Source organism: Lethenteron reissneri, chromosome 37 (assembly GCF_015708825.2).
Source record: "Lethenteron reissneri isolate LAM-NWPU_2019-01 chromosome 37, ASM1570882v1, whole genome shotgun sequence".
NCBI classification, from domain to species: Eukaryota; Metazoa; Chordata; class Hyperoartia; order Petromyzontiformes; family Petromyzontidae; genus Lethenteron; species Lethenteron reissneri.
The window spans coordinates 3,748,175-3,892,353 of record NC_083815.1 but is presented as its reverse complement, the minus strand read 5'-3'; the positions used below and the strand labels follow the sequence as shown (position 1 = coordinate 3,892,353).

Sequence of the window (144,179 nt, the reverse complement as noted above, 5' to 3'; positions counted from 1 at the left end):
CTTTGTTTTTGTGGCCACTCACAGTTGTTTTATTATTGTAACTTTCTGACCCACCCCTACTGGACATCTGTGAAAAAGAGCTTCATAGCTCATCGGATTTCTAAATAAAGATCTTATTCTGTTTTATGCTGTTTCTGGAGGAACCCCGAGACGGATGGGATCAGTCTCCTGGCTCCACCAAATGGGGTTTGGCCAGGAGACATCATGGATACCTGTACCTCCGGCACAAGCTCGTTATGATCTTTTGTTCGTGGTTTCGTGGTGATTAAGTTCAACGTTGGAAGGGTTACCAGCCTCTCGCACCTCGTCCAGAGCCCCCGTTGGCCACTGTGGTAGGTGAGGGGAACAGGCAATTTGTATCGGCCTTCCTCCCAACATCATTTCTCATAGCGATCACAGCGTTACCAACTGGCCAACCACCGGGAAGTTTGGGGGCTTTGTGTTTTATTTACGGATGAGTGGATCGTTGGCTATGACTAACATCAGTTTGATGGCCATGGTTAACATCAGTGGTGAGTGATATCTGATCCAGTTCTGGGAACTATTCCTAGGTCGACTCAGCCTAGGATTAGTACCCTGCTGACCAAACCGTCACCCCATGTGCCGTGCCTTCAAAATGTGCTCACGAACTGCACCTGCCCCAACAGCCGAAACAGGCGATATGGGAGATCTGTGTTCTTGTCCTTTGCATGTGTGATTACTGCACTGATCTCTGTACACAGTGTCCTAAATTTAATATAAAGCCACGTATAGCATCAGTGATGTCTGAACAATGTCGTGGGCCTCCACTGGGTCAACTCAACCTTAAATAAGTACAGTGCTGACACATACTGTTGTTTGGACGTGAGGTCAGCCACAATCTCCTCATGTGCTGTCTTTGTTGTTCGACCATACTTCACCGCTCTGGTCAGTGTGAATTGGTGAAGGCGGTGAGCATAGACGTGGATATCATAGAAGTACAACGAAACAATCGATGTTGCTGCACTGTTCTCAGATACCCACAATGTAGTGGTGCCCCGTAGCCACCTTTGGCAACCTGGTGTGTTTGGTCGTCACCCATCCAAACACTATCCAGGCTCAACGCTGCTTAGATTCATGAGATCTGATGAGATCGGGCGCATTCTGGGTCATGTGTGCATAGGCTGTCAATAATTGTGATCCTTAAATTAAAGGGCACAAACCATGCATTTAATGTGCACTAAGCCTACAATTCAACACTTGAATAGTTTATGTTTTTTTGGTCCATGCATCATAAAACATTGACTCGTGTTTAAACACTCAGAATTTTGGTAAATGTATGCTTCGAGTTTTGTCAAATTAAGAATTACAATTATTAAAAGCGTTGCATCATCATCCACAATTAATCCACTGCTGGATGGAGGCCCTGCCCCAAGCAAGCCATCATCTCGCACGAGCCAATCTCATCCTCCTCCATCTCCATCAGCGAATGTCATCATTTGACTTGCATTAGCAACCTTAGTACACGACTTATACGTGTGCTATAAATCAAGTCTATTATTAACAACAAATAAAATAAAAAAAAAAGACTTCCCACAAATGTGTGACCCCTGCAGCTCAGACGAACACATTATCACCAGCCCTTGGTACGTCACAGTTTCGGGCAACACCGAGTGAACTCCAAGTTATCTCATGTGTCTTCTTGGTTCTTTCGGTAAAGTCACGTAGAAGGGAAATAATAAAATAATAAAAATAAAACATAATTAAATAATTCTCACGACGTTTCGGCCACAACGCAAGCAGACCTGTTCTTCACCTGAGGACGGCTGCTTGCATTGCTGGCCGAAACGTCGTGAGAATTATTTTATTATGTTACATTTTTATTATTTTATTATTTCCCTTCTACGTGACTTTACCGAAATAACCAAGAAGATGAATCCCTGCAGTCACGAAAGCTTTAAATCGGAATATATCTCAGTGTGTCCGGACTGGTGTCGTGAGGCCTGCACTCACCGCTACGCCCTCAGACATTGCCGTGGTGAAATGCCTCGCAGACCCCCAACAATCGTCGGCCCCCCTCCCCACCACCACCACCACCAACAAAGTCCTGGAACTCACCAGGCCAATCTTGCTCAGGGGTTAGGGCCATGAGTTTAACCATTGTAATCTGTCCCGCTCCGCAGCGTACTGTAATCCTTTGATCTCGTCTGCTGCTGGCACAGGTCTCAGCCATTTGTAAAATTCCAGTCGCCGTGAGCCTCAGATTTTGTGGCATTTCGGCAACGGGCCATGTGCATTTCATTACGCGGTTGCCTGCTTTATCTTAGGAAAGGGGGGGGGGGGAATTAAAGAAAATCGAGTTGCTTTTTTCCATCATTTAAAACGGCCCAACATTCCCCAAGCCCAAGCTGCACCGTGTTATTCCTGGGCTAGCGGTAACGCGGCTTCATATGTCGCCGCTGCCGATGCCAGCCGCATCGCTCGCTACTCAGGCGTGGACTTTGCCCAGAGGTGCCCAGAGGTGCCAAAATGTTGTGCGTGGACCCTCGCGCCTGCCGGGAAGGCTACGTAACGTCTATTGTACCCGTCTTGTAAAAGTGTTCGCTGTTGTCCGCTTGCCTAATCGGTGAAAGAGCGTATGGAACATCGCCTGAAAAGTGCACAATTAACTGGGGAGAGGTACATGCTCAGAAGTGTGCTGAGCAAGGCCGTAGACATGGAGTCAACATTGGGGGGGACCAAATCTTACAGGGAGTCTGGGGGTCCCTCCCCCCAGAAAAAAAATCTAAAGTTGAAAATGAATTTCCTGCCTAAAATATTAAAAAATTCACTAACATATGGGATTTACGTTTTATTTATTTTTTAACAATAACGTCTAATAGTGTATTGCATTACATTGCTCTGTTTTTTTCTTTTTTACCTTTTCTTGTTTCATTTTATGTAATGGCAGAGATTAGGGATTTATAAAGTACAACCATAACCACAATCATATAAACAGAAATCTATTTAATAGCAATATATTGGGGGGGGGGGGCATTTTGAGCATATTTACGGCCTTGGTGCTGAGAGAGAGAAATAGCAACACGTGGATTAGTGAAGAAGCACAAATCAGACAGTGTGTTCATTTGACAGGATTCATCACAAGAACTGTATGTCTGTTGAATTTCTTTCGCACCGTACATAGCCAACCGTGCTCATTGGAGGTGCGGGGGAAAGACAACAAACTAAAGACCAACAGCAGTTCTAAAGAAACGAGTTTCCAAAGTAGATTTAAAAGTGCATAGCTCCAGTGGCTTCCTAATTTCGAAAGGAAGAGCTTTCCAGACGGCCCCAGAAGCGCATCTGAAAGCGCGCGATGCAGTGACCATCTTTGTTCGACGGTTAGCCAAAAGCCAGCGCTACGAGGATGACCGGAGTTCGCGTGACGGTGATGCTCCTTCGTTAGAATGTATTCGTTCGGCAAACCGAAAGCCCGTGCACACACTTTGTCACAAATCTTTTCCATCGGGCGATGCATGCCCCGCATGCACTGTCTGATGGAACAAAAAGCCGCGTGACCAAATGGCAGTCAAAGGAGAGGAGAATGAGAGGGTGACACTAGTGCGGAGAGGGGGCGGGGAGCGATGGGATGAGCTCGTGGTGGTCGAGTGAGGTGGATTGTGGCATCACAGGACCGGAATGGAATGTAACGGGGTGGGGGGGTGGGGCGATGGCCTTCCTCCAGCTGTGTGTATTATAGATCAAGGCTGTTTTTGTCATAATTCGCAGCTGCCATTACCACGGTTGGCTACGTACGGTGCGAAAGAAGTCCAGCATGCATAATAACTCAAGATGCAGGGGCATGACTTTGCCACATCGTGATAATCCGAAGGTGGCTGCTCTATTTAAGACCGGAAGCAACAGGAGAGCTTCACCATTCTTGCCCGATGAAGCTGATTGTAATTATCAGCGAAACGTCGTGCTACTCAAATTTTAAAATGCTGTTGATTCTCTCTTCAGCACACCGGTGGGCTAAATAAGTGAATTATTTTGTCCTTTGAAAAATGACACATTTTTTTACTGTTTGGCCGTGTCGGGTGGTGGAGGATTACGACACATTTATAAATAACGCGATCTGACCCAAAAACTTATATTATGCGATTAGTATGGTCACGTGATGGCTCGTTGTCGATCACGTGCTCTCCAGTATCACTCAGAATCGATGAGCTAGTGATACTGAAAACATTGAACTTGGAGATCAAAACCAGCTAGAATGCTGGTGGATTGTTTTGTACTTTTGTGTCATATATTTGCCTTTTATATGGCACGTTCTTTCGAATGCAATTTTCTATGCGTTCATGTTTTTTTGCCTGTACATGCATATGATGCACATATATGTGTGCGTACACAGTCTTTGTGTTTGCACATTTGTGTTTGCGAATATGTGAGGGTTGCATTGTTTTAGGTTTTCATCATTTTTTGCAAAAACTTAAACGCATGATTCGGTTTTAACAGTTCACTTAAAATTTGCATAAATAAAATAAAAAATCTTTTAAATAAAAATTATTTTGTTTTATTTCTAAATACGTGACTTTACCGAAAGAACCAAAGAGCATGGCTTCCTGCAGTCACGAAAGCTTCAAATCAAGATGTGCACAACATGTTAGCCTATTTTATTCGTTATTTTTCATGGAGCTGTCGAGCACCGCTGTTATTTTGGCACCGTCGTAGAGGCGGCTCATCTTGTTTTGCTTTCAGGAGGTTAAGTGATCTGTTTCCTGTTGATTTTATTATGACCATACAATGTCTTCTTGGTTCTTTCGGTAAAGTCACGTAGAAGGGAAGTAATAAAATAATAAAAATAAAACATAATAAAATAATAAAATAAATATGTTGTTATGTTTTATAATAAAAAGAAAAATAATAAAATAATAAAATAATTTGCTTATTATGTTTAACTTTTTTATTTTATTACTTCCCTTCTACTTGACTTTACCGAAAGAACCAAGAAGATGAATCCCTGCAGTCACGAAAGCTTTAAATCGAAAATTAAACCATACAATGTGTTGACTACCTGGCCAACACATTGCATGGCGTTTTTCTGTGCCTTTTCTTATTTTCTCGTTTGCTGCCACCACAATCGTATGGTTATCCAATATCGGGCAGGTGATTGATGATGAGGATGATGGCTTGGCCCAGTCTGTAGCCCTGGCGATGTCCTCCATGGGGCGTAGCTCCTGAAGGAGCCCACAGACCAACAGACGTCTACGCAGCGGATTTTGGCTAACCATCGGACAAAGACGGCCACCCCATTGTGCGCTTTCAGATGCGTTCAGCAGCCGTCTGGAACGCTCTTCCTTCCGACATTAGGAAGTCACGAATGCACTTTTAAATCTAGATTGAAAACACGTTTTTACAACTGCTTTTTGTGTTTAGTTTGTTGTCCTTCCCGCTGTGCCAATACCACAGACGAAGCGATTATCAGCCAGCATTTAAATAAATGAATGTGAAATAAAGATTGTTTTGGCTGGGTTTTAATGCTTAGCTCATGATAAATACGTCTGTAATTGTATTCATGCAATGACATGGGCTTTGTTTAACTAACATTGAGTGTATTCAAACTGTTGTATATATATATAGCCATTAGATTTTGTTGGTATTTTAAGTGTAGAAAATTTACCAAAAATATACAAGTAGTCATTTGTATTTTTTCAAATAAATATAGTTATTGATCATTTGTATTTTTTAGTAATTGATAGGTCTTTTTTATTTTGTATAAACATATCCTCATTTTATTGGGGTTTAGATTATTTTCAACCATTAAATATTGGTATTTAAAATTGCGCGCACAGAATGAATCCTTCAGCAAAAAGAAAAACATGCCGCTCGTGAGTTTCACTGTTAAACTGGGAGACGGAGAGCACCTGAACACGTAGGAGCTTTAAATTTCTATTTAAAGCTTTCGTGACTGCAGGGATTCATCTTCTTGGTTCTTTCGTTAAAGTCACGTAGAAGGGAAATAATAAAATAATAAAAATAAAACATAATAAAATAATAAAAATAAAACATAATAAAATAATTCTCACGACGTTTCGGCCACAACGCAAGTAGCCGTCCTCAGGTGAAGAACAGGTCTATCAGACGCTGTCTTTCCGAAAGACCTGTTCTTTACCTGAGGACGGCTGCTTGCGTTGTGGCCGTAACGTCGTGAGAATTATTTTATTATGTTTTATTTTTATTATTTTATTTTTTCCCGTCTACGTGACTTTACCGAAAGAACCAAGAAGACGTAGGAGCTTTGCCTATGTTTTTATTTATTTTTGGCACAATTGTCACAAACAAATACAAAGATCCCCTGTATAGCTTTAACAGACTTTTGGGGCAAGTGCTGTCAGCGAGCACCTATTCAGGCCAGCATGGTACACGAGGTGGTGGGTGGCCAGCATCACGCCCGGCCCAGGAGGACCGGCTCAGATATTCGTCACTGGCGTTGGCCGTGAGCGGCAATCGAACCCGGGGGGTGAGGTTTGTAGCGCAAGCGCGCTAACCGCTACACTACCACTCCTCTCACTTGTCACACACACATACAGTACAGTACATACAAACACACACACACGTGCATCATTTGCCAGAGAAATACTGAAGAGCGCAATCACGCTCGGGGTTCCAGGGTGCACGGCACTACAAAACCACGCGGTGATTTTTTTCTCAGTGGAGAATGGGTGAGAAGGATTGATTTCATAGGACAGGTGTTTGGGGCCGTAACTAACGAGGTCCAGGAGAGACGAGAAAACCAAAACTGCACCGCCGAGGATTTTTAGGAAGAGGAGGGCGGAGGACGTGGGTAACAAGAGGCAGGGAGAGAGGTTGTATACCGTGGCAGGTTTAAAGGAAGTAAAGGCGAGAGGAGGGGGACATTGACGGGAATCAGGTGGCCGAGGGTGAGAGAGGGAGACCACGTGGAATGGGTGTGGGAAGACGTCGCAGCTGCACCCTATTGGCTGCCTGCTGTAATATTCTCTTACCGGTAAATAGCACAATGCATAGTATCACGCAGGTCTGCCTGCAGCTTTGTGACCTAGTGTATTTCTTACTTATGCATAGCAGGTATTTGGCAGTGTGGGTAACCCGAACTGACAACAAGCAATAGATCTCTGCAAGAGGCATGTTATTTGCATCAGTGGTGGGATGATTGATAAGCAACCCCATTGCCACCCTGCGACTTTACAAGCTTCACATGTTACCTGAGACATCAGTTGTAGGTGCAAACGAGCCACTGAGAAACAAACAATGCAATACAAATGCCGCAGTCATTAGTGGACTGCCTCCCTTCTGCTCGGGGTTAAACACCATTTAAGCCCTAGCACCTGTATTTTTTTTTCTCCTTCATCTTCTTTGCAATTTCACCAGAGAAAGCAAAGCAGTGGGCTCGCGTGCTGGAGGCGAGGCCTTATCTGTCACAACCTCGGCACCCTCTCTGTCAGATTGAGCCGTGAATCCGATTACAAGCCCTGACTTGCGTCAGACCACTGGACTGCCGGTGTGAAAGTGGGAGGGATTATCTCTGTGAGGAATGAGCCCCCCCCCCCTCACCAACCCCCACCCCCCCAAACCACAGAAATGCACCCGTCTGCTCTCTTTCTTCCTTTTGCTCTCTCCCTCTCACTCACTCTACCTCCTATTCTCCAGCCGCCTCCCTCTATACTTCCACTTGGTACCTGGGAGTGTGCTGCCAAGCGCCGCAGGGGATGGCTTCTCAGAACCGGTACCGGTGGATTTCGATGGCAAGCAAAAAAGAAAGGAGCTTCTCGCAAACATAAATTGCCCTTGGGCACAACACTGGCATCTTGGCCGGCCCACTTGCGCTCACTCTTAAGTGCATGGCTCTATTTCATTATTATCCAGATCGGTGATCAAGAGGTCATCGTGATGGCCGATGCCAATGGTGCAATTATTACTTCTAAGCTTCTGTCAAAGCATACAGCTGATGTACAGAGATTGACAACGTTTTGCCTTAATGATTATAACAAGAATGTAAAATGGCCAAGTCAGTCAAAGCATTGCAAAGGTGCATTCCTGAAGTGTTGATTTTAAGCTCTCTGCATTCACACCGACACCAGGCCAATTATGCATTTTCATACATATAAAGCATTGGCAGAAGGGTAGCGCAGTGGTTAGTACACTGCACTCTTAAACTGGCTGTCTGAGTTAGATAACCAGCCACGGCTAACATTGGTGCTATTTGAATAGGTCCCGGACCAACACATTCACTAACCAGCAATGACCAGCTTCTAGAAGTATGGTCAAACAAACTTCACGACTTACGTGGTCTGGGAAGACCTAATTCAGTTATGGATTGACAAATAGTTAAAATTATCATTATTTAAACATGGTACCATATAAATTAAACTCTGCACCTATATAGCGTTACAAGGGACGGTAGGACTGGATTTGTCAGTCATTTACTTGGAAGTTACTTTTTAGGAAAAAACCGTCTAGGCAGGCTTACCGAGAAAGTCATAACTGTTAAAAAATATATAATCGTGCCCCGATGTTAAATCATTTCCCGAAGAAGCTCCCAGTATGTAGAACGACACATGGGACATCGTGCCGAACACATCAGAGAACCACACATCACAACCCTCAAAACCCATTGCAGTAAAAAAAATAGAATGGTTCGCAAAATGTGCCTCCACAAACATTGTATTTGCCATAAACACAGGAAGCGGGTGCATCTGTGATGTTTTGTTGAGGCTATTCATTTGCAGGAGGTTATAAACAAAGCAATAAATGAGCCGTGACTCAGTTTGGCTTTTAAGGGGGTACCAATTGTTTGGCCTCATTGCCCCCACATCTGCTGGGGTGAGTGGTGGGTAAGGTGGCGTGAAGGGGTGAGTGGTGGGTACGGTGACGTGATGCAGGAGTGGGAGGAGGGAGAGGCATTGTCAAAAGTAAGAACCCCACGTAACTCAACTGCACAGTGGCGGACGCTTTTGGGGCTTAGTATTTGTTGCGTTACGAAAGAAATTGGGGCCCACAGCTTATTTGTGCCCCCGTCGTCTTTGCTGAGTGGCAACTTCGCCACTCGCAAACAAGTAATTGAGACTAAATCACTGAATTCTCAAGCGCCGTTGTAACAACTACTTTCAATAGAATTACAAAATGAACATCTTTTCAGTGACACAGCCATAGTTGCTTGAAACGTGTGTGTTATGTTACTTCATTGCAATACTATACATCGTATTCATGTAATACATGAATGAAATAATTGTAACTTTACAGTGTATGCATGATATATAAAGATATAGTTCAGTGTTAATGTTAGATTGTTAGTACTGTATCGTGTAATATTATCGTATTAATCACCGTTGTTGTTTTTACCTTGAATTTCTTTAGAGCTGCTTTTTGTGTTTAGTTTGCTGCCCTTCCACTGCATTTCCGATTAGGACGGTTGGCTACGTACGGTACGAATGAAGTTCAACATGCATACACATACATGTTCACATACGTACATACATGTTTACATACATGTTTACTGATTAGTTTGATCCAACTCTCGAAAGAGAAACGGTTCGTCTCAATAGGGGCCTCACAAGGTTATGCATGAAAGTAAATGAATGAATCCATAATTGCTCTCTGGTTCTTTCGGTAAAGTCACGTAGAAATAAAATAAATTAAATAATAGAATACAACGTCTCGATTGCAACACAAGCAATCGTCATCAGGTCAAACTAAATTTGAGAGAGAGCCAAAACACAGACACGGAGACACACAGACAGACACACAAGCAGAGAGAGACAACACAGAGACACACAGAGATAGACACACAGCATAGACACACAGAGAGCAGTCCATAATTAATCCATAATTGGTTTTGAAAATGTTATCCCTAACACTGAATAGTCCTGAACCTACAAGCTGTGCTCGTTGTTAATGGCAAGAACAGCATGTCTATGGCACTCAGCCTTTTAAAGTTAAAGAATCTCAAATAACTGTTGTCGATTATGAATAAAATCCTAATTGAAAATTAGAACATTGGCTTTTTTGCTGTCACTGAGATGAAAACAATCTTTGACACGGTTAATGATTTCTGATTTCTGTTTGCTTGGTTGCTGTACTGTATTCGGTCTGCTTTTGAGTTGTCACTTGGTTCAACAAAATAAACTTGAAACGTAAATATTAACATTCGGTCAAATTGTCTTCATTTACTCGGTGATAGAAACGAACCCTGTTGTTTTAATCGGTAATTTTTTTTCATTCGCGTTGGCTCGTGCAGGGGTCGGCAACCAAAATAACAAGAAGAACCACTTTTTAGAATTTGGAATAAAAAAAAACCCCTCAATATTTCAAGAGCTGTAACGCACGTGGTGAATACGACACGGTGGTGATCCTTAATAAATGACGTCACGAAACTGTCCTTTTAAAGAGGCAGCATGCGGCTCTGGAGCTGCAGGCTGCCGACGCCTGGACGAGCGTGGTGAAGTATGGACCGATAACCATCAATCCTACGTGGCATGGGGAGTCTCTCCTTCAGCAATGGATTGACAACGGGCCGCAAATGTAATTCGTTGTATAAGTTCGCAAAGGCAGAACATTTAAATGTTGTGGATTTGCTCTCCAACACACCGGTGTGCTGTACTAGTAAAGAGTCGGCACGTTCTGTTTACGTGACAAACCTTACTAGTTGGCTGTGTCGGGTGGTGGCGGGTTTAACGACACATTTATATTCACAAGATCTAACCCAAAAAAACCTATATTATGGATAATAAATTATGTTAATGCTGCTGAAATAGAGGGCCGATAAACATTAGAGGCAACTCAAAATGTACTTATTAACCGATTACATGTAATGATTATGCTCATGCCACATAATTCTACAACAGCTTGTGTTAATCTAGTCACAATTAATTCATATCCAATTCTGTTATATTTCCATTAAAGGAGAAAACAAGACGAGATTAAAAAAAAACGAGGAAATAACACAAACGAGTTGTAGAAAAAACGAAACGTGTTGGTGCTTGAAATACTGGTTTATTTGCGTTCCGAATACATTGCAGAAACAAAATTATCACGGGAATTCCTCTGAATGATAAATACTACTTAATATGTTGCCTTCAAGAAGATCCCTTATTGGCTTCATAGATACTAGGCACCTTCCACCTATTAAAACACAAAGATTACCCCTATAGCCTCAACAGACTTTTAGGGCAACTGCTGTCAGCTAGTAGCACCTACGAATGCCAGTACGGCACACGAGGGGATGAGTGGCCAGCACCACATATACACAAAGACAAAGATCCCCCGTATAGCCTCAACAGACTGTCGGAGACAAGTGCTGTTAGCGAGCACACCCCCCCCCCCCACCGTATGATGTTCAGCACCAGGGACAGCGCCCGAGGCGCTGCCAAAACCGTGAGCGCAGCGAGAGTCGGAGTCAAAGGTCGGCAGCTGGAGCGAGAGAGGAGCGCGGCGTGGGTGGGTGCGCTCTGCTCCCGCCAGTTGTGCGACTCCGTTTTCTCTCTCCCCCCCCCCCTCTCTCTCTCTGCGCAGCGCATTACGCCCGCTGTGATGTCGTAGAACGAACGCCGCAGTAGGCGTGCGCATTGTGTTTCTATCTAGACGCAGTGCATTTCTTTAAACGCATCAGTTTAAACAAGTTTATGCAGTTCCATATAATAGTCGCAACGTTTTGCTAGATTAGTCAGTCGCTTGCTTTATGAAAAAAGACTTGCTTTTAGTGGTTTTTTTTCTTTCTTTTTTCCGTCCTCGACTTTCAACTTTCGTTTCAGAGTAGCGAGTTTCTCCGCGTTACATTTGAGCGGCGTTGCCCCTTGGGTTGACGAGCGGGCGGGCGATCGGGCTGGGTGGCTCACGGCTTAGTGACCACCACCACCATCACCACCACCACCAGCCGCGCTCCCCTCTCTCAGTGCGCTCTCTCTCTCTCTCCCCCCTATGGGGGTTCAGGCCGCTCGCTGCTCTCGCTGTGCCGTGCGATCTCCCCGGGCGCTTGCAGTTAGTTCGGCAGTGGTTTTGAGAACGGCGCGGTGAGGAACCGCGAGCGCAAATGAGCGCAGCGGCGTGCCGAGCTGCCATGCGGATGCCTTCGGGAACTCAACTCATCCGCTCCAGTTCAACCCGCGTTGCATCGGCCGGTGTAAAGGATGTGATTCTGATGAGGAGGAGAAATGACAACTCAAGTGAGTTCAATTGCTTGTTACCGCCTGATTAACACGTTGTACTGTGTCGCAGCTTCATTACGAGTAGTTCTCGCAAACTTGAGTGGGGCAGTTTGTCGTCAGTTCCAGACGCAAAACAATGTCATTCGCATCTATATAGGGGCATCTGAATGCGACCGTATCCCAATACGGAGTACAACAACAGTTGGTATATGTATCATGTAATGAAGAGGCAGGAATAAATAACGCTTTTGATTCGGGGCTTGCACAAGGATAGGGAGTCGGCAGAACGGATGGTTGTGGGGGGGGGGGAATGAGTTCCAGAATAGTTGAATAAAAATTACGATAATAGTTTACATTCACCTGGTTACAAGTCATTGCGAAAGGGTTCGGAAGCTACGTCTCATGTCGCCGTGAGCAAGAGGTAACAACAAACACAAGCGTTCCAACAAAACACGCTACAGTTGAGTTCTTTTATGAGCACTACTGTCATTCAACTACGATCCTAGACGGAGAACAACCCATGTTCTAGCTTACGTTGAAGGGTTTGCGCGTAATTAGGTGAGTAGATGTTTAATCAGCATCGTCCGCTATACCATGGACGTGTAGAAATATACACACACGTGTGAAAAACAGCTATGCCAGTCACTTCTCTGGGTATATGAAGGTATATAATGCGCAATATAATATAATCAATTGATCCCTCAGTCCACACTCGAGCACCGAGTTACACTAGACCCAGGCTAGGGTATATAGTGTAGTGGATGGACCGTGTGTACAGCTCTTTGTCAGTCCACTGCTGGATGAGCACCTCCTCACGTGTGTGCATCTCGTGAGGATTGTTTTACCATACTTCAGCATGCCGGTCAATCGCGTATTACACGTAGCAACCCCTATCCCTTCGATTATGGTAACTAGTTTTCATTGCATTTAGTAGCGATACTATATATACATCGTCAAGAAAGTTCATAGATGTAAAAAAAAAGTTTAATAGCAAATAGAATGGCAATGTGTGTTCGGCTCTTGTTAGGTAATGTGGAGTGGAGGCACAGTGGTTAGAGCGCTGCATAACGAATCGGGCTGCCTGGGCTTCATTCGCTGCCACGGCTAACATCAGTAGCAAGTGATATCTGAACTGGTCCTGGGCCTACAATTCTGCATTCCACAGTAACCAGCATAGTAAAGTGCGGTCTGCTGATCCCTTTGACCAACGTGGCTTGAAGAAAAGACTTTCATCCAGCAGTGGATCGAAGGGCCGTTAAAACGAGACTGTGTATACGATGTGTTGATAAACAGCATGGAACGAATGGCTGTGTCCGTAGCCTGTAAATAGCGGGATTACATGCAGTGTTTATTAACACGTCCGACCATAGTTTACACGCGTGCGCCAGGTTCAACTGGGCTCTTATCGCAGTGAATGTGGGAACGCGTTCCCTATGCTGACCGGTGCCAGGAACATCGCGCGCGCTGTAAATAACTACAATAGCCAGCAGCACACGTGTACGACCCGAACCGAGATAATCAAAATGCACGCGCGTATACGCAGAAATTATTAGGCAGCTGCAGAAAAAAAAGCCGCCACTATGGAAAGGCGTAAACAGTGTGAAGTTCACGCTTTGCCGAAGGCCAACGTGGAATGTCGCGACATATATGCGCGAATGTATACGTACACGTACGCATTCCATTAAGCTACTGCATTCCTCGCCAGCACTTTTCAAGTAAAGACGTCACCGACAGCAGACGGGGTACTTGACTTAGAAGGGTAAATACGACTACTGTATGTCAAACCCCTAAATGCGTCGGATCTCGGAAGCTAAGCAAAGCTGGGCCTGGCAAATACTTGGGTGGATGACCGCCGTGACTTGTCATGTATTGTAGGCGCGGGGTTGTCGAGGTCGCGCTAAGAGGAGGTGCAGGAGGTGCAGATATTATTATATTTATTATGTTTTATTTTTATCGTTTTATTATTTCCCTTCTACGTGACTTTACCGAAAGAACCAAGAAGATGAATCCCTGCAGTCACCAAAGCTTTAAATCGAAATTGAGGTGCAGATAATTGTCATCCCACTCATACTCCTGACGGGTTTTCTCCGGGTACTCCGATTTGCTCCCTGCATTAAACCGAACTCTCGTTGATGGAATTTATCAAACGCCCCAATGCAGGAAAATCCTCTAGAAAAAAATTATTATTCAGACTCAAGAAGGCTTTCGTGAGTGAACAATCGTTTGACGCTTTAGCATAGTCAAGCATGCATCCTCATGTAACGCGACGTTACACGTGTTAATTCCTCTAACAGTTTGCCCTCGTTCCTTTGAGCTGATGCATTCATGTTCACGCATTATCAACCCATCCATCCTTTCACTTCTCATTCATTCATCCGATCGGTTATTTCCTTATTTATTCTCATACTTGTTGCGTCTGCGGTTCAGACTTTAAACACCCTTTGCCAAACGATCGGTTAGCGTAGGCTACAGCCGACGCGCCAGGTCAATCGGCTCGAACTGGTTTGTGACAAGTGTTACATAACTTGGCCAATGCTCGAGGGGGTTCGTGAGGACCTCCCAACTCCCCGGAGCAAATCATTGACTTGCCCTCAGCCGTTATACTCGTTCAGCAGTCTCTCCCGCATTAACAGTGCATTTCCCCCCGTTATTTGCACTGCAGAATGTTGGCTTTATTCATGCTGAAATGAGTATGCATATGCGAACTTATTTCGGAATAATGATTGTAATTAACAATCTTTTACCACAGAAAGTCTGGCTCTCGATGCTCGTAGTTTTTTTTTTATCTTCCAGGAGAATCCTACATTGGGATGTTTAGGCGATTACGTTCTTTAGTGTTTGGTTTCATGCAGAAGGAAAGCGGAGAAGCCAGAGACAGCCCATCGTGCGAACGAGGGGCTGACATGCAGCAACGCCATCTCTCTACCACGGTGGCGAGATGTTAACTACCTCGCCTGGTATACAGGAGCTCGTGGGTTCGATCCCGACTCCGACGCCTGTTGTGTATTTGGAGTTTGCGTGTCTCTCTCTCCCCGTGGTCGCGTGTATTTTTCTCCGGGTCCTCTGGTTTTTCTCTACACATTTAGAAACATGCATTTATAGTTTTTGGCTGCTATGAATTTCCACATAAGGCACTTTGTTGGGTTATCATTCGTGGCCAGGTCGCTTCAAAAAAAAGACATAATAGTTCAGTGGGTTTCACCTGGTAAAATAAAAATAAAATAGTTGATTGGTTTAGTAGCTTTTTACCACCTTGCAGCAAACAACACCGACAACACCTGACAAGCCCTGGTGGTGGTCACCTATTCAGGCACTTACCTCGGCTCAATCATTCTTAGCTTTCAATATCTAAGAAGAAGACAGGGCTGATTCATGGTAATTGGTCCTCAGCTTGAGACAGACCGTATGCTACATATATACGAGGCTAACCGAAAGTGAACAGCGTTGTTGCCTTCATGGCTTCTCGCCAAGTTTAAATACACAAGGTAATGATAGAGACACGTGAAACGCACGTGTTGCTGCTGAGTGAGCACTCGCACGGCGTACACCAATTAAGAAGATGAAGAGAACGAGAGACTCCGCCCCTCGCTGCACGTGTGCCATTCGAGGTAACAGCCGTTGCCTCCGACCAAAATCATCATCTTGAACGCGCCCGAGCGATCTCGTTGGGTCTCGGAAGCTGAGGAGCATTGAGCCTGGTTAGTACTTGCATTGGGGACTGTCTGAGACTACCGATGTTGTAGTCATTGGGTGGGGGGGATGCCAGGTGGCCAGGATGTTTCAGTAGAGCCATGGATTATTTAAGTTATCTGTGCGGAGCTTTGAGCGTTAGTCTAGAGTGTGTGTGTGGGTTTTTTTAATCTACTACTCGAGTTTCCACGAAAATGAAGCCAAATGCTTATTAATGGAATTGATCAACTATCCCAATGCAATACCCTCCTTGAAATTAGTGTGGAGATTCATTATTTGCTTGAAAAAAATTGATGTGTTCAAGGTGCATAAGGAATAGACTAGAGGAAACTCTATACTCGCTGGTTATTTCGGTAAGACGAACGCTTGTGTCGCGACCGTAACGTCTTGTTTTCTTTTATTATTTTTTCTATCCACGTGACTTTACCGAAAGAACCAGAGAGTATAGATTCCTGCTGTCACGAATGCTTCAAATCTAGAGGAAACTCGTTCGGTCGACTTTGTCCCAGGTGTATTCCGCAAATTATGAGCGGAAGTGTGAACGTTGGCTTGTTGAGGTCGGTGCAGTAAGCGATGGACAATCTAAGGTCGACGCTAAGATTGGCTGAAACGTAAAAACCCAGGTCTCTTTTGGAAAATAAACTTTATTTGTCTGAATGCGATCTTAACTGGGTATAAATAAATAATTATCTCGTACAATTAGACCTACACAATTACATTGTATACTACGGCTTGGGCAAAATTCAATAATAATTCCATTTATTTACCCAGAAAAGTCTCATTCAGTCTCAAGACTGGTTTTCAGGAAGGTATTGGCATCGCGATGTTTGGCGAACTGCGTTCATCATTGTTTGGGTTCATGTGAGTAAAAACCAACGTACCTGGCAAAAACCCACCGAGCATACGAGAAGAGTAAAATACTGAAGAGATATCCCAGTCACCTTGTAGCCCAAGCAGACAAATGCCCTGGCTTGTGACAGGGCGTTTTGTGAGCCACGGGTTTCACACACTGATCTTCAACAGCCCGTCGACAGGAGCATCAAAATAATCGTACCCGTGATATTGTCAAACAGCTGAGGCTCTCTGATATATTGATGCTACGCGTGTCGCCAACGCCACGGCGAAGACGTGGAGGTTTAGAGGGAAGAGACCCGTCTGTGTGTTGGCATTTACGTCGTTTAATTATATCGCCATGCAACTTCAATGGATGCTACCTTCATGGACATCGCGTAGGTTCACACCGTGAGTGGTAATGATACCAATAACAGTCGGCCAGCTGTCACACCACCTTTGGTCGCAGTAAAAAGTAATGTCCTGTTCAAGGAAGTGAAATGCGAAGAATGTTCGTTACGCCTATGGGGTATATATGTGTGCGAGGTGACCAGGACATGGCTTTACGGCAAATGTTCCTGAATCCATCTTTGCGGAACTTTGTTGTTGTTTTTTTGCCATAACGTCCGCGTGTTGATCTTTATATGGGAACTTTGCTTTTTTTTTTGCCATAACGTCTGCGTGTTGATCTTTATATGGGAACTTTGCTTTTTTTTTGCCATAACGTGCGCGTGTTGATCTTTATATGGGAACTTTGCTTTTTTTTTGCCATAGCGTGCGCGTGTTGATCTTTATATGGGAACTTTGCTTTGCTTCCACATTCGTGGAACGGACCAGTAATCCCAATTGCAGGACCATCCCGAATAAACAGTAGTCTCGAGACTCATTGAGGCATCCCTGGGTAAATAAATAGCGTCATTATTATTATTATTCGACGAACCGAATCACCCAGAATGCATCCTGTCTCATCAGATTTCGGAAGCTAAGTGGTGTCGAGCACGGTTGTAAAATAGATGCTGTAGGTTGGGGGCTACGGTTAAGGACAGCAGAGGAACAGTGCAGCAAAATAAATAAATGTATACTATTTTATGCTCCCCTTCGTATGTACGTTGAACTTATTTCGCACCGTACGTAGCCAACCATACGGGGTGGGGAGGCACAACAAATTAAAGTTATACCAAATTATATAGACATATATATATATAAAACAATCCCTACGACCAACACCGCGTCTTTGATGTTCATCTGCTCGAGCAGTGGGTTGACGGCAAAGCCCTGGGACACGTGCGAACGTTAATACCCATTCGTAACAACCAACCAGATTCGCTCACTAAAGCACTCCCGTGGTCTGATTGACATGCAACAGCCACTGCAGCTTGCGGCAACTCGGTCGCTGGAATGGTAGCGGCCGTGAATTAATAGCGCGCAGAGTAAACGGTGTGGCGGTTTTGGTGCCACATGTCAATGTCCGTAGTAGATTCGAGCGCGTTGTCAGCCAGTCTGGCTTTGTCGACGCTATCTATGGATGGCCTGCCAAACACCAGGGGAGAATGCCATTACATTGCTGACGCAGAGCATCGTGGGGAAATGAATGAAGCCCTTTCTCAATTGCAGACGTGTACGACTCATTTTGACCATACTTCACCACGCTTGGTCAGTGCGAGTTGGTGAAACCCGTGCGTATGTAAACGTTGGAGCATAGTTCAGTACAACCGCAACGGGTTTCGCCGCATTGCTCTCTGCTGATAATGCAATCTTGCAGCAGCCTACAACTTATGTTTATGCATGATGGTCCCCCATCCACGCACTATCCAGGCTCAACACTATTAAGCTTCCTAGATCCGACAAGATCTGGCGAATTGTTCACAGGCCGTTGGCGGTATATGTAACGGTATATACAATAACAAAGAGAATAATGAGCTAGAGTCGTTGTTCGGACTCACTGACAAATGTAGTTTGTGTATGTGCAGGGACGTAATCTATTCATACTCTTTGGTTCTTTCGGTAAAGTCACGTCGGTATAAAAATAAAATAACGTATTGTTAATGGAGCACCAATCACCCAGTATGATGAGCTATGAACACGTAATCTGGGCTACAAATACAATTGCATCTGAAATACCAACCGCTAACTATATTACCTAGGTCGGACTCAGTCGTACTGTGCGTAAACATCACTGGGGAGACAAAGGTGGCGTGGTGCTGGCCAAATCACCAGTTCATGTAGCGTGCTCTCCGTAAAGGGCACTCGTTAACAGCACTTGCCACTGCAGTCTGCAATAATATTGAGGCTATACGGGGGGTCGTTGTCTTCGTTGGCTCTTCTCGTGCTCTGCTCACAGAAGGGTTTTGGGGGCATCTACTGGACGGTCCGGTTATAGCAGCATTGAGCCATGCGCGTTATCCAGCCCGATTAGCACGTGGCCAACCGTGCGAATCGGAGGTGAGAATTCATACGAGGTGAATATCAATTAATTCGAGGCGCGAATTAATATAATGCATTAATATGAGCAGCAACTACATTGGGACACTACGTATGTCTAAATTGTATCCTCCACGTGCAGCCAATTAACTTGCATTGTGTTGTAAGACCCTATTAAATTAGCGGAGTCATTAACTTCAGTCATGTTGTGCGTAATTAAAATACCTATTGCTCAGTATATTTTTTTTTCATGGGGTTTCTCGGGTCACGTAAAGCAATTAATTTCACGAAAGTGAAATGTACATAGCGTCCCTGCGTCCGCAATCAGAGTTACTAAGCGCACATGTCCGTAGGTCACACTGAGCCAATGGTGGATATTCCACATTCATATTCCAAGAGACAGTACATCCATGAGGCTACTATCGTGTACAACTACGTGTAATATTAACATTGTCTTACAACACACATGTGTAATAATCTGACCTTTTGTGCAATGGCCCTTTATCTTTTGGAGTAAATGATAGACGTGGTGTTTGCCAGTAATTCTAGACATTCATCATTCAATTTCGATTTAAAGCTTTCGTGACTGCAGGGATTCTTATTCTTGGTTCTTTCGGTAAAGTCACGTTGAAGGGAAACAATAAAATAATAAAAGCTAAAACATAATAAAATCAAATTCTCACGACGTTTCGGCCCCAACGCAAGCAGCCGACGCTGTCTTTCCGACAGCTCTGTTTCTTCACCTGAGGACGGCTTCTTGCGTTGTGGCCGAAACGTCATGATAATTTTATTTTATTATGTTTTATTATTATTTTATTATTTCCCTTCTACGTGACTTTACCAAAAGAACCAAGAATATTCATCATTCAATTGGTCAACCCTCCCAAATGCAGGGCCCTCCATAAAACGACAACATTTAAGCAGTTAAAACAAATGCAAAGCTGTTATCAGCTCAAACAAGCGTGCACCACCAGTGCTGATCTGTTATTTAGAGGACGAGTGTTTTAGGAGAACAACTATAGTCGACTTCCAACAAAGCCTTCGAGGAATGAACAACAACAAGAGTCCGAGTGGAAAAATCTATTTAAAACCGTTCACTTACGAGTTACGAGGCACTCACTCTAACCATTAATCCACATTCATCACTGCAATTACTTCCTATTGCCATGTTTGGGTCGCCTGTCATGAAAAACACGCAATGAGTGTGCACAACACCTGACGTGAACGTTATTCGTAAGTAATGACATCCGTTTTCAGGGTCAAATTTCAATTCCCTTCGTGCAAATGCATGCACGCAGTTCAACGATGGCGGTAATATGAGTTGGTCACCTGAAACGCAAAGTTGTGGTTGAGGCTGGGGGGAATATATTCGGCCTCTATCACGAGCGGTAAACATTTTGTGTGGTGGCTCTAATTATGCACTCATAACCTGCCTCATATCCACCGAACTGCGTGGGTAGATTTGAATGAATAATTCTAGTTTTGTGCATCGGTGGCTCTTTTTTGACGCGAGCAACATTTTACGTCGGACTTGAACGCGCGCATATTCGCGTTACGTCAAACGTAGGTGCCACAACTTATCTGGAAAAAAAACCGTTACGTCGATATAGAGAACTCCTCAAAGAGGTGGAGATTGTCTTTGTGTCGCCTCAACTTAGGTGGACACAAACAAATATGGGGGGGGGGGGCAGTTTTTTCAGACAGGCACACTCAACAGTTTCTCGATATTAAGCCTAACTGTTTAATTGTTTTTTTGTTCTGTCTCAATCTCGCCAGTTTTTGCAGGGGCAGAGAGTAATGAGATTTGTGCTTCTCACAATGCTCACGATGTGCATAAAGGGACCGGCAGCTGCTCCCATTCACGAGCAACACGCCGTGGTCATTTCCGACGATTCTGCCAGGACCTTGCTCATCCCGCTGCTCAGGACTGAGATGCTCAAGGAGGTTCTGCTCAAGACTTTGCAGGAGGAGGTCGGTTGGGGAGGTTCGCATCCAAGGAGAGCGAGGGACACAGGGTCACAGCAGCAGCAGCAGCAGCAACAACAGCCGAGGCCTCGCATCAGCGTCATAGATGCGGGTCTCCTGAGCCACGCGGACGAGGAGGAGTTGTTCTCGTCGCGGGTGATTTTAAGCGAGCAGCCTCCTAGTGGTCCACCTTTACTCTTCCCCGTGGACGACTTCAGCGCATCTGTTGTGTCAGTGGCCAACAGCACGCATCATCGACGCGACCGACGTCATGCCAGCAGCTCGTCATCATCATCATCGTCGTCGTCGTCGTCGTCCTCATCGTCCTCATCGTCGTCGTCATCCGGAGATCCACACCGCGCCGACCGCGGCGAGCTGTCGGTGTGCGACAGCGAGAGCGTGTGGGTGACGGACAAGAGCACGGCGGTGGACATCAAGGGCAATCGAGTGACGGTGCTGGAGGAGATGAGGACTAGCACGGTTCCCTTGCGGCAGTACTTCTTCGAGACGCGCTGCAAGGCGACGGGAAACACACGCGACGGATGCCGTGGCGTGGACAAGAAGCACTGGAACTCTACGTGCAGGACCACGCAGTCTTACGTGCGGGCACTGACCATGGAGGGCACCCGTCACGTGGGATGGAGGTGGATACGGATTGACACGTCCTGTGCCTGTGCCCTGTCCAGCAAATCCGGGCGCGCGTGATTGATGGTGGTGGTGGTCGTGAAGATGATAGTGAGCGGTGCTGTAGCGGTTAGCGCGCTGCGCTACAAACCCGGCGACCCGAGTTCGATTCCCGCTCACTGCCAACACAAGTGACGATTATCTGATCCGGTCCTGGGCCCTCCCCTAGGTCGACTCGGCCTCAAATGAGTACCTGGTGCGATGTGTAAACATCGCCACTGGGGAGAGAAAGGCGGTCGGGCGTGGTGCTGGCCACCCACCCCCTTGTGTACCGTTCCGGCCTTAATAGGTGCTCGCTAACAGCACGTGCCCCAAAAATCTGTTAAGGATGTTTATCTTTTTCTTTGATGATGACAATGATGATGATGATGAATGGTGGTGATGCTGATGAGAAGCCCAGTACTACCAGTAGCTGAATTAAAAACTCTCGACTCCTGCCTGGGTGTTTGGATTAAAAATTGGTCACACGCACGTGACTTTTACGCATTAAGCCATCATAAGTGATCCATTCACCTCCCATAAGTTATTTTGCTGTGTACGACTACATGAATATTTCATGTAAAATTGTAAATGTGTATTAATGTTTGTCGTTATTATTATTGTTGTTTTGACATTTTCATTGTTATTTAGTCGCTAGTACTCTATTTATTAAACATATCTATCAAAAGAACATATTGAAATGATTTTAAGTTGTTGCATACGTGTTACAGATTATATATGGTTATTTTTCGTTAAAGTTATGTTTATTGTATTCCAGTTTTTATTTCTAAAAAAAGAAGATTTCACTTTTAATTAAGTAACAAAAATATTATCAATCATATCTTTCATGTGCTTACTCTAAGTACTTTATTTATTTCAGCAATAAACTTACATAATTAACTTCTACCTCAACTTGTGTTCGCACAGAATCCAGTGTACAATCATTTTTCTCTCGAATTTACTGTGCTATCGTGAATGCAATGCCTTTGCGTATGTTAAACACTCTCGGCCTACTGGTGCTAAGAAGTAAGGCGGTGCATGCAGGCTGTAAATATGTAAACCACTGATTGTGTAAGATTGTAAGTGCGAATTGTGCTCAACATTTTGTATTGCACCAGTATGTTAGTAGCCTAATACAGCCACTGTGTTTCTTTTTCAAGGTTTGGCCCTCTTTGTATTGCTTACCTACCATAACCCTATCTTCTCATACAGGCTGCTTCAGATTGATGTACAGCTTTGCAAATGTAACCACGGTATCTAGACGTTTTTTAGATTTTGATAATAATGTACAGCCCTTTGCCAATTCACTGTTGGACGAAGGTCTCCCATTCTGTGTCAGTCACGGGGCTTGTTTTGGCGATACTGCAAAACGCCGGTCAGTGCAGATTGGTGAAGTGAAGAGGGCTCAGAGCTGGTGAAGGTGCCATTCGCCGCTGAGAACTCAGGATCACCGGGGCCACAGCCTGGCAGTCATTTGTGGTTTAACGCTTTTTGAAGTCACGGGCTAGTTGCGCGAAAATAATTGATAGCAAAACATGCCGAGGCACCCGCCTGCTGGGCAACAACGTGTTGCCTTGATGGAGCAAGTAGGATGGTGAAAGCCATCTGTGTGGGATTTGAGTGTTCTCCCTCATAAGTGCATCTTGTCTTGGCATGGGGTGGGGCTTCATCTGAGGCAACAAAGATGTGATAAAATAACCCAAACAGAATTCTCAATTCAAAGACCCAAACATCCTGAACCGACTACAAGTCACCATTGCTGGAGCCAAACTAATTAGATATTGAAAGCTAAGCAGAATATATAAATGCCTAGTGAGAATTATACTTGGATGGGAGACTGCTGGGAAATATGCTTGGCCTTGAGATGGCATTTCAGCAAGATGGATTTGTAGATCTGTACGAAGGTTTGTGTTACCCCACGTCTTTGTAGGTTTTCTCTGGGCACTCCGGTTTCTTCCCACATATGGCTCGTTAATGTAAATTGGCCAAACATCAAAATGCAGAACCCTCGTGTAGACAAAATGTGTCAATATTTCGGTGAGGCTTCCCTCGGCAAATAAAGAGCATGACAAATAAAGGGCATTATGATGGGACTAAACGTTTTTACTACGTTATGTATTATTTCAGTCACTCATCACTTTCCGCACACATTTAATTATTTACAATATATGTAGCAGAAATTAGCCACATGTTATATAATTCATTTGTCGCAGCCTTGTTAAAAGATTAAAAATATTTTCTCTGTGTAATTATTTTTTAATAATTTAACGTATCCATCAAGAAGGCTGCCTTACAAAGAAAAATATCTAGAATTGGCCAGCAATTGCCTAAAACATCACCTATTATATAATCTCTTTAATTTTTACAGCAGTGTTATTGAAGAAAATGTTGAGTTTATTTTGTTATTTTGCCATTGTCTGCTACCAACGCGGTACATGTATCACCAAATAATCTGTTCAGTGTAATTATTAACCCTGCAAGTGGAAGTGTGGTGTGGGCCGACCCTGCTTTGCCAAATAGGAAAAATTGGGGCAAAAAAACACGTTTTATTTCACGCAGAGTTCCTTAACCACGAGGCTTTCACAAACACTGTTGTTGAGTCGCGTAAATAGATTTGACGTTTGACACACGCCCACTTCCAAAGCCAGCTTCCTCTCTACTTCACCACGCCAGCGAGACAATAAAATACCATGAAATGTAAATTTACATAGTCTAAATAAAAATGCATCTCATGGCGCTCTAAAAAAAGTGTGACATGCGCATCACATAGACTGTAATATACAAAGCACGGATATATTGTAGAAAAGAGATAGTCATAGCAGAAGAGAGCGTATGTAGGTCTTGAATCTGGACTGGGGCAGGAAGTCGTGCCTTCCTCGTGTGTAGTTTTTCAGGGTTTCCAAACTACACGCCTCGCGATGCACCACGTTAGATATTTCACATTTACCAATCTGCTCGGTTAAAACACAAATCAGTTTCATACAAAGTGCGTGCCCCTGTTAACAGCCCGTGTCTATGAACTGCTGGATGAGTTCCATACTTCGTCACGCTGGTAAAGGGAGGGTTGGTGAATGGAGGTGACCGGCACTGGTTTAGACTTCAGATATCCGTCGCCACTGATGTTAGCCGTGGCCTGGAATCAAACTCTGGTAACAGAATTCATTAAGCTTGCACGAACCACTGAGTCACCACTCCGCCCACAATGTTGACCGAATGTTTCCTAAATTGCGAAATTACCAAGCCCATCAAATGAAAATCCATATCGAGATGTTTTAGAATACCAACAAATATCGATACTGTCAAAACAAGTTGGTTGGATTCTGATTAATAACATCGGGGTCATGGGAAAGCTGCTGTTATTTGCTAATGCACCTCAGTGGCCCAGCGGTAGAGTGGCTCACAATGGGTAGGTTGTGAGGTCAAATCCTGTTTGGGGGTTGACCTCCTGGGTAGATACGATGTATATAACGACCTTTTGGTGAAGTCAATCGCGCTTTTCTTCGGATGGACTCGCCATATGAATGTGGAATTTCTAACACCGGTTCAGAGCTGTGAATAAGAGATGAGCAAGAAATCCCTTTGACGTTTCATGCCGATTTAAACCACTAAGCGGCTCTACAATGCAGCAGTGGTTATTGACTTGTGTTTATAAATTATATATTTAAATACAAACGGTGGAATATTTTTGCATAGGTAGCTACACATAGTATACATAGTTCAGAAAGGAGTGTTGAACGCATTGGGGCTCGACTGTTAATAAACTAAACTATTTATTTTATTCTACCAGTTAAGGCCCACTGAGTTATATAGCTCTTTTTCAGAAGAGACCTGGCAAAGATGATAGCTCAACGAAGTGGCTAATCATGTGGAAATGTATAGCAGCAAAATACTCTAATGCTCACATCGGCTTGCCACCAGGCAAACCATATACTCCAGTAATGAAATGTAATACTGAATAATATAGATAGGCCCCATTTGTAAATCTACTGCTAGATCATGGCCTCCCTACACTGGTTGGTCATGGGTGGTTGTCTGGTTATACTTCACCTCGATGGTCATTTGCGCGTTGGTGAAGGCAGATAGAATATGTGGGAGCATAACACAGTACAGCACAACAATGGACTATAGTGCACTGCCCTCTGCTGACAACATAACCCCACAGCAGCCAAGAAATTGTACGCACCGTGGTAAAGCATCAAAAGAACTATCCAAGGCTCAATCCTGCGTATAATTTTGAAGTTATATGATTAATTATATTTGTATGCATGGTTAATTAGTTTAATATGTCTGACAAATTTAGGGTAGGTGCAATTCACACAGCATTATACTGCATTGTTCATACGAATACAATAACGCTGTCGGGAACGTATCCCCAAACATGCAATGGATTAACGAGCCCTTTTAACGCTGATTCGGTTAGCGCTCACTTATCCAGGAACGCATCTTGAGTGCTAAGCGAGGTCCGCCTTTTGCTCAATTTCACACGCAGACTGCTGCCTAATATGGAATTTGCTAAATTTGTGCTGGAGTTGCTATTGTGCAATTATTAGCATTGTAGTACAGATGCAGAGTCATCACTGAGGATTGCCCTTGTGGAGGCATATCCGCCAGCAGTGGCGCGAGCAAGAAATTGCAGGGATGCGCCTTTAACATTCATTACAATTATTGAACGTTGCTACTTCAGTACTAATGCTACGTATGAATTATAAATATACCGGGAGTGAAACCCCCAGTTCAGATAAACCGCACCCACGTGCGTGCCTGTTTTACGACACTTGTTGGGTTTGATTTACGATTGTAAATATCACTTTACGACGTGCCGTAAACGTGATTTTACTGGAGAACTAGTCGACCTGAGGCCTATAGGGGCGTTCTCAGTGCTTAATTCCTGCTTAATTAAGTGATTTCCGACGTAATTTTAAATTGTTTGCTATTGTTGTTGTTCATCTTTTAAGTGAAAGCTCTTGTTTTGGCGTTAATGAAGACGATATTTAACTTTGAGCGGAATGGTCACCTGAATTTCTCCGCCGCACTGAACAGTAAGTTTTAAACATCTTTTAAATATATCTTTTAGACATCGCAAAATGTCCTTTACGTGTATTTTTTTTACACATATATTTGTTAGAAACTTAGTTATTTGTAATATCTACACCGAGATGTATGTTAAGCCCTTTGACAATCCTTGTGATGTTAGTAAATTGACAACTCAGTTGTTTATCTCCGGCCCGACTGGGCTCCGCCACAGGAATGTGGAATTGCCGTCACCGAGTCGGGGCCAGCATTGCAGATAAGCACCCGCACGTGCTTGTTTGAACAAGAAGACACTTTGACTTGACGTCGTTTGCGGTCTATATTCCGTATATTTAGAACAATAACACGCACTTTGATCCCTGTTGTGTATGTTAACGCAAACGTTGGGGATCAGAATCTGTATTTAAACTGCAGGAGGAATCCGAGGAGCTATGAAGCTCTTCATAATACAGGTTTTCGGGTTAGATCGCGTAAGTATAAATGTGTCGTAACCCTCCACCACCCGACACAGCCCATTGTGCCGTAGTTCTTCACCAGTCTCAACTAGCTCCACATAGTTTTGGCCCTTGTGATTATTCAGAAAGCCACGAACCATTTCGACAAAGCTGTTCCAAGCTGCTTTCTCTTTACTAGTGAGCTTCTTGGGGAATTAATTGTACTCCAGGATCTTCTTTATCTGTGGTCCGACGAAGACACTGGATTTGACCTTTGCCTCAGACAGCTTAGGGAAGAAGTATTGAAGGTACTTGAAGGCTGCCGACTCCTTATCTGTACCATCCTACAAAAATAAATTTCACCCATGACTAATGTGTTCCAGATTCTCACAACATTTTGAATATATGTTAGATTTTTTCAATAACATTGAAAATTGTAAAACATTTTAAAATTTTAAACTTTTTCAATTTAAAAAATGTTAACAAATTTTATGACATAAAATTCAGAGCAACAATTGTCCATCTTAACTTCCATAGTTTTTTGCATTGATCGCAGGTGAAATATGTGCCCAGGGTTTGTCTTGATCTCTGACAAGCATGCCGAAATATGCCTTGTAGGCCTCACACATCTTAGCAGATGCTTCCACAGAGTACTTTTTTGCTCTTGTTTTGATAAATTGGCCACAGACATAGCAAAATGCGTCTGACGGATGCTTGCAGCCTCTTGATGCCATCTCAGAAAAATGCAGATATGTATCCACTTAGGCAGCTGAAACTGAACTGAACTGGTGGGTTTAAGACCCCTGTATTTAAACTAATATTTATATTACTGGAAAGTTCTAGAATGTTCTACAAGTTACTACAAGTTTACTCAGCACTGAATCTATCTGGAATGTTCTGGACAATGGGTAAATTTCAAAATATCACTGTCCTGGTCACAAAAGCAAAGTTTGTGGAGAATAATAGTCATGTTCTGTACTTCTGAGGCGTAAGCAATTAGGAAATAACACTTCCTACCCAGGAACAAAAACAATTGTTACAAAGTGTATAATCAGGACTGTATTATTAATACACAAAACCTGTGCATCTTCACCACAGTTAACAGCTGAAACATCAACATTTTTACATTTGCTCTCATATAAAATATATCTATATAAAAGTAAAAAAAATGTCTGTTTGTGAGTTTGTTTGTGGGTTTGTGTCCGTTCGCGCGCTTGCGAACGATTTGCCTCTCCAATGGTGGGGTTGACGTTAAAAAAAATAGCCAGGTACCAAGCCGTAAGCCCCGCGGTGAGCAAGCGCTATTTCTTTTTCACATCCGTCAACTTTAAATTTGTTTCATTACCGATTTAGTGCGATTTTTGTTTATTTATACCAATTCACGTGCCTTTGGTGGGGGGGACGGCCCATGTCAAGTCGCACGCCTTCGGTGGGAGTGAGGGGGACATTTTCTTTCACGTAAAAAATGCAAAAAAAATACACTAAATGCTCACGTTAATTCTTCACTGTGTGATGTCCCCCCCCCACCCCAATGCGTGCAGTTATTACTACCATACAGTCGCTAGATGCTACCGCTATAGGCCGTAGATATTACTGCAGAGCGGCCTGGGAGATCGTGGCTGGGGGGGATCAGGGGTAGCAACCCAGCCCCAGCCTGCCAAGGTGCCACCTCGGCCGGCTGGACAATATAGGCAAGGCCGGAGGCTCTGCACGGGACTATGCCTCACCACGCCACTTTGTCAGGTGAGTACTTTGTGCTAAAGAGTCGATAAATACTGCTATAGTCAGCATGTACTACTGTAGTGATAGCAGGTACCACCACAGTCAGTACGCACTGCTGTAATCATAGCAGGTACCACCATAGTATGCACTGCTGTTGGATTTTTAAGAGTAGTTTTGAAATATTTTTAAGACCCGGACAACGCCAGGTACTTCCCGCTAGTTATAAATAAATAAAAACATACAGACAACATTTCCATAGATTTGAATCACAAATCCAAAATACCAATCTCATAAGCCCTGAAATTTTACCCAAAATTGGAAACAAATATTTTGTGATCATCGCTGCAGACTCCAGTGCCATCACTTTGGTCAGTTCTGCAGCAACTGCAGTACAATTTTGTAACACCCAGCTATAACAATCTCAGATTAACAAGTGCAATACAAATGATTCCAATAAAATCACATCTCCAATTCAGACAATAACCACATGAATGTTTATTTGTACGTTGAACTTATTTTGCACCATACATAAGCAACCGTACTAATCAAAGATGCAGGAAATTAAATTCCAATCAGACAATCCCGTAAATCTAATCTGATTCCAAGTGATGAAGAAATAAGCATCTAAATATATGATCAACTACAAACATGTGACCACCCCTCGGTGCGCTTTTGCAACCGCACATTTAAGAGCACATTGCATAGGTGTAAGAATGGCCAAACCCGCAGCCCTCATGCCACAAACAACCACACTGCTCCATCCCCTGTAGGCGATTCCGAGCCATTATGCACTTATTTCACGAAAATGACAATACCTAATTTTACTTATACCAGTTCAGTCATTGCATTTGAATCATGTTGGCAATGTTTCAAGCACAGTGGATTTCTAAAAATATGTTTTTTAAACCAAGGAGAAAATTTATGTTGTTATAAGCAGTTTACGTATTTAGTTGATACATATCATGGTAACCTTCCCCCCCGCCCCCCGACTTTGAATGTGCATTAGTTATCCTAAAATCAGCTGGCTGCTGAGCTAGATTTTTTTTGTGAAATAAATAATTGAACAGCGACATTTTATTGTTTTGGCAAAATTTCACTCTCCCAGTTATCGGTCACAGGACTTTTGTCTGCCTCCTGGATGTTGACCACACTCCCTTTGATGTCGTTTTATTTTTATAATTTCACTGTGTCTTCTAAAAAATATAGATGTATTGCATTGTTTAGCTCCTAAACTGTTTTAAATGATAACATTTTCCATAATACTCATATCTGAAAGAAAAGTTCTAATGACAATTTACAATAATACAGTGCCCTTGCTGGCTGTAAATCCTTGTTTTACCATTTTCATAGAACTGTTCACATTTTAATGCCGGATTTCACTGTCATTTTGAGTAAAACCATTGCTTCCTGGCTTAAATGTGAGTAAAATGTTCTAAACTCAACATTTTCAAAAGTAGTGGTGAGTGGTTATTTTATCAATGTGCATTTTAAAAAAGTTTAATTTTCTTCCCTCAGGTATTCTCCATCCTCCTGGACTGCAGCTCTCTTCCTCACATTATTGTGTTTTTAGGGAGACATACACAATTATTCATATTACTACATTTACAAGGACAATCCACTTTTAAATACTCACTTGTTGGTAGTTTTGCTTTGACTACCAACCACATCCATTTATCCACTGTTTCACCATTGTTGGGGTTTGAACCTAGAAACCCCTTTTTCTAAGACTCTCTATACTCCAGGGCTCCTGCACAAACAGCATAAGCCACTGCATCCTCGTACTGATACAGGGGGCTCGATGTCATATTGTCTCTGCACTGCTGACACTTGGCTGCATAAATGTACACACTGATGTAACTTCACGGAATTTTTTTTATAAAAGTCGCAAAAGCCGAGCACGGGATTTGAACCACTGGCTACTGTCTTCAGAGGCAGACGTGTTATCCACTACACCACGAGTGACTGTTAAAGATGTTGGATGTTGTGGTCATTAAATCATTGACATGTTTAACATTGCAATATCAGATGTTTATACTGCATATGTAAAAAAACACATGAAATAAATAAATAAAAACATATGTTTTTTAATACTTGCGTGCTTTAAATTTAAACTGTTAAAAAAAAGGTTGTACTTGAACACATAACCTCATGATTTGAAACTCCACATGTTCCCCACTAGGCTACAGAGCCTTTCTGTCTGTTAACGTTTCGGAGCAGAAGCTTGAGTCAGCGGTGGGTTCTCAGCACGAAAGGGACTCGGGATACAAAATATGTATGTTGAACTTCTTTCGCACCGTACATAGCCAACTGTGCTGATCGAGGCAAAAACCTGTGCACCTGACCTCGGCAGCAAACACATGAATGCCCCTATGAAATAAAGAGGTGAATTCGAGTGGGTTGTAACCCGTTATTATGGCTGAAAATTCAAGCACCATTCCAACATAACCAGTGTTTAACCATTGCTTACCACCTGCTATGACAGTTCAGAAACATGTCCATTCACAAAACATTGAACAAATGCTGAGACAGAAAGAAGAACACATGGATTACGTAACATGCATAGTCCCATGGGATGTTGGCTACCAACAACAAGGCAACTCCTATGACTAATTGGGAATGGGACGCAAGCGTAGGATTGATCACCCTGTCGCTGGCCGCCTTTGGGGAGGGTGTATAGTATGAAAGGCCGAAACACCCTAGGAACCAAAGGGTCACTACTGACGATGCGCTCCCCAAATTTCACCAGGCTCACTGTTCATGAACTCTTGGAAGTGCTTGCACAGAGGATAGTAACATCTCATCCTGTGTTCTTTGGAATCAGGTTAGTCACAGTTGGTACCATTTAAGGAAAGTAAGTGGGCTCGAGCAAGACATTACACTCGAAGGAATGATGGCGCAACGGGAGAGAATAACGACGAAGTGATGGCCAAAGAGGGTGCTCGTCACGAGTGGATAGCCACCTCGGGGTAATGACAACATCTCGTTTGCAGGTGCTAGTTGGGGAAGTTGCATCTCGGGACTGAGAAACTGGCAGCCAGCAGTGGGCTGAGGTCTCACCCATCAGATGACCTGAAAGTTGTTATTTTTTTAAGGCAACCGTACATGCATTTCGTGAGTTCCTCTTGGTTCATGTTTACAAGATCTCTCCTCCCAAGATATTTTGTCATATGTTAAGTCATTTAAGTACTGTATGTTTTACCTTGTAAACGCTAGACGTACTCTTGCCAAAACGGTCCAGTATTGTATGTGAATACCCGATGTTTAGATAGCAGCACTAATGAACTACAATCGGTGGCCTTCAGTATACAAGATCTACATTAAACGCTCTCCTCAGTCTCTACACAGACCATTCACAAAACAACTCTCTACACACCCCAAACAGAAGATGAAGTAACAATACAGTATCGTGAACTTTATTCAAATGTATTCAATGATTAAGCATGCTTGCACACATCTACAGCATCATGAATATACAAAACAAAAAACTTTTCTCGCATATGTTTTCATAAGTTATCGACTTTTGAATGATATACAATAAATGTGAGCAATACGCTACTGTGTTATCCCATGTATTCTAACACGTCTGGTTCAGCACGGAACGGGATGCCAAATACCTGTCGGCCCGTGATCATTGCAAGGGCCGCTGGTGGCCTTTAGTGCGGCTCCCCGACAACACACAACATACTCTTTGGTTCTTTCGGTAAAGTCACGTAGGTGAAAATAAAAATTATCATGAAATTTAAAATAAAATTAAAATAACTCGATTAATTCACGACGTTTCGTGCGCAACACAAGCGTCCTTAATCAGGTGGGGACAACCACAGCGAAAAAACTATCGCCCAAGTATGCCAAACAGATGGATTGTCGCGGCATCTCTTGAGGAAGGTTAAGCGACTCGATTAGCTGTGACTATTTTCACCTACGTGACTTTACCGAAAGAACCAAAGAGTGTGGATCCTTGCAGTCACGGAAACTTTAAATCTAGAATTAACCGCCTCTACGGGGAGGAATTCCACTTGTCTGTTGGAGCTTTTAACAGACGACGGGACAAGAAGTCACAGCTAATCGAGTCGCTAATCTTCCTCAAGAGATGCCGTGACAATCCATCTGTTTGGCATACTTCGGCGATTGTTTTTTCGCTGTGGTTGTTCCCACCTGATGACGGACGCTTGTGTTGTGCCCGAAACGTCGTGATTTAATCGAGTTATTTTATTTATTTAAATGTTATGATTTTTTTTTATTTTCACCTACGTGACTTTACCGAAAGAACCAAAGAGTATGGATCCTTGCGGTCACGAAAACTTCAAATCTAGAACACACAACATGTGAAGACGCCCCTTGCAGGCGGTGTGGCGACCCTCGCACTGATGACATACCAGTGCCTACCTTAGCACATTCCTGCCTACCTTATTACAGACCAATTCAGACCTTATTGGTCACCCATTGTCATTATACATCTCAACGGTCATCCTACAAAGTGCCATCACAAGGGAGAAACACAAACAAATAGACACTTTTTTTGCCCGGATTGATACGGCTGTGTGCCGTATGAACCTGAAAACTAAATTTCCCTGTACAAAAATACGGAAAACCGTATGAGTTGACAGGTGATGATGTCTTATCGGCTAAAGTGCCCCACCTCCCTCGCTCTATAAATGAAGAACACTGCTCTACACCTAGAGGAGCTCGCAAGCTACCTCGAGTGGAAGGGGTCTTCCACCAGCATTGGTGCGAGCAATCAATTGAGAAATCCAGGCAGCTGCCTCTCGTGCCGTTTCGCTTCGTGCGACTTTTTTTTTTGGAAACGCATCTACTACAGCCGCATAAAGCGATGGAGACCTGCAAAGATTGACTTCGCGATTAAGGTAAATGCTCGGCCAGTAAGCAGTACAGCAGCGAGATAACGGGATTGGTGCCCCATGGTCCTGATGGGGAGGACATGGTCAACCCGAAGATCAATGTCGACGCTTTTCTATGGGGTGACCCCCCCCCAAAAGCAAAACTACTTTCAAATTTAGCTTTGTTCGTATGGAATCACCTTGACGCCACAGCGAGCGGACGATGCTGTTACGTCTAATCATGACAGCACGGATGTCCCCCTCTCGACTGAGAATCCTCGCCGTTGTTTACCATCTCGTTTGCGTCATTTATTTTGTGTTTGTCGGTTTGCTTAATGAAGCTAAACGTAACGCGATTATGCGATTATATAATGTGCGCATGATTTGCACGTGAAAAAAAAATCCGGTCTTCACGCGAGGTGGCTTGAGGTCCCGTGGCATTTAGACGATAAATGTATATCAAAATTGTATACAATTGCATAAAAAAGGTAAAACATTGTACTTAGAGTGTATATTTAAATCATAATTTTATCGTACAATCGCATTGTGTGAACTGGTCTAATAGTATTAATGCATAATTATTAGTTTTCTGTATAGGAGTTGCTTTTATACCGAGGCATCTCAGAGCACTTTACCTGCGATTAGTGACAGACATACACCTCTGATTACAGTGCTTATGCCTCAAAAGTACAGAACATGGCTATTATTCCCAACAAACTTTGCTTTTATGACCAGGACAGAGATATTTTGAAATTTACCTATTTTCAATGAGAAAACTGGCGAATTTGTGTCTTTTCCTTCACATAAAGTCATACAAAACAACATGAATCAAAATTAACATGTATTTATACTACTAAAGTATAAAGTATAAATACACGGTTGGTTACGTACGGTGCAAAAGAAGTCCAACACATACGGTGCATACAACACATGGACCTTATTATATTCGTGGGGCATGGAAACCCGCGGAGATGGGGGAGGGGAAGTCTGGACATGCTGAGATATTAAAATAAAAAAGCCATTTCTATGGTACTGGCACTCGTATGCACTGTTCTGGGTTTTTTTTCAGTTGCATCCCTCCAACAACAATCGCTGATTTTGTTTTGAAAACGTGTTAGAGATGTCTTTTTCTTTGCTCACATTTCACCTTTACCGCAACTTTGCAGCCTTTATTTGCCCAGTCCTTTGAGCTTCGGCTCACGCACACACGTGCCACTTGAAAATTAATAGCAGCTCCATCAAATCATCAACACGTTTCATAATTTACAATGGCAATCGTGTTACATTTGCGAGGCGCATTTCATCCGTAGATCAAGGTGCACATGAATGGCGACCATCTCCTTCCGAAGTGCATGAGAGCACCTGATGATTTGGAGGACACTTTCAAACAAGCTCCACTATATGTTTATTGTAGTCACGGAAATGAGACGTAACGCCATCTTACGGCAATATAAATCCATACTCTATGAGACCTCCTTTACCAGTGACAAAATATAGTGATACGTTTTTACCCTTTCAACTGGTACAAAAACTGATACCTTTATACAAGGCATCATGTTTGCAATAACCACAACACAAGCAGTCAAAATGCAAACAAAAAGAAACAACTCTGATGATGATAATGATATGCACTGTCCTTGAAGTTGATTGGTCCACACCCGAGACAGCTTTTCTTAGAGCCTAGTCCCCATTGGTGTTGGACCTATTACTATATTTTGCCACTGGTAAAGGAGATGTCTCATGGTGTAAATGCTTACCCCGAGCTCTCAATACTCTGATAGTGCGCTGTTTTTTAGTTGTACGCCTTTTGGCGTCATCTGGTCCAACACCAATGGAAAATAGGCTCTAAGAAACGCTGTCTCGGGTGTGAACCAATCAACTTCAAGGAGAGTGCATATCATTATCAGAGTTGTTTATTTTTGTTTGCATTTTGACTGCTTGTATTGTGGTTATTGCAAACATGATGCCTTGTATAAAGGTGCCAGTTTTTGTACCAGTTGAAAGGGTAAAAACATATCACTATAAATCCATACTCTTTGGTTATTTCCGTAAAGTCCCGTAGGTAGAAATCCAGGAGTGATAATTGTTGGTTCGATCAATTTACAGCCAACACTTTTGCATTTAAAATATCAGGCAAAGCTCACTAAATCTGTTGTTATAGGTATTGCAATTTAATATGAGGGTTCCTGCGTTATCACGTGATACGATAACCCTACCAAATTTCACAAAACGTCAATCGTGTTATCAGTTTCCCACAGCTTTGCGTTCCTGAAAGGTGCGACAACGAATATCGGAAACGATGTGAATCAAAGCGATTGACAGGGGTAAGTAGTGGGTGGTGGTGGTGGAGGCGAAGCATGAAAGGCGACGGATAACGAGAAAGGATGAACGATGTTGTCAGCGACGTAGGTGCGGGTTGATAAAGGGACGATGTTTTCGCGAAACGACGCAAAAAGGGGAAGAAGTGTATCGGGGAATTACTGTAATTCGATTTTTTAATCGGTATTGTATTGCTGTTGTGCTTTTCTGTACTTCTAGTATCAATAAATGCTACTTTAAAACAATGTTCGCCTGCAGTTCACTCAACATCGCCTGATGTGCATAACTATTTCGATATATGAACGCTATAATGCACAACGTTGTCAAGTACTGCACATAAAACGATTCAGTCAATTATTCCGGAACAAATCTGGAATATGGACGAGGAAAAGTTTGCAATGTGAAATTAAGGTTTAGATTTACTTCATTCGCGATGTTTATGGAGTAAAAGCGCATTTGTCCATCTGTGAGACAGTCACAGCAACTGTGGTTTTTGTCAAAGTGTTGTGCTTTCATTTTGACTGCGAGGAAACAAGAGACCTATGCACTTGATGATGAGATATGTGCAACATCTGACCTATTCACGAACCTTTTTGTGCGTGTGTTTAGTTTGTTGTCCTTCCCTCGCACATCCAATTCGCACAATTGGCTACGTGCGGTGCAAAAGAAGTTCAACATGCATACGTACAAAGTGGACGTGCAGGAAAATCAACAGCCAATTCAGGAGCGAGATTGACTTCATTGTAACGGGCACATCATAGAATGTCAGAGGTTTCGGTCCTTAACAAATTCATAGAAAGGCATCGATCACAGACTTGTGCAATGCTAATCAAATTTCAACAAATACAACAGTCAAGCACAGTCAATTTGAGGCCCAAAAAACCCACGACAAGTTAACATCAAAACCTGTGCCAGAAGGTAGGTGAATTAGTTGTTGTAAGATTATAATCAGTCATTACTTTCCCCGAGTCGCTTTCTGTTGTTCTAAACACGTCACTTCAGTTTTGGCACCACAGGCTGAAAGAAAACTCTGTGCTCGGCGATATTTAATCACATAAAAGATCACCTTTTATTTTCCATTTCAGTATATGTTTTTTTTATTACAGCCTTGCCGTGCCAGAAGCTGATAATGTGCCAAGATGTGATTAACACACATATTTATAATAGCAGCCTAAACCCAACCATGATCGGCGGCTCCATGTATATAAGACCCACGTTCGCCCTGCGTTCAGTCTCTTTGCACTCAGCCCATTCATTCATTCATTCACAGATCAACAGCAACTCTGCACCCACTCCAAAACAAAAGGTAACGTAACAGTGCCGCCGTAAGCATGTTTCCAAGCGTACTCGATAAGTGAGTATTCATACATACATACATCCACACACATTACTCTGAGATATATGTTACATAACAGCATGCATTACGTACCTAACATGTTTTTCTCCATAACATTTCTAGACTTTTTGAATGACTGAAGACAGAATATTTCATTTGAGCAATTATTTTGGTCATTGGTACTATCGGCTATTTCAAGGCATCTGGCCAGCGTGGAATAGTCCTAATATCCTCGGTTATAAAGCTACGTCTAATAGAAGTGCATCTTCCCAGCAGTACCGTAAGCAAGCAATTGCAGGGCTACACCTTTACCTGCGCTGAAATAAACGGAGATATCACTCCAACTGCACACAGATCATTGTGTGTGTGTGTATTCTCTACACCGATGCTGAGGCTCCTTCCTAGATCGACTCAGCATTAAATGAGTATTCTAGTGCGGTGTGTAAACATCGGCACTGTGGAGAGACAAAGGCGGCCGGGGCACGGTTCTGACCACACCACCCACGTCTTGCGCAATCATCATTGTCTTTCTCTCGCACAAAAATCATCGCGATCCGCACACAAAAAACAAACCTCTGCCATCACTTTGAAAACCGGCATGTCGTTTCAGGATGGGTCCCCTTCAGCTGTTCCAACTGGCTCTGTGGCTCGAGGTAGTTTCCTCCAACTCGTTGTGCAAGCTGCACAACACCACCATAGCGTTGGAGAAGAGCGGCTGCGCCGAGTGTCTTTACATCAACACCACCGTCTGCAGTGGCTACTGCTACACCTGGGTAAGGGCCCCCCGTGGATTCTCTCTTCTTCAGCTCGAGGAAGTTGAATGGCTAAAGTTACGCGTTCAATTACGGCACAGATCGTGTCCTCTGGTGGACTTACCGATGCATTTTTTGTCGTATTTTCCGGATTATAAGCTGCTGCGGAAAGTAAGAAGCGTGCTTAAACGTTCGCGCTCCCCGGTATGAGTAGAGCTGTACACTTCTATATTCTTGGTTCTTTCGGTAAAGTCACGTAGAAGGGAAATAAGAAAATAATAAAAGATGCAGCCCTGTAATAAAATTTGAATTTTTTTTTATTATAATAAAAATATTTTTTATAAAAAATATATTTACTTTATTTTATTATTTCCCTTCTACGTGACTTTACCGAAAGAGCCAAGAATATGAATCCCTGCAGTCACGAAAGCTTTAAATCAAAATCGGTACACTTCTGTTAGCACATACACGTACGCATAGCGCTAGCGGATCATAAGATGCAGCCGAAATGGTGTGAATGGTGCGCCTTACAATCCGGAGAATATGCCGGTTGTTGAAGCAAGCAGTGAGGTTGGTTTGAATTACTGAATACTTAACGACGCCTTTGTATATGGAGTTATGTACAAAGGGGAGAGTCAAAGATAACGCCACGGTTGCGGGCCGAGGAAGTAGAAAAGGGAGGGAAAGCAATGGTGGGACATGGAGTCAGGGGAAAATATAATTTGAGTTTTGGAAGGTGTTGATGGACATAAAGTGGCATCATGTCCAAGGTCTGTATATAAACCAGGCAAGGTGAGATGCGGTCGGCGAAGGCAGGGGAGCAAAGGGAGGATAGGAGAAGAAAATGTGGATGTCATCTGCGAAGAAATGATGGGGGAAGTGCAGCGAAGAAATGAGAAATGCAAGTGGTGAAATATAGAAAGAAAAGTAGGGGATCAAGAATAGATCCTTGGGGAACGCCAACAGTGAAGGGGGCTTGGGGGGGGGGAAGTGGCAATGATTGAATGAGATCGCAGAGGTGCGCAGAGAGAGCTAGGACTGTAGCCAGGAAAGTGGTGTGCCGGAGATACCGAGAGAGAAAAGAGTCGGATTGTCAACCGTGTCAAAAAGCTGAGGACAGATCTAGGAGTATAAGAATAGAAGAGAGAGAGAGACCAGCATGAGCAGAGTTAGCAAGGTGATTCTGAACCGAAAGAAGAGCCTTTGCGGTTGAATGAGTAAAGTCACGTAGAAGGGATATAATAAAATAATAACATATATTTTTTATAATTAAAATATTAAAATATTTTTATCATAATAAAAAAACCAGATTGGAATTGTGGGTAGAGAAAGAGAAATAGGGGAGAAGGGAAATAGGGCAGCAGTTGGCAGGAGAGTTAGCAAGGGAAGATGTTTTGAGGAGCGGTACATTAATGGATGACTTATCGTTAACTGGCATGTTAGTTTGTTGTCCTTCCCTGCACCTCCGAATAGCACGGTTGACTACATACGGTGCGAAAGAAGCTCACCATGCATACACGGGATGCACAAATTTTAAGTAATTTTTCATTTCGTAATAAATATTTCCATAATTTTCATTAATTTCCAATTCCTTCTTTTTTTTAAGCACATCTTACATGAGCTTTCACTGTCTTATATGACCGTGCATAGTGCTTCATAATCCCAACGTTAAATACAATCACCAATCTAATCAGTTTGTATAAGCAGAGCTCACTCAGCTCCAGATATAAATACGAATAGAACGTATTGGCGGTACATCGGTGCGCGGTATAACAAAACAAAGCAAACATTTCGCAATCATTGTTAATCTTGCGGAGTGGTGCTGTCAAAATCAGTTCTCGTGACGTCCAAGCAGTCGCAAGACGAACGCTGCGAGCGTCTGAACACGAAGCTTCACAGTCTGTTGCCGTAGAGCCTGGTGACGATTGGCTGCTCAGTGTTCCAAAGGCAGATTTGACTCCTCGTGCCTTAGACTTGGCCGCACGGTTCCTCGATTCTATGGACCCAAATCAACTGTCAATTTCGATTTAAAGCTTTCGTGACTGCAGGGATTCATCTTCTTGGTTCTTTCGGTAAAGTCACGTAGAAGGCAATAAAATAATAAAAATAAAACAATACAACAATTCTCACGACGTTTCGGCCACAACGCAAGGTGAAAACCAGGTCTGTCGCCTCGACGGACCTGGTTTTCACCTGAGGACGGCTGCATGCGTTGTGGCCGAAACGTCGTGAGAATTGTTTTATTATGTTTTATTTTATTATTTTATTACTTCCCTTCTACGTGACTTTACCGAAAGAACCAAGAAGATCAACTGTCAATATTGACCTTTTTTTTAAACAAGTCTCAGTAGGCTGAATACATGTTCAAATCGCGTTTAATTTGGCAACACAGTCAATTGAAGACTGAACCGGTGTGTTATGCTGCATCGGTGTACCGCCAATACGTTCAATTATTTTTCATCTGCCAGTCTATTGTCTCTCAAGACCAAAATAACCTAACAGCATTTGTTTAGGAAGTCAAATTATTCACCGGTTTCTTCAGCAATCAGGCTTGTTAAACACATTCTGTTGGATTGCCAGATTTTATTGGTAAGAGCATTCCATATACATTATAGGACACTTCTTCTTGGTTCTTTCGGTAAAGTCACGTAGAAGGGAAGTAATAAAATAATAAAAAAAAACATAATAAAATAATTCTCACGACGTTTCGGCCACAACGCAAGCAGCCGTCTTCAGGTGGGGAACCGGTCTGTCAAGTAGACAGAGTCTGAATGGCACGCTCCAAGCGACTATAAACAGACCTGTTCTCCACCTGAAGACGGCTGCTTGCGTTGTGGCCGAAACGTCGTGAGAATTATTTTATTATGTTTTATTTTATTTTATTACTTCCCTTCTACGTGTCTTTACCGAAGAACCAAGAAGATGAATCCCTGCAGTCACGAAAGCTTTAAAACGAAATTATAGGACACTGTTTAACGCAACAATGAAGATAATGTTTGTATACGGAAATCGGTTTACTTAATTACGTATTCCTGTACTTGCCTACCACTCCGTTATTATTATTTGACCATGGGTTATGATCAGTTATAGGCGCGACGTGTCCTGCCCAAGTCCACTACTTGTCTTCGCATTTTTGAATGATGCACCGCACCGTTAGTATATTATTGACCTGCTGCACATGTTGATCGATTCAAACGTTCACCTCTCAAAAAGCTTGCCCCGATCGCTTCTTTCCACAGCAACTGATCGGGCACAATATGAAGAAGATTGCCCAGGAGGTGTGCACGTACACGGACGTGGGCTACGAGACCGTGACCCTGCACGGCTGTGACCCCGGAGTTGACCCGACCCTCTACTATCCGGTGGCGCTCAGCTGCCAGTGCAGCCAGTGCCAGACCGACACCACCGACTGCACCGAGCGCAGCTTGAGACCCGACTACTGCAGCCACCCGAGCCAGATCAAGGAGCCACCGCTTGCAGTCGATCTGACCAACGAAACCGTGCCAGCTGCGGGCAGTGACCGGGTTTAAGAAGAGGCTTAACGGAGAGTTCATGGGGTGGGGGGTGCTGCTAAATTGTCTAAACTCGAGAGATGTGATCGACTGGCATTGAGTTTTTGGTGTTTACGATAGAGTCAGATTTAAATCATGATCTCTTCATGTGAGCTTTATGTGGCTATGCCGTGTTTTTGTATGTGCTTTCATTTAGCCATTGGTTTGAATACAGACTCCGCACTTTTTAACCAGGTCAAATTATTTTGCAGGCTTACAAAGGCTAACCCTAATGTATGTAACGGTAAGCAAATGATGTGCCGATAAATGTTTGTGAGGCTATATAAAGTAATATCAACGAGACAACCAGCACCAATTAAGAAACGATTTTGTTGAATGAACTAGCAACGCAGAATTGTAACAATTATTTGCATTGTGTGGGAGGGTGTGTGTGTGTGAATCGTTATGCTCTGGAAAGAAACACCCAAAACCTATGCCCGATGCCAATAAAGTTAAACAAATCTGGCGCACCAACCCGATTATAAGACGCACCCCAAGTGCATGCTATGCGGGTGAATAATAGAAGCTTTCCAAATGACACATCTTACATTTAAGGGGCAATGTTGGCAGTGGTATTATGGCAGGAGCACACGAAGCACATTTCCACCACCATCAGTGCCTTTGGTAGTGTTTCAGTGGTAGAAATATATAGTTATGTGCTTGGCCGTTTGAAGGAGTGTGTTACCGTTGTTATAGCTATTACTATTTTCCGAAGCATTTTCTTTTAATGTTCCCTCACTGACAAATATTGATAACACATTTGCTGTACTCTTACACAATGGCTAATTACTTTCGCGAAGGCCTCTTGACTGCTTTCCAAGTTGATGTCGTTCAGTGTTGTCATGGATTGTTTAAAAAGTTCCACTTTCCAACAGTGAAAATAATTTCTAACCACTGTAATCCAAGTCTCATGAATTCAGCAGCACTTGAGTCAAACGTAAATTTTACTTTAAAGCTTCCAAAAAGAGTACTATCGTTGTGCATCACCCCACAGAAAAACAATATTGAATGTTGCAAATAATAAACGTCTTAACGTTGCATATTGGTGTTGCTTTTTCTTCGTGGAGCCGGTCCACCCTGTCCCTCTCCTCCGATCGTGGATCCTTGCGAGGGGGGGGACGGGACAGTTTAGCGAAATAGACAACAGAAAAAAAGTTCGGAGGAGATGAGTACATACCTCTCAACGCCTTATCAGTATCTACCTTATTACAGACTAATTTACACCTTATTGGTCCCCCCGTGCCCTTATAAATCTCAACGTTCATCCTACAAAGTCCCATCACAAGGGAGAAACGCAAACAAATAGATAAAAACATGTTTTTGTCAGGATTGAAACGGCTGTATGCCGTATGGGCCCGAACAGCCAATTTCCCTGTACAAGAACACGGGGTAAACCGTGTGAGTTGGCAGGTCGGTGAGTAGGAAGTCTGCGTTGCGTTCTGTCCTCTGGAGAAGTGGGCCAACTCCACAACAGCTGAGCGCCGTGGGGGGTGGGGGGTGTGAAACGTCGGAACTTTATTTCAACGCGCTCTTCTGAAAGGGTAGTTACGTATTTGCAAACAGCGATCAGAAACACCCTCCCACATCACAACACGCACCTCAATTCCCCCTGTCCATGGGATTGAGCGCCAGCGTTGATATTCCAGACCCAATTATTTTAAGTATTTTATACCTTGAAATCAACTTTAAATATCAAAGTCTGAATTGTGCATATCTTCATTACCGCCAATAACTCAATCAACAGTCAATTGACATTGCCGAGTTCCTGTAAGTCTATTGACATTCCAGTGATATAAATTTTACAGTTATATATTATTGGAGCTAATGTAATATACAGCTGTAGACGTGGGGGTCGGGGTCCAATCGCTCATCACCGTTAACCTTCACTTAGAATACAAAAAAACGCATCTGGCGATCCCGGAGTTATTACAGATGTGACACGTAATACAAAAAAAAGTTTCTTCGATTCGTATACGTTGCAGAGTGCACAGTTATACACGTGATTCATTGCAGGTGAGCCTACACCGGCTATATTTACTTGAAATCGACACATAGGGCACGAAGGACACACAAACAACCGCACCGCAGACCGTGTTGTGATGATCACAAATGACACGCCCCAAGCTGTCAACTTTTTTTTACATTTTTTTATTATTTCAGGACCAGTTAGGGTTTACCTACTCGCACTGCACGAGTACAATAATGAACCATAGCGTAATGCTGCGCGATACGTAACAGTAAGTACAGAATGAATGAATATGCTAGTAGTGATAACGAGCCGACAAGAGTTCACCTTCTTAGGGAGCCGTGAAGCATGTTACGGACACGTGCCGTGCGACCCACAACACACACACAAGGTCTCTGCCAAGCCTCCGCTAGCTCATAACAGCTCTACAGCAAGGAATCAATGAACGTTAAGGTTGGACTTGGCTGTTGTTATTTCTTTCCCCATCCGATAGCGACGATTTTTCTGTTATTTTTGTTGTTGAAAGTATCGAGTCGGCCGTTATACTGACTTCCAAAAGCCCAAAAAACCAGGGCTTAATTTCAGCTGGAGAGATGTTCAAGGTGGCTGAGCTCCAGAAAATATTCTCACACACCTCCACCTCGACACGCCACGGTCAATAACACACCTTCAGTGTGGCTACAGCGAAGTCATGTTCCACCTCCCAGTCGACCATCGGGCCGGACAATATTCAGTGAGAAATGAAGCCCTGGGCCCCCCCCCCCATCACTAACCCCCCACTAACCCACCCCCCATTAACCCCCCACTTGTGGTGTTCCGTCACAGAGCACTCGGACATGCTTTTAAGAGAGTGCCTTCATCAGTGTAAACATGACAAGGAAACATGTCTGGACGAGTGAGCGTTAAGAACGAACAAATCATAAACAATCATTACCCTCGGTGGTGTTTTGCTGAGCGCGGTCCCGACCAGAGGCCGCGTGGCATTGTTGCAATAACAAAATATTTCGCTAAAGCTGTTTCATTAAAACTGCCGAGATACAGATTATAAAAGTAGGCAACGATGTTGAAGTATATCCACCAATAGACTCTGGAAAGAAAGATATCCAATTGAAACATCCGATTAAAATTAATGTCGATGATGCAGTCACTGGTTTAACGAAAAAAAAGTTTCAAGTCATCACTTAAATCCATCGGTAGAGATTGCGTGTCAGATTTTAAGTCGTATTTATTTGTATTGATTGAATATCAGTCGGCCATTGCGCTGCATTTGTCTCCTGCAAGAAGCGCTGTGCATATATTTTTTTTTACAGCTGCCAAGACTGAGTTAAATGAAAGGCGCTATTCAAAAATTCGACATCATCATCATCACCGTCATTATTAATATGACAGTGTCACGCCTGTCCGTCAAGACACGGTTCCAGGAGTATTATGTGTTGTTAAGGGTTTATTGAATGCAATGCCAGGTGAATTCAGAGCATTGCATTGTGACGAAGCAATAAATAGCATAAACTACTGGGACATTACTAGCATGAGGAATAAAACAGGCCCATAACGAACATACCACAGTACAAAATACTAAAGTCTTGCCTAAAATGCAAGAGTTATTGATTTATTTCATTTTTATAGTTTTTTTTTAAGTTTACGGTTTTTTTTCTTTAGCACTGGAAAGGTTTTAAATTAGCCTTCGGACACAGGTACAGTGAGTGAAACGCACTCAATGGAAATTAAGAAAATTGTACAAAAACATCTTTGCAGTGCCATTTGAATGCGAAGTAAAAATGCTACTCGTTGCCTTTGTTCAATAACAAAAAAAAAGATTGTTTAAGAACTCGGCTACCGTGTGTACAGGCCAAACAAACCGCATGTCCAATGGTAAGAATGTGAACATCGGGTGAAAGTAACAGACATTAGGAGTGCTAAAGCCAGTTTACGTTTGCGTTTCCACGTACGTCCTTTGTGCGTGTGTATATGTACACGTGTGCGTCGCAGGGAGCGTTGGCACAGTTGTTGTGGCACTGCGCTACACACCTCGTGACCTGTTAACGATTCCCAACCACGGATGATATCAGTGGCAAAGTGGTATTTGAACATGTCATGGGCTTCCCATAGGTATAATTCAGCCTTGAATGAGTACCAGTTGCATCGTGTAAACATCAGTAATAGAGAGACAAAGAGGGTCCATCACGACACTGGCAACACCACTACCAGTGCGTGCCGTGCTCGCCTCAAAAGCAACTTACTAAAAGCACGTGGCCCAATCGTCAAATTGACCAAGGGTTTTTTTTTTGTGCTGGGAAAATTGTGGCATAATAATCAGTGCGCTCCAATATTATGTATGAACCTCGAAACTTGGTTTCGATATCTGGACATCATGTTACCTCGGTCTGGAAACCCCCAAACCGAACACGGTGCAGTCAACATCAGTTCTGGGAAGATAAAGATGGTCAGGCATGATGCTGGCCCAAGCATTGTCACCTGTGCCATGCTGGCTTTAATGAGTGTTCGCTAACAGTACTTGGCCCAGCATTCTTTGTCTCGTGTGTGTGTGCTTGTTTGTGTATGTGCGCAATTGTGCATGTGTGCCCACTTGAAAATTGATTTGCACGTAATGGTGTTAGACCGGTGAATGAGTTACAAAGAGTACTTGTATTATATAATCTCTAAAAAAAACCCACACCGCACATTTCATAGCACCTGTATAATGACTATGGCTTGGTGTGGCACAATCTGTATTCAAAAGCACCTGCCTTACCTGAAACTAAGCAATACTGTATAATGCACAATGTACACGCGCGCACACACACACACAAACGGACAGAAACACACCCCTTATAAAATATAAAAAATAACGTCGTAATATAAAAAAAAATCATTTAGTAAATAAATAAAGAGTCATACAATCATATTGATAAATGCACTGGAAAGGTGTGTTTGTTTGGCCTGGTAGCAATACTAACTCGACTACTGCCCACTCTTCCTTACGTGTGGTTATTTAATAGTCCGCTGACGTCGTCACAAACTTAAGACGTGAAACACGAAGAGTGCCCGGGACCCTTTCTGGTGTGTGCATGTGCTTAGTCACCTCAAGCTTAGTCACCTTAAGCTTCGTTACCCCAAGCTTGGTAACCTCAAGCGAAGGCATATTATTAGTTTAAGCACCAATCTTGTGAATTTGCCGAGTTGGAACAAACACCATCGCCGGTGCACAACTTTAAATCAAATTTCTGTTACTTTCCTCGCACAGTATATATATCTTGTGTTCCTAATATGGTAATAAATTAATATAAGGTAATTCTTTTTTATTATTACTATTTTTAAACCTTTTTAGTCTAAAGTGCAGTAAATCATCTCCAAACTTTGTCTTATGTACAATAACAACAATGTTTTGTATTTGTTTTACTTTCAAGAGGAACAGTTTTGGGCTTTTTAAGTAGCAACTTTTGTCGTTACCCTTTCAAACACTCTTAAAGTTGCTGACAACAAGAGTTACAGATCACTACCTTCCACCCGACAAGTCACTTTGTTGTAGCACCACCTCTTCACAAAGTGACAGACTTCAGAGCGTTACTCGCTCTTTGTGGGGCATCTGGCATTAACACCGCGTAATTAAACTGCATCAGGCACAGTGGCCAAACCTTCCTTCGTGTGTGGCCGCACGAGATCGTTCCGTTGACACAAGCCAAATGAACACGTGTGTGTGTGCATTTTCTGTGAGATTTTTTTTTTTTTGCCCTCGATATATATCTTTTTTAAAGGTATCTCAAAACGATGCAATTACAGAGAGAACTGAGGTGCCAACATTTCCCCCCCGCCTCTCTGTGCAACAGAAGCGAACAATTTTGGCCGTTTGCGGTCGCCGATTTTGCACTTTTTTGTTTGTTGCGACGGCATCAAGGTCACCGGGCCACTCGGCAACGAGGCCGGGCGGTCACCTTGCGGATCTCCGGGTCAACCACGGAGCGGCTGGCATCGCCCGTCGCACACACGCACGCACGTACCCACGTGCGCGCCCACGCACGCGCCTAGCTCTGGGAGCTGTCGGCAGCCTCCTTCAGCTTCAGCAGCATATTCATCTGCAAGGAAAGGAGGGAGGAGGGAGAGAACATGAACGCACTTCTTTGCCGCACGCTGCCGATGGTCGGCGACGGCGCTGCTGTTAGCGACGTGGTGCTGCTGCTGCTGCTGATGCTGCTGCTGCTACTGGTGCTGCTACTGCTGCTGCTGGTGCTGCTGCTGGTGCTGCTGGTGCTGCTGTTGCTGCTGCTACTGCTGCTGCTGGTGCTGCTGGTGCTGCTGGTGCTGCTACTGCTGCTGCTGGTGCTGCTGCTGGTGCTGCTGCTGCTGGTGCTGCTACTGCTGCTGCTACTGCTGCTGCTGGTGCTGCTGCTGGTGCTACTGCTGCTGGTGCTGCTGCTGCTGCTACTGCTGGTGCTAGTGCTGCTACTGCTGGTGCTGCTGCTGCTGCTGGTGCTGCTGGCGCTGCTGCTGGTGCTACTGCTGGTGCTGCTGCTGGTGCTACTGCTGGTGCTGCTGCTGCTGGTGCTGCTGGTGCTGCTGGCGCTGCTGGTGCTGCTGGTGCTGCTGGTGCTGCTGGCGCTGCTGCTGGTGCTACTGCTGGTGCTACTGCTGGTGCTACTGCTGGTGCTGGTGCTGCTGCTGCTGGTGCTGCTGGTGCTGCTGGCGCTGCTGCTGGTGCTACTGCTGGTGCTGCTGCTGGTGCTACTGCTGGTGCTACTGCTGGTGCTGGTGCTGCTGCTGCTGGTGCTGCTGGTGCTGCTGGCGCTGCTGCTGGTGCTACTGCTGGTGCTGCTGCTGGTGCTACTGCTGGTGCTACTGCTGGTGCTGCTGCTGCTGGTGCTGCTGCTGATGGGATTCATCGGCTGAGATCGATTCGCGCACTCGCGATGAATTGTTCACGTGAGGTGAAATTATTTACAATTCGTGAAACGTTTCTAAATGTACACGTGTGGTCTTTTGTCTATACACTGCTGGATGAGTCGTTCGGTTTATTTTGCAACGGGTAAAACCCACTGGGCAATAAATGATCATTATCAATGGGGGAGTGCCTTCCCCCTCTGTCGTGCAGGTCATAGAGGTTATTTGCTTCACTACGCTGGTCAACGCGGATTAGTGAAGATGGGCAGCATAATCTTGATTTGAAGCTTTCGTGACTGAGCAGCATAGATGAGGGACATAAAAGCACAGGAAAACAAGGATTTTATCACGCTGCCCTCTGCTGCTCAAAATATTATCCAATTACACTTACATGTTGCTTATGAGGAGGGAGTGCGCACACGTGCAAGCGTTGAATCGTGACCGATTGTACAAGTGCGCACACCGCATTGCAATCAACCGAGCCGTACATGTGCCCTATCGTCGTGGTGTGAACGAGCACACAAGCTAGCACCGCGCCCACGCGCACGACCGTCGAACGCGCGAGCGAGCGTCCTCACTCACAAGAGGGTCTGCGGTGGGCCCGCTGGGCGGCGTGGGCTTGGGGAGGCTTGCGTGGTTGTCGCACTGCGGGACGTCGTAGCCCGCGTCCTCGGGACGCAGCCGAGCGAGGAGCGGCGCCTCGTGGCGCCCGGGGCCGGCCGCCCACGGGTACATGTCGAGCACCCACTGCGTGGGGTCCTCCCACGCGCCCCGCTTGCCGTACATCTGCAAAGACAAGTGCATATATTTTTTTGTTCCCTTCACATTTAGAAGCAACGTGCATTTTGATTGTTTGGCTACTATATATTCCCACGTGATGAGCCACTTCGTTGAGCTATCATTCTCAAACAGAGCTATATATCTTCTTGGTTCTTTCGGTAAAGTCATGTGACTTTACCGAAAGAACCAAGAAGATGAATCCCTGCAGTCACGAAAGCTTTAAATCGAAACAGAGCTATATAGTTTCAGTGTGTCTTACCTGGTAAAATAAAAAAAATAGTTTAAGTAGTTTCATACCTGCAGCCCAGTCCTCACGGCCTCGCACAGGAAGGGAAGCAGCGAGCGGTTCCAAAGATCGACGAACCACACCCGCGACTCGGACACGTCCATTGGGCATGACAGGAAGAGGTGGGGGCCTGCAAGCGTGCACACGCAGCCACCGCCGATTCAGACTCTCGCACATCGACTGATGTTACCATTGATCCCCCAACGCCGCGAGTCTGCAAAGGGGATTACGAAACCAGAGACGATAATTAATTGTGACGTCGGGCTTTAACAACCTTGCGGCAAAAAATATTTGCTTTAAAAAATGTGGATAAGAGGAATTCGGTAAGAGGAAACAATTTTTGACAAAAATGATGAATGAAAGAGTAAAGAAGAAGATGCTTACGGTGTGGAGTGTAGGTTTGTATGGAGTATAAATGTACACAGTGACAAAGGACAAAGTACTACGGTTGGAATCGTTCGAGATGCAATTATGGAGGAGGGTGCGGAGAGTGAGCTGGACAGACAAGAAGAGCAGTGAAGACATTTAGAATGGCATCGGCGAAAGAAGAATGGTAATGGAAGTCATCGGAATAAAATAGACCGAATAAATTTGACACATTCTACGAGGGCACAGTTTGGTGAATGAGGACGTCGCAGAAGGAACAATTGAAGGGAAAAGAATAATAGCAGTTCTACCCCAGTGCTCCAGCTCCTGCCCTCAGGGAACCTCTGGGCGTACGTAGCCAGCTAATCGTAGGTGCTGCTGGCGACGACGACGACGGCGACGGCACTCACCGACAGACACCCCTCCGGGGCCGTGGCTCTCCAGGAAGCGGTTGAGGTGGCGCCACAGCTTGGGGATCCACTCGATCACCTTGACGAGGTTCGAGTTGCGTGTGGCCGTATCCACCTCGGCCTCGACGAGGCGCCGTCGCAGGAAGCGTCCCAGGAAGCCCTTGACGGGCTCGACCTGGCTGCCGTGCAGCACAAACCTGGCGGTGCACGGACACGGCGCACGCGTTCTCGAAGGCGCACGGATGCACGTTCCACCCCTCGTGTAGCCTTTGTCTTTAAACTTCATATTTGGAGAGCTCCTCAGCTCGAGGTACCTCGCGAAGTTTAAAAGCGGTAACAAAAATAGAGCGATTTGGACGGCAAGGGCGTGCAAAGGGCCGAGGAATGAGTGATCGTAACAGAGGGCGCGTGGGGGTGATGAAAGAGCTATACGGGAGAGACGGGAAGGAGTGGAGGGGCGAGGGGTAGGAAGAGGAAGGGAATGGGCTATGGAAAAGAGGTGAGTTTTAAGAGAGGAATGGAACAAGCTGTTGAAACAAGTGCTGTTCGCGATCACCTACGAAGGCCGGCAAGGCACAAGAGAGAGTGGGGTGTGCTCAGTATCATGTCCCCCGCTGTATCCCAGTGCTGGTGTTTGCACACCAAACCTGGTGCTCGCTTAAGGCTGAGTTAACATAGGAGAGGCCCAGGATCAGTTGAGATAATTGCCACCGTTGTTAGCCATGGATGGGGAATTGACCTCGGGTGGATGGGTTCATAGTGCACAGAGGTAACCATTACACCACTGCTCCCCACATGCATGCCTGCACATGTAGTACATAAGATGGTGGCGATGGTGACAGCAGTGATGGTAGTGATGATGATAGTATAGGTCAGTGGTTTTCAATCTTCTTCGGCTACTGTGTACCCCTTGTTGAGGTTGAGTACCCCTAACCCAACATAGTTCTGATAAATGTATGAATAATGAACATCAATAATTTAATAATGTAAGTCTAAGGTCCATTTATAAATCATCTCACGTACCCCCTGGGACATTGCCCACATATCCGCAGGGGGTCCTCCATACCCTCCGGTTGAGAACCATTTGTATAAGTGACCGCGTTACGACAGAAATGGTAGTGATGTGGACAGCGAAAGTGGTGGTCGTGGTGGTGACAATGCTGATGATGGGAGTGATGGTAGCGGTCACGGTGATGATGGAGTGAGGCCACACCTGACGTTGGGATGCAATTTCACGTCGGGGGTTGCCGATGTAACTTGCTCGAAGATTCCAATCAAGTAGGGACTGGTGCGGTAAAAAAAAAACACAAATTGATTACGCTAAAACCCTTACAACCACTCAAGAGCAGACAAAAGATAACGCCAGTCGAAACCGGTTGAGCATTGCAGCAAGTAATTTTTTTTTTCCAACGTCAGAAAATATTACGAGGAAACACAAAACCGTGCCTTTGTAGAACTGCACTCATGCATTGTCATTACCAGCCACTCAGGTAGTGGAGGGAGATCCTGTTACTGTCTGAGCATAACAGCGCAGATGTCCCATCCCAATTTCAAATCCTAGCTGCTGTTTACCGTCTTGTTTGCGTGGCTTCTCAAGTTGTTTTTTCTATTTTGTACTTGATTCTACGTACGTACGTAGAACTTCTGCCGCACTCCGTGCATAGCCAACCGTGCAAATTGTGCAAAAATTGTCTTCACTTCATTAACCGATACCTAAACATGAGCAAATCATTAGCACGTAATTTTCGAACACACACACGCGCAATTTTTATTTTAGCACACGCAAAAATGTGGTGCCCCCCCCCCCCGCATTGTGAGCGTTGCCACTGGGTTTAAATAATTGAATCGATGGATTATTACATGCGGTGTCTTGAGGTGGGAAACTATTTTTTTATTCTACCAGGTAAGGCCCACTGAGCTGTAAAGATCTTTTAAAAAGCGACCTGGCCACAAATAATAGCTGAAGAAAGTGGCTTATCATGTGGAAATTTATAGCAGACAAATACTCTAAACGCTTGCATTCCTAAATGTGGAGGGAAAACTGGAGAACGTGGAGAAAAATCCATGGTGAGAGAGACACGCAACCTCGAAATATACAGGCATCAGGGATCAGGGGTCGGGATCAAACCCACGACCTCCTGTATACCAGGCGAGTTAGTTAACATCTCACCACCGTGGTGCCCCTGCTATATTTAAAAGCTATATGAATCCAATTTGTATTGCATTGCATACACAGGCATGATATGTTACGGAGATTCGTCGAGGCTTTCCCGGGTACACAGGGATATAATGTAAAAAATGTGTGCAGCTCCAGGTTAGCTCTTACGCAAATCCAATTTATATCATATGGTATAATTGCATTATACAAGAATCAATTATTTTAGACTGCATTGAGAAAGACGCTATGGGGCACAATTAATTAACATCGTCATCATTAGCTACGGTCTATTCACTGCTGGATAAATGCCACTCTTGGCCATCACCATCTATTACGGTCTTGCGATGCCACAATCCATCTGGCTGCTGTCCATGAGCTAAGCTAACTGCTCCATCTCCACAATGATCGCCCTCCCAGGCATGGTCCAATTGTGTCTCTCCAATAATAATTTTCCTTTATTTATTCTCGGCTCAACTTTGCAGCCTTCTTTCTTAAATTGTTGTATAACAAGATGTTTGTTTAACTGCTCCTTGCAGCTTTGAACTGATTCAATCAGACCGATGTATTTTGCAAAACTGAGCCAACAAAACAGACCATCCCAGATACTGGATGCTTAATTGGCTCGATCCATTAAACTAATGAACAAAAACGGTTATTGCCACGATTAGAGTATTGCTGTATATAGTTTCAGCCTGAGGGAGAGTTGAAACCGAGGACGTGAGCACAGACTAATTGTCATAGCCTCATCATTCTTGCCAAGGACAAGGTTTGATGGCTAGGGTTGTAACTAGTATCAGGGCTAATGTAATAATTGGAATATTGTTCTGGTTACTGATAAGGTTGTGGCCTTCATCATATAATAGTATGAGTATTTATGTGGTTAGGTCTTCATAGTTAGGACCACAGCTAAAGCTAGAGCAATTGTCTCAATGATGCTTGAAACTTTTCACGTCAAAAGTTACCAGAGATATGGCCAGGATTTGGGATAGGGTTAAGGTCAGAGCTTGACTTTCGGGCTAAGGTTATGAATAAGGGCTAGGCTCACACAATCACGTGGCACTTTCTCGTGTTTAAGGACGGCGTCGTGACTAAGCGGAAGGGAATTTGCCGCTGGTTGCAGAGGTTTGTGGTTCATGCCCAGCGGGCACCCTGATTAACGCCGTGGGTGTATTAACCAAAAAAATGTGCCGTCTGCTTCACAGTGGATGTACAAGATCCTGTGAATTTATTCTAAAGGGAGTAAGGCAATGTGTGCTGACATCAGGCTCCATCTTCTTGGTTCTTTCGGTAAAGTCACGTTGAAGGGAAGTAATAAAATAATAAAAATAAAACATAATAAAACAATTCTCACGATGTTTCGGCCACAACGCAAGCAGCCGTCCTCAGGTGAAAACCAGGTCTGCGTTGTGGCCGAAACGTCGTGAAAATTGTTTTATTATGTTTTATTTTTATTATTTTATTACTTCCCTTCTACGTGACTTTACCGAAAGAACCAAGAAGATGAATCCCTGCAGTCACGAAAGCTTTAAATCGAAATATTCCTACTTTCGTTCAGCGATCGGCGTCTTGCATCGGGCTCGCGTTGGGTTAAAAATTTTTTTTAAATATAAAAAACTATATCAGAGTAACATTATTGAGACTCACAACACGTGGTGCTGGCAGTTGATGGCGGGCGTGAGCAAATCGCCGGGCTGGCCGGCCTCCTGCAACCCGTCGAGGATGATGACGCGCGGCACGTCGCCGATCTCCAGCCCGCCGCTGCACAGCTCCGCCAGGTCCACTAGGTACTGGCGGATCTCCTGTCGCGTGAGCGAGTGAGGTTAGAAGAAGAAGAGGAACAGGAGGAGGGGAGGGAGGGAGACGTGCGGTGGGGGGGGGGGTTAGTTCGGCGGCATGGGACGACGGCCCTGTGCTAACAAGAGTAATAATCTTCTCGGTTCTTTCGGTAAAGTCACGTAGAAGGGAAATAATAAAATAATAAAAATAAAACATAATAAAATGCAATTCTCACGACGTTTCGGCCACAACGCAAGCAGCCGTCCTCAGGTGAAGAACAGGTCTGTCGGAAAGACAGCATCTGACGCTGTCTTTCAGGCCTGGGGGAGAGTAGCTGCTGTGTTTCCGACAGACCTGTTTTTCACCTGAGGACGGCTGCTTGCGTTGTGGCCGAAACGTCGTGAGAATTGCATTTTATTATGTTTTATTTTTATTATTTTATTATTTCCCTTCTACGTGACTTTACCGAAAGAACCAAGAAGATGAATCGCTGCAGTCACGAAAGCTTTAAATCGTAAGAGTAACGATACACGCGAGAGTTGATGTCTATATTTACAGACTGCATAAAGGCACGAATGTGACTGGAGGATCAGTCCTTCCTGAAGTGCCCTGCATTGTCTACAACAAGGCTGTGTGTACTATGCGCGCAGCATTAGCACGTCATGAGAACGCTACGTCAGTCTGCTATTAAATGTTACACGACGAGTCCTATACAAGTCTGTGGATCTAACGTAAGCATGCGGGTCCCGTATAAGTACATGAGTCCATTGTTATTCAGATGTGTGTCCATAGGCCCCACGTTATCCAATGGGCCAAATCTTAGCCTGTCTGCTTAAGCATAGTCTACGAGGTCAAACGTTAACCTACAAGTCTATGGGTTCAACATTGGTCTTTGGGTCCGTTGCTGGCCTATGGATCATTTGCCTAGTCTACGGGGGTCCAAAACGTAGCTCCGGTGTGAGTGTGAGACGCTCACGTCCGCCGTGGACTGGTTGACGGAGAACGTGGCGACCGTGTCGTCGGTGACCCGCAGCCCTGCGCGCCGCACCAGCCACTGGCCCAGCTGCGCCGCCAGGCAGGACTTGCCGCTGCCGGGAGGGCCGCACAGCACCAGGTGGCGGTGATCCAGCAGCAGCCCCGAGCAGCGCTGCAGCACCGGCTTTGGCGTGAGGCCCTCGAAGGCCAGGCTGTCCAGGCTACTCTCCCCCAGGCCTGTGGCGGCGGTAGCGGTGGTGGTGGAGGGAGCGTCAGAATCGTGAGCAGTGCCATTGGCCGAGCAGTCTCGCGTTTGCCGCTCGTTGCGCAGATTCACGTTTCGAGCGCAACAGCCGCCCTGGTTCATACCGATAATTTGCTGTGATGTTATTTGCAACAGAGTAGGCCATGTGTGGTGGTGTCACAGTGGCAACTCCGATTAGCACGCTTGGCTAAGTACGGTGCGAAAGAAGCTTAACATAGATACATAGTCCAAACATTTTCAAATTTGACTTGAATCGCAAATAACCCTATTGAAATCCAGAATATGTTGTTTACATCGTGGTGTTTGCTCTAGTTGCGTCGCTCGACACCCTTGCAAATGAGATATTCTGTCTCAAGGGATGATCCGAGTAAAGATATATAATTCATGAAATGAATAATATTAACCGTGGCGGTACCCAGAGTGCTGAGCTGACACCGCCTAGATCCACGGTGGCGAGATGTTGACTACCTCGCATTGGTATACATGAGGTCGTGGGTTCGATCTCGACCCTGACGCCTGCATATCTGGAGTTTGCGTGTCTCTCTCTCTCTCTCCCCGTGGTCGGGTAGATTTTTCTCCAGGTCCTCCCTCCACATTTAGAATCAACATGCGTTTAGAGTATTTGGCTGCTATAAATTTCCACGTGATAAGCAACTTTGTTGAGCTATCATTATTTGTGATAGCCAGGTCGCTTCGTTAAAAAAGAGTTATGTATCTCAGTGGGCCCCACCTAGGTAAAATAAAATAGTAATCGTAGTAATCGTGATGTTCGAATCTAGGCAGGCCGGAGCTCAATCACCGTCTCTTTTGCCGACGACCTGCCCACCTTTGAGCGAGATGGCGATGCAGGGCTCGCCGTCTTCGGGGAGGCTGTCCCAGGGCAGCGGCACGGGCTCGGGGGAGTTCCTCGTGCGCCGCACGGCCCCCACGTTGTAGCCCACGATGCTCTCCGAGCTCAGGCCCAGGCTGGACACGGGATCCACGCGGATGATGTACTCCTGCACCGGCGTCCGTTCCCGCCGTCGGAATTAGTGACGAAAACACTGCCACGTCTTGGCCACACCCCGCAGCCACCGAGTTCGACAAACGCCTACCAAGTCCTGCTGGAAGGCCTTCTAAATACGCCACGGTGGCCTTCCAATGAGCGCCACGGTGGCGAGATGTTAATGACCTTGCCTGGTATGCACGAGGTCGTGGGTTTGATCCCGACCCTGACGCCTGTATATTTTGAGTTTGCGTGTTCCTGGCTCTCCCCGTGGTCGTGTGGATTTTTTTCCCCGGATCCTCCGGTTTTTCTCTCCACATTTTTTAAACATCATGAGTAGTTTGGCTGCTGTAAATTTTCACGTGATAATAAGCCACTGGTCCTTGCTAGGTAATTTCTGAAAAAGAGCTTTATAGCTGCAGTGGGCCTTACCTGCTAAAATAAAAAATAGTTTATAGCTTAAATAGTTTAATAGTTTAAGTACTGCGCAGGCTTATTTTTGCTTAGCTTTCGAGAGCTAAAATGAGATTGGGCATGATCAACGTCGTGTGTGAGAGTTTGCCTGACCTTGAATACGTGTCGGATTATTCCGTCCAGCTCCTCCCACGTGGTGTTTTCTCCAATGTCCACACGTCCCAGGGCAAACTGAGTCACCTTGGAGGTCTGAGAGAACAGAAACCAGATGAGTCGAAGGGCACATCTTATTAATAATCACCCCGATGCTACAAAACACAACATCAATAAATAGAACAGGACAAGAACTTCAACCACAAAGACCCAATAGAGCCAGACTTCTCTTTTAAATAAACTAAACACATCTCTTGAGTACATTTACATGTACAGCTCATTATAAATTCACTATTGTAAGAAGGCTTTCCCAGGCCTATGTGATCATACACCATCCCGGTCAGGTGGGGAGCATAGATGTGGCAACACAGAAGCACAGTACAAACACGTGTATTTGCTGCACTGCTTTCTTTGTTACACACAACACAGCACAGCACGACTCCGCTTCCATGGTGGACAACCGCAGCAGGATTATCCAAGCTCGATCCTGGAATACATCCCCGAGATCCGCTAAGAATCCGGTGCATTCCAGGCTTATTTTATCGCATTCTGTGATCACCAAATACCCGAGTCGGCACTCGCGCAGCGTCGAGGACAATTCATTGGGATGTATTTTCTCAAAAAAGCCTGTCGTGGAACGACCTCGCACCTTGCTCTGCCTCCAGCTCTCGGCCGAACTGACGACAAGCCGGACCTGCTTGCACTGTGCCTTGTCCACGCTGTCCTTGAGCAGAGATTCTGCAGGGGCGACGACAACAACGACGAAGGAGGCGGCGATGAGAAACGTGAATGAGTACGTTCAACACGGTGGCTTTTCCTGCGACGATGCGCTCCCCAAATTTCACCAGGCTCACTGTTCATGAACTCTTGGAAGTGCTTGCACAAAGGATAGTAACATCTCATCCTGTGTTCTTTGGAATCTATTCGTGATGAAATTTTTTTTAGTTTTTCCTTTTCTTTGGGTAATATCACGCGAATATAAACGTGTCGTCTGTATGAATGCACGGTGAAGCTGATTGTTGTTGTAATCACTATCGAAACGTCACAGTACTCAAATTGTAAACATCGTGGGTTTACTCTCCAACACGCCGGTGTGCTGAAGTTGTAACTAATTTGCACGCTTTGTTTAGATGACAAACCTTACTAATTGGTGTGTTGGAGAGTAAATACACGACATTTACATTTTGAGTACAACGTTTCGCTGGTGATTACAACCAGCTTCATCGGATGATTAGCCAGAAATGTGAAGAAGTATTTCTGTTTCGGTCTTAAACAGAGTTAAGGTGATGTCATCACTGTGAACCTATCACGCGCGAAGACCAGAGCGGGTTTACTTTAGTCATAAAAATGACAATGGATCATATGAATCTAAGAATATGCAGAACCTATTACCGGATGGGTTATTTGCTAATACATTTTGATTCGACACAAGACAATGGGATTCCACAGCATCGAAGTGCAAACCCGCATCTCAAGGTGCTCTGCAGAAATAGTGGGCAGACTTCTTTCATGGAGAGAGGCAATCAGTCAGAGGCGGAGAGAAGAAGAGAAAACTTTTGAGCCCTGTGACTTGGAACAGAGGCAGGGGGGGAGTCATGGGCCTGGATGGCTGGGCGAAGGGAGTTCCAGAATAATGGAGGTTATAGCAATAATACAGGTGTTGCGATGTTAAAATACCAAATACACACCTATTGCTAGGCCCCAAGTCTGCGTAAACCACACATGTGCGTCTATTTGGTGTTTGAACATCATCCGTATTATTGCTGGAAAGGGTCCCGGGTATCATCTCGATACCGGCAAAAAGGATCGCCATAGACATCCAGCCACTGTTGTGCATGCGGATCAACTCAATCAACGAGCTCGGTTTATCTGTGTCCCCCTCCCACCGTCCCCCTCCCACCGACCCCCTCCCACCGTCCCCCTCCCACCGTCCCCCTCCCACCGTCCCCCTCCCACCGTGCCCCCCCCCCCACCCCCGCGTCACGTGCCGAGGTTGGAGGTGCTCGGGAGGCTCCGGCTATGCTGCAGGCGGGAGCGGAGGGGGCGCGGCGACGTAGGCTCGGTGGTCCCCCCAGGGGCGGTCGCCGCTCCCACCACGGGCGTGTCGGACTTGAGCTGATCATTCTCCACCTTGAGCGACTCGATCATCGACTGCCGAAAATGGAAATCGGGGCGGGGGGAGGGGGGCAGCAACGCACGTTCGACCGCGTTGAGGACGTGATACGGGAGAAAATCTGCGCCAAATCAGCATCACCATCATCGCCATCATCAGAATATGCATGCATACTGGAGGAATCCGATGAGCTATGAAGTTATTGTTCACAGATGTTCAGAAGGGGCAGGTAAGAGCGGCGATGAAGGCCCGTCCCCCCATGCCCTTATCATGCCTCGCTGTCACCCGATGCCACAATCCATCTCACTCCTGCACGGGAACCCAACTCATTGTTCCATATCCAAAGTGGTGATCCTCTCGGGTGCATTCGCTCCTTTGGCTGCCATTCCACCACCAGCCTCGTCCATCAGCCGACATGCAAAATATCCCTGCTCCAGCCCAGCAACTTTCATGAACAGTCAACAAAGAATGGGGCTTCTGCTGTTTCAACATGCTGCTTTTTTAACATTGTTATTATGCAAAACATGTAGACAGGTACATGCTTCTTTGTGCACTTTGCTTCGTTCTAATTAATTTCTCGCGATTATTTTTTCTAATCGCAATTATTTATACGGACACTATTTCGAACACAGAGTATGCGGCTACACGAAGAATGGGTTTCACACCAACGTTTGCGTGTGCACGCGTTGCCCGAGTGCGTACGCTGACGCGCGCGTTCGTGTGCCTTGTGCGCGTGCGTGCGTGCGCGTGTGCAGACCTGCATGGAGTTCATGGCATCCTGCAGCGTGTTGAGCTGGTGCGCCGAGTTGAGCGCCTCCAGACGTATGTCAGTCAGCTTCATCTCCTTGTGCCGCAGCTCGCTGCGCAGCTGCATGATCGTGTCCACCTCGGGCGGTGGCGGCCTGCAGTCGGAGACCACAGCGTGGCACATAGCAGCAGCAGCAACAACAACAACAACGAAGTGCGCGTTCTTACATCCATTCAGAACTGTTCATGGCAGGGCACTGCCCTCTGCTGCTCATAATGTACCCCCACAGACTAGAGCAACGTTCTTCATTGCAAGGCCCGCAGGCCACTGGCGGCCCCTGGTGGCCTCTAGTGCGGCCCCTGACGTGCGGCCCCCAACAATACACAAATGTGAAGACACCCACATCGTGCTGCAAAACCCAATGGTTTCAAATGTGTGGCGGCCCTCACACGGATGTCTGACTGGTGAAAGTGGTCTCCCTCTGAAAATTAGCGAAGAACACTGGTCTATAGCCTACAGCAACTGATATTCATGGTGATTGCCCATCCAAGCATCCTGATACTTATCTCAATCGGAAGCCAAGCATGATAAGAGCATAATGAGTCTGTAACTCGTCAAGTCCGTTTTGTCACCCTTCTATAAACAGGAGGATGGTGGTTGGTATCATGACACAATTGTAAACATTTAGTAAATAGGTCTGCCAATGTTGTTTCAACAACTGGTCCCAGTTATACCAGGAGCAGAGCAGAGTATCATCTCAGCTGTATTTGTCAGAATGAGCAATCCAACAACCCAAAACATAGTTCTGCACCCGGCATACCGCATCCAGTATACCTCTCAATTCGGCTGTGATGGCTTTGGCTACGAATGATGTGTCGACCGCCAACCAAAAAGGATGGACCGCCATCTAACCAGCAACCTGACAAATATTCAGTGCAAAATTAAGCATTGTGCACCAGTAGGTCGTGGGTTCTATCCCAACCCTAAATCCAGGTTCTCTGGTTTTTCCCTCCACATTTAGAAATACACGTTTAGAGTATTTGGCTGCTATAAATTTCCACGTGATAAGCCAATTCGCCGCGCTATCATTTGTGGCCAAGTCACTGATGAAAAAGAGCTACATAAATCAGTGGGCCTTAACCGGTCAAATACAATTAATAAAAATAAGTTTTTGTTGTCTGTGAAGCCGTACCCTGCAGGGCCTTCGGAGGGCTTGGTCCCAGGCTGGCCGGGCGTTGTAGTGTCCGCTTCGGACGTGGCGGCTGGCTGAGCGGAGGCCTCGGGACTCTTTCCTGGCTCTCCCTCGCCGGGGCCTTTGCCCCCCTTCTTCTTGGAAAACGCTTGGCGGAACGAGATCTTCAACTGCGACGCCAAATAAACAAAAACAAACGCTGATTCGCATGGAGGGCAACGTAAACGGTAGCAGAGATTTGCCGTGAGGTTTCTTTGGGGTCCTGTTTATTTGTGTTTTTTTTCAAACAACTTCTGTAGTCGGTGGCCAAAGAGAGCTGGGTATTTTTGCGCTCGTTTGAAGTTATCCATAAAAGCTTTTCATATAGTTGTTTTATATACGACTTACATATATATGAAAGAACTTTGCTTTAACACGTGTAATGCATTCATACACAGTGCCTAATTTACTTAATGACTTCAGTCATACAAAGGAAACCACTAATTTTAATAATTGGCAGATAACCCGTGGACCGTGGTTGCCTTTAAGATCAGTGTAAATTATATTATTTTGCTTTCGTACTGTAAACCATACCCAATCGCACAAAGGTGATATGAACACTCTGAACCTTTGGCAAAGCTGTTGGCGCTTAAGGGGCTATTGTAAATTAATCGATACACACACAATACAACAAAAACATAGTGATGGAAACACTATGGAATTAAAGCATTTGACCCGCTGTTAACCCAATGAGCCAGTCATTTTGAGAGGAGGCCTTAAAGCATACATGTTATGGGTTTCCAATTCGCTTCTTTATTTGAACTGGTATTGTTTATTCCTCCCAATCGTCGGCAATTATAATCAAGAAGCCACTGTAAAAAGAAACATCTTCATCACACGACACGCCACGCCAACAGTGGCCCTTAAAGGGAAATAATTCAAATTGAGCAAATTGTACATTAATCAGCACATAATAATAGGCACAAATAAATCTTGATTCGCATAAGCCGAGCTTCTTTCTCCTACTTCTCAATGAAAACACAGCGATGATCACTTTTGGCACACACACGCACGTGCCGATGCTGTTAGCATGCAGTTTGGAAGAAACTAGCGCTGGCACATTTGGCTAAATCAGGGCGGAGTAATGCCAAGGCTGTCTGGCACGGCATGTGCCGGGTTTGGCATGGCTTATGCACTTACTTCATATACCTGCATCAGGCCATGGAGAGCCAGGGAGGAAAACAAAGGAGAAAAAAAAATCAGCACTCGCATTCAAGAGCAGTGGCACAGTTGGACTCCAGGTCCCGCAGTAGCAAGAGCAGCCAAAATCCACCTTGCCTCATCCGCAGGTCTCACCCCAAGCCCGCACTGCACACCGCAGGATCAAGCCAATCCTTTTTGAATAGCGATTGCTTTTTAAGTGCAAATGAAAAGGTGACTTGGAGAGACGAGAGAGAGAGAGCTTGACGGGTTCTGCTCCTGCAATGGCGTTTGCGCGTTCCCAGACAATGGCACGCGCAATTAAAATAAATCTTCACGACGGAATTGGCTTGATTCTCGGAGCTTTCGCGAGTTTAATTATTTTCCCACGGACGCGTTTTTGAGTTGCCCATGCTCCACGTGCTGGAGACTGCTCACGACGTCCGGCGTTTTCGAGCGAGACGTCGGACGTCGTGCCGTACAGCACGCGGCGCAACCCGAAAACGCATGGAAGAGCCGTACAGCATGACCGGGAAAAGAAACAAAATTACTACGGAGGAGATGAATTATCATTGTTATTGTTTGGTCACTGTGTTTATATCGGCTCCGTCGGCCCATATGCGGTTATGCATGAAAACTGTAACGGACCGGCAATCCCGGGAGCCCAGCGTTGCCACCGCTTCAACGAGGGGTGGGAAACAGATTCCTTACCGAGTCCCGAAAAGGACTTTCAAACTCCTTTGGTGGATCACATATTAAAACACACATTTATCCAATAAGCTATTTTTTTTTTATTTTGCTCACCTTTGCTGCACTAATGCGATGCCTGTGTCTACCTTCCTCTCGTTAAGGCTGTGGCGTCACAGTTGCAAAGGAGACACGCAGCCTAGAGCAGTGTTCTTCACCAATTTTCAGGGGGTGGGGGGGGGGCACTTTCACCGATAAGACATCATCAGTGTGAGGGCCGCCACATATGTGTAAACCATTGGGGTTTGACAGCAGCACGATGATGATGGGGGGGTGGGGAAGGTGTGTTTTCACATGTTGTGTATTGTCGGGGACCGCACGTCAGGGGCCGCACTAAAGGCCACCAGGGGCCGCACTAAAGGCCACCAGGGGCCGCCAGTGGCATGCGGGCCTTGCAATGAAGAACACTGGCCTAGATGCTCCAAGTGAGGGGTAATTATCGTTTGGGGAATGGGCGGAGTTTGCGGCGGGGGGAGGGGTGGCACGGGAGGGGGCAACGCCCCTCCTATACTGGGCACTTTATTCATTAATTTTCAGCAGTTTACAATTAAGATTAAAACTAAATTAATGAATTTTATCCACGCCCCATTCCTAATGCGAGGGACGAAGCGAACCCCTGCCCCATCCACCCCCCCAAATATAGAAGTCAAACTCCACCTATGGGTTGGGGGGCCATTTTGAAGTGGTAGGCCTCACACGGAACGGCGTCGTGTGTCACGTGGGGAACGACGTCGTGTGTCACGTGGGGAACGACGTCGCGTGTCACGTGGGGAACGACGTCGCGTGTCACGTGGGGAACGACGTCGCGCGTCACGTGGGGAACGACGTCGTGCGTCACGTGGGGAACGACGTCGCGTGTCACGTGGGGAACGACGTCGCGTGTCACGTGGGGAACGACGTCGCGTGTCACGTGGGGAACGACGTCGTGTGTCACGTGGGGAACGACGTCGCGTGTCACGTGGGGAACGACGTCGCGTGTCACGTGGGGAACGACGTCGCGCGTCACGTGGGGAACGACGTCGTGCGTCACGTGGGGAACGACGTCGCGCGTCACGTGGGGAACGACGTCGTGCGTCACGTGGGGAACGACGTCGCGCGTCACGTGGGGAACGACGTCGTGCGTCACGTGGGGAACGACGTCGTGCGTCACGTGGGGAACGACGTCGCGCGTCACGTGGGGAACGACGTCGTGCGTCACGTGGGGAACGACGTCGCGCGTCACGTGGGGAACGATGTCGTGTGTCACGTGGGGAACGACGTCGCGTGTCACGTGGGGAACGACGTCGTGCGTCACGTGGGGAACGACGTCGCGCGTCACGTGGGGAACGACGTCGTGCGTCACGTGGGGAACGACGCCGTGTGTCACGTGGGGAACGACGTCGCGTGTCACGTGGGGAACGACGTCGTGCGTCACGTGGGGAACGACGTCGCGCGTCATGTGGGGAACGACGTCGCGTGTCACGTGGGGAACGACGTCGCGTGTCACGTGGGGAACGACGTCGCGTGTCACGTGGGGAACGACGTCGCGTGTCACGTGGGGAACGACGTCGCGTGTCACGTGGGGAACGACGTCGCGCGTCACGTGGGGAACGATGTCGCGTGTCACGTGGGGAACGACGTCGCGTGTCACGTGGGGAACGACGTCGCGTGTCACGTGGGGAACGACGTCGCGTGTCACGTGGGGAACGACGTCGCGTGTCACGTGGGGAACGACGTCGCGTGTCACGTGGGGAACGACGTCGCGTGTCACGTGGGGAACGACGTCGCGCGTCACGTGGGGAACGACGTCGTGTGTCACGTGGGGAACGACGTCGCGTGTCACGTGGGGAACGACGTCGCGCGTCACGTGGGGAACGACGTCGCGCGTCACGTGGGGAACGACGTCGTGCGTCACGTGGGGAACGACGTCGCGCGTCACGTGGGGAACGACGCCGTGTGTCACGTGGGGAACGACGTCGCGCGTCACGTGGGGAACGACGCCGTGCGTCACGTGGGGAACGACGCCGTGCGTCACGTGGGGAACGACGTCGTGCGTCACGTGGGGAACGACGTCGCGCGTCACGTGCGGAACGACGCCGTGTGTCACGTGGGGAACGACGTCGTGCGTCACGTGGGGAACGACGCCATGTGTCACGTGGGGAACGACGTCGTGCGTCACGTGGGGAACAACGTCGTGCGTCACGTGGGGAACGACGCCGTGCGTCACGTGGGGAACGACGCCGTGCGTCACGTGGGGAACGACGTCGCGCGTCACGTGGGGAACGACGCCGCGTGTCACGTGGGGAACGACGCCGTGTGTTACGTGGGGAACGACGTCGTGTGTCACGTGGGGAACGACGTCGTGTGTCACGTGGGGAACGACGTCGTGTGTCACGTGGGGAACGACGTCGTGTGTCACGTGGGGAACGACGTCGCGCGTCACGTGGGGAACGACGCCGCGTGTCACGTGGGGAACGACGCCGTGTGTCACGTGGGGAACGACGTCGTGTGTCACGTGGGGAACGACGTCGTGTGTCACGTGGGGAACGACGTCGTGTGTCACGTGGGGAACGACGTCGTGCGTCACGTGGAGAACGACGTCGTGTGTCACGTGGGGAACGACGTCGTGTGTCACGTGGGGAACGACGTCGTGTGTCACGTGGGGAACGACGTCGCGCGTCACGTAGGGAACGACGCCGCGTGTCACGTGGGGAACGACGCCGTGTGTCACGTGGGGAACGACGTCGTGTGTCACGTGGGGAACGACGTCGTGTGTCACGTGGGGAACGACGTCGTGTGTCACGTGGGGAACAACGCCGTGCGTCACGTGGGGAACGACGTCGTGCGTCACGTGGGGAACGACGCCGTGCGTCACGTGGGGAACAACGTCGTGCGTCACGTGGGGAACGACGCCGTGCGTCACGTGGGGAACGACGCCGCGTGTCACGTGGGGAACGACGCCGTGTGTCACGTGGGGAACGACGCCGTGTGTCACGTGGGGAACGACGCCGTGCGTCACGTGGGGAACGACGTCGTGCGTCACGTGGGGAACGACGCCGTGCGTCACGTGGGGAACGACGCCGTGCGTCACGTGGGGAACGACGCCGTGTGTCACGTGGGGAACGACGCCGTGCGTCACGTGGGGAACGACGTCGTGCGTCACGTGGGGAACGACGCCGTGTGTCACGTGGGGAACGACGCCGTGCGTCACGTGGGGAACGACGCCGTGTGTCACGTGGGGAACGACGTCGTGCGTCACGTGGGGAACGACGCCGTGTGTCACGTGGGGAACGACGTCGTGTGTCACGTGGGGAACGACGCCGTGCGTCACGTGGGGAACGACGTCGTGCGCCACGTGCGGCCCATAGGGCCACGAGGTTCCCCACCCTTGGCTGCTCACACGCGGCGGCAAGCACTGCCGTAGGGTACAAGGGACTTGCTGTTTTGACACACGCCAGGGGGGGCCATCGCGCACATGCTGACAGTCGAAATAAAAGCTCGGTTCGAACGCGGCAAAACGAGGATCAAAACATGCGGGGAAATTGTCGACGCAAACACGTCCTCGTTGTTTTGGCCACAAACAAAAGAAAACTTGCACCATTTTAAACTCTCTAAAGATGGAGGCGTGTCGCTAGTGTGGGTGAAGAGGCCCATTGCAAGGGACTTCAGAAGTGCAGTCATCCTGCGCAATTATAATCCGGGGGGCACATTTTCGCACACAAGGAGGTGCACTGCTAGCTGCGGGAATCCTGTAAGCAGGTCTCTCTGTCTGTCACACGAGGCCACGCACAACAGCGCGGCCCGAGTACAATTGCGAGAGAAAAGCAATGAAACACTCCAACGTGGACGCTGTATGCGGACTTGTTTTTTTATTATTATTCAAGTCATTTGGCCTTGGCCCTCCCGAAAGGTGACTGCAATTACACTGTGCCGCGTGGCACAGTGTTACGTTAGCTCCATCTGCGCGTTATCCGTTGCATCTATGGCGAGCGCAAGTATTGGTTTGCGCGGTATAAGCCTCAGTCTAGACTGCGGCTTTAAAGGACAGGGGCACACGCACAACCCCTCGCTGGTGACGCAAGTGGCGATGGAGATTTTTGTTCTTTGAGGGATAGATTTTTTGTTTTAACTTGAAGCCCTGAACCTTAACGTTGCTGTTGTTGCTGCTGCTGGTTTTATAAATGATGATAAACTCAAAGCAAGAAAGTAAAAAAAAATGCCTTTATACAAATGAGCCTATTTGTGTAACTGGTATAATTATTGTCGAAGAAAATGTCTGTTGTTATTTAAGAGGAATGCTGGACATGTTATGGGAGTTTTTTTATTAGTGACATTTCCTCCTGTTGTATGGTACCTTAATAATAATTTTATCCCATTCACTATGTATGTGTATTTATAATACCTAATGTGCACACAACCTTTTAGATATATATATAAACAAGGATTGCACAAATCCCCAAAAAACACTAGTGGCCACCCAAATCAAATTTAACAAGAAAAAAAAAGTTTGAAACGAAGCCATCCTTCATTTATAACCTGGTCTAAGGTGTCATTTTGATTCATAAACCAACTGTATTTAAAAGTGGATGGGTAATGTTCCCATCATTTCATACCGTGGAAGGTGTCTCAGCGTGTAATTTTATCCGAGTCAGGTGCCAAAGCCAAAAGCTGAACAAAGACAACTTCCTGGCACAACGTGTGACCGGCTCTGAGACCCCTACAATCTTACGTTGAGCCTTTCGCCAATATTTTATTTGTATTTTAAAAACAAACAAACAAAAACTATCGCAATTGCGTATGCAAAAAAAAACCCAACAAAGCCTTGCAGCGGTGCGTTGGGTTTAGCACGAAACAAAAGTACGCCAAATCTCTTCGTAACCAAACCGGGGACCTTTAACTAAAGCCCTCACCCATACCCCCCTTGCCCCCTCCGCCCCCCAAGTTCTAAGAGGCTGGAAGGGAAAGCGGCGGTGCATGCTAATGTGCGTGTGCGGTTATCACCTTGCCCGCTTTGCCCTGGGCGTGGTGGTGGTGGTGGTGCGGCGAGCAGGGAGAGAAGAACAATATTTGACAACACCATTGACGGCAAGGCAAAGAGAAGTGAGCGAGTCAACACGAAGTAACATCCCCCCCCCGCCCCCCCGTCCTTCTGCTGCCCATCTCGGCTCCACCACTGCTGTTGTTCAACCAACAGGCAGTTTCGCTACTGCTGCTCGTATGTGCCTGCTGCTTTCCTTTTCCGATCGGTGCCACGGTTGGCATCGCTATTGTCTGTTTGAAACTTAAAGCTGGCATGATGCTAAAAGGGTTATTTAAAAACAAATTAGTTAAATTGATCCAGGTTGAAATGTTTGATCAAAGATGAAAATGGGGTTCCGGTGAGATATTTTTTTAAAGTTTTATTAAAAATTAAAATAGAAACTGAAATGTTATGAAAGCCTGAAATGGAAGATATTGAAAGCTAATTTTCAAAAAAGCAAATGGAATTCAAAGAAAACATGCTGTAATCATCTTAATTGAAAGTGAATGAAAGTTCGGATTTAAACAATCCTGTGTCCAAACTCAGCGAGGAGTTGTGAAAGAAAATGCATCATAAGGGAGCCCACAATGCAGAGTCAGGCAGCACTGAAGCCTCGGTAAAAAGAAACCAAATCGTGCTACCACATCACCACCCAGCAACTTACCTCACGAGCCCAGCGATAAACTTCGGGGTCACCGAGACTCTAGCAGAGGGCGCTGTGACTACCGGCCTCATGAGATGAAACATACACCATAGGGAGGCAAGTAGGTCCTCCGTGTGCACCTACCAAGGCCAGCGCAGTACACTGAGGTGGTGGTGTGGTCGACACCAGGGTGTACCCCTTCCTCGCAAACACAAAACACTCCTTAAAATAAGAAATGTCAGGAACCTCCTGAACAGCGTTGTAAATTGGTGCGCCACAGTGAGTCGATCGGCAGGTCACACTCGCGGTGGGATAAAGCGTGGGTACTCCCTCCTCTTCCAAGACGATTGGCCAGCGTGGAAGAGTAGGCCAAAGAGCACCCTCTTAGGGCTCTCCAGAGCTCCCGCTTAGCGAAGGCCCTGTCGGCCAGCAGTGGCGTGAGCGAGCTATTGCAGAGCTGCGCCTTCGCCTCTCCCGATAAACGGATCACCGCGTGCTATGAAGCGCATTGGGACTTTACCAGCAGTCTGTGCAGCACGTTCGCACCGACGCTCGGTGCTCGTGCGCACACACACACACACAGCGAGGCGCGCCGGTGGAGCGCGGCGTGCGCAGTCGCTCTCCTCCTCCTCCGACTCACCCATCCTTTCTTCTTTTTCTTGGCGTCGGCAAGCTCGGCGCTCGAGTGGCTCGTGATGCTGTTCACGCTGGAGATGCTCTCGCACGAGTTCTGCCGGTGCAGACGCGGCTCACCGGCCTGCGGGGACAGGCTTCCTGCAAGGCGACAGCATGCAGCAGAGATTGGCGCGAGGGCCACGCTAGTTTTGGGGGTGGGGGGGGCGATGGCCAGGGTCAGGGGTCGTTGAGTCATGGTGGCTACGATGATGACGATTTGACAAAGATCGACTTTCAGATATGTGATTATAGTTGTGCTGGAGATGGCGATGGTTATGTTATCATGTGATTATAGTTGTGGTGAACGTGTTGGTGGTTACAATTATGATGATTGATAACGATGTTAATACACGTATGTTGAACTTCTTTCGCACCACGTGTAGCCAACCGTGCTGAAATGACAGTGGCGGGGGTACCGGACCAATGACTACGAATTGAAGGTCACGCTTCGTATGTTGACAATGATGATAATCAAGAAAGTGACAATAGCGTTGGTGGTGGTAGTGGTAATAATTCAGTATATCACGAGACAGCATTTGCATCCAGTCCAATCCCGAAATTCAACAGCAGATCATTCTATCGCCGGTGAGTTTTTTTTTTTGCCAGGCCACATTGTGGGGTTCTGTGGTTGTGTTGTTGCTCGACGGTGCGGCATGGCACCTGTGTTGCTCTGCTGTGTGGTGCTCAGCACGCCGCTCATCGCCTCCTGTGCCGCCATATTCTCCTTGGTGAGGTTGTCGATCATCTTCCGCAGCTCGCCGAGCTCCGAATCCTGCTGGGGCACGGGGGGACACGGGGGGGGGGGGGGAGGTGGGTGAGGGGAGGGGGGCATGGGTCTCAGCCGTAGTCCGGTGACATTTGGCACATCCCATGCGCCACAGGACGAGTATTAAATTAAGGGCTGGCAAATAAATTAATGAGGCGTCTGATTGCCCTTGCGTTCCTACGCTGCGTGAAAATGTCACGACCGGCAAAGGGCGCAAATGCGACTTACGTATGGCGGTGAAGAAAATTTCAGTTTTGCCACCGTTTACGCAAAGGTGTTGCATAACAATGCGCGAGCCATTTTGTTTTTTTGTGACGCATGTCAAAGCTTTGAGAGCATTGCATTAATGTGCACTGAAGAGGATGTAGCGATGCTTTGATTAAGTGATCAAAATCAAATCCAACGTTCAGGAGGAGTGCAACAAGGTGTGTGCGTGCGAGAATCGATTATTTTCTATTCACATTCGCCAGGTGAATTTCTTCATGCAAAACGCCTGCATCTACTCCAAGCAGAGACAGATGGATTCAAATTACGTGTAAATTACATGTCATTTAAATACACGGAATTTAAATGTGTTCTCATTACATTTATAATTTATAAATGTTATATACATTATTCATTTCAAATTAATAGGTAATTTGGATTAGGGGAATTGGAAATGTATATATATATCTAATCACATTTCCAACCAGTGATTTTGTTCACAGTTTGCCCATCTCTGAATATATTTTTACTTTGTCTGTACGCGTGCGATGAAATAAGTCCGTGTGGATCGTTACATGGCAGTACCGCGAGAAATGTCGGCGGCTTGGGGAAGGCCTACATCCAGCAGTGGATTGACCATGGCTACTGTAAGTACATAGAACTTTTCAACACCAAACGTAGCCAACCGTGATAATCAGACGTGATGTCGATAATGATCATCATTATGACGATGTACGTTGAAGTTCTTTCGCACCGTACATAGCCGACCGTGCTAATCAGAAGGTGATGTCGATGATATTGATGATTTCGATTTAAAGCTTTCGTGACTGCAGGGATTCATTTTCTTGGTTCTTTCGGTAAAGTCACGTAGAAGGGAAGTAATAAAATAATAAAATAATAAAAATAAAACATTATAAAATAATTCTCACGACGTTTCGGCCACAACGCAAGCAGCCGTCCTCACCTGATGACGGCTACTTGCGTTGTGGCCGAAACGTCGTGAGAATTATTTAATTATGTTTTATTTTTATTATTTTATTACTTCCCTTCTACGTGACTTTATCGAAAGAACCAAGAAGATGATTTTGATGATGATGACCGCAATCACCCACCTTTTGCTCGGCCGATGCGGTCAGGTTCTGAAGGCGGCTCGTCATGCTGGTCAGGCTTTTTTCAAACGCTGCCACCAGGTTTGCCTGCAAGAGAAGCCGCCATCGTTCACCTCCATTCGCCGCCATCACCCCGCAATGATTTCATATCCACACTATGAGACCCTCCTTTACCAGTGGCAAAATATAGTAATAGGTTTTTACCCTTTCAACTGGTACTGGTAAAAGAGGTCTCAGTGTAAATGCTTACCCCGAGCTCGCAATACTCTGATAGTGCACTGTCTTTGAGTTGTATGCCTTTTGGCATCATCTGGTCCAACACCAATGGAGACTAGGCTCTAAGAAAAGCTGTCTCGGGTGTGGACCAATCAACTTCAAGGACAGTGCATATCATTATCATCATCAGAGTTGTTTCTTTTTGTTTGCATTTTGACTGCTTGTGTTGTGGTTATTGCAAACATGATGCCTTGTATAAAGGTGTCAGTTTTTGTACCAGTTGAAAGGGTAAAAACCTATTACTATGTTTTATATCCACTCTATACCATATGATAATAATTGGATTTGCGTAAGATCTAACCTGGAGATGCAACACATTTTTTTTACATTTATTATATCCCTGTGTACCCGGGAAAGCCTCGACGAATCTCCATAACATATCATGCCTGTCTATGCAATGCAATGCAATACAAATTGGATTTATATAGCATTAAAATATAGCAGGGGCGCCACGGTGGTGAGATGTTAACTAACTCGCCTGGTATACAGGAGGTCGTGGGTTTGATCCCGACCCCTGATCCCTGACACCTGTATATTTCGAGTTTGTGTGTTTCTCTCCTCGTGGTTGCATGGATTTTTCTCCAGGTTCTCCAGTTTTCCCTCCACATTTGGAAACATGCTTTTAGGGTATTTGTCTGTTATAAATGTCCACATGATGATAAGCCACTTCGTTGGGCTATCATTTGTGGCCAGGTCGCTTCCGAAAAAGAGCTACATAGCTCAGTGGGCCTTATCTGGTAAAATTTAAAATAGTTTTAAATAGTTTTATTTTTCATTCGCATGCTATACCATGCTCCTGCCTTCACTAGCGTAAAGTATGGTCAAATAACTCCCAACACCGACCATGGCGTTGGAAGGCCCTCATCCAGCCGTGGTGTACAGATACAACCGCATCTCAAGATGCTCGGCACATACATTTCTAAAGTCACCTGCCTCGTTCTATAATATTGGTATGCTTTCAACTCCACTGAGCAATGCGTATTAACATTGTGGATGTGGCTCATTGACGTCAGAACTGGTCTAGGGTTGCATAGCTTACACTAACATGACCAGGAAACACGAATCTAAGAGGGCTGTAGCCTGTCGGATTAAGTGCTCTTTCCTTTACGCGATTAAAACAAATCACATCTTACTTTTATGTGCTTATGCCACCGGCACAGGATAATTATTTGTGCGTCACTCACGAAAATTAAGTTGGGGCACGCCAGCCTCGGTTGTAACAAATTATAAATATATTTCAGCTACAACAAAGCACACCGTCGTCATCCACTCGTCAACAAGATGAAATGTCACTGCCAGATCTGCTTTCGGGTTGTGCGGGGTGTTGTCCAACGTTTCACCCTTTGCAGCACACCCAAGAAAACCTACCACCATTGCAATGGGCTTAAGCAAGAACAACCCGCTGTTGAGGCCCAATGGAGAGGAGTATGTATATATGTAAGCCAAACATCCCCTGTACGAGCCTTTAACAGACTGTTGGGGCAAGTGCTGTTTGCGAACACCTATGATGGCTGGCACAGCGCGCAAAGGGGTGGGTGGCCAACAACATGCCAGGCCGCCTGTCCCCATAGTTCTGATTTTTATACACCGTACCAGATACTAATTTAAGGCTGAGGTGACCTAGGGGAGGCCCAGGACATGTTCAAATATTTGGCACTACACTTTGGTCGCCGGGTTCATAGCGAAGTGCGCTGGCCACTGTGCTACATATTTAAATATGTGCATACACACACAGAGATTAATTTGGAATTAAAAAAATAGCTTCGGTATTTTTAAAGATTTTTTTCAGATAATTTACCTTATTGAATAATTAATGTCTTCATGCTATCAAAAGTGACGTCACTCGACGCCACGTGACACCACTTTGGTGGGAAAAACGTGGAAGTTTTGTAATAGTGATGATGTCACCTCTTCAGATTTAATCCAAAACGCAACAAAGAGGGGATCGTCCAAAATTTCGGATCTGGTCCTGATTTGCAGATTTTGCAAATTAATTCAAAAAATCTCGAGCACATCCCCACTCTGTATGCAGAAATTGTGTGTGTATGTGTGCGCGTGGAGTTAAACGTTGTGGGGAGCGGTAGCGCAGCGGTTAGCGGGCTGCGCTACGAACCGGGAAACCCGAGGTCGATTATCTGGACCGGTCCTGGGCCTCCACTAGGTCAACTCATCCTCAACTGACTACCTGGTGCGGTGTATCAACATCGCCTACGAGGAAGACAAAGGCGGCCAGGCGTGGTGCTGGCCACCCACCCCCTGGTGTGCCGTGCCAGCCTTCACAAGGTGCTCGCTAATAGCACTTGCCCCAACAGTCTGTTCCTGCGATACGGGGGGATCTTTGTATTTTTTTGGAGTTAATGTCGTCTCGGCACAGCGGTGAGCAGCTTGACTCACGTTGGTGGAGAGCTGGCCGGTGAGCGTCGAGACTTTATCCTGCGACTGGTCGAGTTCCCTGCGCAGCGTCTCGATCTGATGGCACAAGGTGGCAGCAGAGACCGTTCTGACCATGGAGAAATTTCACGGCAGGCAGCTCACCCGCGAGACCAACAGCCAACGCGGAAGATTGTGCCCTCCTAGTCGCACGTCATTCTGTTCGCGCTGCATTTTTTTTTTTAGTGGACATACAGTAAATATTTATTAACATGGCAAAATCAATTAATGCCATCAAGGTGGTACTCTTCTTATCCACTCGGGACGGATGGTCAAGGTGATCACAGGCATGGATACGAACCCATGGCCGCTCAGCTGTGAGCCGAGCGAATTACCATTACACCATCCGGCCAGATGTATCGTAGAATTTATTTCCAATATCTCCACAATGAAATGTAAATTCAAATGAGCACTTTACCACCACATAAGCAACACCCATGTGACACGCATATGGCCGGAAAAGTTGAATGTCAATGAATGATTTCATGAACACAAATACATTCCCATGTTTTGTAACTGGGCGAGAATCCCAGAGAATGGAAACAGACGCTTTAGTGCAGTTGACATGCAGGCTCAGACAGATGCCAGAGATGAAAGAGAAAGAGAAGTGTGTTGTTATTCATGCTTTGACGAAAATCTCCACTTCGATGACACCTACCTCACTCTGAGATTTTTCATCCGGCTGTTAGAAAACAAAGTCAGTGAGTGTTGCCAAAGGGTACAAGACGTTCACAACCACAGCAAGTGAGTGTTGGTTGAGTCAGAGCTGGCTTGAGGATGACGCTTCCTGCGAGACCGAACTGAGCTCCGGTCACAGCCAGGGGGCTCTCTCTCTCTATCTCTCGATGGAGGGGGGGGGGTCTTACAAAATTGCAGTTGCGGCATTTAGCCACTTAAAGTTTGACCCGCTCCCCCCATGCCCCTGCCCAACAACTCCACCAAAAGCCAGCTCTGTTCAAGAATCAAGTAATATGCATTCCAGCGGAAGCCGAACGTGACGCATAAGCAAAACCAGCTGAAGCAACGCTCGACTTATTAAATGCGCTTGAGTTGTTGGTGGTCAATTCAGTTTCGGTGTTTCGCTGGACCCTTCGGGCTGATTAATCAAGGTAGACTGAATTAGGGTGAAGCTCTGGTCTTGTAGGCGGGAGTTGTAGCTTCACAATCAAGTGGCAAAGTGGGAGGATCCGGAGTACCCAGAGAAAATCCACCACGCATACGAGGGGATAGCACACAAAGCTTCACACAGATGGATTTAAGAATAATGTTGTTACACTAGCATCTCCTGACCAACTTACGGGCAAACACAGTGAAGGGTTTTTACAAATCCCTATGAGATCCATCAACCCTCGCCTCCAAAGCACTGGATTCACAGCAAAGCGCCACCACGTCAGGAAAAATAAACTTCCGCTAAAGTGAACGCATTGGCGAGGTAGCCCTGTGGCTCAAAGGTCAGAGGTCAGAGCTGAGCTGGCACCGCTGAGATCTAGATTCCACCAATGAATGCACCGAAAAAAAATGACCATCCAATTAACGTTTGGTTCCTCACTTAATTTGGTGACATTCCAGCTCTGAGACTTAACAATATCGGTTTGATTGTCACGCAACGAACATTGCTCTCAGTGGCAGAGAGTGTTAGAAAAGGCGACTTCCTAGTGTTGGGTTGATCTCTAACGTGAAGGGTTTCACTGCTCTGTGAATACTTTTTCTTGTGACATTACGTACAATCTAGATAAAACCCAGGGGAGGAAATCATAGAACAAATGGGTGACCCAACCACTGATTATCCACCTATCGTCCTGCCAATGAAAATTGAGAATTTTTCAAGCAAAAAGGCATATTCTCTATTGTCTTGCCAGACGGCTGGGGTAAGAATGAACAATTGGTGTGCAGGGCACGTTCAAGTCACGCGTTAAACCCGATTGATTGCCAGACATGGGGAACTAAATCAATGGGTGTTGTGAGAAGTGATGGTTATAAATCACAAGGTCTAGACAGCGTCTTACTCATATTATCTTTGGTACGATAATTATTGCAAGCACAAGGTAGAGCGAAAGCATCTCAATATTTCAAAGAAAACCGACACGAGCTGGCATTTAGCTAATGAGACCAATTGCAATTTTCAAGAGTGATAAATTAATGGAATTAGCAAAAGCTTTGAGTGCATGCTAAATGAGGCTACGACTGGTACGCACACTTGCCCACCGGTCTGCGCCATCGTGTTTTACCAATCTAAAGCAAATAATTGGCGAGGCTTGTCCGTCACTTGAATAATACAACGAAGGGCAGTTGGGAATACAATAATTCGTGACAAAAAACTAATTCGATGCACAACAGCCTTTCAGTAACCAATTGAGACGTGACAACGGCGCGCCCCAACTTATTGCCACGAGCATTGCCCGTCACTAATTTCACGCGCGAATTCAGACACATCGGCAGTCGGGGTGTGGAAGGAGAAAAAAAAGACAGACCGGAGGAAGTTGTGGGGAGACCACAAAAATTTGAAAACGCGAAGCCAGAAGTAAACGTTGTTACTCGCATTAATTTGGGAAGCACAAAGCCATTACCTGTTAGCGGTTAGCACGTGTTGAACTCACAGTGCGGGCGAACGGACAACGCAAATGAAGCGCGAGACATTAGCGCAGCAGCAGCACTCACCACGGAGTAGATGGACGATGTGCAGGAGGCCAGTGAGAGGACAGACCCGTGAACTGCAGGGCACAAGGGTCGGGGTTTAACAACCATGCTTCAAATGCAGACGTTCAGGACGCTGCTATTAACGCCTCTGTTACTGATAGCAGTGCTTTCAATACTACACATTAATGCTACAAAATACGACATTTATCAATAATACTGCGTTCAAAGAAAATGCAGTATATATGAGTTATAGGCTGTTTCTTGGACAACACATGAACCCTACATTACTACAGCTATTACTTAAGGTGTTGCTCCTACAACAATGCAATAAATGTGGTAGAGACAAACACACAATGACCCCATGAAATATTACATGTTTGTGCATCAGTGTCTATAACTCAAAAAATACTAATGCTAATGCTTACTAATATAATGCTTATTAAAGTAAATATCCACATTTGTATTTATCTCTCCAGATAAAATATTAATAAAGACATTTTATCATGCCATCCAGATGTGTAATTTATATAAAAATAATAAAAATAAACAGATTTTTCTCACATAACTCATTGCTACTTCAAACAATGTTTTAAACTCATTTTAAATGTTATTATGGCAAGACTGATCCCTGCCATAGTAACGTGGAATTTATACTTCTTGGCACTGGGTCACCGGTGAAAAGAAACATCGCCATGGTGTTGCTATTTGAATATAAATTTCACTTCATTAATAAACAAAGTTGACACGCCAGCTATTTGTCCATCCATTGATGGAATGAGCCCTTCCCTGCCCGTCATGAATATGTAGAGATGCAATATCAAAGATAATTGGGTAATGATGGGGCTGAGAGGGGGTAGCCTGCAGCCACGTACACGATGGGCAACAGGTGTACGGGTAGTTGATGGGTGGATTGGATAATTGTGAATAAACCCAGAGCGCAGGGCCACGGTCGCGGGGGGCTTCTGATGCCGAGGTTGTTAGATGCTCTGGCTCTTATCATTGTGGTGGAAGTAAAGAACAATATTATCCATAATACAGGTTTTTAGGGTTAGATTGCTAAAATAAATAAATGTGTCGCTAAACCCGCCACCACCCGACACAGTCAATTAGTAAGGTTTGTCACGGCAACAGAACGTGCCAATTCGTTACTAGTACAGCACACCGGTGTGTTGGAGACAAATCCACAAACATTTGCAATCCGAGTGCAAATCCACAACATTTACAATCTGAGTACTCCAACACACCAGTGTGCTGTACTAGTAACGAAGTGGCATGTTCTGTTTCCGTGACAAACCTTACTAATTGGCTGTGTCAGGTGGTGGTGAGTTTAAGGACACATTCATATTTACGCGGTCTAACCCAAAAAAACTAAATGATGGATGCTATTGGTCGTGAAAACCTACGTGTTAAACCAAAGAATAATAATAGTCTACAATCTCGACTCCGTGAAAGTCCTTTCGAAGATAAGAAATGCGAGAGACAACGAGGACATTCGCTGCAGTGACTTCTTCACCAAAACATTCATACTTCTCTCTTCCCAAATCTAGGACTGCCTCTCCACCAGAGGTTGCAATCGGGTACCCGATACCCGTACCCTACCTGATACCCGGCTACCCGTACCCGGCCGGGTACGCCGGGTATGGGTACGGGTAGGCCGTGAGTCACTGGTGAGTAACCGTTTGTCACTCATTTCCCAACGTCTTGTCTCTTCTCACAATTCAAGTTCCTAGAATCAACCCACCCACGCCTACAACATGGCTTCATCCCAGAGGTCGCAATCGGGTACCCGATACCCGTACCTTACCCGTACCCAGCCGGGTATGGGTAGCCGGGCATCGGATACGGTTAGGGTACGGGTACCCGTTTGCGACCCCGGTGCGGGTACGGGTAAGGAATCAAAACCCGTTTGCGACCTCTGGAAAAGGCGACCTCCTACTGTTGGGTTGATCTCTAACGTGAAGGGTTTCATTGCTCTGTGAATACTTTTCCCTTGTGACATAACGTACAATCTAGATAAAACCCAGGGGAGGAAATCATAGAACCCGGCCGGGTACGGGTAGCCGTGTATCGGGTACGGGTAGGGTACGGGTACCCGTTTGCGACCCTGGTGCGGGTACGGGTAAGGAATCAAAACCCGTTTGCGACCTCTGCTCTCCACCCTCCTCCAACTCCCCCCCGCCACCACCTCCCACTCGCAGTGGCCACAAGAGGGCAGTGCACGCACGCTGCTCGGTGCAGTCGCGGAACGAGGTGGAGCGGCTCAGAGCCTTGGGTCGTCCGTCCAGCGAGGCGGCGCTCAGCCGCTTGGCCGGGCCCTCTCGGCCCAGCTGCTCGAAGGAGCCCTGGGGCCCCAGCAAGCGCGGAGACGGCGGTGGGCTCGCGGGAGGCGGGCTGGCGAGGCTCGGGCTCACTGGAACGGAGACAAAAAAAAACACAATGGACAGTTCCATTAGTCGTATGCACGTGTGCATGTTGAGCTTCTTTCGCACACTGTACGTAGCCGACCGGGCTAATCGTTGCACGCACTGAATGTTTCCCGTGTCGCTGGTTATGCTAAAGTGGGACCTTTTTTGCCAGTATCAAAAACAAAAAAGGTCCGGTCCCATGGTATAGCTGCTCACCCCAAGCTATAAATGCTGTGATACGGGCATTGCCTTTGTAGTGTTCGCCTTTTGGCATTCTCTGACACTGGGGAGACTTGGTCATAGAGAAGGCTGTTTCTGGTGTAGACCAATCAGTTCCAAAGAAAAGTACAAAAAAATAACAAAAACTACGACTTTTGATCGCAACACAAGCATTCGTCTTCCTGTTGCGATCGAAACGTAGTTTTTGGTTATTTTTTGTTATTTTCTTTGAACCAATCTACGTGACTTTACCGAAAGACCCACAGAATATGAATTACTGCAGTCACGAAATCTTTAAGTAAAACATTATCAGAGCGTGTTTTAACACGTAGGCTTTCGCGACCAATATCCATAATACAGGTTTTCAGGGTTAGATCGCGGAAATATATAAATGTGTCGTTAAACCCGCCACCACCCGACACAGCCAATTAGTAAGGTTTGTCACGTTAACAGAAAGTGGCCAATTCGTCACGAGTACAGCACACCGGTGTGTTGGAGAGCAAAGCCACAACATTTACAATCTGAGTACGACGTTTCGCCAGTAATTACAACTGTATTATAGAGCATGTTTTATTTGCATGTTCAACACAAGTAGGTTTGGTTAATGTAGACTTGATTCCTTGCAAAAGGTATATATTTGGTGTTTGAACATCTTAATAGCTATTATTATTTTTCAGACTATGCGTAAGTAGGTAAACCAGGCCTGTATCCACAGCGACAGTGAGAGGTTATTGTGGATGTGGTGTTCCGGGAGTGCAATTACCGTATTTTCTGGGTCACCGACCCAAATATAGAGATATTCGAGAAAATGGCCATTTTTAACATCATGACCTTTTTATTAAACAAAAACATATTGCTACCACAGTGCCCTTGCTATGTCAACATACTTGTGATCTCGAGATTAAATTCTCTTGGAAAATCACTGGGAATTTTGCACCCTAAGTGGTACCAGACCAAACCCCCTTTGGCTCATGGGCGAAGACTGACCCAACTGAAATTGAGCGAGCCACCTATTAAAGCTGGCAGAGCAAGAGGGGGTGGTGGTGGTGTGGCCAGAATCATTGCTTGCCACCTTTTGTCTCCCTTGCAAAGGTTCAGTTATACCCCGCACAAAGTAATAATCAATTCGAAGCCGAGTTGACCTCGGGGAGGCACATGGCATAATCAGTTAATTATGTAATCAGTAACTGGGAATGGAACCCAGATCACCAGCTTCATAGCACAATGCGCTGGAACGTGAACACATACATTCAAATGAACACACACACACACCATACATAATACAGAATACATGGAATTCGCTCACACACACATGCACCCATGCACAACCATACACAATTACAAAAATCCCCCATACAGTCTGTAACATACTGTTGTGAAAAGTGCTGTTAGTGAGCACCTACGAAGGTCGACACAGCGCACGAGGGGGTGGGTGGCCAATACCACGCCCGGCCGCCTTTGTATCCCCAGTGACGATATTCACACATCACACCAGGCACTCATTTGAGGCTGAGTCGACCGAGGGGAGGCCCAGGACCGGTCAGTATATTTGTCACCGGTTTTGGCCGTGAGCAGGAATCGAACTCTGGTGGTCAGGTTTGTAGCGCAGCGCGCTCGCTGCTACACTACCGCCCCCTCCCACATCCATACACAAAAGACAAATATTCCCCCTGTGTAGCCTCTAACAGACTGTAGGGGCAAGTGCTGTTAGTAGCGAGTAGCACCTATGAAGGACGGCACTGTGGCACACGAGGGGGTGGGCGGCCAGCACCATGACCGGACATCCATACATACACATCTACAGACATGCACACACGCGGCACGCACGCAATCATATGAGCGGCACAGTCAAGGTCAACGCCAGTGGTTGCTCCCATGGCTGAGATCCCAGCACGACCCAATAATTGGTGGTGGTGAAGCCCCCACTCACCGTGTGGGCTGGCAGGCGAGGAAACTAAACGCTGGGGGGTACACGGTGACTCATAATGTGGCATGCTCACATTTTCCAAAATTTTCAACGGCCTAGGGCAGTGCGGGGATTCTGGGAAAGTGTCACGAGGCCAAGCTCGGCACTGCTCAAGTCAACGTGGGCACGGGGGCCTCTCCTCTTTTGCAGGGCTGCTAGCTCAACACTATTCCACTCTGAAATACAGCGCAAGTGATAAGGAAGTGGCTTTGAAATAAAAGATGTACAAATTAAAATAATTGAGAAAAAAAACATCCCAAATGCATCATTAACACTGCTTCGTAATTGAATGTTTGTCATGCAAAACAGTGCTAAAGAAAAATACACGAATAAAATTAAATATTTTGAATTCTCGAAATACCATTCTGTATCAATCATGGGGGATGTTTAACTATACTTCACAATGCTGATCATGGCAGTTTGGTGAAGGAGCGTTCCAGGATTAATTCACAAATCACTGCTGCTTTTAGCCGTGCCCGGGATTCTAACTCGTGTTTTCCATGTTCGCAGCAGAGCGCTAACCAATGCACCATTGCTCCCCCCATCCAGTAAAAGTCTACCATGTCAACTGATGACCGTAACTTAAAACAAAACGAGAGCCATTACTCACGTGGGGATATGTAGCGACACCGCATCTCTTTCGCTTAAAAACTCTTCTTTTCCTGTTAGTTTCTAACTGGCGATGTTATGCATCACCCGATGAGTCACGGCGGTGTGCGGGGACCCCGCCGTTCCATCGTCGTACGCAATCCACATATTTTTGTACGAGCGGTGCGTGATGATTTTCGACGAGTTGTTATAGACCCGACGCCCGAGCCTGGCCGCTGATTGGGGGGGGGGGTGGCAGAAATCTGGCACCTGGTAGCTGGTAGCGTGAGGCGAGCGAGCTCAGGCTGGGCAGCGGGGCGAGGGACAGGGAGTCGGGGCTGTCGCTCAGTCCCAGCACGGAGTGACACCTCTGCTGCTCCGCAATCTCTTCCGAGCTCCTCCCGTACGCCATGCCATACCTTGAACGAGTGCGCGCAAGAAACAGTTGGATCCCATATATAGATCAGTTTAACACGTAGGCTTTTTGTGACCAATATTATCCATATCACATTTTTTTGGGGTTAGATTGCGAAAATAGAAATGTCGTTAAACCCGTCCACCGCCTGACACAGTCAATTAGAAAAGTTTGTCACGTAAACAAAACGTGCCAATTAGTTACTACTTCAGCACACCCAAATATATATATGTCAAGCCATGTATTAGGCATGAAGTGGTGCAGGAGATTATACACCGCACTTCGAACACAGCGATCCGAGTTCAAATTCGGCCGTGGCAAACGTCATTGTCGAGCGATATACAAACCAAAAGGCACTCACAAACACACACGCAGCATGTGCACACACGCACGCACACACAAACGCACTCATGTTCAGTGGAACCGTCAACGCTCACCTCTCAAGCAGTGACTTCCCAGCCACCGCTTTCGACGGGGACCCTTGGCTGCCACCTCCGCCGCCGCCGCCACCGCCACCGCCGTCGATCCCCATCTCGGTGGCCGCAGCCGGGTGGAGCAGCGGTGCGGCCTTGGGGTCCCGAGTGCCATGCGCCGCCGGGTGGGTGGGCGAGCCGTACGACGTGGGCGACGCGTAGTGGACCGGCGAGCCACGGAGGCTCGCCGGGCGCCCCTCGGCGTGGCCCGCGCCGAACCCAGCGGCGGCCGGGGGGGGTCCCAGCGACTCGCAGCTGGTGTTGCGGCTGCAGCCGAGCGACGTGTAGCTGGGGCCGCCCTTGGGGTAGGGGCTCGCGGATGCGGCGGGCGCGTGGCAGCACGAGTCGGCGGACTTGGACGACGCCGGGCTCATCGGCGGAGACTCGGGCGCGCCGAAGTCGGACGCCGGCGGCAGGAGGAGCAAGGGGGAGTAGTCGAAGTCTCGCGCCGCGATGGCGGCGGTGGCGGATGAGGAAGAGGAGGAAGGGGGTGGAACGTCCCGTAGGGAGGAGACGGTATCGGTGGCGACTGCGTGCATGGGGCTGCTGTCGCCGCTGTCGGGAGCTCGGCCCTCGCTCGAGGTGGCCACGGCGCCGCCGCCGCCGCCGCCGCCGCCGCTCAACTGCCTGCGCATCGACAGGGCCGGCGTTTTGGGCTGCTGCTGCTGCCCGACCGAGGCTTTGGCCGCCGACTCTGCTGCCGACGCCTTTCCCTTGGATTTGTAGCCGAATGACCTGCACAGTGGGAGAGGTGTCGGTTAATCTGACGAGCACCCTAAATGATGGGAAATGCAGAAGGCAGAAATGTGTGCCTAGGTTGGAGCAGTGGTGTAGCATGGTAGCCTGAAGCCTGGATCCCTCCACACACACATGTACACACAGAAAGACAAAGACCTCCCATATAGCCTTTAACAGACTATTAGGGCAAGTGCTGATTAGCGAGTAGCACCTTTGAAGGCCGGCACGGCACACGAGGGGGTGGGTTGGTGGCCAGCACCACGCCCGGCCACCTATGTTTCCCGAGTGGCGATGCTTACACGCCACACCAGGTACTCATATGAGGCTGAGTCTACCTAGGGGAGGCCCATGACCGGTTCAAATAATCGTCACTGGTGTTGGTCTCTGTAAGCGGGAATCGAACCCTGGATCACCGGGTTCGTAACGCGATGCGCCGACCGGTAATCGACCGCTCCCCAGGCACGCACATACGACCACAAGAGTGAGAACAGCTGCCATTTGCCACTTAGTGACAGTGCCGTCGCAATATCGCCCGTGCCAGGCTAGGTGTGCTCTGAGGCCGCGCGAAGTGTCGAAGGCTAGCCGTCAGGAGGTCATGGGACAGACTCAAGTGCCGTGGGCTAACCCGTCGCACGCACACACGGTGACAGCGAAAGCCACCGACTGAGCCCGACGCACATGCGAGACGCGGGCGAGCTGACGCCGGAGTAGGACAGCTCCTGCTGGTACGATCCCGGGTGGAACCCCGCTCGTCCGCCGAGCTTCGCCTCCCTGGACGCGGCGCACTCTGTGTCGGCGAGCATCGCCTTCTCGCGGTCCGTCTGGTTCGTGAGCGACGTCACCGAGCCGCCGAGCGTGAACTTGGCCGCCTCCTTCAGCGTCGTCCCGCCCGCGGCGCCAGCGGCCCTACCAACGCTCATCTCCCCCGTGTAGCGGCTCTTGCCGTACGCCGACTTGGCGGGCCGCGGCAGGCTGCGGTACTGCGGGCTAGCGCGCGCGTTCATCAGCCCCATCTGCTCCGTGACCTGGCGTGCTCTCCAGGCTGATCTTCCTCCCGGCCGCCGCTGCCGCCGCCGCCACCGCGGCTCAGCGTCCCGCCGAGCCCGCCGGACCGGGCCGTGGGGATTTTGCCGACGGTCGCCGAGCCGCTCCGGATCGTGGCGCCGCTGGCCGTCACCATCGCTCCGCTGGCGCCCGAGCCAGGCTTGCGGATGCCAGTGGCGGTCATGCCGATGGGACGCGCGAGGCCGGAGGGCGGCTTGCGAGTGTCGTCGCCGCCCAGAACGCTGCGGCCCGCGTCGGACACGGCCCGCTGGATGCGGACGGGCTTGGGGGACATGAGCCGCTTCTCGGACGCTTTGGCATCGTCCGTTTTACCTGCAAACACGGACAAACAGAGTTAAAATTCGTTCCCACGATGGACGTTGAGGGTTACAGGGCAAGAAACAAGTTTCAACGAACGCAAAAACGCGATGAACAGAAACATGGACAGAGCGAGCACGGTGTGTTGTCACGCGTGGGGTCGCCGGCCCCGTGAAACCCTCACCCGTGGTCTTGAGCTGCGTCACGCGGCTGCTCATCCTCGATGAGGCGGCCCCGGCCGGCGTGATCGCCCCACCCGCAGCCGCCGTCGTCACCGCCGCCCCCCCCGGCGCCGTCATTCCGCCCGTCGCAGCCGTCGCGCGGCTCCCCATCCCGTACTGCCCGGCCACGGGGAGGCCTCTCCTGCGGGCCCTCTTCTCCCGCTCGCCGTCCCCTCCTCCGGCCTGCGAGCTCCCGCCGCCCGCCTCCACGGAACGCCGCCCGACGGCCCCCCACTCGCCCGCTCCGCCGCCACCGCCGTATCCTCCGCCGGCTCGGCCCGTCGTGCCGGAGCGAGTGTCGGCACGCGAGTCCGCTTTCTTGCGGCCCTCCCGCGGGAGGCTGCAGTACCACCCCGAGCCGCCCTCCCCCAGAGAGCACTTCTCCGCATCCGTCTTGAGCTGTCGGGATGTTAACGAGTGAACAGGATTAAGCGTGCCACTTGGTGAGGTTGCACGGTGGCAAGGAGGCTCATTGTTTTGCTTAATTCGCCACTTACTTTCTGTATTACTTTGTCACCTAGGCCTCCAGTGCAAAAAGAGACCTATGATCTCATGGGGCGCTCACCTGGTTTTAATAAAGATGTTGATTGATTTGTTGAATCAAGGTTGCAGCCAACCTGTTACTAACTCTGGGTTCTAAAATGTAATTATCAGTCGATGGCTCAGCTCAGTCACCAATGACATGCTCACAAAATTAATCACGTAAAATGTGCTGTTTCATTTGACTTGTACCAGCCCTGAGGAATAAACCTTTCCGTTTGATATGCAGTGCAATGAAGAATGTAACGGCATGTAAAAGGTTTGCCCCAAGTGTGGATAAAGAGGCATTTGAAAGTGGAGCACCATGGTGGCACAAGGATATTTATCTCGCCGGCTATGTAGGAGATCGTGGGTTTCGATCCCTGACCCTGACAATGCCTGTCATATATTTGATGCCGTGTGGATATTTCTCCGGGTCTTCCAGTTTTTTTCTCTACATTTGGAACCATGTATTTAGATCATTTGGCAGCTACTATAAATTCCCACTTGTGGTGAAATAAGCCACGTCAATGAGCTCTAGAGTGTGGCAAGGTCGCCTCTGCAAAAAAGTTAATAGCTCAGTGGGCTCTACCTGGTGAAATAAAATAGTTTTCGTTTCAAGTGAGGTCATCTTTTGGGATGGTGTATACCACACAACGTGGTCTACTGCAAGCTGCCAGAGGCCTGAATTGAAAGTTACTCATCTACAATATTATACAACAGCACAATTGGAATTTCATTTGAGAGAAAAGGCAAAACTACACCGATGTAAATAAGATCTATGGGACCAGTGCTTGTTCTGGGAACTAAAAGCCAGGTGGACTTGTACGGAGAAATCTGGGAGGGGAATTAATATCCTCAGAGCAGATGTTGCTAAGTTCCATCGGAAGCATTCTGCTTTTAAAATAATTTAAGAAAATGTACCCAATTGAATCGTTAAAACGACACCGGTTAATTTTCGCCAATGGCAAAAAATCCATGTGTGTTCTGTGAGCGCACATGCTCTTTTGAAACACAATTCTGTAACAAGCCATTCTGTATTTTTTTTCCCGAAAAAACTAAATTAAATAAATGTAGAATTTTATGAACCCACTGCCAGATGAAGGCCTCCCAATGCCCTTCGACCATGGAGGTTTGTTGACGACACTTCATCACGCTGGTCAATACGGATCGATGAAGGGGGGTCACCAGGACTGATCCAGACATTGCGCACCACTCACAAACTAAGGTCACCAGGTTCAGCGTGATAACCACTGCGCCACCACTCCACCCTCTTCCTAATTATCCGTTCCTTATTTTCACTGCACAATCTTTGGTGACGACTGTACTTCCCCGTGAGAATTCAAGCGTGCCGTCGCTCAAAATGAAGGCCATAGGCTTGTGCGCACGCATGACGTCTTGAAATTGGAGCCCTGAGTTCACGATGTCCCTTGTCCTTCCCGACATCTGCATCACGTTATATTCTCTTTATATTTGTGCAGAGAGACAGCCTTTGGGAAAGTGGCGATGTTATTCCTCCCGGAGCCCACAGAGAACAGCTGTCTCGTATTTACATGGCGGTATCAGTGGAGGCCCAGGGAAACTCTATAGCACCGAGACCACTGGAGTGTACAGCTGCAAGTGTCTCAAAGGAAGAGGCTAAAACTGTACAGCAGGCATGCAATTAGCGCATCCATTGATCATGCATTATTATGCTCTCGATACGTGCAGCAAATCGTGAGGGGAAGAATCGATGTTTTGCAATGTTGGGCATTTGTGCAAATTAGCTCCAAACGCCATGTTCAGGCTGATGGTGATACGATACAGAGAAGACAACAAGAGAGGGAGGAGAATACAATGAGACAGTAATACTGAGCGCACGAGATGATCAGTTGTGATCCCGAATCGTCATCCAGAATCACGACGATTCGCCGAATCAGCGGAGGCGTGACCGTTCGTCGTGTTCACTGCGCAATAGCACGCGTCTTCTTTTCTACGGCTGATGTAGGTGCAGAGCAACAACTACAATGTCACATTCAGGTGGTCAAGCCGGACAACTGCGTCAGGAGCAGCGGAGTGCATCACTGTGATGTCCTGATCGGGCATCACGTCGTTATATTTTGTACGGTCTGTTCTGGATGACCACAGTCGCACGCTACTGGAGGGTTTCACATTTTGCAATTTTGTGCATCAGGTTTCTACATCTGCCGTGGTTTGTGCAGGATGCGGTTTAGGGTCGACCAGGAGCTTTGCAGAAGATCAAAGCCACGCTTGCCAGCACATTGTATTTAGTTTGTTGTCCTTCCACCACACCTCTGTTTAGCACGGTTAGCTACTATTTGTGCGAAAGAAGTTCAACATACATACATTCACGATTCCTGTTCACGAGGATCCCTATCATCGTCGTCATCGGTCGTTCAAACGGCCGGGACTCTCACCTGCAGGCTGAGATTCTTGCGGCTGTTGGTGGGCGTCGTGGGGTAGGAGCTCACGGACGAGCTGGTGTTGAGGTCGTCCGTGCTGATGTTGTCGATGGTGTCGCTGAGTCCACTGCTCACGGAGCTGCTATCCTCCCAGCTGAGGGCACAGGGACGAACGCAGCAAGAGTGAGAACGAGCTCGCGCACACACACACACCCAAGTGTGTACCAACTAGCAAGGATAAAGATCGCGCCGCGTAGCTGTTCACAGACTGTTGGGTCAAGTGCTGTTAGCGAGCACCTATGAGGGGGTGGGTGGCCAGCACCACGACCGGCTGCATTTCTCTTCCCAGTGGCGATGTTTACATGCTGTGCCAGGGCGAGTCGACCAAAGGGTAGGCCCAGGACCAGGTCAAATATTCGCCACTGCTATTGGTCATGAGCGGGAATCAAACTCGGGTTGTCCGGCGCGCAGCGCGCTGCAGCGAGCCGCGGCGCCACGGCTGTCCGTGAACACGAATCGAACGGTCACGTGCACGAATATACGCACGCATACACGTGCACACCAAAACACTGGCACACACACACACCGCCGACACACCGCCCTACGCATTCGTACGCGCCGAGGCACCCGCACGAACGCGCTCAGACGTGCGTCCCCTGCCACCCACCCCCCCGCCCCCTCCCCGAGCACCGCACGCGACACTGCCAACATGGCCAGCCGGGAAATATCACTTCAGCGACCACGTTTCGTGGCAGCGGAGAAGAAATCCCGCTCCCTGTAACACGAGCTCGTTGCATGTTTTGCAGTTACAGGGCTGCGTTTGTTAATGACGACAGCAGTGAAGTGTTCTATGGGCAGCCACGTGGCTAACTACAACAACAACAAACCCCGTGTTATTTCCTGCACATTACCTCAGGTCACCCTTGAAAAAAAGATTCGGAATCGACGCCGGACGTCATGTGACACGTACAGCACTGTGTGAATCCGCCGCTGGATGATGAGGACCTCCGCATGCCATGCAGGTCGTGTTTGGTGGTTTGACCATACTTCACCACACCAGATAGTGCTGGTTGGTGAAGGCGGGGAACATAGATTAGGAGAGTAGAAGTAATGGACAACAATGGATTTGACCTCACTACAGCCTGCTGCTACTGCTGCTGCTTTCCAGAGGCTATAATCCCTGTTATTGACAGTGATCGCCCATCAAAGCACTATTTAGGCTCTGGCCTGCTTGGCTTCCAAGCTCTGCTGAGATTGTGAGATTTGGTCTCAAATAGGTCTTTAGATTAAGGATACCAATTCTAGATTCTTATTTTTAAATGACAGCACCATCCGATTTGCACGGTTGACTATGTACGGTGCAAAATAAGTTCAACGTATATACATAGATGCAAATTGTACAGTTCTAAGAAGAAAATGTATGTTTAGTGATATTAAATTTCGACCTGTAATAATGAGCCACGTAGCAGCTGTACCGGGATGATTCATTGCACATTGAAGGGAATAATTACTCCCAATCGATTTCTCACAGAATTCACCATTCACGGTGGAGTTGAAACCCTCTTTTGTCAACCGTGATAAAACCAATTATATAGAGTTAGCATTGATCATCGTCAGCATCATGGTTTCATGGTTAACTATTGTCTAGCCCATGGGTCAGCAATCTAAGTAACAAGAAAAGACTTTATTTTTTATTCGAAAAGAAAAAACCTCAATATTTCAAGAGCTGCAAATGCACTGCGGTGAGTACGAGACATTGAGGTCTCCTTAATAAATATATAACTGTCACGGAGCGATCCTTAAAGAGCCGTGTGAGGCTCCGGAGCCACAGGTTGCCGACACCCTGGTCGAGCCACTGCCGGATGAAGGTCGCCCCATGCCGGGGGGGGGGGGTGGCACGTGCCCCCCAATTGAAATCCCTAATTTTGATCGGATCATTGGGGTTTATTAGTAATAAATCAGCATGTTGCGACCCCCACTGCCACTGTGTAGCAAATTATTACGTGCCAGGGACTCTATGAGATGATAGGACAATAGTCTGGGTCCATAATTGGCAATAAGTAACGACAAAGCAGTTATAAGTGACTCACAGAATTGTGCGCAGTTGCGTCTACACTACACGACTTCCCTGAAGGCATCAACACCTTCAGCGAGCGCGATGCCGATCACACAACGCGGTTCGAATTCGACCCTCGATCGATGGCTGCGTCATCGCCGCAAACGCGTCAAATAAAAAGCAAGAGACAAGTCCTTAATTACTAACAACTCCTATCATTTTTCATTGCTGGAGAGGTTGCCCCCCCCCCTACCTGAAATCCTGGCTCCGCCATTGCATGCCGGACGTCCTTCGCGTAATATTAATACTCAAGAAATTGCATTCACATGTCGTTTCCACCTCTTCGGGTATTTCTTAGATATTGTTCTTCCCATGATATGTTCCTGTGATATTGGATCTAAAGAGGTGGCAACCTCCACCCCCCACCATCTCCCCCCCACCATCCCCCACCACCCCCATTACAAAACTGTTTGGAGAAACATAAACAGCATATGGGCGACGTGTCGGTAACATGATTACAGAAATAATGCAAGTCAATTGGAGGAAACAATTGTGTAAAACAATAGCACAGGCTCCTTCGAGTAATCGCACCAACCTGATGCGTTAACAACATTCCCAATTTCAAAACTACACACACGATGCCGGCGTTACAACTTGCGATGACGACGATGCCATTCTGTGTCCCGTGCCGTAATTCCGTTACCGCCGATTCGACCAATCACAGAGCCCCATTCTCTGTGTTCCAATGCCCTTGCTCAGTGGTGACATCTGCGTGCCACTCTCGTGAGAAACACACACACACGCACACTCAGCAATGGAGTGGGTGTCTTGACAATAATTCATAGCCTACAATATGATTATTAAAATCTCATTGTCCAGGAAGTAGGTGGCTGTCATTGAGAGTAGTCAGATTCAGTGCATTAAAAACCTGGATTATTTGGTGCATTGCACATGGGGAGATTGATTATACAGTTGATTATAAAGTCTTCAAGTGATGCTTGCATGGGTTAGATTTATATATGGCCACGTGGTTGTTGTTGTTTTCCCAAGACTCCTCTCAAGTCAAACCAATCAATAACATTGCAAAATTAAGACTGCTCACAGTTTCTGCCACTTGGTGGCAGAACGGTGGCGGTAGAGAAGGCAACACAAACTGTGGAGAGTTGGAGGCGCGGCAGTGTGTGGGGGGGTGGGGGGTTGTGGAATAAAGTGGGGAGTGGTAGTGCCTTAGCCAGTGTACTCCACTACGAACCCAGGCCACCTGCGTTCGATTGCCGGTCGTGGCTAACATCAGTTGTCGAGTCATTTCAAAATCGGCACTGGACCTCCCCTAGGTTAACTCAACCTTAAATGAGTACTTGATGCAGGCCATAAATAGTCAGCACTGGGGAGATAAAAACGGCCGGGCGTGGAGCTCTCCACACCACCCCATCCTTCGCCGTGTCAGACTTGGCAGGTGCTCACTTAGAGCACTTGGCCCGACAGCCTGCAAAAGGCCACACGGGGGGGGGGGTGGGGATCTTTGTGTTTGGGGCAGAGTGCCATGCGGGGCGTGCGACAGATGGGAAGGGGCGAGGTGTGGGCTAGGCGATGTGAGCTGGGGTGTGGGGCCTTGCCTGTCTCCTTCTCCCGGGGTGAGGGACGTGACCCGCGGGACCTTGGATCGCGCTTGGGGGCCCGGTTGAAAGAGGCTCAGCTTGTGGCTGGAAAATCCCGATCCGCCGTCCGTCAAGTACCTGTCACACGCACACATGCCGCCCAACGCGACGGTCAACAGGCAGCGCGAGCGGACCGCGCGATCGCGCACGCAGAGGGAGGTATCGACCAACGCTGTTTACTGCTGGTTGCAAAATTACACTCGCAGGATATTGGCAAATATTCTTTGCGAGGCTCTATTCCACAAATTGTGGCATCTTCAAGGGGTAACGTTTAAGATTGCCAAATATGCGTATACTTCTGATGCTGCTGCTGCCAATTGTAAAATGTGCCTCTATAATTATATTGATGATGCTCATGAATATTATGATTATCATAAAATGCTTATTATGATAATGATGCAGACGACAAAGCTATATCCTCCTTCTGTTTCGGATGACAATGATAGGTTTCTCAATATGATGATAATGATGACAATGACAACGATGGCTGATGACTATGCTTTAACAGTTTTTGCAGCACCCTGATTGCTTGCTCACGCCACTGCTGGCAGAAGGGTCCTCCCGTTAGAGGGAGTTCTGGAGAGCCCCTCTAGTAGAGGGCATTTGTCCTTCTCTTCAACACTGGCCAGACATCATCGAAGAGTTGGAAGTGCCCACAGTCTACTCCACCACACGCTACCTGCCGATCGACTAACCGATGACGCTTTAAAGGGCCGCCAAAGCTCACATGGGCAACAAAGAGAGCAGCACTTGAGCAACGATGTTATTATATTTGTATTTTACCTGGGTATGGCCCACTGAACTGTATACCTTTTTTTCAGAAGCGACCTGGCCACAAATGACAGCTCAACGAATTGGCTTATCACGTGGAAATGTATAGCAGCCACATATTCTAAACGCGTGACGATTCTAAAAGTGGAGGGTAAAACTGGAGGACCCGGAGGAAAATTCCACGCGCCCACGGGGAGAGGGGCACGCAAACCCCAAATATACAGGTGTCGGGATCGAACCCATGACATCCTGCATACCAGGCGAGAGAGGTAACATCTTCCTAATGGTGTGCCCCAATTCCCCGCGTGATACGTTTGCGGATAAAATTAACATAATAATGCAGGAGACGCTGTACAATTCATCAATTAACTCTAACCACCGTGCACTTGGCTTTAAATGATTTATAAAATCTGTTGCCCATCTGTGCGACCATGTTAATTGGCAGCTGAAATCAGAACCTGCAATTCTCTTGTGAACAAAGGGTGGTCAAAGGGTTTCTCAGAATGAGCCAGCAGCCACTAAGTGCAATAGTTTATTTAAAATTATCTCATTAACTACGCATGGATGGGATTCGCCAATTAAAATAAATTATTACAATGCACGTGCGTGTGAGAATGTAATGTTTACAATTTATACAAATTATTTGCAAATGATAGAATGCAACATTTTTTGCTAATCGAGTGAACAAAAATTATACAAATGAGAGAGAAAATGCTGATAAATACAAATGAGATGGGCAAAATTATTCAATTCTTGAGTTAAATTTTTGACCCAGATGCGTGATAATGCATCGAATTGCCGATTGACAAGATGCACATCCATGTAACAGCCCTCTTGTATGTATGTTGAACTTCTTTTGCACCGTACGTAGCCAACCACGCTAATCGGAGGTGCAGGGGAAGGACAACAAATCCACTGCTGGATGAATGTCTGGCCTTGCCCTGCATGTTAGTAGACCGTACTTCACCACTCTGGGGAGGGTTGCTTCGGTAAAGGTGAATATAGTAAATTAGGTTTATTTTCCCCTGCGCTGCCCTCTGCTGTCCACAACATAGCCATGCAGCACCCGATAACACCTGGGTGTGCATGTTTATATAAATAATGTATTGCATGTACATTTTCCACATGGATAAAACAAAAACCACTCCCCATGAATTTGTATTATACAATCTGATATTTAAATATAACCATGTATGGTTTTCTTAAATCTAAGAATCGCTTGAGGTTTGTGTGATGTTAATCTGTGCTTCACAGGTGCGCCTCAGCTGCATTGCATAACCTTTAACTCTGTAAATATAGAAATCTACCACTGGATCAGCGCCTTGCGTGGTCCGCGCGTATTCAAAGCAAGGAAAGCTACAATGTGTACTTGCAAATAGCCCATGTGCTTGTCAGATACCTCTGAACAAATTGCCCATAAAGTTGCCTCGATCTCATCTTAGGGGATCACGGCTGCTGAGCACACTTGAGCCTTGCGAGTACTTGTACGTGTGACCACGTGGGCTGTCCAGGTATCATAGGTTTGTGGCTGCAAGAAGTGGCCGGGTGATGGTGGTGCCGTGTGTCGCTCTCCGTTGTATGCGTCGGTTCGTTTTATTCTGGGTTCTGAAGTTTCCTCTCACGAGACAAACTCTCATCCACGCTAATACTCAAACGTTGGAATGCAGGACCCCGCTGCAATATATATTTTTTCTAGGCTCATTGAGATTTTCCTGAGTATATAATTGCCATTGCTATTGCTATTAATGAAGATGTTACATTGCTTAAAAACGGCGATTCAGTGGATGTACTCAATGGAGCTCTGTTCCAAATGGGAGGTGCGGTATAAATACTACATGAGGATGATGATGACGGTTCGTGCACTGTGCAACGATTCCAGTGAAGCGAGTTTGATTTTCAGCCGCAGATAAACGTGAGGCGTGATACTGAAACCTGTCCTGAACCCCCCCACCCCCACTGACCAGCATGGTGAAGTATGGTCAAACTGCTGACACAGCGACTGGAAGTGAGGTCGTCATTCAGCAGCGGATTGCTATATGGGCCCGTGAATTAATTAAAAAATGTAACCCGTAAAAACAAAGTTTTTCACTATAAATCCTTTATATGCGTGGCGGCTAGAGTCCTCTCGTCCTCTGGCTTGAGATGGCTGCCACCTATGGGTCAGATGATTGCCTGCCACCATTAAGCAATTGGTAATTAAATATAATTTAATTTATCCTAAAAAGTGTAAAACTTTGGGAAAAAATTTTCACGAAAATAAATTGTCACGCACAACGAGTCTGTGTGCAAAATGTCAGCTCGATTGGATCACGGGAAGTGGGTTAAAAAACGACCGAAAGATTTGCACGGTCGTAAGCAAGCAAGCAAGCAAGTGAACTTAATATATAGGAATTAAAAATGATGCTTGTCTGGCAGAGAATAGTCTACGTGCATTTGCCTCATTACTGCAAAAGGTCAGACATTTGCAATAGCTCATCAAACGAGAATAAATGAAAACTCAACGAGAATTATTATCGTTGTCACGCAATTTGTTGAGTTTATCGCGTTCGCCACATGCGCCCCCCGCCGTTCCATTTGCATCGCCCAGCATATCCGCAGTTTTCCCCACGATTGTACTTTTAATGCGGTTGATAAGGACGATTGCCAGTTTCACCCCGCACCCCCTCTCTCAAGGTTACGGGAAATGTGGGCCCCCAGTGCAGATGTGGTCGCGACACGCGAGCTGTTACCGCTGGATCGAGCGCCACTCTGTCCTGCCGTGAGCACCGCTCTCCGTGGCACTGTGGGGGAGACTGTGTCCGTATAATTCGGCCTCGCTGCTACAGCTGCTAACCCACACAAATATAATTCTTTGTTTGTGCATCACCCCCCCCCCCCCCCCCCCCCAGTTTCGTTTGATGTTATCGGACGAAATAGACGCACATTTACGAGGCATGTAATGATTCACCGCTACCCCCCCCCCCCCCGGTCTTCCCTACTCTGCATTTAATTGTCACGATTCCGTACTTCAATGCGAATCAATAATCTGTAATTGTCCGCTCTTGTTGTTTCGTTTGTCAGGTTTTCTTTTTGCCATCTCCGTTCAATAGTTCATTGTGGCGGGTTGTGGCGTGTCAAACCGGAGGCGCCGAGTTTGATACCCAGCCCGAACTCACGTGCAGGGGGGCTCAGTTTGTGTGATTTCGCGTTTGTGCGCCTTACCTATTTCTACCCAGAATTCGCTATATTCGGTTTGAATTCACTCCACATGCGGCTATGCGGTGGGACGTGGGACAATGTGTGTGTGTGTATTGTGTGTGTACTGTGTGTGTGTACTGTGTGTGTGTACTGTGTGTGTACTGTGTGTATGTGTACTGTGTGTGTACTGTGTGTGTGCTGTGTGTGTGTGTACTGTGTGTGTACTGTGTGTGTACTGTGTGTGTGTACTGTGTGTACTGTGTGTGTACTGTGTGTGTGTGTACTGTGTGTACTGTGTGTGTACTGTGTGTGTGTGTACTGTGTGTGTGTACTGTGTGCGCTACTCGCTAGGCAACTGTCTTCCCCTTGTGCACCCTTTTTTGGAACGCATCTCCTGCTGCTACTGCGTTGAGCGAGGGAACATGGTAAAGACATGAACAATACAATTTATTCTTTTGCTGCAGCCAATGTATCCCCCCTCTGAGATAGATTCAATTGTCAGGATTCAAAGTTATTCGACTTAAATATTTACTAATTTTTATATTGCGTTAAATGCCTCTTGTGGCTGGAGGCGGGCCCACGTAAACCTATTACGTACAACATTTACGAAGTGAAAAAGGTCCAATTCTTGAACGTGTTTCAATGCACGTATCATGCGATGTACATGATTCGATGTGTATTGACGCATCGTAATACACCCACTGTTTTACACCTTCTTCTTCCTAGCGTTGTTCCCGCTGTGGCGCAGGGTCCGCTTTTCGGCATTGTCTTCTCCATTTGGCTCGGTCCAGGGCATCTTCAGGGGATGCGTTGACCGTCTTCATGTCTTCCTTTATTCGGTCCATCCATCGCTTCTTCGGACGTCCGCGTGGACGGCGGCCCTCTGGCTCAATACGCACGGCAGTCTTGGCCACTGATGACTCTTCACTTCGCATCACATGGCCGTACCACCGAAGCCTTGCCTCAAGCATCTTGTCCGCAATGGGAGCCACACCAAGTCGCTTCCGAACGTCTTCGTTCCTGACACAATCCCATCGAGTGAGCCCGAGGCTCCATCTGAGCATCCTCATCTCCATGGTGTGGAGAGCTTGTTCGTGTACAGTTGTGGCTGGCCAGCACTCGGATCCATAGAGTGCCACCGGTCGGACGATGGTCTTGTATATTTTTCCCTTCAGCCTATCCGGCATTTTCCGATCACAGAGGACTCCGGTGACTTGCCTCCATTTCATCCACGCCGCCCCAGGTATTTAAGGCCGAGTCAACCTCGTGGAGGACCAGAATTGGTTCTGATATCACTCGCCAGCGATGCGAGCCACAGCTGAGAATTTAACAATTGCCCAGTGCACGCTGACCACGAGGCCACAACACCCAACGAAAACTAAACACGCACACTACGGTTACCACCTGTTACGGTTTGCCCTCAATCATCCTTCCTTCGAGGTGGCCGTGCTGGAAAATACTCAAATAAGATGTTTGTCCATTGTATTTACATTCAACAGCTCTCTTATAGTCCTGCATTGAGCTATATCCCTCCCGATAAAAGTCCCGGTTCTTTGTCCACCTCAAAAGTGGCAACCGTAAAACACACACACGCACACACGCAAAGGGCAAGGCTGGATAATTGCCCCCACTCCCTACCCCATCACCCCCTACCCCATCACCCCCCTTTCTCTGCTGCCCGCCCCCACCGCGCACACGTGCCACGCGTCTCGTGCCAGCGGGCGACCATCATCGCGCTCACAAAGCCAACCGTGTTCCGCCCCTGCCGGCGTGCTCAGGCTGGGTTATTGGTGGGGGGGTGGTGGGAGGGTGATTTGTGGAAGGGTGGTGGTGGGTGGATGGCGTGGGGGGGTGGGTTGCCACGGCTGTCTCGACTTAACAAGTGGCCGCGCAAACCACGCGGCCGGCCAGTTTTGGGAAGGAAATGACCGCTCGCTGCGGCAATTTCTCGCTACCCCGAGTGACTCCGATTTGCATAGAAGGGGGTGGGGTGGGAGGGGAATCAGCAATGAGGCGCGGGGTGGAGGAAGAGGTTTTTGGAGCGGAGGCTTTTTTTTTGGCTGGGAGCCAGCGCACAGCACCAGCGCAGGGATAATTCCCTTGTTCGCAAGTTTTACAAAAAAAAACCGGGAGGCTCTTGTGGCGCGGGGCAATAAGTGGCGCATTGTCCAGGAGCCTGGAGGTTCCACGCGTGAAAAAAAGGGCGCACGGCTTCCTAAACAATGGCTTTCTTTCTTGGTGAAAAAAACCTCACTGGCGTGCGAGATTTTGAACGCAGATTCGTCTTCCTGTGGGGCCCGAGCCGGTCTGTAAATCCGCGGCATTGAGATTCTCTTCACGACTCCCCCCCCCCCCTGTACCCCCCCCCCTCTCGGTTTTTTTGTGGTCACCGTTGCATTTTTTCTAAATTTCTGGGTTACATGCACATAGCGCCTTTGTTGAATAATGCCCCATCGCCTGCAATAGAATTTGTTACACGTACATAAATGTAAAAAAAAATTGGGCGCTTCATTTTAGCTTCAAGAAATTACTCTAAAACGTGGTCTTTGTCTGCCAACTGCTTGAAACAAATTTTCAAATAGCCAATGGAATTCCCTGCTGAAGGACCACAATGCGATGGAAACCAACTGATACCAGCCGTATGGAAACATGCCACAGTGGAACAGTGAAGCTGACGGCTCCATAGCATCTCAGATGTAATGCTGTCTTTATTTCACACTTAGCTGTTCTTTTAAAATATCATATCAAACAAAGTCGTTGCCCTTGTTTGATATGGCAATATTTGATTAACTTAGCCTGGTCTTAATTGATCTCGGCAAAGAACATACTTGTTACTAAATATATCACTTCAACCTCTTTACAACTTGCCTTGCATAACAGCTCATGTTCATAAGAGGTTAAAAAAAGCTGTCTTCTGAAACGCATTTATTGCAGTTTTTTTGCCTTGTCAATTGGGCCCCGGTAATGGTACAAAAATTGCAAACAGCATCATCCTCAGCCATTGTCCTTCCACTGCCGGATGAAAGCCTCGCCAAGCCATCGGCCCATCGCTCACGGTCCTCTCGGGCGAGTTTCCTCGTTGAGCCGCCACTCATCAACCCTTCGGGAAACGTTTCCCAAGCGCCAATAAGAAAGACGCCTCTGAACTAACCCACGTGTCCCCTTGACCCACGTGTCCCCTTGACCCACGTGTCCCTAATTTCAATTTTTCGGTGTAATTCCGAGCAACATCACAAGGTTCAAAAACAGCCCACGGGCCATGAAACAAAAGCCCCTCTGGAAGGGATGGACGCTGTGACCACTGAATAATGTTCATTCGTGATCAAGACAGGGGCTCGAACCAGTCGCCCTTGAATGTAAAGGTCACCTGGCCAACACTCATGGTGGTTGGCGAATGGCTTAGTTGAATCTGCTCGTTTCGTAAGTATGTACGTTGAACTTATTTCGTGCTAATCGGAGGTGTGCTGTTTGCCGATTAAAAAAAAAAGTTATTCGCTTTTGAGCACTCTTATCCTTCTGAGAAAATTCCCAAAATTAGATAACAAACTCAACATTCCACAATCGCCTTTTCTTTTTGATCTGTCTGGAAAACAAACTAACTTGTACTGTGTAATGAACAGGAAGGGGGAAAAAAAACACATGGGTAGAGAGCAAGACCGGACTTCTGTTAAGAGCCAATTTGCTGCAAACAGCTGGAGACCAGGAAACCAGGAGAAATTAAATTAATTCGGCCAATTAGTCATCTCATTAGTCAACCAGCCACCCCACCATGTTGCCCGGAGAGCAAGCGAGATGTTTTAATGAGAGCGCATACCTGCTACACCCTTAACCGCCCTGAAGCATCGCACTGTTGCGCCTTCCAAATGCTCGCTTGCTCTTTTGGCTTGCTTCTACATTCTGGACGCAGCCGTGGTTGTAACAGCACAACAGGACTTGCAATCCACAGGTCGCCAGTTAAATTCAATCTCCCGGTGCGGCAGTCGAGGCAATGTTGCAGGTTTATTAAATCTCCTGTGCCGCATGTCGAACCAGCGGAGTAAATGGGTTCACCACGGTTTATCGACCGGCGTTGGGTACTTCCACATCTTCCAAGAAGTCTGATAGGCATGGAAGAGTAGGCCAAAATGCTGTCGAGTAGAGGCTCTTCCTCCAACAGTGGCATGAACAAGCAATGGCAGGGTTGCACTTTTACCTTTTTACCTCTGCAATCTAGCGCAGTGCATCATGAATCAGCTTCGCCTGTCAAATCTGTCACGACAGCTTAAGATGGCATTTCATCGGGAATGCCAGCAAATCAAATTGTGGCTTCGTAACTGTGCAATATTTACAACCGCTTCAGCTAATTAAGGTACCTACCACCCTCTGAATAAAACAGATCTGTGCGAGTTAAAGCATAAATGTTCATAGAGCCAGTAGCAGCTTGGAGCCACCCGAATTGAATGATACGACGACACACTGTGAGATGTGGAGAGACCACTGCAAGAAGATATCGGCAAAGGAAGCAGTCGTGTCCCATCAAATAAAAAAGGCCAAAGTACAAAGATGAAGGCGTAGAATTCACGTGCCATATTAACAGATGTTGAACAGTAAACGTACCACGTTGGAGGGGTGTAACATCAATGCAACGGATTCATCGATTGAAACCAATCCTTGAAGCTCAAGATACCTGCGTTGAATCGTGCTTGTGAGAATGCATTATTTTCGATTTGTTTACGTTGTGTGTAATGGATCCACGTGAAGGCTGCAGCCACAAAAGGAACCACACAATTTCACCGATGTAAGGGGGGAAAAAAAAAGATTTTTCAATCGAATCATAACCATCAATTGTGGTAATTCGTCTAATCACGGGTGAATGGTCACAGCCCTATGATGTGAACAGTGAAATGTGCAGCCCTGCAATCGCTTGCGTATGCCTCTGCGGAAGGGCCTCCACTGGAGGGGGTTTTAGAGGGTAATTGGTCTCCTCTTACACGCTGGCCAGACGTGTTGGAACGTAGTTTGTACATTCACCGTTTACCATCCCACCGCACACAACCTGCCGACCGACTAAACTGTGGTACGACCAACCATAATGCTGAGTGCACAGAGGCGGGGAAGATTCCAGAAACTTGCACCACTTTTTCAGACTGCCGTGCCTGGAGATGGAATCGAACTGCCGTCCAGTGGATGGCAAGTCGACGGTGCCAACCATTACCACCCCGGCAGCTCAAGGAAATCGAATTTGTCATCGGTCGTTTGCCGAGTAGGCCATGGAATTTCCCTGTCAGTGCTTTTCTCTCACAATGGATATTTTTTTCGTCTTCCATAGAAATGAATTTGACCCAGAAAGAAAACAATGACAATGCAGCATTAAAAATACTAATTCGGAAGCGGAAGGGCAAGTTATAAAACGTTTTATATTATTTTGTCCGTTAAAGATTTTTTACTTGGTTAAAAAAAAAACATTCATTGAGTGTTTACTAAAAATTTAATTAGCGTGTTGCTTTTATAATGAATCCCGAAAAGAGGTGACAGCTGAACTGTCTACAATTCAAACCAAAATGAAATATCACTTGATGTTCACATGCCAAACACGTTGTCAAATCACTTATTGGATTATTGCCTCCCAACTCCATGCGGATAATGGGGGTTAATTTTAACCTGCGTCACCATGCCCTCACCTCTATTCAGGATTCAGGTATGCACACTCACCAAGTGACTGAAAACATCTCAATACACAGCGGACTGCAGAGCTTGGGCAATTGATTGTGCCGGCTCATTGCCTTGGCTGCTTCCTCACAGCGTTTCCGTGATTACTCACCAGGAACGATAATGCTTTATACAACTAAACATAATAATCATTATAATACTGGTCAGTGTGAGTTGATGATGTCAGAGAGCATAGACGTGGGAGCTCAGACATACACTACAACATTGGATGCTTGCTGCGCTGCCCTCTACTACCCGCTATATCACTGCAATGTTAATTATTCTTCATCATTATTCGGCTCAGTGACACTGAGCCGTAGTACGCTACTCACAATTGGAAGGCGGTCAATTAAAATGCCAGTTGACGGTTAACTCTGGACATCAACCCTTTGGGGTAGATTACTTAAGTGCCACTTTATGGGAAATCAGCAGTGGTTGTCCTCTGTATAAGCTGGTCCCTGCCATAGCAATGTAGAATTGCCACCTCTAGTCGAGGGCCATGAATGGCCCTGAATGCCCATTTGAACAAAAATAAAATTTAACTCTTTTTTAAAACTATAAAATCAAACTGGAATGGAGTCGATTTAGCCATTGACCAAATCGCCCTGAATGCACTCAATCTCATCAGATCGTGAAAGCTAAGCAGTGCTTTAAGTCCGATTAGTGCTTATATACAGCATATGTCTGTGAATACAGGTGTTCTCTATGCTTGGGCTGTGAGATGCCTGCAGAACTGAGATCAACAAAGACTAATGAAATGAACACGTGCTGACCGCTACTCCCCTCGTGTGTGTGGTGGGTTGTCTCCAGGTACTCCCATGTCCTCCCACATGAAGCCGTACTTTCATCAGGATGCTCTTGATAAAGTATCTTGAGATTTCATATAAATACATACATATATATATATGCTTTCATGGGTAAATAAAGAACATTATTCTATCAAAAGCCCTTGGGGATTATTCATTGGCTACGGTGGCATATAAATTGAGGCTTGGGTAAAATTAGAAGTGGTTGTGGTAGAGTTCCAGATGATGTGCAGATGAAGGGCATGATTGTGTTTTGTTCATAAAGGGCTGTTTTGTCCCTGATTTGGTCGTGTCACTCTGCCGTTCATCTTTCTTCCCTTTATATTCTCCCCTGTCTCTTCTGCTACGTTGGCCCTGATATGTTTTGTGCGTTTCCACGTGTATTTATAAATCACACTTAGGTTCCATGGCATTTTAAGTGATTAACAGATGAAAGTCATTTATCGTCGATTAATATTTTCTTATTTTTCATTAAAAAATGTTTTCCCCAAAGTTATTCCGATCATGCCATGGGCAGACATGTCACGGGACGCAGGATCCAATCGGATCCTTTTCAGAGCAGCGCGACCTTTTGTGTTTGAGATCGGCCCAAGGAAGTGGACACCACTGAGCTACCACTGAGTTCCCCATTAAAGGACCTTTGGTCCACACAGTCGGGGCACCACTTTCCCACCCGCCCTGCTACAAAGAGTAGTGTTTGTCGCATGACAATCAAACCAATATATCTTTAATTTCGCAGTTGGGATTCAACCAAATTAAGAGAACCACATTTTATGCCTTTTTTGTGTATGTATGCATGTATGTTGAAAATCTTGTCGCACCGCATGTAGCCAACCGTGCTAATCAGGGCTGTGTGTGTGCACGCACAGTCACCGTCGCTGCAGTGAGACTATCAACTCGCTACACCTGAGAACCTGATCACATCACGGGCGCGGCTGCCTGTAATCAAACCCAACGGCGCACGCTCAGCACACACTCTGATAGCCTGTAGCCACCCGGCCACCTCTCAGTCACAACACAACACGACCATCGAGGGCAGGTTACCCGCTCGTGCGCTGCCGCCTGTACAGGCTCTTCCCCAGCAGGTCGCCGTCGCTGGCGTATCCCGACACCTCCAGGTCGTCGCACTCGATCACCAGCTCCTCCCCGTCCTCCTCGTCCTCGTCCATCACCTCGTCGTCCTCCTCCGAGAACAGCTCGCACGCGCCGGGCCGCGCTTCGTGGCCGGCGCGGCCCGCGGCTCTCGGCGGCCCGCGGCCGTAGCAGCGCCCTCCTCCGTCCGCGGGCACCGTCACGCCTGACCGGGGCCGTCGGCCAGGCCCCGCGGCCCCGCCGCTACCGGCGGTGGCTAAGGAGGAGGCGGAAGACGCGGGGAAGCGACCGGTGCCCAGGGACGGAGCCTCGCCGGCCTGCATGCGAGGGCTGCCCTGGTGCTCGGAGGCGGTGTCCACCCACGGGGGCCGTCCCGTCGGGCCGAAGCCGGCCTTCAGCGAGCTGGGCAGTGCGAGCGGACAGCGAGTCAGCGGTTAATGCGTGAAGCAGAAAAGCGACGGCGATTATTTGTACGTCCGTGTAACACGAAGTCATTTTTGGGGGGAAATCCGCCGCTGCACGAGTGCCTCTCTCTCGGGCGGTGGAGGTTGTGGGGGTTCTTTGATCGGACTGCACGACGCTGGCCATCGCTGGTTCGTGAAGGTGCCGAACAGAGACACTGGAGCGGAGTGCGGTACAAAAATGGGTTGTGCCGCACGGCCCTCTTCTGACAACCCAGCACTGCAGCAGCCCACAACACCTGTGTCATGCACGGCGATCGCCCATCCAAGCACTCCCGGCCAAAGCCAGCTTGGCCTCCGAGATGGGTCAGGATCGGGCACATTCCAAGTGATTTAGCCATCAGCTGATTTGACGAAGAAAACATGTTATAAAACTTATCGAAAATGATGTTTCATTATTATTAATTCAACATTTCCTCGCCTATTGCCACCCCAGTAAATTTGATTTCAGGGTCACGATCGGATTCAAGAATAGTTTTTTTGGTCTCGTTTTTACAGTCTCGTTTGTATTGTTTCTCTTGGATATTGTCGTGTCTCGCTTGCACGGTTTTGTTTGCTCCATTATCCTGACGGTGATATTCGCATGTTATGTGCAGAAATTTACACACGTTCTAATTAGTCATTACATGCACGGATTGGTGCGTATGTCATGAGCTTGAAAATCAATATTAATGGACGAATCAATGCATTGTTACACCGCTACAGAACGTAACTGGCCAAACATCCCAACTAGGGAAACTTCTCAGAAAATCCCGACTCAGCTAAAGCCTTTGCTGAATGAGCAGAGACTGTTATTGTTAGAGCGTCATAACTTTGTATTGTTGTTCTCTTACAACAGTTTTATTTTAATTCAAACCAAGGATTCCCAATCTCTCAGTCACAGGCCGCTTCCTCCTGGAAGCCATCCTTCTTGGAGTACAAAAGTAAATAAATTAACGCCGATCAACAGCGGTGTGTGTGTGTGGTTATCACCTGCACAATCAAGTGGATAATCTGTACGTGTTTGTACTCATGCTCAGCCAATCCGAACTGACCAGACATCGGTTGAAAGCAAGTGAAATAAAGTTAACGTTAATGAAGTCGAAATCATGAATAGAGAAAAAAAATCCCAACCATTCAGATAAATTGGCTAATTTCCCCCTCCATTATTGCATGTCCATTGCACCATTTACAATAGCATGGCGCATGTAATAAGCCCACTTTCAAAATCATACAATGAATAGGCGTGTGCCATGGGGGGGTGGGAGGTGCGGTGTGTTCTGGCTGGAGGGGGAGGCATTGTGAATGTCAACGGCTTGCCACAGAAGCTGTGTAATAATTAAGCGAATTGAGCCGATTGCTTGATTCTGGACGGCTGGGCCACGCCAAGGTCAAGAGGTCAGCCTTTATTTAAGAAATTTCGATTTAATAACGGCGCGATGCGGCGGCCGTGGCACGTGTCGCCTTATGAACGAGAGATGAAAACAACAAAAGTCGCTTTAATCTTTTGCTGTGCAAGCCTACGCTGGATTGCGATTGTGGCCGGGGTTATATTGCGGCGTAAGCGCTCTAAGCCTTGTTGCCGAGGGCACTGTAAATAGAAGCCACAGTCATGACAAGGATATTGAAGATGATACATTTTGATGAATGTATGATGATAATGAATAAGACAAAGGATGACGATAATAAGGCCATGGATGTTTTAATGGCAGTCAATAAGACGATGAAAAATATGTATTTGATGCTGATGATGAAAAAGACAATGAATGATTATTAAAATGATGATGACAAGGCAATGGATGATGTTGTCAATAAGACTGACAAACGAGGATTATGATACGACAGTGAATGGATAAATTATGATGAACAAGACAATGGATAATGATGATTATAATGCAATGGTTGATCATAATAACGATGGCAAACAAAACCATGGAAGATTATGATGATGACAACAATGGTAACTAAACACAAGTGCGGTCGCTGTACAAACACAGCACAAAGACAAAGATCCCCCACATAGCCCTTAACGGACTTTTGGGGCAAGTGCTATTAGCGGAGCAAACACAGTACACACACACACGTACACTGGGGCATTCAACATGGAAATCCGGGAAGCTCGATTCGCTTTGGAGCCAAGATTCGAGAAACATCGCCGCCGCTGTCAACAGGACATGCGGGGAACGCCAAGGTGCACACCGGAGAGGCAGCAAGGCCTCTGGCTGATGATTAAGAGGGTGGAGCACAGATTCTGGCGCGATGCTAAAACGGCACCGCTAAGTTCCAACGAGACGCATCCAGGGAAAAGAAAGGCTCTCCTGTGATTGGACGAAGCACGGAGCATCGGGTCGTGCTGCTTAGAGCCTGCGCAATGGAGCAGCTGGGCTCTGTTTTCCGTGCTCCACCCGAGGCTTGACCCAATTATGTTTTTCAGTTGGGTTTGCTTCGGTTTTCATTTTATTGGTCAATGAGTTTTTTTTTTAGTTGATGATGATTTTATGATTGATGATCACGAATGATGATTGATGATGATAACGATGGTTTTTGATTGATGGTAATTATTATTATGATGATGATAATGATTATGTATTTAAAAGATGATAACTGTTCTGATTTATAACTGATTTATGTTTGTAGATTTATATTTAATGATAATAATGATGAATTACGCTGGATAAGGTTTGAAGAATGCTGATGATTATGATAATGCATGACTAATGATAATGATTATGATAACGATAAAATATGCTTTCAATGTTTTAGATAGCAACGATAATAAGGATACAACAACGGTTACGATCCTATCGAGGGCTCACTTAACCTTCGCTCTGCTCAGATAAATTTATCGCACAACGCGTCCAACGCAGCGTCGACTTTAAAAGCAAAGGGGAGAGAAAGCCCATTGAGCCCATCGTTCGCGCTCGACACTCGAGTGCTCAACGGCTACTGTGCACACTCCGACACGGGAATCATGTCACGGACACGATAGCTCCTTGCCAATGCCACCCCCTACCCCCAGTTGTGCTGCCGGGAGGCTGCTGATGCCGCCGCTACTGCCGCCCCCACCGCAATGTAATGGCCATCGCACGCTGAACTTACAGACCGGGTCGATCTTTCCCAGCCAGCGCGGCAGCCGAAACAATGGGGCAAGGTTTCTTGAACACCACCCGCCGAAACCTGTCCACCCAGCAGCGCAGACGGGTGCACCGCAGTTAAGTCGATCGGCGGGTCGTGTGTTGTGGCGGGTTAACAAGTGTGAGTGGATCTCCCAACTCTTCCAAGACGTCGGGCCAGTGTGGAAGAGTAGGCCAGAAATTCCCTCTTTAAGGGCCTCTCCCTCGAGTGATGCCTTTTTGTGGAGGCTCTTCTGTCAGCAGTGGGCTGAGCAAGGAGTTGCGGCGCTGCACCTCTATCGCTTGCTTCGGTCATGCAAAATACAGCGTCGCGGCTGGGACGTGTTATAAAAGAGAGGAATATAACGTTGGAACAAGAAAGATGACGAACATGGAAGCGCCAGGGCGGAGACCGAGAGGCAGGGCTAAGAGAGAGGTGGTTCCAAGTGCTGAAGCAGAATGTGGGAGACCGTGGAGTGGATGGAGATGGCCCAGGACAGGAATGGGTGTAGGGAGAGGAGCAGGAGACACACGAGTGGGACGAATGCAAGAAAGAAGAAAATGAAGAAATCTTGCTGGAATAACTGCTACGATGAATTTAGATATTCCCCGACGGTGACTTTTAGTTGTGGGAAGTCGACCGTGGTTGTTCACAAACAGCATGGGCCCCAACTGAGAAACGTGTAATCAACGGCCGTGGAAGGAAATCACCAATGACCTTATGCACGTCAGAGCATGGATGTACTTTCAATTCGAAATGTCTTGAAATATAAATGAAGTCGGTTTCAATTTGCTGCTTCCCCCCGCCTCCCCTCCCCCCGGCCAAGTAGCCAGGAGATGCCAGTGCAGCATCTAAGTTTACAAACACATCTGGATGGACCTATAGCTGTTATCCCATCATGTGCGCGTGGGGGTTTTCTCCGCGCGTTACGCCCCAATGCTTGAATGAAGTTGGGATTGGTGAAATGCTCTCAATGGAGGACTCCCCCAACACCCCTCCTGAAACGGAGCCTCCGACGGACTCGTTGGGAGGCTGTCGCTTTGTAAATGGAGGACTTGGAGAAAGGATTTTGTTTTACCTGTGGGGAACCTGTGTGTCGCGCAGATTCGACATGGTCTCCTCCAGGTCCTGCTTCAGATCGTTGATGTCCTTGACGTTTCTTTCCCACTCGGTCTCCACGCTCTCCCCTGCAGAGAGAGACATCGGGTCCAGTGAATCGGTCCTCATGAGAGCCGAGTGAGCGAAGCCAAGTGACCCTCCCTTGCGAGGGAGACCTTGTAGCGGTGGGAGAAACGTTACGTGAACAAGTCCCGCACCGACGATGAGTGCGGTTGGCTACATATGGTGCTAAAGAAGTTCAACATATATACGTGTCCACTGCTGGAAAAAAAGTCTCCCCATGCTGTGGTTTTGTTATTTTATTGGTTACGATTGTTTACCCAGGGAAGCTTCACCGAGTAGAATTGTTGTTTTGTGAGGAGGGTCCCACGTTGAGACGTTCGTCCCGTTCGGTAAATCTTGTTTCTCTCTCATAATTTCCCCGGCATCCAACGCGGCCCTCGGTGTTTCGGCAGTGGAACAACGCAAATTGTACACCGAATAAAAGCTCTATCGCAATTAGTGTAAAAAAAAGTGCTATTTTTGTAAAATGGTACTAGAAAAAAACGGAAGAATTACATGGTTTTTCAGAGCGCTCATTGTTAAAACGTAATGAGCAGTTTGTGATCCGTTTGACGTCACACAAAGGAGAAGAGCATCACGTGCCCCGGATGTAGTAAAAGGACGTAGCCAAGCAACAACCTTCGGTGCTCATGAGACACCAGCGCACCGCCGTGTCCAGGATTGAAATTTCTCCAGCGAACACGAAGCGACAGCAATAAATAGTTCACCGACGATAATCTGCCAACGACCGATGCGTATTAATAATGCAGACGTTGTACTCCGTTCTAATTTAAACCTCATCGAGGCGCGGGTGGTTAAGTGGACCGCGCCCTTCCGCCAGTGAACCTGAGCTCAATTCCCGGCCGTGGCTAACATCAGTGGCGAGTGATGTCAGGATCGGTACCGCGACGAAGTCTGGTCAACCGAACCGGCGTAGGGAGGGGCTCTTGTAGTGCAGCAGAGGGGGGCGGATTGATAAAAAATTAACCCGTAAAAACAAAGTTTTTCACTATAAATCCTTTATATGCGTGGCATCGGGGCGGCTAGAGTCCTCTCGTCCTCTGGCTTGAGATGGCTGCCACCTATGGGTCAGATGATTGTCTGGCAGCATTAAACAATTGGTAATTAAATATTTTAAAAAATTTCCCTAAACAGTGTAAAATTTTGGAATTTTTTTCACGAAAATGCATTGTCACGCACAACGAGTCTGTGTGCAAAATGTCAGCTCGATTGGATCACTAGAAGTGGGTTAAAAAACGACCGAAAGATTTGCACGGTCCTAAGCAAGCAAGCGAACTTAATATAAAGGATTTAAAAACAAAGAGCCGTGAATTATTCTTTGGCACGACTGCGTCGCTGCAAATGCAGCGTCGAGATTGTCTGAAGTTAGTTTTAATTCTATGCACACGTATGTAGAATTAAAATATGGCATCAGTCGAACACCCCATAGCAAGATTTTATGCACGATGAGCCTTGGTACACAGTGAGGCTTTCCAGGGTTCACATATGATATGTATATACTGTACAACACCCTGTGCATAGATGTTTTTAGGAATATTTAATAAGTGCAGCCACTAGAAATGTAACAAAGCATCGTACCATCAATTAACATCAATTCTCACAGAGGTGTATCATCACAGTGTAAAAATTCCGCGAATCTATGATTTACCATTACTGCAAAATATATGCAAGGGGCATTTTGAGGACAGTCGAGCAAAGAAACAGTAGACAAAAAAAGGACCGAAAAAATGACAACAAACGAGACGGTGAAAACGAGACTGGAAAAAAAAAGCCACAACACGAGCCAGATTCAAGAAAATTAATCGACGCTCTCGAAAAGCGAATCGTCACCGTGCCTAACGACCCCCCCCCCCATCCCCCCCCCTCCCCCCACTGGTGCATGTAACGAAGCCGTGGGCTTGACCCAGTTTTTCATGAGCCAAGATTGTTCACAGGCCAAGATTATTGCTCTTGAAGTCCGCCTCCTTGCACGTACTGGAAGGAGCCGGAGGGATTGATGCTCGGTCCCCTACACAAAGCGATCTGTGTGCAGCGATCGCTTTGCCGGCCACACACACACACACACGGGTGGTGGCAGCTCAGGCTGCTTGCTACCTGTCCTGGTTTTATCCCAGGATTGTCCTCTAGTTGCGCAGAAATAATAACACACCACTCACAGCAATGCATTTACACGTAATTATCTTCTCTTCCGATTTTGTGGTTTGTAAGATATTGTTCATGCCATAATATCCCGCCTTTTCAGGCTGTCGTGGCATGTGGTGATAGCAGGCACCTATTAAGGTTGGCACGGCGCAATGAGGAAGTGGTGTGGCTGGAACAACGCCCGACCGCCTTCATCTCCCCAGTGGCAATGTTTACACACCGCACCAGGCACTCATTTGAGGCCGAGTCGACTTAGAGGAGTCCCATGACCTATCTAAATATTTACACGTGGTGCCAGGTACTCATGTAAGGCTAAGTTAATCTCAGCAAGGCCCAGCACCGGTTCAGAGATATGTCACGGATGTTGGCCGTGAGCGGGAATTGAACTCGGACCACGAGGTTCGCAGCGTAGTGTACCAACCACTGCACTGTGTCTGCATGCTTTTGGCAGGGCTGGCCACGAGGCACGCACACACACAGAACCACTCACCGTAGACGCGGTAATACAGCATGCTCTCGATGTCGCTTAGCATGGTGAGGATCACGTCCTGGTCCATGCTGGCTATGCCCTCGCGAGCGCACGACTCGGACGACTGCCTCTTGGCCTTCCACTTGCGCTTGCTCTTGCAGGCCAGGATCTCGTCGTCAGACTTGCTGCCCTCTGAATCTCCATACCTGGATGTGGGTCTCGATCCAGCTCCACCATGATGCTGCTGCTGATTATGCTGCTGCTGCTGCTGCTGATTATGCTGCTGATGCTGCTGCTGACTGTGATATTGCTGATGCTGCTGATTTTTCTGCTGCTGTTGCTCTCGGGAAGGCCCCCGGTCCTCGAAGCCGCCCATCCCCAAGGCCACCGATGCCCTCCCAGACAGCTTCTCGGACTTGCTGCCGCTCCGGCTCAGTGACCTCGTAGACTTCTGCAGCGCTCCGGACACGGAGGCCGCCGCTGCCGGCAGGGCCGTCGGCGGCGCCTGCTGCCGTCCCACCGCCGCCGTCACCGCCGCCGCCGCGGCCTCCCTCTCCTCCCGGCGCTGGTGGCCCGCCGAGGCCGCCACCGCCTCCTCGCCGCTCCAGTAAGGCAGCAGCGACCCGGCGAAGCTCTTCCGCCGCCGCTCCTCGGGCTGCCTCCGTGAGGCCTGCACGGCGGGTCGCGCCGCGATCACGCCGGTCAGGCTGGAGAAGACCGTCAGCTGAGTGGCGGACGCCCTCCGCCAGTTCCTCGCGCCGGCACCGCCGGCACCGCCACCGGCCTTGCCGCTCTCGGACTCGGCGCGGACGAAGCGGGCCTTGCTCACGGAGCTCGCGCGCCAGCTCTCCTCGTCGTCCTCCTCCTCGTCGGCGAAGTACCAGCTGCTCGGGTCCTCCCCCAGCATCGCGCCGGCGCCCGGGGCCGAGGCGCCACCGAGCGATCGGTGTCGGCGGTGGCGGTGGCGGTGGCGGTGGTCCGCTCGCTCCGCCGCCACGCCGCCCGGCTGCTCGCTCGCCAGCGCCGCTCACCGCCCCTCCCGTCTCCGCTCGCGCACCCGACTGCTGGAATTATCCTCAAATTCCTCGCCGCTGCGGCAAGCAGCATCGCTTAATCTCGCGCCGCCCGCGGCATTGTCTTGCGTCCGTCCGACCGATGGCAGACGATCAGTCCGGCGATGCCTTCACCGAGCACGCGAACGAAGGGAGGTCCATTCTTGGCGCAAAGACTGAAGCGTTCCTTCGCGTGCAGCGGCGGTTCCCTTTCCGTCGCCCGCAGCGCTTTTCGCTGTGCCACCTCGCGCCTGCTAATTTTAGCGCAATACTCTCTCAAGACGCTCCGATGAGCATTGCAGTCCCTCGCCCACCCATCTCTTCGATTTGCCGCTAAGCACGTCGAAAATGGCTGGCTCTTAGCAGCGAGCTCCAATAAGGCTACAGCGGAGGCAGACGAAGGTTTAAGGGGTGGGAAGGAAGGAAAGAAAATAAAAAAAAAATCGCAGGGCTTAAAATGACAAGTAGCCCTCGCGTAGGAATCACCGATGCGAATTCACGAGCGCTGAAAGACTACAGAATCCCTAGATTTCAGCGACCTTCATCAGGAAATGCATCTACAATCGCACGATCGCGCTTATCCTCCCTTAGCACCGCTGCCCTCGTTGGGAATATTTTTTTTGTTCAGCTTATTTATTTCCTTATATATTTATTTAAATGACAACAGTGCCTCTGACGGCGGTAGCCATGGCAGTGTAACCCTTGACGCGACGCGCATCGCCGTTTTCCCCGAACGCTTTTCTAAAAATTCCCGGGAGCGGCAAGGCAGCGGCGGCAGTCGATGATAGTGGCCGCAGCGGCGGCAGCAGCGGCGGCAGCGGTGGCAGCGATTTCCCCCGGATCCTCCGTCAAATCGGAACCCGGCCAGCAACGCCCATCACTCCGGACGAGCTCTGCTCGAGGGCGAGCAAGCGCGGCAGCGATGGGGTCACATTCGGAGAACGGCCGGGCGGGCAGCTGCTTTGTATTCACGGGATGCGCTGACCTACTTCGGCTAGCGAGAATGGAGAGCCAAGGCGAGAGAGGAGGGAGGCAGGAATAAATAAATAAATAAGGGGGAAGGCACGGAATAAGAAAGCCCGACCCGAAGGCTCGAACCTCATTGGACGCTGGCGGCAAGACGAGCCGAGAGGACCAATCTTAGTGGGGGGGGGGGGGCAGTCGAGATGGAAGAAGACACTGCCCAGATAAATAATTGCATTCGAGCCGTGAGAAGAGGAAAAAAAAGAGAAATCAATAAAAATAAATAAATCCCACATAGAAGCGCTTTCTGCATATACCCCCCCCCCCCCCGTAACGAGACGCAGTGGATAGGCTCTTTGTTCGTCGTCACGTGCCCGTGGCAGAATTTATTTGCCCCGTGTAACAAAAAATAAAAGGATACCCGTGGCCGATTCTTTTTCTGCTTGCCACCAGATCCCATCCACACAATTCGCGTTCCGCCATCAAAGCAGCGCACGTGCCGACACGTGTGTTATTATTATTATACATAAATAAATAAATAACTGGGCGTAATTTTTACAGTGGCGGATCGGGATTTGCGCTAATATTTTCAAATCGTTTATTCATCATCGGCATTATCGGGAATGTTTTAGACGTGCGTTGGTGCCGCGGGCTTGGAGCACCATTGATGTGCCTGCGTTTTGAAACGTGTGTGGTTAATGCCTCCGCCTGGCCGTGTATACGAATAATGCTTCATTAAATGCGTGCATCGCAAGGTAATTCATGCGGACAAATTCCACACCAACCCCGCACGCACCCCCACGTCCCCACCGCAGATGGAAGCACAACTGTTGGCCATGATTGGCATGCATGCTAATAGTCCCTTGTACCCGTATGCAAATTGCAGGCGTGATGATCAGCACCCCTGCTTTCTCTAGAGGGCTGCTTTATTAACCCATTGCACATCCAATTTGGTACAATTCACTCTGCAATTTTGCATAAAGGCAAAGATCCCCCTGTACGGCCTTGAGCAGACTATACAGCTTCTTGTTGCAGCAGCCCTTTTGCCCAATTCAGCAATTGTTTCTTGCTGTGGTTGTCCCACCTGATGACGGACGCTTGTGTTGCGCCCGAAACGTCGTGATTTAATTTATTTTATACCTAAGAGTATGGATCCCTGCAGTCACGAAAACTTCAAATCTAGATCAAATCTAGATTGGAGCAAGTGTGTTTAGCGAGCTCCTGTTAAGGCCGGCACGGCACACAATGCGGTGGGTGTGGCCGGAGGCCATTCCTGGCAACCTCTGTCTGCCCATTACTTATGTTTACACACTGCACCAGGTATTCAATTAAGACTGCATTGGCCTAGGACAGGCCCAGGACCAGTCAAATATTTGCCATTGTTATAGGCCATAAAATGGGAGTTGAACCCAGATCGCCGGTTTCGCAGTACGTTATAACGACTACACTACCGCTCCCCATAATTCTACACTCATATATATATACTGTATATATATTTGCACAAACACTATATGAAATGTGTATATGTGCATATCACACTGATTATAAGCATGCCAATACTTTACCCGGGAAGTGATTGAGTTGCTGTTTCAATGAACTTGCGCATGAAATTAAAGGACAATAAATATACTCAAACAAAGTGACAGTTTGTGGCAAGTATGATGCGGTGATTCTCTGGATACACTATTCCCGGAATGGAATCGTGGAATTTCCACAGTTGCCTCAGGGCCGTCAACATGGATAGGAGCACCGCCCCTTTGCTTATTTGAAGAGGGGTATATTAGCTTCGTTTTGAACTTTAGATCACAAAAATGAGGACCACGAGATATGGAAATAGTCAGCATAGGAAGGCCATCATCCAGCAGCACATATATACGATAAGCACGGTTAGCTACGTACGGTGCAAAAGAAGTTCAATATATACACACAAATACAGCTGACGGTCATTTGTCAGAGGCAGCAACGTTCGCATAATATTCAGCGTTCGGTGTTGACACCAAGCCAAGCCCAGGAGTGATGAGCTCCGCGAAAACGGCGGCGTTCATAATGATACATTTCACAATCGCCCTCAAAAACGGCTTCTTTAAAAAAAAAGCAAAGGCGTAATTGCAGTGGCATATCTGTTGTGCGTGTAATTTTGACATTCACGTCCGCCCGTTGCCAAGCAATGCACTGGACCAAGCTAATCGGGGAGCACAAGTGGCCCCCTGGCTGGGATAATGATAGCGCGCGCTGGTTCGTACGGGACGCAGGGGGTCACGCGCAGGTGCACGGGCGCGGCAAAACGCACGGTGAGAGGCGAACCGCCTACGGTGGCGGAAGATGCGTCGGATCATCCTGTCGTTGTTGCTTGCACTGGTTCGTACGGGACGCAGGGGGTCACGCGCAGGTGCACGGGCGCGGCAAAACGCACGGTGAGAGGCGAACCGCCTACGGTGGCGGAAGATGCGTCGGATCATCCTGTCGTTGTTGCTTGCACCGGAGATGACCATTTCACGCGCGCCCGTGCACACAATGCGCGCGCACATAAACCCCCCTTCCCCCCCGACCCCACGATGGAATGGACTGGTCCCAACAGAAAGACGGCACACTCCATCACGGTCGGAGCACTACGGTGGAGGATGGCGGAATGTTCCAAATGCGTGAAGTGGGTCATGACAATGCACCTATCGGGTAAGCGTCGATTGCATCGACGCTTCAACGACTAATGTTCGAATCCCACACCGATGAAATGCGATGCATCAAATGATGCGTACGTGAGAATGGATTAATGATGTTCTATGCAAAATGCATGCAAATTATATGGTAATTCAGCACGCGGGAAATATTAATTAAACTGTACAAGAGGCACAGAAACATAAGGGAGCAGCCATACAAACAAAGGTGGTTAAAAAACAGAGACGCAGCGAGTAGATTTTTTTAATGCATCGCAACCGTAAATCATGGCCATTTATTAAATCGCTGGGGTGAGCGAAAAGAGAGAGCGGGTTGATATCCACCCTGTTCAGCATAAGCCGCTGCTGCTGGGACAGCAAGTTCTGTTAGCGAGCACCCATTAAAGCCAACAATAGAGAAGAGGTGATGGGGCCGAAGCTCTACACGATCACAACCACGACGGTCTACCGGTGCTGCGTGCCGCTACGCTGGCCGCACCACACCAGGCGGTCATTCCGTGCCGAGTCGTGCAACAAGAGGACGGCCGGACCAGGTCACGCCACCGCTTGCCAGAGAGACAGAGCTGGCATTGGCAGTTGCCGGAGCGACCGTGAGGCTACCGCGCTTCACACCCCCCCCCCCCTCCCCGTTGGTCGCGGCCGGCTCGGCAAGTCGCGCCCACGGAATGATATTCATCAGGGGCCGGTCCGATGTCAGCCCTCGTCACCGCGAGAAGCACGGAGAAGATAACTCGAAGGCGCCCTCCTCCCCACCACCATCCCCCCCGCCATCCCTCCCTCCTGCGACGTCAGTTATCGGCGGAATAACGATTCGCGATCCCAGACGCGATGCAGGACGAGCGTTCGGTACAGGCGAGGAACGCACCGTGCGCCGTGACATCAATAATGCACGCGCGCGACGTGAATGGCTGTGCGTCCGTGCTTACAAATGCACGCGGGCACGACCAATCATCTTCTTGGTTCTTTCGGTAAAGTCACGTAGAAGGGAAGTAATAAAATAATAAAAATATAACATAATAAAACAATTCTCACGACGTTTCGGCCACAACGCAAGCAGCCGTCCTCAGGTGAAAACCAGGTCCGTCGAGGCGACAGAGTCTGAATGAAACAGCACACGAGCTTGGAGCATATATATAAGCTGGGCGCATTGACAAAGGAATTTGCATATCAAACGGAATTTAGCATATTTATGGGAAATGCAGGAATGTGATTAGTACTGCATATGCATGTGCATTATGCAGGATTAACAGCATCAAAGGGAGCTGCAGTTACTGCTGCTGCAGCAGTTTAATTATTTTATTACTTCCCTTCTACGTGACTTTACCGAAAGAACCAAGAAGATGAATCCCTGCAGTCATGAAAGCTTTAAATCGAAATTTACGACCAATCATTTTAATATTAATACAATACTGTTCGTAGATTCATGCGAACATACTATATTAATGTGCACTTCATTATGAACGCAATAAAATAACAATGGTCCGCCGGATAGCCAAGACCTATCAAGGCCACAATGACACAGAACGCATGACCAGCCGCATTTCTCTACCCAGTGCTGTAGTTTACATCACACCAAGCACTGCTTTAAAGATGCATTGACCTACTAGGAGAACGCCCTGCGCTATCAACCAAATATCACTCGCCACTGCTATGAGCCATGACTGAGAATCAAACTCAGGCAGCCAGATTGGTATCGCAGTGCGACGACCACCGCGGTATCGACAACACATACACAAACACACAACAGCCACCATTCACAACCAAGCGATGAGATGATTATGTTAGTGTTGTGTCCCAGGCTGGGTGGACTTTGAGGCCACGCAAAGTGTCAAAGGCTTTCTGGCAGTCGTCCACAGGACAGAGCCAGGTGTTATGGATCTGCTGCGATGACTGCCATATGCACCACCTGTGCTGTCAAATGTGCCAACATGCAAACATACACAACAGCAACAACCACCAATCGACACGAAGTAGCGGTGACATCACCATGGCACTTGTGCCAGGCTATGTGCACTTTGAGGCCAGGTGAAGTGTCCAAGGCTCGCTGGCAGGAGTTCAAAGGACAAACCCAGGTGCCATGTGCTGACTGACTGAGATGACTGGCAGATGCATCAGCTGTGTTGCCTACTGGGGCAATTTGCTGCGTTTTAGCTGCCCGGCGCTCGGTTAATTGTCGTGAGCATCGCTCCTTTGCCCTCTGCAATTGCTGGAGGGCAGAGGAGCGACACACACACACACGCATACATACACACATACACACGAATTCACGGTTAAGTGGCAGAGCAATGGGATTTAAAATGCAAACGCCCATGAGCGCGCACCGCAAAGCCCACAACACGGCTCTGTGCGAGCGAGGCAGGCACGGGAAGGGGCGAGGGCAGGGTGGTAGTGGGGGAGTGTGGTGGGAGATAGACGGGGGGAGGGGGGCACGGAATCTCCACCCACCGACGAGCTGCTGCTCTCGGGATTTGCGCACGGAGGCGGGGGTCCTCGTCCGCTCCCCTCCTCCCCGCGCGGGCCCCGAGCGAGCACCGCGCTCCGTCTGCAGCCTGGAGGGGATGGGAGAGGTGGGGGGGGGGGGAGAGCCGTTGGGGGGGGGGGGGGGCGTGATGGATGCGGAGGGAGTCACAGAGGGCGTTCGGGCAAAGGGTAGGAAGGAAGCAGGAGAGTTGAGGATGTGAGCGTGACACTCGCGAGAGGGGTGCATCACATGTGCAGCACAACAGAGCTTATTGGCAAAATCAAATCTGTGAATATTATTTCCCCGCGTAACGGCCCTAAAGCGATGTCACGAGGCCAAGGAATATTAATTCTTGTTATTCTCCGCGCGTGTATTATGGCTGCGTCGCTAAGACCGCTCCGCGGCGTTAGTATTATTATTATTATTTCTCTCACCGGGGCTCTGGTGCAATATTAAGAAATTCCCTCCGCCACCCCCACTGCCCCCACCCCAGCGTTCGACACAAGGGGTGCGAGCGCAGCAACAATCCCACGATTGTGGCAGTCCGCATTTTTTCGCTGACTGCTGCACCCGACCGTGGCGACACGCCATTGTGCCGGGCTTGCTGTTTTTTCTTTCCAGAAAGCAGCACAACCCCAGGGCCCCGCCATCGCCGCTTCCAATTTCTCCACCCCCCCCCCCCTTTTCTCTCTCCCTTCTCCCTCTCCTCTGCGTGAATTTCACGGGCGTTCGCTCCGAAATTAAACAACCGATCTCTTCGCGTATTTGTCCGTCCCCAGCGGTGCCCGGTCACCTGTAGCTGAATGGCGCCACGGTGGCCGTATTCGGGTGCTGCTGCTGCTGCTGCGCGAGCGGCAACTGCACTCCGTTGCTTAGCACGCGGCCCGCTCCAGTTGCCACGGCAACTCCTCCCGCGGCTGCCGTCGCCGCGGCAACCGCCTGGCCGCCCGAGGCGGGCGTCGCGGGCATGGAAATGCGGCCCACGGGGAAGTGGGGGGTGACGCCACCACCGGCGCCCGTCGGCGTCGGCGACAGAAATCCCGGGCTGAGCGGCGTGGCCGAGCCGGTGCTGCGGCCCTCCAGCGAGGCCAGGCTGCTGGAGCTCGACGTCTTACTGTCGCCGGGCGACTTGAGCAGCGGCAACCCCAGGGGGCTCCCGCCGTTCACCCGGCAGTCCCCGAGAGCCCCCGTCGTCGGCCCTCTGCGCCTGCCGCCCTGGCCGCATGCGCCGGGCTTGGGGATTCCGCTGGAGCAGGAGCCGCGTTTGCCGCCGCCGGCGCCACTGGCGCCGCCGTCGCCCCTGGCGATCAGACTCCTCGACGTCTTCCGCAGAGCGCCGTCGTTCCGTTCGCTCCTCTCCGGGGCGTCGCCGCCGTCCAGCGAGGGCCTCTCCTGGCACGAGATCCTCCTCCCGGCGGTGGCGTCGGCCCCGCAGCGCGGCGCCGGGCCTTCCCTGGCGCCGCCCCGCGGGAGCCTCTGCACGCCACCGCTCGGCAGCCTCGTCGCGGCGAGAGCGCCGAAACCGAGCGCCGCGAATCCGCCGTCGGGAGAAAAGTCGACGTCGCCGTCCCCGTCGAAATTGGCCACCTCCAGCCTGCCGGCGGCCTTGGCGTTTTCGACGGCCCTGGCCAGCCGGGAGTCGCCGCCGCCGCCATCACCGCCGCCGCCGCCGCCGTGGAATTTGCGAGCCCTCTGGGCGCCGCCGCACGCGAGCCCGCGCGGCTCGCGTGCAGCGCCGCCAAACGGGGGCGACAGAGGCGGCGGGGGCGGAGAGGGAGCGCCGGAGACGTCCTCCTCCATGATGGTGGCAGGGTGGCGGCCCAGGCCACCGAGGTGGACGTCGAGGGACGACGACGAGGAGGAGGAGGAGGAGGCGCGCACACCGAGCTCGGGCGTGAGCGGCCGGGACCTCGGGGCCCGAATGCCAGAGCCGCCCGGCTGAGGGATGGCGGAGAGGCGGCCGCCCCCGTCCGCCGGCGGCTGCAGCCGGCCGCTCATGCCCGACGGCTGAGAGGAGCTGCTCTTGAGTTCTGCAAAAAGGGGGCACCGCGTGGGGAGACGCGGAGGGCATTAAAACAGAGACAAAGAGGGTCCCCTGTTTGGTTGTGTAGACGGCATGGGCGAGGGATGTTTAACGAGCGCCTATTAAGTGCAGAATGGCAAGGGTTGCTCACCCTGTGGTGTAAAAAAAAAAAATCGAATGCTTTGCTCCCACATCTATGCTCCCTGTTTTGACCTACCCATGTATCGTGTCATTCTCAGGATTATCAGGACACGTGAAAAAGAGCTTCATAGCTCATCGGATTCCTCCAGTCTAAGTAAAGATTCTGATTCCGATAACGAAAGTGCCTAAGGCCTAAACAACCAACCTGACACCTGCAAACAAGAGACGTACGGCAACCTAACGCCATACGTGACGCAAAAAACACACACACGCAGAAAGAAATGTCCCTCACGTCCAGAGTTTTCACCTCTGAGGTACAAAAACAACTGTGGTCGTTATCATGGGACAAAGAATATATCACAATGCGGTAGCAGAAGAGCAGATAACTTATTTCGTGGTGTGTTATTACGCCGCTGACAACAACAACAACAAAACCGCGACCTTAAATAGAGGACATTCTGGGAAAGCTGGGACAGGTGGTAACCCTTAGCATGACGCACAAACGAATAGTGTGGCCAGAAACACACACGGCTGCCTTTGTCTCCCCTTGTGCCGATGTTCACACAGCAAAGGCCAAGTAGCCATTCATGGCTGAGGTTCAGACCATATTCAAGGCGGATTTATATATAATTTGCAAGTGTTATGCTTGTGGCTGTAAATCGAAGCCATGTTGTTAGGATTGGTTAAAAAAATCAAAGTACGAAGCAATCGAAACGTACCCAGGAAAAAAACTATGGAAACGTTGCCACTGAGGCGGCCTTGGCCTCCGTGCCAGGCTTAACAGACTGTTGGGTCAAATGCTGTCAGCGAGTAGCACCTATGAAGGCCGGAAAGGCACAAGAAGGGGTGGGTGGCCAGCACCACGCCCGGCCGCCTTCGTCCACCTAGTGACTATGTTTACACACCGCACTCATTTGAGGCTGAGTCGACCTAGGGTAGGCCCAGCACCGGTTCAGATAATCGTCACTGGTGTTGGCCGTGTGCGGGAATCGAACTCGGGTAGCGTTAACCGCTACACTACCGCTCCCCACATAGAAGTCCACACCGTCACAAAATCCCACCAGACGAAATGCATAATTTGAAAAAATTGCAAATACATGCCGGCTTAAAATATGCGCACACTTAACACGCGCACGCACACACACACGTGTTCGATCAACTGCACAGACAATTCTGCATTTCGGATCACAGGCTGAATATATGCAGCAACACGAAGCGCTCTCACTCGGACAACATCGCTTCCTGAATGAGTAGCCTGCACAGGGCAATTTTACACCGCACACTTCCTGCTCCCCCCCCGGCAGAGGCAAGCATCTCTCCCAAACGCCTTCCTCCGTCTTGTAGCAAAAAACCACAGCGGCAGCGAGAAGCAAACAGCAGCAGCAACCATAGCAGTTGCACCGGCCAGACATCCTCTTGGTCTCGGCAGCACTGCTCGGTCGACCGTAGTGATCGGTTTGCTCACACAATCTGTCCGCTTAAGTTATCTTAACAAAGGAAAAAAAAGACCCCAAGGGGTGGATTGCAGCGTATAACCACATCAGCAATACTCAGTGGGTACGGCACCTGTTCAGTCAAGCAGAAGTGAAACATCACGCTTGCGGCAGCGGCGGCGTAGAATCGCGGAATAATAGCGAGCTTCAATTTATGACCGCTAAAAAGAAAAGAAACAAAACGCAATTTGCCGTCCCCCAGTTCTCCTGCGGCGGCGAACGGCAGCGCCCACTCAGCAGTCGGCTTCAAAGCTCCGGTGTGACCTTTGCGTTTCGCGCTCCTGGCGGCGCGATGAAACGCCGGCGTGATGACCGAGATGACAGAACCGTGGCACGGCGCGCGCGGGGCTGCGTCCGAAGCGAGCCGGCGTCACGACGATCCATCCTCGCGGCGTTGGCAGCGGAAAATCGGATGGAAAAAAGAAACTGGAATAAGGAAGCGATGGACGTGCATCTCTGGAGAGTAAGACCCCAGCGTGGTATTTGGTTGGCATGTACATTCCTTCTATTTCTCTCTCTCTCTCAAATAAATTCCGTATCTTCCAGGGACAGCGGCTAGTTGTCAGAATACATTGCGTCGTCCCGGCATGATCCACACTCTTGGAATAATTGCAGAGGCAGAATGAGACTTTCCAGAAATCCCCCTTCAGTAAAATAGAGCAAGAATTATTACATTATTATTATTTTCTTCCCCCAAGCGATTACAGCCGGGAAAGCGGCATTAGGGTTTGAGCTGCAAGGCAAAGGGAGCCTGGGCCAGATGAGCTTAAATCTGTGCCCCAGATTCCACTGAGCTGGCCTAGAGAAGCGGGCCAATGCCTGCCTTCCGCATTGCTCTCGCCCCAAGAGGCTGGGCCCATTCGCCCGACTTCTCAATGTGCCGTGATGACGTGGAGACAGAGTGGCAGTCAAAAGATGAACACATACTTCGGGAGGAGGCATTCATTCAGCAGTGGATAGATTGGGGCCGATTGTATCTTGTAATGTTTTTTTGCAATGGGTTCACGTGACCTATTCAGTTACAGTGTAAACGATTCTTAGAATTTACATTCGATTCCAATCAAAACCCTGGTTGCCATGGTGCCGGGGAGGGAGGTGTAATTGTGTAAGTAGAGGGTGAATTATTCCACACAATAATTCGTAGAGATTATTTTACTGTACATGCTTGGATTTTTAGACAACAAATTGGGTTTCTCCCAAGCGTGCGCACAACGACAAAATAACAACGAAGCGTTCGCGCAAATTCGCCGACTTTATTAAACGCGAGCAACGTATCAATCCGACTGTACGGAGCCAGTGGATGATCTTAATTGCTGGCAACGCATTATGATCATTACCGTACTGTACCAATTCAAGGTCACGTACTGTCGCTTAATGTCACACTGTGCCGTCTCCTGCATGCTCCGAATAAAATCGGCCAAAATGGTCACATTTACACGCAGAGCCCTTTTGTCACCGCTGCTAGATAAAGGGCCTGTCCAACGCCATGTGCAGCTCTGTGGCGGTTATACCGGATGCCCATTATTCACCAAGCTGGCGAAGCTGGGCCACTGAAGGCGGTAAGCATAGGCACCGTAGCATAGAAGTAGTAGAGTACAACAACTAGCCCTCTACTGCCCACCACGCAGCCCCAAAGGCGATGACCAAATGAACCGGGAATGCTCCCGATCTCGTCCGATGTGGATAGCGCAGATTTAAGTCCGCTTGAGACTTGAAAGCGCTTTTATGGGTGACATGAAACGTAACGTACACACATGTGAGCAAAGAAAAAATATAATTTCTCATCAGCAGCAGCAGCCGCATCAGACTTCGTCCTGGTTTGTGCTTGGATGATCGACCGCCTGAGTTTGCCAGGTGCTGTAGGCACGGTGATGCGAGGTGTGGCCAGGAGATGGCAATTTTGGGCGTGTTGGGTTTTCTCAGAGTTTGCCGGTTTCGTCCCACGCGAAGCCAAACGCTCATTCAGAGAATCGGCCAAACATGCCAAATGGAGGCCCCCCCACCCGTTTTGAGCGAGAGATAGAAGACGTGATACTCGGTGAGGCTTTTTTTTGGTAGAAACTTTGATTGCCATTAATTTATGTCATATTACACACTCTCCGAGGAGACGCTGTTAGCGAGCATCTCTTTAGACCACTATGGCACACAAGGGGGCAGTGCGGTCATCGCCACAACTTGCTGCCTTCCGTCCTCCCACTCTTTATGTACACATCAAAACATTTCAACTGTTTCCAAACTAAACTTTTTTTTTTATTTTACCAGGGTAAGGCCCGCTGAAATACAGAGCTCTTATTCAGAAGCGACCTGGCCACAAATGATAGCTCAACGCAGAGGCTTATCGTGTGGAAATTCATAGCAGCCAAATACTAGAATCGCATGTTTCTAAATGTGGAGGGAAAACCCAGAGAATCATCTACATGGCCACGGGAAGAGAGACACCGCAAATTCCAAATATACAACAAGCGTTAGGGTTGGGATCGAATCCATGACCTCCTGTATACCGGGCGAGGTAGTCAACATCTCGCCACTCGCGGCTGAGTCATCCTGCAGAATATGCACATGTAGTTTCTAAAAGCCAACTTCCGTTTAAGTGCAATGGCCAGGAATTTAACACAGTTCCCCAGGAATCATAATGTAGTGCACAGATACCTACATCCGCCACGACCACCTCCAACCACTAACTCCCCGAGCGAACAAAGTGAAGACTATGATTCACTCGCGCTTACGAACACACGAACCATTGCTCCGGCTTGCAGTGCGTGCCGTCGTGCACAGCGACTGCCTGCCGAATGAGCGTTAACGCAGATTTATGGCGCGTATTGTGCGGCTGGTATTTAAGGTCACGTGGAGGGTGAGGGAGAGGTCAAGGAGGGAACTGGGGAGGGAGCACGGAGCCTGTCACTGGGCCGCATTCATTCACTTAAGGCCCCATTATTATTGGTCGCTCACAAAAAGGGGCATGTTTCAGGAAATTAGGGTGGCCGTTTGTTTCGAAAAAGGCCACGGGGGGGGGGGGGGCTTTTGGGACAACGACGGCAGCGGTGGCTGGACGGGTGAAGGGGCCCTTCAGTTGGGCGACACAATCCTGCAAATCCGCGGCACGGCTGCCTAGGTGCCCCGGTGACCTTGGGGTCGCACCCCACTCCACGCCTCCAACCAAACACCTTTGTTCGCCCCGCAGGTTCACGCACGCAGATTAGGCCACGCGCGCGTGTGTGTGTGTGTCAGTGTGTTGTGCAATTATCACAATTGTGAGGCATTTTACAATTAAACTATTGACACTCCAAATCCAATACGCTACCATGGCATGCGTGCTGAGGAAACGCAACACGTAACTAAAAGCACATGGGCTCTAAGCACACCAATTATGCCAACGCCTAAGCCTCAGACTAATCAATGGAAGGACAAGGGTGAGAAAGGTCCCGATATGGAAGGATCCCAATATGGGACCTCAAAATAAAATAATAGGTTTCACCCTTTCTGGCAATAAAACAGGTGTGTAAAAATGTTAAAACACCAGACTGAAACCTTTTGCAAGGAATCCTGTCTGCATTAACCACACATACTTGTGATGAACATGCAAACAAAAACATGATCTGATAACACTGGTCAACAACAAAAAAACACATTTTTTTCTGACCTGGACTATTGCAGCTGTTTTAGACTAATTTCAGGGTGCCGATTCCAAATCTGATCTCAGATTTGCTCTATCACATCTCATTTTTATGCTATCGGCATACCCCATTTTCATTGATTTTACTCGAAATTAACTGTCACTTATGATAGCAAGTTGTTGCGAGTCAGTGACTGCTTTAGTGTTAAAATATGGTGCTGTATTTTTAGGATAGTGTGTTTATAATATCATTTTATGTAGATATCCACATTTATTTAATACTTTTCTTCTGCAGTTTTTATTGAAAATGCAATATTTGATATCTCAAAAACCAGATTTGGAATCAGCACCCCAAAATTACCTTAATACCGTTGGAATACCTTATGCCGGAAAAAGTGTGTTGACCAGTGTTATGTATGCATTGTCTTTGAAACGTATTGGTCCACACCAGAGACAGTCTTCTTCATGGCCTACTCCCGAACAGCGTTAGACCAGAGACACAATGTCAATTCCCCGGCGACGGCTAACAAAAGTCACGAGTGATATCCCAATTTGTCCTAGGCCCCTCTCCCTTCAATGACCAGCCTGGCGATGCGCGGTTACACAACCCCAGTGGACTGATATTGCACGGGGAGGCCTTCATCCAGCAGTGGATTGACAGAGGTCGGCATGCTCCATGGTGCGGCGTGGCTGATATTTGGCAAAGTAAAAAAAACAAAAATCTGGGCCCTGAATGCGAGGCTGAGCTCACAAACCGCTCCGCCGACACCGTTCTTGTGAAAAAATACAACAGCTTCCAAAAAACGCGGCCGCTCTGAGCTCACCTCCACATCTGTAAGCATTTAATCTCTCGCTCTCGTAATGATTGATAAGTGGAAAGGAGTAGGGAAAGCCTCTGCGCTTATTTTTTTTTACTACCAGCTATGCCGCTGTGTGGCTACATTCATGCGCCCATACAATTTCCCCTTGTTTTGCAAGTCATGTATTTACGTTAAATTTAATTACTTGGCTTTAATGTGGCAGTTTAAAAAATAGCATAATCACTTTACCTTAAAGCAAACTTTAACAGGCTGGATATGAAGGGCAATTGTTTTTTTTTGTACTTCTCATGTTGTTAATCTAATATAACCGAAAACAACACAAAGGTTGTACATTCTGAACCGTTGCTAACGGCTGTTGATATTACTCCACTCACTTTCCAAGAATCGCACGACATGAACACAGTATAGGGCTCTGTGGTTTTTTTTTGTGCGTGTCAAAGAGGAAATTAAAATACACGCGATGCATTACAGAAACAATCGCAATGGTCCGGCGCGGCCGCGTGTGCGCGACGACTATGTACAGTATGTTGAACTTCTTTCGCGCCGTACGCAGCCAACCGTGGTGACCGGAGGTGCGGGCGTGGGGACAATAAACCCAACACAAAAAGTAGCGTGACCTTGTTTAGAGGTGAGCACGCGGGGGGGGCATGGCGGGGTGGGGGTCATGGGAGGGGGTCACGGTGGGGAGTTAGGAGGGGGGGCACGGTAGGGCACCACGCAGCCAACATTAAACAAATTCAAAACAAATGTTTGGCGCGGAAACGGAATGAGTGACGATGGGATCTGCTCTTGTCTGGCGTACATTCTCAAGCTCTCCCCCTCGTGTGGACGAGGAAAGGCTGTGACGCTCATTGCCAATTTGTGCACATTTTAGCGTTTTGTCGAGCACCCTCCAACTATTGCACACAATTTGTATATCAAGCCTACGGCAGGGCCCGTAGCCGCAATGGTACAGGCCTGCATCGCCTACATTACACAAATCATCAGTGTAAACGTCAATGTATGACACAAAGATAAAGATCTCCCATACTGTATAGCCTTAAGAGACGGCTGGGGAAATTGCTGTTAGCGAACACCTATGAAGGGTGGCCAGCACCACGGCCGACCGCCTTTATCTCCCCAGTGGTGATGTTTAAACACCGCAACAGGTACTCTTTTGAGGCTGAGTCTACCTAGGGGAGAAGGCCTGCCACCGGTTCAAATAATCGTCACTGGCGTTGGCAGTGAGATGGAATCGAACTTGGGTCACCAGGTTCATAGGGCAGTGACGCTAGCCGCTGCACTACCGCTCCCCACGTAAACACATTCACAATCCGAGTGAAAGCAGAGATAATTCACCGCTCAGGGATGTGCACTCCCAGAGCTGAGACCAAAAAAGTTCCACGGGACGTAGGCATTTTAAACAAAGAAACACACGAGCAATTATTTATCAAGGGCAGTAACCAGCAAATTATCTTAGATGCCGCCGTTACTCACCACCGCCGGCGCCAGAAAGGGCACGCGTCCAGGCTTGGCTTGTAAAAAAAAAAAACTTTCAATCAAAGCCTTGGACTGGCGAGAAAGCCAACGCCGTAAATCTCCCAACGTTTCAAGAGATCTCAGACTGCGGGGCGGTGGAGGCCACGTTTCAGACACCTCGAGCCCTCAAGCTGAGTGGCCGCCCAGAGAGGGAAGGGTTTTGATTTCATTGCTGGTATGAAGTTAATAAAAGTGGCTCTATATGGTTCCTAAATTTCTATTTCTTTTGGGCAATGCATTGCTTTGTTAAAAAAAAAAAAACCTCATTTGCTTGTGCGATGGGGAGTTGGTGGTGGTGGTGGCGTGGGAGGGCGAAGCGGGCTTGGAGAGAAAGTACAATGTTCCGTGTGTGTGTGTGTGTGCGCGCGTTAGCGAGCACCATGACAGCAAGAGTAACCGCGAGCCATGTGGACGCTCCCCATCAGCGCCGCCGTTTCGCTTTCCAGCCAACCTGTGACTCTGCAGGCTCGCAACAAATGTGCTCAGTAAATGGATACAAAAAAAACTACCATCCGGCTTTCCTGGAACACACCCTGCATTCATTATCAGGCATGGACGTGGAGGTTTCTTGAATTTAAATTCCACGTGTAATCTATGCATGCCATATTTAATAACTAATAATAATATACTGACCGCTCTTTGTTAATCCACGGCCGAACGAAGAGAGACCTATCTGAGCCGTGCCAGTGATGGAAGTTGTTTGACCGTACTTCACAGCGCTGGTCAGTGCGCGTTGGCGAAGACGGAGCGGCCATAAGTGGTAGAATAGGAGTAGAGTACGACAATTATGTTTTGTCTGCACTGCCCCTCTGCTACCCACCACTTGCCCGATAACAACCTGTTTATTATGCATGATGGTCACCCAGCCAAGCGCTGACCCAGGTGTAATCGTCTTTAGCTTCAGAGATCTGACATTCCTGGTTATGTATTGGCTTCTGTTAAGATTGAGCTTGTCAAACATTGCCAAAATATGTTTTGAACATTTCAATGACAATAACTGCGCACTGCTTGCACACACACACACACTATACATACAGCACACAAAAACACAAGTTGAATATAAATGTTACTGGCTAGGTGGGGCTCAGCAGTCGAGTGCACAGCATGAAATCAGTCGGTGGCACGCTCAAAGCCAGCTCTGAAGTAGACTCAGCCTTTCATCCACGATGGGACCCAATACATAACTATCAATATATGCTAAAGTCAACGGGTGGTTTCCAATGCAAAGCCTTGCCCCCGTCAAAGCAATGTGGAATGCTTCGCCACTGGCTCCGGGCCGTAAAAAGGAATTAAGCGCTGCCCCCCCTCCCCCCCCCCCCCCACACAAGCTGAATTGAGCAGAAAGAGCGTTGAGGTTTTTGATTTCACTTTTATAATAATTAAAACATAATGTACCACCCCCTTTGTCAATCCACTGCTGGATGAAGGCTTCCCCACGCCGTTCTGCGTCTGTCATTGTGGTTGGTTGACCATGCATCACCACACTGGTTAGTGCAGGTCGGGTTAAAGGATTACACAGATACGGAGACCTGCACAGACTCACACACAATGCGCACTTCAACCGTATGGCGCTCGGCAAATGAGAGTTGGATGTTACTGAAAATAGACTCTCGCCTCAGTAGCAAAGCCAATGCCAAAGTTAAGTAAAAAAAAAACAATAATGCACTTGAGCAGAACGGATCTAATGGAGCCATAAAAGATTACATGTAAGCTTTTCATCCGAAAAATGGACGGTGGCCAGATTCCTAAAATGCATGCATTTTTTAACGCAATACTCGTACAAAAGCAAACTCCTGCTAATGTACGAAATCTCGGGTAATGAAATGCACACTGAAAACGCAGCATGACGGAAAACTGTACTGAAAGAAAAAAATACCACTGGATGTCGTATTCTAATCAGAACAGCGTTAAATCGATGGTTTCTATCAACAATAAAACTGCAGGTTTTACAAAAATCAGATATCGGCCCCGTAGGCAAGTCTCTGTAACTCACTGCATGCTAGTAAAGAGCGTCGTTCAAATGCTCAGTTCTTTATTTTAAATCCCTCTGTCTGCAGGGTCTGGGCAGACCCTGCTGCACAGAGGCAGAGCATTCATTCCCGTATAATTGGTACGGTCTGTGTTGCGACAAAGTGAAAAAAGAACGCGCCAATCAATACTGCTCACACTTCGCAATCACATCGTTGCAGAGGCACCTCAAAGTCACCTTCCATTTGCCGGGCGAATGCAGCTCCACTGCTGCTGTAGTTTATCCACCCTTCACCCACCCAGGGCTCAGCATTCTCGTCCCTCCCACACCGTCATCCCACAATCTCGCTCGACACCCGCCACCTCTCACACACAGTCGCCCCCCTCTCTCTCTCTCCATCTCCCTGCCACCCACTCCAGTCAACAGCCTCACATCTCTCCACTACCCTCCACCCCACCCCTGACTCAATTTTTTCTTGCTGCTCCCATCACCCTCCCCGCATCCCATACTCAAGCCTGGCAACCGCAGTAACAACACAAATATATTTATATAATATACAATAATGTGCATTCCCCCCTCGGTCAATCCAGTGCTGGATGAAGGCTTCGCAACACCATGGAGCGTCAATTGGGGATTTTGTGATCACACTTCGCAGTGCTGGTGAGTGTGACTTGGTGAAGGATGGGAGAAGTAGGGGGGGGGGCATCTGCTGATTCTGATATCACTCGCCACCAACATTAGCCATGAGCTGGGAATCCAACTCAGGCCGCAGAGTTTGCAGGTAAAGTTCACTTACCACCGTGCCACCGCTGCACCCAAAATATTGTTTAATATTGTATATCGCTCAATGTGCAGATACATTCTACAAGTGTGCCAAATTTATCCAACAATCTGTCTCCGTTACACATTTGTAGATATCTAATTAAAAAGATCAGTCATTTATGTTGTTGATGACTCCTAAAGCGATATGCAAAACAATCTACTGTGCTGGTATCAGATGACCTTCATGAAATTTAAATTATTGTGCCAATAGATAAAGCGTACAATGAAACGTTCAGGAAGAATGTTTAAAATATAAGTGTATGAGAGGAAATTATAGTTCACTTTAACAGATATGCACACAAGTGAATATCACGCGTTTCAATCGTTCCATGAAATTCTATGGAAGTAGCACTCTTAATGTTTTTATGACAGGTGAATTGTGATTTCTCTCATACACCTCTATGAAAGCGAGTGGCGAGTCCTTTAAAATATCTCGATGAAAGTGAACAGAAAATTTCGATTTAAAGCTTTCGTGACTGCAGGGATTCATCTTCTTGGTTCTTTCGGTAAAGTCTGGTGGTGTTTCATTCAGACGCTGTATTTCCGACAGACCTGTTCTTCACCTGAGGACGGCTGCTTGCGTTGTGGCCGAAACGTCGTGAGAATTATTTTATTATGTTTTATTTTTATTATTTTATTATTTCCCTTCTACGTGACTTTACCGAAAGAACCAAGAAGATTAACAAAATATGTTTTGGACAACGTATTTAACTCAATGAGAGTGGCTAAGCCTGCAGCTTTAACAGGCTCACCACGTACGTGAATGCAGGTTGCTTCAATTTATATATATCTATCCATGAAAGTAAATGACAGCCTCTTCAATTCATATGTCCATATTAAAGTGAATGGTTATGCTATGGATTTATACAATGCCATGGATATCAACGGCATAACCCAATGCGCAGCATTCAGCACCAGGGACAGCTCCATCACAACGGTGCTGTGATCTGTGTGGCCTTGGACAGCCCCGGCTTCTCATACGCAAGGAGTTGTTTTTGTTGTTGTTGTTGTTTGTTGTTGTTGTTTTTGTTGTTGTTGTTGTTGTCCCCCCTGGTACTGTTTCACCTGCAGCATTAAACTTGGCTCACGGTACGATTTGGCTTGGCCACCACAATCGCAAACCAAAATAACTCCGTGGCTCATTGCCTGATTGGCAATTATGCGAATTGTGAAAGCAGCACAGCGCGGTACCACAAATCATGTAATGTCACTAATTTATCCTGGACAGCTTCACTGAGATTTAAAGGACGTGTTTTATTTTTCCAAGATGGTCCTACATTGGGATAATGTTTTGCCAATTCCATTTACGAGTGTTCGGCTTGTGGGAGAAAACCTGAGCACCCGGAGAAAACTCACACACGAGGAATTAACACACCCAAAGCTCCATCGAGAAAGATTATATAATCCATTGTTTCACTAACATTTCCTGGCCATAACACTGCCCAAGCCTAGAACGCCTGTTATTCCCAGTACTTAACCCGGCTCAAGTCTGCTTATCCTGTGAGCTGTTTACTATTTTTAAATGAATATTTTGTATGTGGGATAAATCCAGAGTACAACAGCTAGAAAAAAACCCCACCACACTCACAAAATATGTACAGATGGACACAAGAAGCCACTACACTCACGGATCTGTACAGGTGGAAACAAAAACCCACCACACTCACGGACCTGAACAGATGGGAAAAAATCCAAATACGTGCGCGATCCACAAACGCTCTCCCTCTATGAAGCTGGATTACGGGCGTGTGTCATTACACCCACCGAGTGTCTCCGCCACGCTTGTGTAGCTTCCGCACCTCCGATTAGCACGCTCGACTACGTAAGGTGCGAATGAAACTCAACGTACGTACATTTATTGGACAGAGCGGTTTCTCCCTCGAGTGGTTACTTCCTCGAGCAAGTGTGTAGCAGTGCGCATTCATCTCCACTCTGAGCAGGTGCTTGAAAGGCCACATTCCCCGCTGGCAGGGCCGAGTCTTTCCGAAGGACAACTCACAAGGTGGCTCTTGCTTCATTGACACTCAGCGGAGCGATTTGTCAAAAAAAACAGCAACTAGGGATTGGACCAGCAACTAGGGATTGGAACTCGCAACCTTTCCAATTGGAGGGCACGCCCTTCAATAGCCACCGAGCCACCCAGCCACGTACACTCCGTGACAAGCATTGCAAACACGGGCGCATCTACAGCCCCTTTGCCAATCCACTGCTGGATGAGGGCTTGCCCACCCACACTGTGCTAGGTGCTACCATGGGGGTCATTTGACCCTAATTCACCACGCTGGTCAGTGCAAGTTGGTTATATGCAGGGGACGTGGGGAGCATAGAAGTACAATGCAACAATGTAGCGTATTTCACTGCACTGCTCTCTGCTGCACACAACGTAGCCCCACATTGTACAACATCTGTTACATATTGTCCAGAATCAGCCCTGCTTAGCTTCTGCGATCTGACGAGATCGGGTGCATTTCAGGTGATTTTGGTCATAAGGCTGCACAATACACTGCAGTGCAATAGCTCGGTGAAAGTGAACGGCAGGGCACGAGTTAAATTAGTTAATAAACACATACGTAGACGGGGCCATCGGAGACTAAAAACGCAATCGAGATAAAATGGTAAATTATAATGTGAGGCAGCAATTACAAGTTGAACCACATCCTTGAGAGAAAACAGTTTCCAGCGAGTGTGAACGGCAGCGCATTAACCGCCCTGTGCATGCAGCCCGTCGATTAAAGCGGATTGATGAACGATAAATTAAAACATAATCAATGGAACCAATATCAGTTGTTATTATTGAAGGACCAATACAGAGGGTTGTGCTTGGCTTCTCTTTCATTTGCGTTTGTCACAGAACCGGCAAAGGTTATCTCTATAATGAAACTCGCCGGCATCGTCCTTGGCGCCTATCATCCTTGGACTGGATTGCCTCACCTGCCCTCCACTCCCTTCACTGGTTTCCCACCATCACCAACAGGGTCAGCTACAAGTACACACCGCATGTGCCACCACGCCTCTACTTTCGGGAACCTACCATATTTCACTCCAGATTTGAAGCTTTCGTGACTGCAAGGATTCATACTCTTAGGTGTTTTCGGTAAAGTCACGTAGGTTAAAAATAAGGGAAAAAATTAATTTATTTATTATTTAATTTTATTTCTATTATTACTTCTATTAATTTTTTATTTTATTTTTTACCTACGTGACTTTACCGAAAAAACCTAAGAGTATATCTCACTCCGCTCTGCTGCCACCCTGCACTACGGCTCACGGTTGAACTCTCCGCAACACAACTCGCGACCTCCTCTCTATAATACAAGAACCATGTCGGTCGTTCCTCCATTCCACACCTCCGCGAAACAAGTTCAACATACCTACAACTAGGACGGTCAATGCCCGGGGACTCTTTTCTCCATGGCAGCACTGTCCGACTGGAACACCATCCCACTGCACATTCAGATAATTCTATCTCCGGCTACCTTTGAGCTGCCACTCCAAGGCCCTGACTCTTATCGTCTGCCTTTTGAGCGACACCAAAACTGACTCCGCGCCTCGGAGTCACACTCATATATGTCGGTGAACAAACGAACGCGTTAGTGTTGTTATTATTATTATTATTAAAATCCAGCCCAAGGACACTCAGCCCAATCATCTGTCTGGGAATGCTAGGTGTTATAGGCTTGGGCTGCAATGTGCCCAGGAGATGGCAGTAGAGCAGTGGAATCTTTATCGATTTGCGTGGAACTTTTGAGAATGCACTAACTCCTCCTGTGCGTGTTTTTTATTCTTCTCTTCTCCTGCGGGAAACTCCAGTGTCCTCCAACAAACAGCCAACAACTGATCGATGGAATTGGCCAAAGTGCCCAATGCCGTGCAACGCTCAAGACAACGTCAGGAGGAAAATAAAAGGAACTATTCGAATTAACAAATTTTTTCAAGCGAATGGACCCATTCCCAGCACAGAAGCAACAAAGACGAGAAACTGCCCAGTGCTGGAGACAACTTTGGCCCGAAGCCTCGGGAACTCAATACTAGTGGTGGTAATTCGAGATTTGAAGCTTTCGTGACTGCAAGGATTCATATTCTTAGGTTTTTTTTAAAGGTTTTTTTTTTCCGGTAAAGTCACATAGGTAAAAAAATTTAAATTTAAATTAATAAAAGTAAAATAAAGATAAAATAAAAAAATAAAATTCACGACGTTTCAGAGGCAACACAAGCCTCCGTATTCAGGTGGAACCTTCACAGCACGATAGCTGTATCAAGTAAGAGAAATTCCAAGAAAACAGTCCTTGTATGTATACTGGTTGAGGGTGGGAGGAGCCAAGGTAGGCCCTGAATATTATTATTGTGAGGCTGAAGCACGCTGTTAGGAATGAGCCTTTGTTGTGTAGACTGGTTGAAAAGAGTTGTTAAGGTGAGGCTTAACAACTCTTTTCAACCAGTCTACACAACAAAGGCTCATTCCTAACAGCGTGCTTCAGCCTCACAATAATAATATCTAGTGGTGGTAGTTTTTCTCTCGCACTATTTTTAAATCTCGCAACCGGTGTCGGTAGCACGTGCGCGCAAATCTGCGAGGCAATTCCGTCACCACGGAGCAGCGAGCCTCCTTCTGAAATCATCTTTCGATGCTGCCGCATCTGTTCAGTGGGGGGGGGGGGGGGGGGGGGGTGGTGGGGGGGGGGAGCAATCCAAACGCGCGTGCTAAATATAAGCCGCGTCGTTATCATCCTCGCTCCGAGGCGCGACAGATCGCGTGCGGGCGCGAACATCAACACCCGTCGCCGGCCAAGGGGCACGCGATCGCGAACTCCTGCACTGGTCTGTTCGGTCAAAAATAGCCGAACCGCTCGAGTGCGCCACGCACAATGGGTCGCGTTGTTTTTCTTCGAAATTCGAGCCGCTTTGTTTACTTTTGCGTTTCAATTTATATTCCCACGGGTGCGGCGGTGGCACTGGTGGTTCGTAGCGGCGCTTGCGCTACAGACTTTGCTACCAGAGTTTCATTCCCGGCCGAGGCGAAGGAGCAGAGCCGAGTGATACCCAGACCGGGCACCTGGATCCAATATTTTCGCCGACCCACACTGATTAGCGTGGTGAAGTATGGTCAAACAACCCCGTGAAAACCCGGCGTGAGGAGGCCTTCATCCAGCAGTGTATTGACAAAAGGCTGTACATTATAATGCATACTATACTGTATTATAAATATTATGAATAGGATATAGGTCAATCGTGATTTGAAGCTTTCGTGACTGCAGGAATCCATACTCTTTGGTTCTTTCGGTAAAGTCACGGAGGTATAAAAATAGGTTCAGCAGTTCCACTGCTGGATTATTATTTTTTTTCCGCCTGAGGACGACCGCTTGTGTTGCAATCGAAACGTCGCGCTATATTATTTTAGTTTAATTTTATTTTTCTACCTACGTGACTTTACCGAAAGAACCAAAGAGTAGGATATAGGTCAGTAAGTTCATCAGTCGGCCTCCCATATGTGGCTCAAATCCCAGTCAAGGTCGGATCAGACAATCATTATTATCCAATCATCATTATAATCATCCAATCATCAGCAGCATCATCATGAAGATAATCATTATCCAGGAAGCATTGTTGAGAACGGTTTCGCGGACGTGAGTGTAAAGGGTTAGTCCTGCCATCTCAAACAAAAAAAAAGCAACCTTGTGTCATTACTCGTCTCCTGCTTACAGACCAGCCAATTGTCAACCGGTTCCTTATTAAAGTCTTCTCGATCGCTTTCAAAGCTCTTGCGATTGTGAACACGAGTGGCGAATTGTTTGAAAAGCCTGCCTGGAACATAATCTCATGTCAAAGCCTCTCGATAATAATAACAAGGCCCTTTATTTATCAAGGAAATCCTCACTGGGTGTCAAGTCGTTTTTTTCAAGAGGAGGTTTTGCCAATTCCATTAATGGGTGTTTGGCTTCTAGGAGGAAACGGGACCGCCCAGATGTAAGTCATTCATCCGAGGTGATAACTCTCTCAAAGTTCCACACAGATGGTGTCAAGAATCCAATGATGTACTGCTGCCATCTCCTTGCAAACTCAGTCCCATGCCGACAACACCTGCTATTTCCAGGCAGTCTCCCCATCCAAGTACTCACCAGGCTGAACGCCGCTTAGATTATGAGGTGCGGTGAGATTTTCCACCGTCCGGGGTGATTTGGTCATCAGCAGACAGCCTGTAACTGTCACACGCACAGCTGCTGACTACCACGTGATTTCTCAGCTGGGCCGGATTTGAGCGATCATGATGAATGCTTCAGATATTTGACTTATGAGCAACATCACACAACAAGTTTAACTGCCATGAAATTAGTTCGTGAATAAACACATATGTAGCACGCGCAGCGACGGGACACGAGAGACTAAAACGCAAAGAGATAAAATTGTAAATTCTAATGCGATGCAACGATTACAAGTTTAACAACAGCTTAAACAGCAAATATATTTTTTAGGAAAACATCATCATCAAAACTGAGGCACTTTCCCGACTTCTCCACTGAAGAGACACACTGTATAGCAGTGTGTGTGAGGTTACGTGAAATGAAGACACTTTGAGGTGGGGCACAAACAGTGACTCTCAGACTAAGACAAAACGATGCTTATAGTGCACACACACACACACGCCAGGCCACTGCTGATAGAAGAGTCTCCAGTAGAGGGACGCTCTGCTCGAGTGGATGTTTTGACCTACGACTCTTCCACACTCTGGCCAGAATTCTGGGAGGAGGTCGGAGTGCTCGCAATTTGGCCCACCACGCCACCTGCCCGTAGACTAACTCACCCATACTGCTAGGCAGAGACAAATCCCATCGTTTCAAACTGCCGTGCCAGGGAGATCAAACCGTGGCCTCTAGATTCCCAGTCCAGTGTGCTTGACCATGAACACCATAGCAGCATCCTTCCACATAATTCCTTAACATATTGTATGTATGTTTAACTTTTTTCGCACCGTACATTGACAACCATGCTTATCGGAGGTGGGGGAGAGAGACAACAAACACACAAAAAGTGATAATCCTTCTAAGTTTCTTTTCCCACTTTAAAGTTCATGTTGCATTGTTGTTGTAGTTGTTGTTTCTGAACCGTGTCATAGCAGGTAGAGCTATATATGCTTCAATTCAGATTTAGAGACAAAAAGCGGAAGAAATGCACGAGGAAACGTACACAGATCAAAAATAAATTAGCTGTTGATTAACTATTAAGAGTAGCAGCCAATGCATGGAATGCATCTGACAGGCCCAAGGAGATGGAGCAATGAAATCAGCCTGTGTCCAGGTGCTGTGTGGATTATTACATTTCTGGATCGCGAGAGATGGGGAGGCGTTCATCCAGCAGTGGATTGACCACGACTGATAATGATGATGATGGTGATGAAGAACGATGAATAACACCTTCACAGGTAACCCAGTGTGTTCAGAAAAATATGTTACATTTCAAAACGTTAAGATACCGCAGCGTACATGCAGATGAGCAGAACGTGTTAATTATGGGTTTCCCGAGCGTCTGAAGCACCTCGTGTGACCTGCCCGAGTGAGCCAGACACTTAGTGCTGTTGGCATTGCGAGCAGCGATTTGCTCTGTACAGCATTGTCGTCCTCTATTATTCATGAGCAACCTTAACCCAGCACGTGCTGTTCGTGCCATCGGACCGAGCGCTGCCACTCTAAGGGGGCTCTCTCTCTCTCTCTGTCACTTCTCTTGTGTTCGCTGGCCAGTCGGGGCAAGAGAGTCAGGAGGAGCCACACGTTTGTAAAATGAGCTAACAATTTAATTAGAGACATTCATCAATACGCTTTTGGATGAAGGCTTCCAGCTGCCTGTCAGGGGGGGGTTGTTTGACAGTAGTTAAACATGGCTAGCCAGAAAAGAGGGGAGTGGGGGGCATCACTGCCCATTGACATCAAGCATGGCTCGGATTCAAACTCAGGTTTCCTGGTTGATAGTGCAGTGTGTAAAACAGCGCGCCACCGCTCCCCTCCAGGCACCGACAATTCCGCACCGCCGATTAGCATGATTGGCTACAATACGGTAGTTCAACCCAAACACAAATCGACTGAAAAGAGCGCACCAGGCCTCGACTGGGAATCAAACCTAGAACCTTATAATTCCGAGTTCAGCGCGCGGACCTCAATGCCACGGTGACTCCGTCATTAGATCACCTTCGTAATGATGTTTTACGGTGCCATTCCCAACTCACCCCTCTTACTCACAACCTAACGAACGATTAGGCTTCATTAAATATGTGTTTGAATATGCCCCTGCAAGGCCATTATCCTGCCGGTGTGTGCTTTACGCTTTATAGACATCAGAGTATATATTTTTTTTGCCATCAAGCAATGTTAATAGGTGCTGCCCCGCCACCAAACGTATATTTTTAAAACGTCGAGCGCGCAAGCAGCGTCACACGGGACAACCCTCCCGACTGCGGCAGACCACGAGCCCGTCAAGCGACGAGTGCAATCACCCGCCGCCGCTCCCCGCTCCCCGCTCACAGGGACGACGGCATAAATGTATTCACAAAGCCACTGTAAATTTACACTGCGGTATCGCGACTCAGACGCACGCCGCTCGGGTGAGCGCATGCAGCCGCTCGCGCACCGTACGTACGAACGAGCGCGCGCTCGCGGGGCACAACAAAGACAACAAAGATCCCCCGTGTAGCCTTAGCAGACTTTCGGGGCAAGTGCTATTGTTAAGCGAGCACCTCTGAAGGACGGCACGGCACACGAGGAGGTGGGTGTCCAGCACCACGCCCAGCCAACTGCCTTTGTCTCCCGAGTGATGATGTTTTGACAAACCGCACCAGGTACTCATTTGAGGCCAAGTCGACCTAGGGGAAGCCCAGACCTTGAAATCAAACTCGGGTGTCTGGGTTCGTAGCGAGTCGCTCCAACCGCTATACACCAGCGATCTCCACACACGCGCACACACGCACGTAGGCACGCGCAGACAGACGTACGTACGGCCGCTCCCGCGTGGTGACGCCCTCCCTCCGCCGCTAACATCTGGTCTCAGCCGGGGGGGGCGGGGGGGCGAAATCGCCGGGTAGCTGCGCCTGCCAAGAGCATAACGCAAGGGCACAGCCCTCCAAATCGTTCGACTGGCTGCTGCAGCGCCGTCGCCTCGTCCGATCTCGCGGCGCAGAATGGCAACTTGAGCGGGCTCCGGCGAGCGCACGGGAAGAGGGAGAGAGAGGAAGAGAGGGGGGTGGAGAGGACACTCACGTTTGCCGATGCTGCCGGGGGACTGCCGTGCAAGAGGCGAGCGCCGGTCCATGTCGTAGCTGTGGAAGCTCTGGCTGCGGCGGCTGAGCTTGGCGAGGCCTCCCTCGGTCCGCACCCCTCCTCCCACCCCGCCGCCCGCCCGCGGCGTGGGCGCGGGGAGCCTGGCACAAGAGGAGGAGACACAATTTTCAAAACGCTTTGCCAGCGTGCGGTGGTGGTGGTGGGGGGAGGAGATGGGGTGGGGGGAACACACCGCATATATCTCCCGCTGGGTGGCTCGGCCAGACCTTGTGGTAATGCCAGGGCTGGAACGAGCCGAGCTGATGCTGGCTCACCGTTGTTGAATCCGGGGACTCCCGCCCAAGATTAAAGGAGGTTCCTTAAGCTCACAAGCGTTCATGGTCGGGGTCTGTGTGAAATGTGGGTTTGAACTTATTTTAACCCTGTCCGCCGGTAAAAGCTTTGCTTTATTTTTTTATTATTATATATTTTTTGTTAAGTCAAAGCGACACAAAGTAGACCTCTCACCGATTGGTGGGACAACAACGTGGTCGTGGTAGCCAGCCAGACCTTTGAAGGATGTCGGTTAAGGGCCAGTTGTGTCACGTGGTTTTTCTTACTGTGGCGTTCCTCCGACAGACATCTCGAATTGTGAGCGGACCTTGTTATGCACGACCTTGGTTTCGCTCGTATTTATCCTGAGCCCAACCTCTGCAGCCTTCTTTATTAAGGTGACCTCCAGTGCGATGTGCGGCTCCGCTGTGGTGTAAAGTTCGGTCAAGAAATGCGCCTCGATCTGTGTCTTAACGCTCACAGCGCAGCGGTGGTGTGTAATCGGCACAAACGTATTGCCCTGATAATGTGTCTTATTGACGCAAATATTGCTCCACATCTAGACGAGGCTGACTGGCCTATTTGCGCCTTTCTCAATCCCACGGTGATGATGATGATGATGCAATTACCACTATGCCAATTAGGATGCCCGCAGAAGCCTAAGCCAGAGTAAACTTTTAATAATTGTACATCAGTTTGCTTTTGCTGTCCAAACAACAATTTAAAATATATCATTAGGTTGTGATTCCATTCTGAGGCAATTTGAATTCTACGCAGGCTTTTAAAGTAACGAAGCCAACGGCAGCATTGTTACATTTAATACGCTGGAATATTTTAGGCGGGAGCCAAAGGGTGTGTCATTTTCCAGTGGAATTTTCTTTCCCCTTTCAAGATCAATAAAGAACGCTGCTGTAAACGTGGAGTTGTGTACGAAATTAGGTGCCTCCGTTAGACAATCCACGTACGCCACTCCACGCTAATAAAGTGGCTGCAAGAAGACGAGAGCGAGATTTTTCGTGGAAGATACTTGCGTGAAACATTTTCTCCCCCTGGCAAAAAAGTGGGATTTTCTCCCCCTGACATCGTGAAGAACAAAGAAGGTGAATCCGAACACGGGAGTGTTTGTCTAAGACACCGGTTATTTATGCTCTTCTTTTGGATTATTCCAGTTCGTCACGTGAACAATGCGTCCAGTATTTAAACGGTGACGACCATAGCACATCTGTCAAGCGAGCTCAAAAGGAAAAATGTACTCAGGAGGAAAGTGTGGAACTGTTAACATTCGTCGACCGTGAGTCACAATCTGCACCACCTCTGAGGAGAGGCCCAATATCAAACTTCTCCCATCATTTACGCTCCGTTCAACTTTCATTCCCACAACAAAATACACAGACCATGTTATCACAGGTGGCGTACGACAGCATTCAAATAAGCAAAATTTAACTAAACTATTTCTATTTTACCAGGTGAGGCCCACTGAGCTATATAGTTCTTTATCAGAAGCAACCTGGCCACAAATGATAGCTCAACGAAGTGTTTAGCCGCTAAATGCTCCAAACGTGTGATGTTCATTTAAAATGTGGAGAGAAAAAAAAACGGAAGACCCGGAGAAAAGTCCACGCGACCACGGGGAGAACACGCAAACTTCAAATACAGCCTTCAGGGTCAGGGTAGAACCCACGGCGAGTTGGTTAACATCTCACCACCGTGGCGCCCAGAACCAGGGTCAAGGATTTGTTGAGGCGACAATAACCGCACCGCGTGAATCAGCTTAAAAATTTCTGAGAAACTGCATCGTCGTTTTTCCTCCCATTATTTTGCCACTGCTGGAGGCAGAGATGAAAGGCTCATGCGGACGACGAGGTTGTGAGCGACTCACCTCGAATACATGGCTAAGCGGAGGCGGCAACTGCCAGATGAGGGCGGCTCAGAGCGGTGGCTCAGACGATGTCCTCCTCCTCCGTGCAGGAACAGCAGCGGCAGCAGAAACAACAACAAAAAATCCGGCCGCGTGCGCCGTCTTCCCCATGCAGGGGCGTGTCCGGGCGTCTTCACGAACCGCAAATCGCGCAGCACCCACGGGCAAGCGCACGCACACGCGCACACGCACAAGAGAGAGAGCACAGGCAGCGAGAGTCAGAGACAAAGAAAACGAGGAATGGGAACAGCAGGTCGGAAAGATCGGAGATGGGAGGCAGAAAAAAAAAAAGCTCCCCAAGCAGATGGTATATACATACCGTGGTAACAAAAAAAAAGATGCCCTAAAATTGGTCGCTCCATTATGCGTAATTATAACAATCAATCCTGTTGGGAACGGTGACATCTAAATAGCGGGTTAATGCGGTTATGAATAGGATCCTGTGCCTCATTCTGCATGAAAAAAATAAAATTTGGTTTCGCTCAATGTGTGCGACTAAATAATGAAACAACTGGCACAGGGACAATGCTGTCGAGGATGGCCAGGCGCGTGTGCTCGGAGCTGGCGATCCGCCGGGCGTCTCGAGGGACCGCGGCTCGAGCGACGGTGGCGTGGCCGGGGAGCACTCGACCCACAGTCCGCCTGCCTTGGAGAGAGCGCGTGGGCAATCGGTGGGGGGGGGGGGACAGTGGCCGTGCTAATCAATTGGTCGTACTCCAGCTAATGGATGGGACGATGCGACGCGAGGGCTGGTTCCGCTTGAGCTGAACGTTTACGGTTGTTTGTGGAGGGCTTCTTTGTCCGTCCGTCCGCCCGTCCGTTCATTCACTTATTTGAAAACTAAATTTAAATGAACCGGCCAATTGGTTTAAGTGACGTGAAAAATCCGTTAAATGGCGATTGTAACGCGGTGTGTGCCATTTAAGGGCGATGGGTGGTCCCGCTGTGAATTCAGTAAATGAGGCCAATTTTGAATTATGTTAATCACCACATGGTGGTGGCGGCAGCGGGTAGCACCAATGCACCATGAAGCCCGGTCACCTAAGTTCGATTCCTGGCCCCAGCTAACATCAGTGGCTAATAATAACTTAACTATTTTACCAGCCAACCGGCAAAGAATCTTTGAAATGGCTTGGAGAGGACTGTCGCACAGCAAAGACTTGACAAACGACTGTACAGTGTGTGGCAATTGGCAGTACTGCAATACAATTTGGACAAAGATTTTTGGCTTGAAAAATAATGTAGTGCAAGCGCTATGAATAAAAAAAACGTGTATTGTATTGACCACTTATGGTTATATTTAGCTTACACGTACTCGATATGACGTCTCAGCAATAATAAAGCCACACATTTCGAACCCCCCCCCCCCTCTCCTCCCCTGGATAAGATAAAATGAGGATGCTGGCTTCTTCTTGTTTTTTAGTTTTTTCTGTCTCCACGAAATGAGTTCCGTAAATGTCTGCCACCTGGCTGCTGGCTGGCTTGCGCCCGCCCGCCCGCCCGCAGACGGAGCGAAGAAATATCCCGACACGCGGGGAGCGGTGGCGCAACGGTTAGCACACCACAACGAACCCGAGTTCGATTCCGGCTCACGAGCAATAACGGTGGCGAAATATCTGAACCGTTCCGGGCCTCTCCCCCTAGGCCGGCTGAGGCTACCAGGTGAAGTGTGCAAATACCAACACTGGGGAGACAAAGGCGCCCAGGCGTGGTGCTGGCCACCCACTCCCTCGTATGCCGTGTCGGCCTTCATAGGTGCTCGCTAACAGCACTCTCATGTGCCACCCACCAACCTTTGAATCAGAGTTCCATTCCTGCTAACGACCAACATCAGCAATGAATACCTGATGCCCAGTCCTGAGCTTCGCATAGGTCAGGGGGTCAAAAACCTGCGGCTCTTTAAGGACTGCCTCGTGGCGTTACTTTTTTAAGGACCATCGCCTCGTATTCGGCACGGGAAGAAAGGGAGGTCCGGACCGCCCTACGCAAGATTCCTGCTGCCGCGACCCTCACCCAGGGGAAGCGAATTGAGAAACGAACTAAAACAAAAAAAATGTCTCTTCTTGTTATTTTGGTTGCTGACCCCCGTGCCCAAGGTATTTACACGCACCACCACCCGAGGTGATGCGTGTAAATACTTGCGGAGACAAAGGCGACTTTAGCGTGGTGCTGACCACCCCATGCCCGAGTGCTCTGTAATGGCCAACGGCAATTTGCCTGAACAGGCTGAAAAGGCTTTATATATATAGTGGGGTCTTTGTATGTGTGTTTGCTGTACAAGGGACACGCAAATATACACCCTCACGCAAACCACACCTACTAGATAATAGCTTTCAGCAGGCTGCTGCTTTGTCTTGGCTTTAATGTCACACTCCGTGGGAGGGAATTTACTTGCTTCTCCAAAGATGGGGGGATTGTATTTGTTTGTGAGTT

General features: G+C 47.7%; 3 protein-coding genes across 4 annotated transcripts; 2 read left to right on the top strand and 1 right to left on the bottom strand.

The window, feature by feature from the left end:
• Nucleotides 1-11,358: 11,358 nt before the first annotated feature.
• Nucleotides 11,359-22,842, top strand: LOC133351401 (neurotrophin-3-like). 2 transcript variants are annotated; one of them, XM_061566567.1, is made up of 2 exons: nucleotides 11,359-12,137; nucleotides 20,838-22,842. In XM_061566567.1, exons 1-2 carry the CDS (start codon nucleotides 12,126-12,128, stop codon nucleotides 21,729-21,731), a joined length of 906 nt encoding a protein of 301 aa, XP_061422551.1. In that variant the 5' UTR covers nucleotides 11,359-12,125; the 3' UTR covers nucleotides 21,732-22,842. The 2 variants fall into 2 exon arrangements, with proteins under 2 accessions (XP_061422551.1, XP_061422552.1); XM_061566568.1 differs by lacking the exon at nucleotides 11,359-12,137 and adding an exon at nucleotides 13,816-15,817.
• A 14,374-nt stretch (nucleotides 22,843-37,216) lies between these two features.
• Nucleotides 37,217-42,642, top strand: LOC133351466 (follitropin subunit beta-like). The gene is given in 4 exon segments (XM_061566699.1): nucleotides 37,217-37,285; nucleotides 37,287-37,339; nucleotides 37,980-38,142; nucleotides 41,361-42,642. Coding segments are annotated over 4 exon segments (576 nt in total). The 3' UTR covers nucleotides 41,652-42,642.
• Nucleotides 42,643-44,875: 2,233 nt separating this feature from the next.
• LOC133351465 (neuron navigator 2-like) lies at nucleotides 44,876-112,762 on the bottom strand. Its single transcript, XM_061566697.1, is given in 31 exon segments — nucleotides 44,876-47,711; nucleotides 49,096-49,299; nucleotides 49,591-49,709; nucleotides 50,356-50,552; nucleotides 51,569-51,640; nucleotides 54,158-54,312; nucleotides 55,266-55,501; nucleotides 56,356-56,527; nucleotides 57,082-57,177; nucleotides 57,731-57,819; nucleotides 59,070-59,232; nucleotides 59,952-60,096; nucleotides 61,135-61,304; nucleotides 69,343-69,476; nucleotides 70,038-70,149; nucleotides 71,460-71,543; nucleotides 74,127-74,201; nucleotides 74,821-74,844; nucleotides 76,821-76,873; nucleotides 79,024-79,209; nucleotides 82,248-82,396; nucleotides 82,830-83,600; nucleotides 84,282-84,628; nucleotides 84,630-84,674; nucleotides 84,676-84,980; nucleotides 85,150-85,585; nucleotides 88,123-88,261; nucleotides 91,780-91,899; nucleotides 103,308-103,757; nucleotides 107,988-108,096; nucleotides 110,724-112,762. Coding segments are annotated over 31 exon segments (6,294 nt in total). The 5' UTR covers nucleotides 111,610-112,762; the 3' UTR covers nucleotides 44,876-47,660.
• Between the last annotated feature and the right edge of the window lie 31,417 nt (nucleotides 112,763-144,179).